Source organism: Trachurus japonicus, chromosome 7 (genome assembly GCF_045865225.1).
Source record: "Trachurus japonicus isolate A0001 chromosome 7, Traja_1.0".
Lineage (NCBI taxonomy): Eukaryota > Metazoa > Chordata > Actinopteri > Carangiformes > Carangidae > Trachurus > Trachurus japonicus.
Genome location: NC_140913.1, coordinates 19624306 through 19751574, shown reverse-complemented (window position 1 = coordinate 19751574; position 127269 = coordinate 19624306). Strand labels below are relative to the sequence as shown.

The 127269-nt window shown below is 42.7% G+C and overlaps 5 protein-coding genes across 32 annotated transcripts; 1 reads left to right on the top strand and 4 right to left on the bottom strand.

The window, feature by feature from the left end:
- Window positions 1–7689: 7689 nt before the first annotated feature.
- Window positions 7690–47123, bottom strand: huwe1 (HECT, UBA and WWE domain containing E3 ubiquitin protein ligase 1). Of its 17 annotated transcripts, none has more exons than XM_085781930.1 (83): window positions 47049–47123; window positions 45030–45099; window positions 41349–41398; window positions 41145–41214; window positions 40457–40555; window positions 39206–39412; window positions 38951–39103; window positions 38792–38854; window positions 38578–38655; window positions 38412–38459; window positions 38155–38323; window positions 37959–38059; window positions 37588–37738; window positions 37372–37499; window positions 37138–37278; window positions 36887–36992; window positions 36646–36753; window positions 36460–36561; window positions 36230–36310; window positions 35894–36000; window positions 35043–35220; window positions 34866–34957; window positions 34562–34782; window positions 34377–34434; window positions 34074–34250; window positions 33683–33928; window positions 32804–32937; window positions 32610–32722; window positions 32337–32519; window positions 32014–32230; window positions 31801–31923; window positions 30795–31032; window positions 30162–30521; window positions 29827–29883; window positions 29325–29447; window positions 29133–29228; window positions 28752–29021; window positions 28388–28540; window positions 28170–28297; window positions 27969–28050; window positions 27553–27729; window positions 26869–27405; window positions 26544–26739; window positions 26215–26382; window positions 25965–26113; window positions 25799–25865; window positions 25094–25317; window positions 24797–25008; window positions 24479–24661; window positions 24101–24273; window positions 23873–24012; window positions 23618–23693; window positions 23277–23375; window positions 23045–23172; window positions 22799–22958; window positions 22184–22412; window positions 21902–22080; window positions 21721–21810; window positions 21231–21391; window positions 21072–21114; window positions 19917–20288; window positions 19491–19701; window positions 19091–19215; window positions 18781–19001; window positions 18274–18665; window positions 17461–18103; window positions 16625–17345; window positions 16427–16518; window positions 15672–15828; window positions 15438–15570; window positions 15008–15210; window positions 14661–14896; window positions 13466–13568; window positions 12787–12936; window positions 12423–12668; window positions 12212–12329; window positions 11982–12122; window positions 11605–11892; window positions 11360–11465; window positions 10520–10637; window positions 9231–9412; window positions 8664–8854; window positions 7690–8544 (listed from the first exon to the last, which is right to left on the bottom strand). In XM_085781930.1, exons 4-83 carry the CDS (start codon window positions 41187–41189, stop codon window positions 8442–8444), a joined length of 13779 nt encoding a protein of 4592 aa, XP_085638056.1. In that variant the 5' UTR covers window positions 41190–41214; window positions 41349–41398; window positions 45030–45099; window positions 47049–47123; the 3' UTR covers window positions 7690–8441. The 17 variants fall into 17 exon arrangements, with proteins under 17 accessions (XP_085638056.1, XP_085638058.1, XP_085638055.1 ...); XM_085781932.1 differs by having other exon boundaries at window positions 34580–34782; XM_085781929.1 differs by having other exon boundaries at window positions 38412–38463; window positions 38579–38655.
- A 658-nt stretch (window positions 47124–47781) lies between these two features.
- Window positions 47782–58473, bottom strand: phf8 (PHD finger protein 8). Its single transcript, XM_085781948.1, has 22 exons — window positions 58181–58473; window positions 57297–57601; window positions 57022–57107; window positions 56783–56909; window positions 56308–56468; window positions 55579–55720; window positions 54804–54990; window positions 54550–54712; window positions 54353–54440; window positions 53964–54070; window positions 53770–53861; window positions 53285–53374; window positions 52857–53138; window positions 52673–52755; window positions 52412–52581; window positions 51982–52067; window positions 51611–51732; window positions 50804–51135; window positions 50601–50696; window positions 50403–50512; window positions 49554–49914; window positions 47782–49469 (listed from the first exon to the last, which is right to left on the bottom strand). The coding sequence occupies exons 2-22, from the start codon at window positions 57392–57394 to the stop codon at window positions 49381–49383; spliced, it is 3072 nt and encodes a 1023-aa protein (XP_085638074.1). The 5' UTR covers window positions 57395–57601; window positions 58181–58473; the 3' UTR covers window positions 47782–49380.
- An 861-nt stretch (window positions 58474–59334) lies between these two features.
- wnk3 (WNK lysine deficient protein kinase 3) lies at window positions 59335–90628 on the bottom strand. Of its 10 annotated transcripts, none has more exons than XM_085781916.1 (24): window positions 89650–90628; window positions 79170–79342; window positions 78597–78817; window positions 77958–78115; window positions 77701–77789; window positions 77346–77565; window positions 76789–77116; window positions 76495–76613; window positions 76172–76375; window positions 71893–75324; window positions 71575–71618; window positions 70878–71013; window positions 70661–70777; window positions 70464–70565; window positions 70300–70348; window positions 70046–70198; window positions 67774–69944; window positions 67307–67553; window positions 64859–64944; window positions 64430–64767; window positions 64066–64301; window positions 63885–63980; window positions 63363–63526; window positions 59335–62590 (listed from the first exon to the last, which is right to left on the bottom strand). In XM_085781916.1, exons 1-24 carry the CDS (start codon window positions 90427–90429, stop codon window positions 62015–62017), a joined length of 10239 nt encoding a protein of 3412 aa, XP_085638042.1. In that variant the 5' UTR covers window positions 90430–90628; the 3' UTR covers window positions 59335–62014. The 10 variants fall into 10 exon arrangements, with proteins under 10 accessions (XP_085638042.1, XP_085638048.1, XP_085638051.1 ...); XM_085781922.1 differs by having other exon boundaries at window positions 67448–67553; XM_085781925.1 differs by having other exon boundaries at window positions 67774–68045.
- A 12910-nt stretch (window positions 90629–103538) lies between these two features.
- fam3a (FAM3 metabolism regulating signaling molecule A) lies at window positions 103539–108934 on the bottom strand. 2 transcript variants are annotated; one of them, XM_085781914.1, is made up of 10 exons: window positions 108654–108934; window positions 108215–108246; window positions 108007–108114; window positions 107277–107300; window positions 107052–107178; window positions 106662–106720; window positions 106500–106550; window positions 106320–106404; window positions 105286–105412; window positions 103539–104668 (listed from the first exon to the last, which is right to left on the bottom strand). In XM_085781914.1, exons 2-10 carry the CDS (start codon window positions 108225–108227, stop codon window positions 104570–104572), a joined length of 693 nt encoding a protein of 230 aa, XP_085638040.1. In that variant the 5' UTR covers window positions 108228–108246; window positions 108654–108934; the 3' UTR covers window positions 103539–104569. The 2 variants fall into 2 exon arrangements, with proteins under 2 accessions (XP_085638040.1, XP_085638041.1); XM_085781915.1 differs by lacking the exon at window positions 106500–106550.
- Window positions 108935–109570: 636 nt separating this feature from the next.
- LOC146984612 (isocitrate dehydrogenase [NAD] subunit gamma, mitochondrial-like) lies at window positions 109571–115878 on the top strand. 2 transcript variants are annotated; one of them, XM_085781909.1, is made up of 13 exons: window positions 109571–109701; window positions 109951–109998; window positions 110307–110318; window positions 111701–111798; window positions 111889–112004; window positions 112110–112170; window positions 112304–112436; window positions 113633–113766; window positions 113896–113998; window positions 114095–114241; window positions 114371–114465; window positions 114597–114657; window positions 114876–115878. In XM_085781909.1, exons 1-13 carry the CDS (start codon window positions 109621–109623, stop codon window positions 114975–114977), a joined length of 1191 nt encoding a protein of 396 aa, XP_085638035.1. In that variant the 5' UTR covers window positions 109571–109620; the 3' UTR covers window positions 114978–115878. The 2 variants fall into 2 exon arrangements, with proteins under 2 accessions (XP_085638035.1, XP_085638036.1); XM_085781910.1 differs by lacking the exon at window positions 110307–110318.
- The last annotated feature ends 11391 nt before the right edge of the window (window positions 115879–127269 follow it).

Sequence of the window (127269 nt, the reverse complement as noted above, 5' to 3'; positions counted from 1 at the left end):
AAGGAAGAAGAGGATGCTGTGTCATAGAGGACGGTCTATTGGATCCAAAGGGGGGGTGGGGGGGGGGGGGGCACCTATAGGATCTCTGCAAATAGAAAATCCTCCATGATCAAGCTGTTTGGCCAGTGAAGGAAACATTTAACTTTAAAAGTGTAAAGCTGGCTGTGTCGGAGGCCCCTACAGGCTACAGAGTTGAAGGATGATTTTTTTTTTTTTTTCTAAAGGTGATAATGAAATCTCAGTGTTTGATCTTAAGAAATGCGCATGAGAAAAGAAAGAGAAGGATATGGACAAGAGGAGGGATTTGAATTTGCGCAAATTGTATGTAACAGTAACAAATTGTGAAATGAGCAGATGGACAGTGCATAGGGCCCCTGAGTGGAAACAGATGGCCAAGTTCAAAAACAACAACTAAGTTCACAGTTTATGAGAATTCAGTGCAACAACCTGGGGTTCACAGTAATAAGCTTCATTCCAGGAAAACACAGTTGTAAGTGCATTTACTGAAAATAAAGAGTCATTGAAGTCAAAATCTGTTCTGAGTTAATTGACAGACAAAGTATCAGAGCCAATGTTTGTGTGTTATTACACAACAAGGGAACTCAAGGATAAAAACAAATTATACCCCAACTGATCCATTCCACACTGTGAGGCCACTGGATGAATTGGGGAGGTTAGTGCTTGTGGGAGAAAAGGAATTATAAGGTTCTACAGTATCTGACATTTTAGTTACTCATGTATTCCAGTTCTGGTACAACATAATAGGAGGTGTTTTTTTTCAAGTTTTATGCATTTTTGGTAATTTAATCTGGAAAACAAAAAGGTTCAATCTACAAACTCTATCTTGGTTTTATAAGGTTCAGAACGCAGACGAAACAGCTGGACGAATCTCTTCTGCTCCCTTCCATGAGAAGCTGAGGTGCAGGATACTTTACTTTTTAATGAAGGCTGATCTCCATTTGTCTGCCGCAGTTCCACAATTAGTAATTACAGCACTCGCCTGAACTCCAAGCCTGGCTCTAGTTATGGGATAGTTACTTGTTGGTTTGACCAATCATAAACATGCCACATTCAAATAATCAAACTTTATTTATATCTGATTGGTTTGTCTGGGCATATCAGAACTGGATACAGCAGGGAGAGCGGTTACTTCACTATCTTTTCAATTGCAATCCCCGACCCAGTTCCACAAGCAGTAAAATTCAAAACTGACACTGCCAATTATATTCTAGTGTCCTATTTAAATAGAAAATACATTAGGAGACTAGAAAAATACCCTGGATTACAGCAGAAGGCTCATACCAGTCCATGTAGATCAGGGGTCTCAAACTCAAATGAGCTGGGGGCCACTGCTGGCACCGTCATCTCAGTGGAGGGCCACTAAAGTTTTCAAGACGAATATAAAAAAAAAATCACAAATATTTCTGAAAACGGGGTCTATTTTCAAATATTGTACGATAATTAGGGCTGTCAAACGATTAAAATTTGTAATCCTTAAATGTCCTGAGTTAATCACATAGTATTTTTCTTTTTTGCTTGAAATACCAGCAAGATGAATGGAAAGCATAAGAAACATCCAGATCTGGACGTTTCTTATGCTTTCCAAATACCATTTTCATGGTATTTGGTATTATCAGCTGTCAGAGAGAGAGAGCAGCCTCGTTTGGTGACAAGAAGAACAAGTTCTCTAGTGTAGGAACATGAGGAGAAAAAACATATGCAAGTTTTCTGCATCATAAGACCCCCCCCCCCCACCCCCCCCCCCCCCCCCCCCCCCCCCTCCACCCCTCCCTCCCTCCCTCACCAGGCTGAATGAACGGGAGATTGGGGGAAAAAAAAAAAAACTCGCTAGTCGAAGCGGCAGCTCTACGTCGCGCACAACCACAACCACGGCAGCAACAGCAACATGTTGCAGTGGATTATCACTGTTTGTGTATGAGACACCGGGACCACGGAGCAGAGCGACTCCTCACAGTACAAATACGACCGTCGGTGTGACGTGCAGAGCAGCAGGACGACTCCTCAGTCCATGAGTTTCATGTCTCAGACCGGATCATGTGAATCCAGCTGCAGAAATATCCGGGGGACGGGAGCGTCGCGCTAACCGTAGTAACTCACACACACAGACACGCACACAGCCTACCTGTGATCACGTCTGGAGAAGCAGCTTCTCTGTTTCCCCCAACAATGAGCGGCCCGAGGTTAGCGCATTAATTGCGTATTAAAAAAAATAGGGCCGTTAAAAGCATTTTGCATTAAGGCATTAACTTTGACAGCCTTTCCTACTTTTCACGTCAAGACGCGGGCCAGATGTAGGGGGGCCGCGGGCCGGATGTGGCCCCCGGGCCGGGAGTTTGAGACCCCTGATGTAGATAATCAGATATAAATGAGATTGTCCCATTAGGGAGTGGAGGTGGTTTTGAATTAAATACATTATGGGTTTATTTATAATTAGATTTTATATCTTCAGTTTTAGCATGAAACGACACATCTTAAAGCTTCGAGTCCTAAACAACAGTCAGAGTCCCCCCAGTAACCAACAACATCTCTCAGTGGCCCCAACAAATCCAAGCAGTCGACGTAGAAACCATGCCCGCTGGACTCTGCAGGCAGGTAACACAGGGTTAAAAGAAAGTATAAGAAAGTGAGAACGTGTTGGGAGTGTTGAGGAGCTGCTTGGAGCCACAGAGAGTGACAGACAAAAGATAAAAAAGAAAGCAGTGAGCCAACAGTATGTGAGGGGGGGGAAAGGAGGAAGAGAGAAAGAGAGAGAGAAGTGACAGGCAACAGAGCCAAAGATAGAACATGAGTGAGAAGCGGGCAGTCAGCGGTGGATTCAACAACTCTGTGCTCCTGCAGGGGCCTTTCCACCGACTAACTGCACACAGGTCCTCGGTTACTGATGTGGCCGCGTTTGGAGATCCATTGATCCAGCTAAAGTCATTAGGTGGCAGAAGGTCAGCCAGCCGTCTCTGACCCGGCGTTAATCACTCACTAATTGAAGGGAAATGACTCTGATTTAGTTTCCTGCCATGCTCAGAGTGGCCCCGCTACCAGATATGACCAGCACTTCACTCACCAGAACACATCTCATTAACCATGTTAACTGCATGTAAATAGCAATGAGTCAGCCTCAGACGAACGTGCAGTGGTACACCACGGATTAGAGCACCATCCAAGACATGTTGTTGTTGTTGTCGTCAGAGAATCAAAATAAGGGCACAGTCAAACAGACTGGAAATGGCAATTTGCAGCTTATGTATATTCAAATTTACATCATTGATATTCAAATCAAGGTTTTGCATGGAAGTTTCTTATTACGCAAAGAGTGATGTTCCTTGTACAAGTGAAGAGATGACTCTGGTGTTTACTAGTTCTTTCCCTTTTTTACTTCAAAGGCTTGTTTCCTCCACAAATAGTATTGACCCTTCACTGTCCTCTATTATGATGCACGATCCTTCATTCAAAAGGATTTGCATCTTTTTTTAATAATGCAGTGTGATGTGGAAGCCATGAATGTCAGAAAGAGGAGATGGAGCTCTGTAGCTGCGCTGTGAATATACCTCCATGTTATATTCACAGATAAATAAGCCACATACTTCAAGCGGTGCCTTCAAATCCTCCCGCAGTGGCTCAGCTGTATTATATGTCTAAATGACAACCTTCAGTAGCCGCCTGCATTACCTGATCTGTAATATGCCAGGGCTGAGTTTCATGCAATAGCCTCTCTGCCTCTAAAATGCCACAAGGTGCCCACTGCTGTGCCACAGAGGGGAGGTGAGGAGGAAGCTGGATGGGCGGGGTGGGGGTTGAGGATGCAATGTGGTTAATAGATAGCGACCGCGAATACTTGGAAGCTCCAGAGGTAATAAAGACTTTGACCTTTTACAGTAGACAGATTGTCACTTCTGGTTTGACTCTGGACTCTGCGGTCTCTTGTGTTTGCGCCTGTGACTCAAAGGCCAGCCTGTGTGCACCCACCTGAGCCCAACTTATTCCACGGCCGACTTCTCCCCAAAGGACAAAAATGCACACAGATGCACACAAATATATCAGCGCTTAAGCCAGGAGATTTGTCGCTGCATGGGGATTGTCATTCTTTTTTGAGAGAATGAGCAGACAGTATAGATTTCTGTTGCTTCTCCTCCCCAGTCCTCGTCCTCACAGGCAGAGCAGAGATAGCAGCCTAATCGGGAGGTGATGACAAACCCGACAGATTCACAACAGCACATAACACCCTCCCTAACCTGTCACACTGCTGTCAAAACTGAGGGCTGCTCCTGTCCACCTTGATACATCAAGCTTCTCCTTCATCTATACATTCAGAGCACAGGATACGCATGTTGCTCCAAGAAACTCTCACAAGTAGAGAAAAGTGTTAAGAAAAGAGAGTCTCCCATGCAAGTTACCACTGGGATAATTTATATTTAGAACAACTTTCATGAATAAACCACACTGAATTAATAGGGGAGCAACAATGACGAGCTGTCAACACGGTCCTCACACCCTGTAAATAGCAATACTGCTAACTGGTTGCTACTGCAAATGAAGCCAGTGTTTGCTGATTATGAATATTCATCATCAGGCCTCCTTCCAGAGATTTGGAGGATCCTGAAACTCTTGACTGGGGAAAGAAGTGGCGGAAGACTTCTGCAAAGAAAGGGATAAGCACTGCCATCACTTTTCTTCAGCATAAATATCTCTCCAGCTAATTAGAAACATTAAACCAATTACTCTAATGAACTGATTCTGTCCCTTTGCACGTTTCGGCTCTGTGCTAGAGAAGGCCGCACCGTTTTGCTCTGTGAGCGTTGTAATATCGTGATTTATTCCGCAGACACAGAGGACAGCGAGTCAAATGTATTGCTCTGAAAGCTTTCTGGCTCATACACAAAGCAGTCATTACTAATGAAAACCACTGGCCGTCATTTCCTCCTCAGCTCCACTATCACTGATGAGGAGGGATTGCCATTATCAATGCACTTTGTTTACTACCAAGTTTTTATTTTTAATGTAGCAGACACACGCTCTGGTTAATTTATGCTCCCTTTTAAGCAATTTGCCAGGCTAGTGCTGTATGACAAAAAAAAAAGCTGAGGCAGCACAGTCTGATAAATACTAAATTTGTCACAGTGTTGACAGTTTCCAAAACATGCAGGCAAAACACACCAGTGGCTTCAAACACACAAAGAGTATAGACATTTTTTGCAATAGTCCTCCCTAAATTGATCTTGTTGCATGAAATGGAAAACATGTATTACTGGAAACCAGGAAGCACTGACGAGGAACACGTATGACAGAGAACATCCTGTTCACTCTGCATAGCCTGATGATCCCCACCCAGTGGATGGGACGGCACACCGCAGTGCATTGCAACGGCTCATTTGGCAGCACAATTGATATATCTGTCTGGGATTGACGGTTACAGGAAAAGATATCAGGCAAAGTTGCCAAAACATTTTCTGAGAGAGGAGGCTGTCCAACGTCCCCAGGAGAGGGATTAGCACAGAAGTTATCCCAATTGTGAGGAAATGCATTGTGAAAGGAAGGAAAATTCCCTGCTTGGATTAATAATTTTTTCCTCCTTTAATTGCAAATCAAAGCCTCCACACTGCAACAGATGCGTATAGAATATACAAATCAAGCGTGGCTGGTAGAAAATTGCATCTGTGCTTCATACATGAAGAAGAGGTGGGTGGGCGATGGGGCCCCCAAAACCCTGGCTGGCCAATGTACTGTAAAAGTAGGGCTTACTGTTGGGGGTCTGAAATCCCTGCATGACAGCACTGTAATTTCATTTACCACGCCTCAGCACACACCAAATCAGACATGGACGCTCCCTATTCTGCAACTGGTGTGCAGGTTGGGGGTGGGGGAGGGTCAGGCGAGCAGCAGAGGTACACCAGCAGTGGTGGTGGGGAGAGGGGTGGGAGTGGGGGTGGGGGAGGGGGGATTTCCAATGTTGTAGCAGGTTCTCATGTGGAACAAATTCAGCACGCAAGAGCAGGTACAAAGAGAGAACAGCGCTCAGAGAGAAAGAGGAAACTACAGGTGCAAGCTGCAGACACACCAACGTCACTAGAAGAGCAAGGAGCAAAACTGGATAGACCTACAAACTGTGGCTACCCAGAAAGAGGAAAAACATTTCAGATCAATGATGACATTGAATATTTTCTTGATGAAAACAATTTGTTTCACAGTGTACTACTTATATTAGTTTATATTAGTAAACTTTGTATTCTAAGTCTTTTAGCAAGAACTAGTAGGCATCCTTAGTATTGCATCCACAGATCACATGGCGGGAGACCATATAAATGAAGGCTACCTTGTGTTTTCAGGTATAACAAAAGTATTAATCAACTTGAGACTGAAACATCACTAATCAAAGTGGACTACACCACTGAATAATTTAATTTTACACAACACCAACTCGTATTTCCTTTTCTTTCGGTGGTACAGTTAGTCTGATGTTTTTGTTTCCGTGTTGCATATTCCAGGTGAACCCTTAAGCACTTTGACTATTGTTTCTAAATTGTGCTTTATAAATAAATGTAATACGGGCATATGATCCTTACAAAGTAGACTGCCACTAGGTAACCTAGCTAGCATCAGTTAGCGTTGCATATTTCATTGAATGTTTGCATATAAAAATAAATACATTTCCATTTACAAAAGACTGGAAATTATTGTGCTGTTTGGTAAATCTATAAATGTATGGTTGTCTTGAACTCTTGAACAACCTTGTTAAACTCAACTTCCACTTACAAGCTACTTTTCTTTGCCAGACATTTTTAACAGTGAAGTCCAACTGAATTAATTATTACAGGAAGAACAAATTGACAGGTCTAGGAAAGGCTGGTTAACCCATTCCCCCTTACAGTAGAGGCAGATCACAGCTTCATTTTCAAGTCTCATCTTGTTAAAAACCTTTTTTTCAGGACAATGTGCTTGTCATAGCAGGTGAACATATTTTGTTAATGATGGCTGCTTTTCATTTAGGGTCCCAGTAAACCATGGCGGTACTTTTCCTGCTATGCTGTGTCACACTGTCGACTGGGAAGATGATTTATCCGTGACGTGCCATGTGAACATGAGCAGATACCTATGACAAGTCTCTCCGTCTTAATACTCTGTGTCCTGAAGCATGACAAGAAACCCTCGTCTGTGCCCCCACTCGTCTTTGGTTCATCAGTACTGAACAAGAAGCAAAGAAGGGACACTGTGGTCTTTGTGTGAACGGTACAGATACAGAATAGTTTTTAGAACTGGAGGGCATACTAGGTCAGTGTCGGCATGCGAAATGACAGTAGTGCTGCAGCAGTGAGCTCCCATTAGGCTTCAAACTGATCGTTTAATCCCAGAGACTTCAGGCAGCGCTTCAGAATCGTGCTCTAGGACGATGTCAGTCAACACATGATGTTACTATGCTTAAGTGGTTTTGTCATGAAGGACAGTTTGTCTGATTTGCTGCTGGGATCAGTGCGAGCTTTGACTGTGGGCCTGATTTCACGTGTCACAGAAATCACTGGGGAGGAAGCTGATGGGACTGAAAGTCAATAGAAAGTATTTTTTGAGCTCTGTCTGATAATTAACTAGTATTTTGGTGTGATTACACACAGAAGTGTCACATTTGGTTTTGATGGAATGAATTCACTGCAGGTAAAACATCGTTAAAAGAGACAATAGACGCAATTTTATGCATTTATTCATGTAGTTATTCCACTCTGATTCAAAGGCTCAAGGCTGGGTCAGCAATTTAATAGCCAAAAATACTCTAGAGTTTATGGTTAATGTTTTATCTCCTTCAGGTTTTCTCTTCATTTTTTGTACCATCCTTCCTTAAAAATGCCACAAAACTTTGAAAAGTGCATTTTTGTGAATATCTCCAAAACTTCTCAAGTTATCCATATACCCCCCATAAAAATGTTCCCCGTCGTCAAGGCGTGAGGTCACAAATTTGCAACAAGAAACCACCAACATTTTTTCCCCAAAGGTTTTATAACCATCCTGTTCAAACAACATTCTCTTTTTTCTTTTTACACAGCCAGAGAACAAAAAAGATTAAACATAATAAACTCCCAAACCTTTTGTACAGAGAAATCAAACTAAATGAAGAAAACGTCTCTTATATTAGTCCATGTTTTATCCTCTGAATTCGCTCTTGCATTTGCCATTAAATTGGGAAGGGAGACACAATTGTGTCAACATGAGGCTCTCTGTGTTGTATGCAATGTCAATCAGTCCGTTTCACTTGCTGGTTTTATCTGTTTTATATGGAATAGAAACCAGTAAGTCTAGGCCATTCAACAAGTAATCCAGAAATGTCTATGATAGTGTGTGCGTGCGTGCGTTCAAAGGTTATCAGTGTGAATGTGTCAGGTGTAGGCAGATCTAAATCAACTGTTTGTATGCATGTCTGAGTTTGTTAAGAGTCTCGTAGTTTAAGCCAGTCCGAATCCCTCTGAGCATTCCTGAATGGCCAACAGCAGCATATGTCTCAGCTTCTCATAGCTCTCATAGGCTGGGAGGTCCAGCTGGTTAAAGCTGCGGAAAGAGAAAGAGCGGAAAGTTTACATTTTCATTGTTTTGTTCTTTTCAGAATGTTTACCATCACTTATCATTGTAATCTTCTTTGTTTATTTGTAAAATTGTCCTGTGCGTACCAGGTATGAGCAGATGGCAGGCGGTCAGTGGAGCGATCGTCACGGTGGATCTGGAACTTCTGGATGCCGTTCATGCCCTCAAGAGCAGCAAAACCCTGAAGGGGAACCTTGGACGTGCCAGTGACAAACTGTAGGAACTTGGCCCGGTCTGCCTGGTCAAAGGACCGCAAGGCCCTCCAGAACCACTGAATCTAAAGTTATTCAAAAAAAAGAAGAAGATATAAATCTGTTCCGATAAAATTTTTGTTCACACAGTATGCAGCCAAGTCTGGAGTTTTGGTGATGACACAGCTCATTTACATAGCATTTCAGTGTTAGCAAGTGAAATGCAGGACTATATATTGAACTGTCTGTGCTCCAGAAATCACAGTTATTTACCAAAAGCAAATTCCCCAAATAAAATTTGGCTACATCAATTGAATTCAGAAATAATCTCAAAATGCAAAACTACCCAGGTAAGGAAACCTGGCACAGTCATGTGTGATTTCTCTGAACACGCGCAGTTCTCTCTCACACTCTAAGGAGTGGGTGGACGGTCTCCATCGAAACGTCTCAGCTTGTGCATACCTGGATGGAGCTGGACTGGTATTTGTGATATTCAGTGTTGGCCTTGAGGTCATCGATGTCAATAGTGGGCAGGCCTGAGATGAGCAGCTCCAGCTCCTGCTCAGTGAAGATGGAGATCAGCCTTTTGGGGATGATCTCGTAGAATCCCTCCAGGAAGGCTGCCAGCTGTTTGCGGATTGCACCTAGAAAACAAGTGTTTATATTCATTCAAGGATCTTTCTGGTAACACAATATTCTTTACCTGGCTGTAACAAAATGTTGAGTTATCGATTAATTTGGTGGCTAATCATTTTCAATTAGGTGGCTGAAAATTCAATTCTTCACTGAATAATACATTGGAGTAGCAGCTGGAGGACGCTGCTTATGATAAATCAGCCATCTTACGTAGACAAACACCACTGGCTCCTTGCTGCATATTGATCAGTCCAACATTTAAGAGTGGTGCCACCTAGTGCTTTCTTTGTGCATCACTGAGATCATCTAACCTGATGCACCAGATGGTTTCTTACACAGAACCATCTGGGAAGGCTTCGTCAGCAACTGTTTGGGAAAAGACAGGTGCTTTTCCACATTGCGCATATAATATTTGTTGGTTACATACATTTTTTTGTTATCATATCAGGAAAGATAACAGCTATAATAACTATAAAACAGAATTTTTGAAAAATGACAGTTCATTTTCCAAAACAGTGTCGGTTGACTGAATTTTTCTTCAAGGTTAATACCAATAAGTTGGCAACTAGTCTGATCAAACAACACATCCTTTTGTTTTTCTTTCCCGCTTTCACCCCACTCTACACTTTCTCCAACATTTGTCTCTCACTGACATTTGTCTCTCACTGACTGATTTAAAAAGTAGTGCCATGTGACCAGGCCGTAGAAAAGCTGCAATGGTTAAAAGAAACAGTCTGTCAACAAATGTACTCAATCAGCAATTTATAGGTTATATCTGCTGTTCCAATAAGATGGTATCTGGGTCTGAATCCAGACCACAGTCTGCTTATTAGTGACTTGTGCTGTAGATATTTTCTTTTCATCTTTCAAAGGAAAATTTGCACAAAAAAGTAAATCTTAGGAAAACTAAAACAGTGACTGCCACAGCTGCGAGCCGCTTCTCCCTCAGGATGCTGATTGATTTGAACCACTGGAGTTCCTGGAGCTTGACTAGATGGATTCTCGCTCACAAGAAATACAGGTGACATGAAATGTTAAATAAATAAACAATTTAATAATAAAAATGTTTAGCATTTGCTCACTGCTCACTGATTTGGTAACATAGCCAGTCTTACCTGTCATCTTCATCTGGCAGACCAGATGCACATACTCCTTTTTGTTTTCCTCTGTGACCAGGATATTGGCTCCATTTGGCTTGAGGTCTCTCACTTCACACACACCAAACTCTTGGACCTACATCCACAGAAGACATGCGCAGACTTCAATCTAACACATCTTGCAGAGTTGCAGCTGAATATCTTACTGCAAGTCACAGATGGTTTCTAGTAACATGAGTTATTTTAATGTCATCAAATTTCAAATGACACTTTTGCAGAAATTATTCAGAGAGACAGTTTGGGATATTTAACTGAGGGTTGTGTGAGGTAGTCATGCATAGTCGATGTGTTATCTGCAGCATATTTGGATCAGTGCGCTGCAGTTATGAGGCAGCTGGAAGCACAGGCACAGAGGCAGAGCGATGTGCTGCTGTGCACAGGGCCGCTGGAAAAAACAGTTTTGATATTTTTACAGAATATGAGAAACAATCCAATATCTGTTTAACTTCATGTAGAATACTTTCAGCGCTTTAACTCACAATCACAACAAAGTGACGTTTAGCTCTTTCTGATTCACACAGTGTGCACTGTAGAGACACTTGTGCAAAGGGATGGGTAGGTCAATAGTAAAGAAAAATGAAGTACCAAAGGAAAGTGCTGCTTTGAAGGGAAGATAGGCATATAGATAGATATGCATGGCTCACACAACCCCTCTTCAAATCATCTCTTTAATGATAATATAAGGCAAATGGCAACCCTTGAGGCCCAATCCCAATTTGAACAGTTAAGGATATTATACGACTGAGAATCAATTTTCCACTTAAAGCTAATTGGAACATTTGGAGAACAGATGCCAACCTCTGTGCTGAATGTCAGCTCATAGCCCAGTGTGGACACATCGTTCTCCAGCAAGTACACCAAGCCCTGGAAGAAGGGGTAGTCCTCGCTCTCCATGTCTGTGTACCTGGAAATACCACAGAAATACAAACATTTTATCAACTAAATAAGGAACACAACTTACTGCTCAAGTACAGTAAGCAATAACACTTAGCAATAAGAACACGCCCTCCACATTTATGTTTTGTGATTGTGACCGCCACTACCTGACACTCTTGCCCAGGATGTGCTTGTAGAAGCTGCGGGTGAAGTAGCACTCCAGTAACCGATTATCATAGACTGCTTTGGCCACCACACGCCCCACAAACTTGAAGTAGCTGAGGTGGTTGGGGTTGCAGTGAGATGAGGGGTTGATGGTGTAGGTGACCCGGTCACCTGGTGAAGTGCGGAACAGGGCATACATGGGGTTGAACATCTCACGGGAGATGATCATGTACCATTCCCTCAGCAGGCCACCAGCATCCTGGCCCTCCTCCCCTTCAAACACAATGTACCTGTGATACATAGGGAAGAGAGTACGGATCAGGTTCAACTGTTTAGAACTGAGGAAGGAAAAATGGACAGGAAGCCGATGAAGTCTTACAGCCTATTCTTCATGTCCTCTGGGCTCTTGCGATGCAGCTCCCTATAGGAGTCCTCAAACACGTGATCTCTCCTCACATGCACGGCCATGTCCTCCTTCCTCAGGCCTTCATCCAGTCGCTCCAACTCCTGGCGGAAGTACCTGCAGAGATGGTGAGAAAGACCAGAGGTTCAGTTACCAAAACCTTCTATTAGACAGTGTTGGATAGGACCTGAAGATGACCCCCTTACTTCCTCTTAACGTCAAAGTCCAGGATGCGTATGTAGTCAACCAGTACTGCAAAAGGCCCATCAGCCAAGTGAGTGGTGGATTGGCGCAGGATCTGGTTAAGCACTGTGCGGTGAGTTTCTAAAAAGGAAAAAGAACAAGTCTTACATTTAGTGTGCTACAAAATATGACAAAGCTTTGCATTACTCCTTACTGAAAATCTTTAAGGCTCACCAGCAAAACGGAGGAACTTCTGGGTGTCTGGTGGCAGGTTTGAGGAGATGTGCATGGAGGATGGTTCCCTGGAAAAGAATGGGTCTAGAGATGAAGGTGTGGCAGGTGTAAGGGGCGCCGGGGACAATGGAGGAGGTTCATCTTTGATGTGTGAGAGCTGGCTCTCCCGGGTGTCCCGAACAGGAGGTTTGCTCTCTCGCTCAGTAGCATGGACTAGGAAGAAGGCCTCCACAGCAGGCTGAAGAACTGAAGACATAAAGAAAATATAATTAGGCAAAGATTACTTAATTAAGATCCAACATATATAAAACATCAGTCACACATAATGGCTGAAAATGCATTTCCTCAGGGGAATTCCACCTACCCAGTACAGCATGCTGGTCGTGGGACTCCTCCAGCTCTTTTAGGCACTCCCCAAGCATGTCCCATAGTTCATCCAACAACAGCTGCTCACTGAGCAGAGGGAGGTCTGGGAGTCTCTCCTCACTCTCTGACTGGCCATTTCCCTCTTCATCTAACAAGAGAAATTTCAAATGTACACTGAACCACTGCATGGCTTTTAGGGGAAAAAAAAGCTCAATATTTTTTAAAACATTGCTTTGGTGTTGATTAAAAAGCCCATATTTGTCAATCAAGATTATAATTGCCAGAGTTATTACTGTTGCTTCTCATTTCAGATGCAATTAATCTCAATCAAACTCAGTAATTACATGATTAAAAACGTACTCATGTTCATATGCGCCATTGCAAAGCCGTTGAAACATTTCTACCTTTTCCTTTAAAAGCATAAACCACAATGGTTAAACCAAGTGTCTATTCAGCAGTGCAACAATTAATAATTTATTGGTTACGGTGTTTACAAAGTCATGAAGAACCTCCCAATACAGTGATTTATTAAATTAGTATTTTGAAATTCAATCCACAACTGCTAAACTAAAACAAACTAGAAACAATTCTGGGCAGTAGTAGTTTAGTATATCAAAGAAGGTGCAACAAAAATCAGCTGTTTAAACTGTCATAAGCAGTTTGCAAGCAAGCCATACCCAGAGGTGCAGGGTCCTGCTCTAGAGGAGAGGGCTGGTCCACATCCATTGGAGAATCATCTCTCTGGGCTGCCTGGGTCTCTGACATAGACTGCACTTCAGACTATAGAAACCATATCAGGAAGGACCAGAGTGACAGAGGATGAACAACAGGGAGAAAAAAAAACATGGAAGAATTAATGAGCAACGCAAGTTTTCTTTTTCATAGCAATCCAAAATGACTGATATCGCCATGCAAAATGACATTCCCATGATCCTCTGAGAGAGGAGTGGAACCAGGACTGAGAAGGGGAAGGGGGGGAGGGCCGAAAGCATGAAGCCACATCAGCCAGCAAACGGACAACGCCCATGGAATGGATCAAACGGTTTGGAGCAGGCAGCACATTCACATACAGATCATTTCGGCAGTAGAACAAGTCAATGCAAAGACACTGATGTAGAATGCAGTGGATCACTGGCACATCTGTCCTTCTGTTGGGGCTGTCAATATTCATCATGGCAGCACTGTAGATGCTGTCACTATGCATTTACCACTTGAGGTAGCAGGCTGTAGGCTGACTGCACAGTGCATTAGGGATGCCCTGACTGATTTTCTTATCGAAAATATGTGAATGGTAGATCAGGATTTCTGTTTCTCGATTCCAATCACCTAAAAAAACACCAAATATAGAGTGTCTGTGTTCAATTCACCAGCATGCGACAGGTCACTATAAAATGTTTGGAAGCATGTGAGACTGACATACGGCATCTGCAATGCAGCAATGCATGCAAAAAATGGCTGGTCACACTCATAGATGATCAGTGCCGGTGGCAAGAAAAAAAAGTAATTGGGGCATCCCTACACCGCAGCATTATATTGTTAACACATTATACAATGCAATACAAAATTAAATAAACAGCTATGCATAACAACTTATGTGATGGCTTAGGACTTTCCAAAACGCACAAAGCCAGTAGAGGCAAAGCCAAATTAGAAATGAGGCATGTCAGTAGCTTTTAGGCATTTCATAGCATCTGTTTTAATGACCATCACAGTTATTCTCTATTTCTTTTTTAAATTTTGTATTTCATATACCTACATTGCGATGGTCATACTAAAATGTCAATGTTATTTTTCGTTTCAAACGATTCCCTTTGTTAGGTGTGTAAATGTGTGAGTAGGAGTATGCCTGCTGTCAGTGCAGCCCATGCTAACCGTGGCAGCAGCAGCCGTGCCAGCAGGGGGGGCAGCACCAGTGGGAGCATGGGGGGGCGCCACTGAAGATCCGGCGGTGACGGCGGCAGAGGCAGAGGAGGCGGTGGGTGGGGGTGCCTGTTGGAGGCGGCGTGCCCGCTGACCCTCTCTCACCATCTGGATGATGGCGTCAGCTTCGGCTTCTAGCTGGCGCACTGCTGCCTGAATGCTGCTGGCTGAGCCCAAACTGGTGGAGCCTGGCCATTCAGGGGGGGGAGGGGAGGGAAAAGGGTTATTATCTCTCAGCAGATCATCACATCACTGTACGCATACATTAAGAATATTGTGTGAATGTAGCATCATCTTACCTAATCGACCTGTCTGTTTGGCTTTCTTGTTGGCGCGGCGCGTGTCTTCACGAAGCTGGATGATGACCTGCAGCACTCGCAAGAAAAACTTCTGTGTCGATGTCTTGGAGGTCAGTGAGCTCATACAGGGAAGTTGTAGTTCACGTCCGCCGAGTGTGCGCTTCTGGGCAGCCACTATCACTACACTCTCTGCCCCATCAAACCTGTGTCGCAACCAACAAGATGCACACGAGGTAAAGGAAATTGTAGCGAAAGAGAAATCCACCTTTGTGAATCACATTTAACTGTAATGTCAATTGAAATGTAACTGTTTTATCTAGATAAATAATTGTAAATAAATAATTTGCCAGTCTGAAGCAAACCCATGGACATTAGGTTGTGTGTTGGCAACCAACAGCCACTGGGTGATCTACAGGCATAACAAGCCAACCTGCTGGTCATCTTGCCCTTGAGCCTGGCTGTGATGGAGGAATCCTCTGGAGGAGCATCTGGGGAATGTGAATCGGCTTGCGCCCGTCTCTGCTGCTCCAAGTTGTACTCTCTAAGCTCGGCCAATAATGTGCCTGAGGGGGAGGAAATATTTAATTTATGTGTGAAAAGAGACAGAACTGCATTGTGGGGGTAGGGGAGATAACTGGCATTCGTATAGTTGCCCAGCACTGACCAATTTGTTTGCAGAGAGTGTATCCGAGGTGTCTAGCTCCACTGAGCAGCAGTCTGAGCACAGTGTCTCTGGTGATACCGTCACCTCTGGACAGCTGCAGCAGGATGTTGGCTGCATCTTCCAGACCCTCCTCTGAACACGAGTGAGACGTCAACACCTTGCAGAAGGAAGGACAAAATCTCAGGGATTAGTATTTCAAGGTTTAAGACACTGTTGAAATCAGTGAGCAAGAATTAATGATTTTGATTTCATTTTCAAAGCACAAAATGATAACCCCATTTGTGTGACTTTCAACATAATGTTTGCTGGGTCACTAACTATTGACTAAGTGATCTGTTTGGCTACTTAATTGTGTCACAAATACAAAATTTGTGACAGCTGGAATGTGAACAACCTAAAACAAACAAACAAAATTGTCTTAGGTTGTTATGGATGTCACAATGCATTCGCAGGCTATCTCCACCAACACAAGTCTGAACAGTGATAAAATACATTTTCAAGAACTTTGCAGCCTTAGGTTATGGGGCTCATGTTTCTGATCAACCACAGCTCTTTCATCAGACCATCTTTATGAATGCTTAGTGCTTGGGCTGCAGATTTATAATTTGTATCTTTTGCAACTAATTTAGTAACATTCAGCAAATCCGAAGTACAATCACAGAGCCACAGCACTCTTTCATGAACAGTAATGAAATTTCATCCACATTAATATAATATCACTGCGATCTTACGACAAGTTTTACAATATACTGTACCTCCACAGAGAGTTGAAGCTGTTTCTCCGTGAGTCCAGAGGAGGCCATCTTGTTGTCACTCTCTATACTGACAATAGAGCCCCTCTGTTTCCCTGTTTTGACAAACAAACCCAGAAATGTACATCATTTTCTACTGCTATCTCTTTTACACTAATGCCTGAACAGATGGCAATTCATTTTGGAATAAATTAACATTACCTGTAGAGGTTGTTCCAGTGGACGTGGGTATAGAGATTGTTGTAGAGGATGTCTGAGAGACTGCTAGACTTGTCCCTGAGGATGTGCCCTGGGCTGCAGCTCCTACAGAGGCTCCTGGGCCGGCCACAGTGGGCTGGGTGGAGCCCACTGATGCCATGCCCTGTGTTGCGACTGAGGCTGTGGCTCCTGAGCTGGTTGCCGTGGTGGAGTTGGCAGCCTGTGGGGTTGGGTGTCCAGCAGGCACCTCGGTGGCCTTGTTGTCAGGCAGGGCAATGGATATGAGGGAGAGGAGACGCAGCAGCTTTTCAGTGAGCAAGGAGCTCCGTCTGATTACTGGGTGGGACAGCATGTTCATCAGCTGACCTAGAGGGGAGGTCTCCAGGCTGAACTGGGCCCCCTCAGCCTCTGCACTGCCCCCCAGAGGCACTGTCTTCATTGAGGCTTTGCCCTTGCGGCTGACATTCATGTTGTCCAGTTTGACCAGCAGGTCCCAAAAATCGGTGGAGATACCCAGTGACTGGGGAGTGAGAGCAGAGGAGCCAAAGGAGTTCTGGGTGTTGGAGACAAGGGAGCTGGGGTTGCTTTGGGACTGCGACCCTGACCTGGAGGCCCCACCTCCACCTCCTCCCCCAGAGGAGCCTGAGCAAAGACGGGAGTCCAGGTCAGAAGACGATGCTGAAAGATCCTTACAGCGCTGCTGGGTGAAGTGGCTAGGGAACACCTGCAGGCATGAACAAGAAGCAAAAAGGATTTAAATTATAACCTGATTGACTTCTAACAGCATGAAATATACATATATAGTGTGGCAGATGTAGATGAGAGGAGGTGGACCTTACCTTAGCTAGCTGGATAAGTGTGTCCAACACATGTCGACAGACCACTGGAGCAGCTTGTGGGTGGATGTGGACAGTGGAGCCTCCACCCCCAGCGCATGTGACTCCTGCAGTAGCACCTGACACTCCTCCCAGTGTTCCAGATCCTGTAGAGCCCCCAGCTGAGTGTCGATCAGCATGCTTCCTACCTGACACTCGCTGAATCTGGAAAATGTTTGTTCGGCAGCCCAAGGCTGCGTCCATGGACACAGAAAGCCAGGAAAGCTGGTTGGAGCTGCGAGACTCTACCCTGTTCAGTAGCTCTAAGGAGGACGAGGAGGATGAAGTGGGAAGGGAGGGGGTTGCTGATCCTTTTCCTCCACAGCCGCCCTGGGCACTCCTCTTGCCGCGCGAGTCTTCTAGACGTGAGGTTTCCACACACACCTCACTTTCGCTGCTGCGTTGCAGGATGGATAACAGGCTGCGGATGACCCACCCACGTGTCTGAGAGTGGTAGCAGAGATTCCTGAGCACACGGTGTAGACGGCTGGTGTTGAGCTTCGGTTCATCCACAAAAAGCAAAACCAGCAGGCAAGACAGCGCCTCATGGTCTAACAGCAGTCGCCCGCGCAGACGCAACAAGGAGTCTACACTTGAACTGGATGGTCTGGGGAAACAAAAGAAAATGCATATTCTGTTTGTCACCTGTCAACAATGGATAATAAGACCACCTGGTATATTAAATAATGCCTAAGATCCCTCACACACATTTTTACTATTGCTATTTCAATAAAAAAACTAAAACAATTCTCAAAATGTATGACTGTATTCTCTCACCTGTGGTTGGTTCCTCCCCCCATCTGAAACGTGCCTCCTCTCTGCACAGCCAGCCGGGTGTACTGGACGCCACGATTGCTCCCTAACCGACTGGTGAAGGCTGGGGAACGCAAGATCGCCGACAGAGCTGAAGATGAGCTATGGCCAAACAGCCTCTCATGCATCAGTTGCCTCTGGCGTGCCTCTTGCTCTCTGCGCAGCGCAGCTGCTTCAGCTGCAATGTCCGGGGGCATGACAGCCAACACACTGTCCTCCATGTCCTCCAGGACACTACGCCGAAGCTCTGAGGGCAGCGTCTGGATGAAGGTGACGGGATCCAAAGGGGTGTCTCCCTGTGTAGGCTGCTGGGCTAGCTCTCTGCGCTGCTGCTCTGCCCGCTGCTGGGCAAGAACCTAGAATGATAAATGGCACGCTTAGATTTATGTGACTTACATGGAAATCATTCAACTTTTATCTTTTTTCCCCCAGTTAGCAGATCTAAAGATGAGCATTTTGTCTGAGTCTCACCTCCTCCTGGATGGCAGGTGGCAATGCCGCCAGGAACTCAGGGCTGACCTCAGTAACCCCTGGTCCACCCAGTACAGGTGCAGTAGTGGTTGGCAGGGTGGTGGCAGCAGGTGGACGGGAGGGTGGTCTGATGCCAAGCTGATTTTGCAGAACCTCACGACGGATGTCCTCTGGAAGAGCTGCCAGGAAAGAGGGATCCACACCCTCTGGCAGACTGATGCCTGCCAAGGGAAAAACCATCACCAACATTATGAAATGTAATACTGAAATGTCAAGAAACTGCAAAAAATACAGTAGTAATTCATTTTACCTGCAAGTGGGTCCTCCTCATCATTGCTGGTCGATGGGAGGGGCTCTTCCTGTATGGCCTGAGACTGGCTGTCAGCACTGTCACTCCTGGGCATCGTTTCTCCAGGAGATGACACAGATGTAGAGCTATAAAAATAAGAACACCCGAAAAGGTAATTGTGAGTTAGCAAAAATGTGTGTGAAGATAAAGTTTATTGATTCAAACAGCATAACACTTGGAATTGCTTAGAAGTGAAGATTTAATGGAAGCACAAAATCCTTTTGTTTTGGCAAACAGCTGGTTAAAATGACTGGATGTACCAGACTACTTGAAAACAATCAAATGGAATCTACTTCTTTGTGCTTCACAAAACCTTTGACACTGAATTTGATCTGAAATGGAGAAAACTACTACTACTAACCCAGTCTCTGCATCCGTCTGCCGGTCAGTCAGCCCACTCTCCCCACTACCAGAAAGCTCCTGAGATAGCTGGGTGGTCTGAGTAGGGTTGGGAGCAGCTTCTTCCTGAGTGGCAGAGGCAGGGCTGCTAGTATCCATGGGTGACCCCTCCAGTTGTGACACACCCACTACTGCAGGCTCCGATGTCTCCACGATGTCTGGACTTAGGGAGGCTGAGAAAAAGGGGGGAAAAACAGTGATGGTGAGCTTCAAGAAGCTGTGAGTCGATGCAGTGTAGTAAAACTCCTTTCGTGATTGACTTCAAAGACTTTCAGAAGAGTTCCAAATATTTCACAATAAACCAGGATCAACAACATCATTTACATTCCTGATGTGGGTCCTTACTGTTGGCCAGTCTGTAAAAGGATAGTTTTCAAAGTTAGTCTACCTTCCCTGCCTTCATCCACTGCTCCTCCTCCTCCTCCTCCTTCTCCGACTCTCTCACCGATTGTGGGTGCTGGGGACATTTCCATCTGAGATGCCTCCGCTTCACTGTTTGGTCTGTCAGCTGCCGACAAGGGTGGGAGCCCTGCCCCTGCCAGAGCAGCCAGTGAGCTGGCACGTGAATCGGCCAGCAACAGGTCAGCAATAGGCTGGTGGACCTGCTGACTGATCGCAGTCTCCAGGGAGACTAGGGCCTGTTCATGAGGAGCAGGTGTGGTAGGAGTGACCTCTCCAGACGGGGGAGCAGTGAGGAAGCCCTCTGAGACCCTGGGCGGGTCCAGGCATGACACTGTACCACCCTGCGCCTGCTCACCCTCTGCAAGATCCAGAGAGAAAACTTATGTGACGACAGGGATTCCGCTTAGCATTCCCTACAGGAATTCAGTGATTTAGCACAGTTAACAAGGTTTTAAAAGCTGAAATACTCGTTACAAACCTATTTCTATACCATTAGCTACTAATGTTTTTTTTTCTCCAAGCAGGCAATTATACTATATAACAATTACAGAAAACATTTTCCCTATACACAATTTTGCCAAAGAGAACAGAGGATTATTTTCTACACAGACGCCAATAGCTTCTGCTGAGGAAGGCAGTAAGTTGTATAGTTATCTCCTGAATGGGGTGCATTATCTTGATCCCCAACAACAACACAACTTACTACCTCACCACAGCACAGCCAACGAGAAAACCACTGACAAACAAGATGAGGAGCAATATTGTGATATAATGTAAATATGTGGAATTAGGTACTTGATACAGTAATGATGAGTTATTTTCAGTCTCATAATTATCTGAGATATTTGCACGTTAGGAGTGGATGTCCTTTCCAGCCGATGAAGATGCCGAGGCGGTATGGCGTTGCCATAAGAAAGACAGTAGACTGTATAGTTATCTCCCAGATCTGGTGTGATCCTAAAACTATACAAACTACTACCTCATCCCACAGCACGCTTTTCTGGCAGCTTGCCTTTGGGGGCCATCATTGAGATGTGTCCATTTTAGGCGGTGTCCAAGAATTTCAACATTTAGAAACAGTGAGGGAGGGAAAAAACACAATAACAAACAAACAAAAAAAGATCTTTAGAGATGTCAGTACCTGCAGCGTTCTCCGCACCGTTTACTGTCCCCAGTCCAGAACCCTGGGGACAAAAGAAATTACATTAGCTAAAATAAATAAAACGCTTAAAAGGTACACACAGTTCTATGTTTGAAAACTCTCCCTCCTACACAGCCAAAAAATGTATTATTTGCAGACCTGTAGGCTCTGTTCCCTGGCCTGTTCAGCTCCAGAGGCCCTCCTCTCGTTTTGCTTCGACTCCTCTTCTTCAGCCAGCTGCCGCCTCCTCTTCTCCCTCCTCTCCTCTAGTTCCTCATCTCGTAGACTCTCCAGATGCTGCAGGATGGGTACCTTCACCACTGTAAGCAAACACAGATGTCAGAACTCTTTCTGGGTTGTGGCTGTAAACTGAAGGTGTGAAAAGTCACAGTCAATGGCCCTTAAGGTTAATACAAGATGCTTGCTGCTCACGATTTAAATCATTGAAAAATATTGGTCATAAATAAAGAAGTAGCTACAGCTAAATGTGCTTTTTTTTATCATTCACTAACATTGACTTTGTCTTTTGGACTGTTGAGTATGTCAACCTTTGTTTGCTGGTGCGGTTTATAACAAAGTGTAACCCTTTAAGTGTTCAAGAAATATTTTCATCAATCTTAATTGAGTTCCCAGTCTCCAACCAACTTACCTGCTACACAGTCATGCATACTCTCAGCATCCAGCACTTTACACTCATCTGTCCATCTAGTTAACGCAGTGGGAATACTAGAGAGGGTGCCTGGACATAGAGAGATCAAACATGTTAGGAACTCAGGCTGGTACTAGACGAGAAGACCATTTTATCAATGATAATTTATAGTAATTCTCACCTGCTTGTCCACCAGTACTGCTTTGCTCATGGAAAAAGTCATCCAACAACTCATCATCAGAACGAGCAATGATGTGAACATCCTCATTTCCCACCAAAAGGCGGGCACGACCACGAGACTGGAGAGGAAGAGAGCTGGAAAGCTGTAAAATGTCAGCTGCAGCACTCGGCCCCAACAATCTAAGGGAGGGAGTAGGAGGAGGGAAAGACGTTTTAATCAATATCACTGAAACAAAGCAAACAAATATGTTTTGTGCCATGGCACCAAAAAATATGTTTTCACCTTTGCAAGATGAGAGGTGGGTTTGGCTGGCGATTGCCAGGATAGTGGACATGGATGGTGTGTCCACTGTTGGCAGTGAGCTGGCGCAGAGTCCGCTGACTGCGACCCATGCCCTGTGCTAGGCGGCTGCTAGTGCCTGCTACACCTAGGGTGAGGGAACCATGGTCGGCATGGCGCACCATCAGTGGGTGGGAGCTGGGGATGTTGCCTGGGGAAGGAGGGATGTCAGCTGATGGAAAAAAATATCAGAAAACAGTAGGCAGACATTAGGGGGAAACCTGGCAAAAACCCCAAGTATAGTTCAGGAAAAATAAAACTAATGAAAATTATCTACACATTTGTAATTGATAACATCAAAAACATACACTTTCCATTTAGCTGAGCTAGTTTCAGAGCCCTGGTTTTGTGCATGCTGCAACTGAGCCATTACTTAAAAATTGACTTGTCATATTAGGAATAGAATGACGAAGGTAAGAGTTTTTAGAATCAAAGAGCAGTATGAATATGAAACAGAAGCCCAGTATTTAACATTACGACAGATTTCATTCAAAACCTTGTTTACCATTTATTAAAATATATGCTTAATGGTTGTTAGTACGACATGATTGTGCTTACCGTTGTTTGAGAACATGTTGTCAAACTCTATGATGAGGTCATCATCCCTGTCAAACCTTTCGAAGCGGATGTGCGGCGCTGCGTTGATGTCAGGGAAATCCTCGTCCAACTCCATTTCTGAACCTTCATCATCATCATCCTCATCACCCTCTTCATCATCCTTCAAGGAAAGTAGCAGCCGTGAGTCTTAATGCTAAGCAGCAATTTTAAGACTTCATTACTGCATTTCATTGCATTAATCCATACCTGATCCTCTTCCTCCTCCTCCTCCTCTTCTTCCTCTTCATCCTGGCTGTCTTCATCATCATTGCTGCCACTAGAATCTTCCTCCTGTGTGTGTTCCTCATCTTCTGGTTCCAGTATGTTCATGGAGTCTGATGAAAGAGAGAAACACCATCCGTTACATGTAGATCTTAGACCGAAGCCTCCGTTATTTATCATTATAAGCAAGTGATGTTCTGATGAGTCAAGGTCTTACCTTCCCGGTTGGCCTGAAGAGTGGAAGCCTGGCTGATATTAGAGGGGGCCTCATCCATCAACACATCCTCTTGTGATTCATCTTCACCGCTGCGTCCCACTGGATGACAGAACATAATAAACAATAGCAAGTGATACACTTGTTTCTTTGCCAGTTTGCAACACAAGGACAAATCTCATGTCATAAAATTCATAAAACTATAAGAAACTGTGAGTGCAGGCGTTCTTTTATTGTAATTTTTTTTTGTACCAAGCACTTGTCCCACTGAGGGTTAGAAGGTGTGTACACAACTATTCTACTTGTTAATTGTCCACTCCTCACAGATTAGTTTGTCGGCTTACCTATTATTGTGCTGTTGACAGTGCCAGCATCTCTCTCCAACAGCTCATCAATCAGATCCACCAACTCATTCTCTACCTGTAAGCACAGAAATTGATATGTAAATGCAGTCTCAGAAATGGGGAGGAATGGGTGCATCATCTTGGACTTGAGTATCTTTGGTTATACCCACTGATATGATGACTAGTACTCATTGAGGTTACAGGCAATGTGCTCAAACACAATTCACGTATTTCATGTAATATAACGTCCATTACCTGCATAGCCTGTGTGCTGAGCACCTCAGGCTGACCAGCAATGACCACAGTGTCTCCCTCCGCCTCTCCATCCATCAGGTCGCTGTCCGTTCCCTGCACCCTGTGGTTGCCCTCCACTGGCTCTGCTTCACCAGCCTCTCCTGGAATAAATGTTACATATCAGCAAGAGACTCGTGGAAATCACTGGAGCCAGAGTTTTGAAATATCTTATTGGGCTCATGTCAATACCTTGGTCCTGAGTGTTGCTGTTGCTGTCCCTGGCAGTGCCAACAGTATCATGTTCAGTCTTGTTCTTGCTGGAGCCTCCTTTTCCCCCAAACAGACTGCTGGGTTGGTTAACAATGCGGGACAGAGTCTCCAAAGGCTTCAGAGCAGCATTCACTGTGTTGGCCATGTTGGGACTAAATTAAATAACGGAAAAGAAACGCCAGTTATTAAGACTGATTTTATGACACAAATAATAAATCTATAAATAAATATATTTTATGAAGGTCACTTGCCATATATGTTAGGCCTCAAAGACATACTCAGTGCATTTTAGTGAGAAACTGCAAATACTATCTGAAGCACAAAACTATCTCCAGTTTGAATTCACATGGTGCATACCTGGACAAATCCAAGCTGTGGGGCACGCGGGCCAAGTCGTTCACCAGTCCTTTCTTAAGGAAGAGCCTTATGATATTGTTCATGCCATTGTGTTGCGTCTTGGCTGCTGCGGTGCTGTAGAAGCTCGATGTGGAAGGACACGATTCCATGATGGTGCTGATGATGCACATCACAGCCTGAAGCCTGTGAAATAAATGTGCCAGGTCAAGGTGTGAGAATAGGTGCATGGGTTTGTAGAGGTCCATATAATTCATTATTAATTAAATGGTTTTCTTAGTAAGAACAGGTCCGTGGACATTATGTTTTAATGCTGTTTACCTGGCATGTTTTTCAGCTCCTTCTGCCATTGCAAGAGCTCGACTAAGGGCGGCCTTCACCTCATTGACTAGGGCAACCTGGGCATCAGTGCCGGTACCAGCAGCTGCAAGGCTGGCAAGAAAGAGACGTGCCAACGCTGGGGTGTCCTTGTCCTCCGAGTTCTGGGTGTGGGGCAGCAAGTGGTCGAGCACAAAGGCTAGAACACTGCAATCCTGTAAAGATAGATGGAAGTCAATATGGGATAGCAGACAAATACAGAGGTGTTAAGACGTGACGGTACTTTGTTTAATTACCAACCTCCTTAATGAGCTCAGACTGTCCAGCAGTGTAGCAGTAGGAGGCGATTAATGTGGCGATGCCCACATATGACCGCACAAGTTCAGCCAGCAGTCTCAGGATGGTGGAAGTCGGCATCAGAGGCTTGCTTGCCTTCACGTTGGCTGCTTTACTCTCATCTGAGCTGGTACCCTTTTCTCCCTCCTGTTCCTTCTTCTCCTCCCGCATTTCTTCCGGCGTGGAGGCTAATACAAAACAGAATAACAGGATAGATCATGTACAGTTCAACCACTAATATGGAGAACTGTCTTTAACAAACAAAATAGGCCCCAAATGAAACTAAAGTCACATGTTAACCTGTCAAATGTTAACCTTTTCTGGTGCTCAAGCAGAAAGTTCTCCAGCATTCTTTGAAATCAGCATTTTTCATTTGCTCATTAAATCAATTTACTGGTTAGAACAAATTAGAATAAATACTGTGTGCTACCATGTTAACATATAGACCCTTCACATTCCATACTTTGATTTGCAATAAATTACATTAACAAAGCTAGCCTGACAGTATCTAATATGTGCTGCTGCATTTGTATTGTTAGCAGTTATGCTAAGTCCAGCATTTACATTGATGCTTAACGCATCAATGTTGATGAATGTGCACCGTCGCAACTCAATAAATAAATGAAATGAAATGAAAAACAAAAAAAAAGCAACAACTTCTATTCTCACCTTCTCCTTGTGGTGTTCCAGACTGAGAAGACTCAGCCACACCTCCATCAGCAGCAAACACTTGAGTCTGAGAGAAAGACATACGGCTCTGTTATTAAATGAAGAGATGGCATATTTCACATTTCAATACAAAAGCAAAACCAGTGTACTTGTGACTGAGACTCACATTGATATGGAATGCAGACTGGGAGTCAAAGTCACTGCCTTGCCGGGTGAGTCGGTACTGCTGATAAACGTCATCACCAACATCCTGCAATATCTGGCACAGGTCTTGACCACCAGGTACAGCTGCTGCACGTTCTTCTGGACGCTCAGCTGTGCCGCACAAAAACATACACATAAATTAAATTGTTCAAATTTATAATTGAATAGAAATAGCATACAACCTTCAAATAGCTATCTATGACATGTCTTACGTTCTTCTGGAGCATGGTAGGCAGCCAGAGCATTGAGCATGTCATAAATGACCTCCTTGATGGTGTCGGGGATGGCAGGTAAGGGGGAGAGTTTCAGTGGAGTCGTCTTCACCAGCTGCACTGCATTAGGCCCCTTGATCCGAAGGTTCTCAAACTCATCATCAGAGGCTGAAGAAAATAAATATTCAAATGAGCTTGGTGTTAAAAAAACAAACATACAACCACATGGCTAAAGACGGGTAATCAATTCACAGTACTAGTAACTGTAAATTTAATGAGGCTGCAACACCGACTAAAAACTAAAGCCTACGAAAAGCTTGAACACTCACCGGTGCCAGCTCCACGCGGTGCTGGCAGAGCAATGCGGACACAATTGCTGGCGGTTTCAGCGAAGCATTCAGGGTTGCGGCAGGCGGCGGGGCCAAGGACACGAAGAATGTAATTGATTTCTCTGGACCCGAGGCTGCCAGACACCACTCCTGAGGTGGTACTGCCTGCTCCGCTGGTCACAGCTGACCGCACCACCTAAGACAAAATGTTGTTTAGTAATTTGTTTTTGTCATCAACACACCACGGAGGTGTTATTCAGAAGAAAGGCATTCAGCAAACACTTGTTGAAGAAAGATACTGTCAGGTAATTGAGAATGGACCAACCTTTTCCATAGTGTGCCGGAGTGTGGCTGGATCTTCTATAATGTGTCTGAACAGCAGAGTGACGAGTGGGGTGAAGCCATTGAAGCCAGAGCTCTGCGTCAGCCCCAAAATCATCCGTGTGCTCTTCAACTCGGCAAACATCATAGCGTAGTGATGATTGCGTGTCAGGCGCAAGCAGAGACGCAGTGTGGCATGGAGGGTGTCTGGGTCCACTGGAACACTGATCATGCTGACACAGGCCCGAATAAGAACGGTGGTCATGTCCTCAGTCAGGCCTTGGACAACAATATCGGAGCCCTGAGAGTAATCAGACTCCAGGGTAGAGGTGGTCTCCTTCTGCTGGTTGGAATCATCCTTAGGAGCGCTCATCTCCACCGCTGCCCCCGAGTCCAGGTCAGTCTGAGTTTCCTCTGCTTTGCTCCTGTCTGCCTCCTCTCTTTCAGAGTCAGTCATGCTGCCGGTCTTGGGCTTGGGCACACGAGGTACCCTCTGGACAGTCAACATCACCGGCCTCCTGTTAGCAGTCTCCTCGTTTACCTGCCCGAGAATTTCATGAAATGGAACCCATTGAATTCTACTACGCACAAATAATCGACCATGAAACAAGGTTAATAGATGTTAAGAACATATATTCTTGATGTATTCTATAACAGCAGAGAAAGATTTTAAGGTATTTCTGCATACCTGCACCATTGTGTTAAACTGCACAGTGTATCTGCGGCGTCCAGCTGTGAAGCGGACACTGCTCTCCCCAGCTCTCCACGCTGCATCAATGGTACTGTTGTTTGATGCGCTGTAACTGCACCAACGGCCAGAGCGGTCATCAAACCATCGCCAGTTGTTCCCATTGGGCTGCAGATACTGAACAGTACAACCAGATGATTTAATAACTGTTCAAAAGAGATTCACAACCTAATTCTATTAATTTATTGTTTATTATGTATTGACAAGTACCAACATGCAAATAGGATTCAAGTTTTTTCTATTTATATTCTTCCAACACGGTTCTCTGTACCTGTGCTTCTAATTAGGTCTAAATCATTTCATTATAATATTTTACATCTGTATTACTGGCTTTCTTTTATGAGGTTGACTTGCACCTTGTTCATTTGTTCTCTGCGCTTTGAGGAGACCGCCATTTTCTCATAGAAGTCAATGATCAACAGTACTGGTGTGATCCATCTGCAAGAAAATGAAATAATTTCATATAGTGAATATAACGTACATGGGGCCTCTCATGAGGAAAAGCTGGTGTAACATTTACAAGTTAAGAGAGGTATGTAGGGTTGTGAAAAACTCACTTTGGTGTCTGGATGTCTTTCTGTTCTTTAGCAGCTTGCAGACAGGGCTGCACCACCTCCAGCAGCTTAATCAGCAAATCAAGAATCCCACTGTTCTCAATCACTCTGGCGCCCAACAACTTCAGCTCCTTTCAGAGGAGAAAGACAACAAATGATTGTTTGGGATTAGTAGATAGAAAAATGAGTGAATATTTCTATGATCAGTGAGCTTCTGTTACCTCAAAGAGCAACGTGAGCAGCAGAATCCGTGTTGCTAGTTTAGAGGCCTGGGGCAGTGTTGCCATCTGTCTAGTCCACTCAGACACTGTCTTTGTGTCGCTGGTTGTCAAGGGCTCAGCCGCCTTTATCAGCACATCTGCTGCCTCAGACACCTACAAACAACACGAACAACATCAGGGTGATTCAAATATATTGTCTCTCGATTGACAAGCACACAGTTTTAAGATGGTTTAAAAAACATTTTGATGATCACTTGTGATGCGTAACAAATAACAGATTCAGAGCCGCATTTAAGAGGGACTTGCTCCTTAAACTTAAAACAGGAATTAACTGCACAACTGAAACATGGATTTATCCGCTTACCTGGCGGACAACCTGGCCAAGGATGAGATCTCTATATTCTGCGCCACTCCTCTTGATGGCAGTCATCAGCAGGTCACAGAGTCTGTACACTGTGTCAGGCAGTTCATCCAGAAGATGAAAGCAGCCGGGCAGCATGGAGTCAGTGAAAGTATGCAGCTCCGTGGGGTCCAGTGGTTCAGCTTCCATGAAGCGCTCCAAACAGCGAGCCTCTTCTTCTTCTGCCCGCTCCCTGGCTCTCCTGTCTTCCTCCTCACGCCGACGTGCAGCCTCCTGAAGCAGACATTAACATAATCAACAGCTGCTCAGGCAAAGTTTTTTCTTTAATGATGAATTAGAGCAAAAATGATTTTTAGGATAAGCCGAGCGGTGAGAATGACGCACCTCAGGAGAGTCAGACCGTTGCTCCATGCTGACCTCTTGCCCAAGTGACATAGCAATGGCCCTCATCATCTGGTCCTCTTCAGACATAGTCAGGTCCTACATGGAGTAAGGGCAACAATGAGTCAGCTGTCTTAGTTTGGTTTATGAATGTTAAAAACAATGGACATATTCTTTCTGTCTCTGAAAGCTTACTCTTACTGCTCCCCCCAGAAGCGGAGGAGGGTGTGTAAGTAGGTATTCCGTGGCCTGCTCCATGGTGCTGGTGTTCAGTAGGGCCTCCATGGCATGCTCTCTTGAGAAACCCATATCCATCAACTACAACAAACACAAAAGCAGAAGTGATATTTTACTCAAGTAAAAATAAATGGTGCAAATACAAATTGGACATGATTAGGATTGACAAATGTCAGATGAAGCAAAATCTAAGACGAGAATGCAATCTTCCACTTATTCCCTTGTCTTCCCACCTTTATTCAAACATGACTGAGGGGCCTCTACACACAACCTCTCTAATCTTTTTTCCCTCACAACTCTACCCTGATATTCAGACTCAAAATATCTGAATAGTACAATAATCTGGTCCAAAGGCCTCACTCCCTTTAGTTGTTCAGTCAGTTCTCCCTCTCTAACTTCTGGCCTTCATGCCTTGCCCTCTCACCACAACTTCTCCACCTCTCCCTGATGGCTCTGATACCTGCTGGAAGTGCTGCTGGCGGGCCTGTTCATGCCTTCCTCTCCCTCTGGATCTTTCCTGTTATGACATAAACGTTGGTCCGGGATTCAGTGCATGCAGGATATACTGATGGACCATTGGTAAATCTAGGACTTCTCCTTTAGTTTCTTGTTTATATTGCCTTAGATGTGTAATAATGCAGTGAACTGTGCTGTTAAATTGTCTTCAGTCGTGGAACAGCAGGCTGAACATATCAAAAAGGCTGCAGAAACAAACTACAGGTGGTAAGATGGAAGTGCTGTTCTTCAAACAATATTATAGTGATGATAGGAGTGTCAGACAGATTTCCAACATACCTGAGTAAGCTGAGCCTGATTAACCTGGGGTTCGCGGCGTGGGGTAGAATTGGTTGATTCATCAGCTGCTCCTCCTGCTGCTGGTGGTGGTGCTCCAGGAGTTGTTCCAGTTGGTGCTGGTGCCTCTCCAGCTGTTGTAGATGCTCCAGGGGCTGGGGTGGGTCCCAAAGTAGCAGTGGTGGCCGCCGCCTCGTCATCGGGCCGCACCATCCCTTCCCTCTCTTTGGCCAGGCGCTCCTGGATAACAGGCTCCCCTCTTAGGATGTGGCAGAGAATGGCCAACATTGATTCAGCCATCCTGCCCCCGTACACCTTGAGCGGCTTCCTATTCCACAGACTGCGGATGCAGTTGAATGCAGCCTTGATGAAGAAGAGACCGTATTAAAATACAATAACTAACATACATTCACTTTTACCCCTAGATAGACCTGGGACATTTACTAGAATGATACATTTTCATATGTAGGACTCCAACAGTGTCCATCTTTCTTGCTGCTGTCTCCAACTACTATAACCATTTCATGAGATTAATAACTTCATTGCTATGCAATTATGTATGACTGACTTTCAATGTTTAAAACATAAACATGCAGGTTAAAGTAGTCCGACTTGATGAACGATGTGGATGCTGACCTTTTGTGTGACTATGAGGAACCGAAGGGCGCTGAACTGGGGCATGGTTGGTGTGACCCCAGGCATTTTAGCTGGTAGGGAGTGGGGCGAGTCCAGCACAGTGCTGGGGTTCACCATCTTCTCCACCAGCATCAACCAGGCATCCAGAAACTCCCCTGTCCCATCTGGTAGATCAGTATGCTCCAGGCCTTCAGAAACAGGCACTTTCCCACCCATTGAAAGGGCCCAGTTAAATGTCCTGTACAAAAGCAACACAAACAGTTAACCTTCTGTCAAAAATAGAAATATGATTATAATGAATATCAGCAATTAACATGTGAAGATTCAGTATCCCCCAATTCCAATCCGCCCCCTAAAGACTCAAGCCCTGAACCCTCACTGACTAAAATGACGTCAGCTCTAAGTGACAGAGTGTGAGAGTGTGTGAGGGTCCAGATGCTGTAAATATGAATGGAACAGCACTTACACACTCTCACGACACGTTACCTTGACAACAAAATGTTTTTAACTCCGCCCTTGGACCGATAAATTTACTGTACTTTCAATACGCATAGGGTGTGCGAGGGAGGCGGACTCAAAACAAAATATTCCTGGATCAGATCTGATCAAATCATGATCAATAATCAAAATCAAATTCCCTTTTTTTGGCTCCTGTCCATTAACAATAAAGAGACTGGCGGAGCTCTCTCTGACTACTTGGGTTAATTTCTTTTTTTTTTAACACTTGCGTTCCGACGGCATCCCATGTGTTATGGTTTGACTTCACACCGCTATGAACTGTGGGTAATTCCCCTACCAAAGTCAGCATCGGTGCTGACTTACGGTAAGGGGGCAGTAAGGGCTCATTCACTGACTCACTGACTTGATGATCTGACAACGGAACAGCCCTCACACACTCACGGACTTCCCGTGAACGCGCCTCTAAGTCAGTGAGTCCGTGAGGGGTCGGATTGGAATTGGGCCTATAGCTCTTGCTCACGATACATCACCATGTGGTGGGACTTACTCAAATAAGGCATCATGCCCCCCAGAACAGAAGAACTTTTGCAGCATGAGGTGGTAGGGGTACTTTCTCTCATCAAACAGCATGGGGGATGTGAAGCCCACTGAGCAGATGAAGAAAGTCAGCCTGCCAGACAAAAACACACTTAATTATCACCTCTGTGTACAGTGCACATAATATCAATGACAAAAGACAGTAGGGGTAGTCTGCGCTTACCTAAAGCGAGGAGTGGGTGTGTAGGGTGGAGGTTGCCAACTCAGACCCTTGGTGAGGAGCTTGGTGAGAGCAGAGGCAGTGGCCCGGGCTGCGGGTGTGGGGGTGGTGCCTGTGCTTGTGGCATGGTGGGAGCGGCGTTGGCGGACTGGAGAGCCGACACACAACTTCACCAGCAAACCAAACAGCTCAGCCAGAGCCCTGCCGAGTCGAGATGAAGCTAGGAAAGAGACGAGATCAGTGAGACGACAAACTCGTAGCGTTATGGTAATTTATGACAGTGTCAACTACAATAAATGGATCAAGTGTCACAGAAATCATCTCACCAGAGAGTAAGGGTTTGATCTGTTTGATACGGGTGGCCATAGCTGGGGTAAGTTTAGACTTCGCTTTGGGGTCCGTTGCAGTGGGTTCATCCGTCTCCATGGGAGCCAAGGTGTCCCCATCTAGACCCATGCCTTCCAATAGCCCACCAGCAGATGAATCCACAGATGCCGTCTCAGACTCGGCTAGATAAAGGAAGAGGAAGTTAACTTGTTGGAGGGCGTTCCAGGGATATGTTAGAATTTGACTAATTTCAAGTTAAATGGTTATATTACCAGTTCTCCTGGAGCCAGACGCTGCGGTCGCTGCAGTGCTGCCAGATGGCTTCTCTTCTTTGGGCACCAGTTTCTGCATGTCAGCCTGGCCAAACTCACATCCTGGTGGCAGGCTGTTGGGAATGGATAATGTGTTAAAGAGTGTTGCAGCTAACCACACATTTACAGTTAAGGGGTAAATAAATACGACTCACCTGTTTGGTGTGCACAGGGACAGCAGCACGGTGCTCTCCCATACCAGAGAGCAGTACAGCTGACTGAGCTTGTTGAGAACACTCAGGCCAAGCTGAGAACCCCACTGGTTGACTGAGATGGCCCTGATCTCACTCTGTTCAGAAAAACAAAAACAGAAATATTCAGAGATGCTAAACAGTTCTAAAATGATCACAAATTTAACAACCCCTATCCAGCTCATCAGACAAACACTATTCTTCATATTTCCCTAATTGGATCTCTCATGCACAACTTTTGTACCATTGCCCATACATCACAACTGAGGGATGAGGGAATCATCCCAAAGCCATACGTTTAAAAATAGTTATAAAAAGGTAACTGGAGTAGTAACCATAAAAATGATTTACTTCATTTACAACATTGACACATCTTTTGTTTAAAGGGACAACAAGGAGTTTGTATTTGGTTATAAAAAAGTCTCATATTAATGTGGATGAATCTACGTTACCCACACTTGTTAATGGGTCCATTTTAGATAAATATGTGATTTTGTCTTTATCGTTATTTAGTTATTAGTGGTGGAAACCACTACTACTTTCGGTTTTGCGGACGCTGCCCCGGCGGGTCATGGGAATAACGCCGCCGAATCGCCGTTTATGGTCGGAACTACGCCGGTATCTGATCGTCTTCGAACCTCTGACTTTCATTTTTGATGAATGAAAACATTCTTGACAAGACGTCTGTCTTGCGCCAGTCCAAGAATTTCACTGTGCGCGTGGAGGCTCATGGGAAATGTAGTGTGAAAACACTTCGCTTTCCAAAACTCCTCGTTGTCCCTTTGACAAAATAGGGCGAAGGGTGTCAATTATGTTTTATAATAGAAACACATCCACATTTACCTGTCCCACTCTGCACGTATGGACAAACATGAGGATGTAGGCATGTGCTGCAGTAAGTGCATGAAGAAGTGGTGTGGCACGGGCTGACAATGTGGCATCAGTAACATGACCCGCATTTGCCAGTTCTCTGAGAAGCACGGATCCACCAGGCACCTCGATTGGTCTGTGAAGAGGTTCCAGGGATGTCAGGATGCTGTCCAGTTGGCACAGGCCTTCCTGGAGTACCTTAGGCTCATGTGAGAGAGTCTAAGGTGGAGAAGATTAAGGAGGGAAGAATTCAACAGATTATGATTGTTGTTAACAAGCTGCCCAGGGAAGGCAAATGAAAATAAAAATAAGTTCATATGAGCAATTCACAAAATCACAACCATGAGCTTTCCTTTGAGCTCACCAATATGGACTTGCAGACACCGGCCACAGCTTGGCAAGCAGCAGAGGTGGGGAAGTCTATGGGCAAGTTGGGCAAGCCCAGGATAGAAACCAGCGGCAGCAGTCCCTTCTGGTTGACAAACTCCTGACAATGGTCATCGGTGGTGTTGTTGCTTAATATAGACTCCACAAACTTCATCTGAAAAACAAATTGGTCATCACAAATGAGATACAGGAATGATAGATAAAAAGAACGGCTTTACAGTGTGGAATATTTCACAACATACCCAAACACTACCAAAACTGTCAAACTATTAATACTCACCACATTCAGAATATAGTCCATTAGAGGGATAGGTATCCGCTCCTCAGTGCCAACCACCCTGCAAGAGTCAACATATCATCAATATAATGACCATTGACTAAATATATGAAAAGTAGTCATTTGATTTGGAAAAATAGATTCAGTCTGTTGCTCTATTCTATTGTGTTATGAACTCAGCGTCATACAGTTCAAGTGGCACTGACTGTCTGTTGCTCTCTGGTTCCCCCTGCTGCTGGCTGAATGTATGGAGTGCCTCTTCTTCCTCTTCATCCTCACTTGAGGCCTCTTCAGCAGCATGGCTGGAGCGTGCTGGTGGCACTGCCACAGTGCCATCTGCTTTCTGGATTGATGGTTTCTGGCAGATATATTCAGGGGCTCGGCCCAGGTTGCAGATCTCTTCCAGTAACTGTAACACCAATTTAGCTTTAATTACCTTCCATATCATATGACAAAATTTCAAAGAGAACGAAACAAAAGAAGGTACACTACCTTAATAATGGCAGTAGTTGCATCAGTCTTCAAAGTTGGTTGGTGTCTCATGAGCTCATCAACAGCACTGCCCAAGTTGGATGCAGTGTCACCTGAAGCCAAACACAGAACATGTCAGTCATTCAAGCAGTTCCCACGCAGAAAAATTTGAACAACAGAACGTATGATCCAACTCACCCAAAGGGTCAGAGCTGCGTCGCCGTCGCATGGCAGGCAGGTAGTCAGGGGACAAAAGCACTTTGAAGAGGCGCTCAAACGGCTGGCACTGAACAAAGGAGTGCAGGCCTCTTGCATTCAGGCACAGAGCACTGAACACGTTGGGGAGAGAACCCAACACCTCACGAGTAGCAGGAACCTGGGAAAGAGAGCAAATGAAGAACATGTAAATGAAAGAAAACAAGTAAATAAAAGAAAGAGCATGAAAGTGACAAAGTTGAATAAATCAATATACACTACTCTCAAAAAGTTAGGGATGTTTGGCTTTTGAATTAAATTTCAGAATGCACCTAAAATGCACTATAACCTTTACAGGTGAACTTAATTTAACCTTCTCTAAACTTTTGAATGCACATGCCCAATTGTTCAATGTTTCAGTAATTGAATAGCATGCTGTTCTCTAACAAGGTGATTAACCGCAAAAATCACAGGCACCGTCTGATTTAGTGGTTCAATTGTCATTGAACCACTAAATGTTCTGGTTCAATGACAATTTGTATGCAGTCCTCTTCTCTCTCCCTCTCCTCTCCACGATGTTCAAATTTTGACATCATGAGACCAAGACAATACTTTGATCAAATTGATCAAGTTATTGAAACATTGAGATTTGTGTTGTGCTATAGCCACCACTGTTGTTAGCTTTTGTTTGAGATAAAGAAACTACCATTGCATCCTTCTAAATAACGGGTTATTTTACCAAACTATTATACTTGCACTTTCTTCCTAGGCAAGTTCTTTTTTTTCCCAGTTGAGAATATGGGAAAAAATGAAACATAATATTGATCTCCTCAACTGTCAAACTAGAAACTCACATCTTTGATGAGAAGGGCATGCAGCATGACATCTGTGAGACCATTATCCTGTAGGGAGGAGAGCAGGGATGGCTCCTGGAACACAAACACCGTCACAACCTCTGTCGCTATAGATCCAAAAGACAGAGACAAGAGCAAGGGGGGAAAAAGAAATCATAATCCAAAACAATAACACATCTTTCACGAAATCAAAGCAGTTAGTAAAATGTTATCACATTCATAAACTTTTCCAGTCGATACACAGGTTAAGAGAAAACCATCAAATTGCTGAGGGGGAGCATCTAGCTCAGTCAGAAGAGCACCTGAAAAACTTCAGAGGTGCTGCTGAGAACTCACCTAGGAGGAAGAGCGAAGGGCCGTAGTATTCTGCATTACTGATAATGTGCTTGAGTGAGGTAGGCAAGGACCCATCCATTACTTGAGAAACAAAGGGTGCAGATTGACACATTAACAGTCAACATTTGTATAACAGAAAGGATGGATTATAAAGCAAGAACATGTATGAACAAGATAACCATAACCTTATGTTTATATATAGACCAAATTAGAGAATGCCTATGACTTACCGTGGCGGATACCATCAGAAAAGGCAGGGTCCTGGATGGCTTTCTTCAAGAAATTTAGCATCGACTTCAATAGAGCTGCCCTCTGGGGGATACACTGCATACCTAGAAAGACAGATTGCCATTGTGATGATCGATAACAAAGGTAACAAGTGTGTGTTTGTATGTCTATTTGTGTGCTGCGTGTACCTGCGCGAGGCGTGTTAGCAGCACTGCTCTGTGCTCGGTTATCTGCCTCTGGTCTGGAGCCAGAAGATGTTGACGGTCCAGGACTGCTTTCCATGGCAACTTCTGACACTGAGTGAATAAATTATTTGGGCAAATTAACATAATAGCAGGGAGACTTACTTGGCCTTATTATGAATAGCCGCAACTTTTGATCATTTCTGAGGGCCAAACCCTTCCATAGGTCTTTGGAAAAACAACTTACTCTCCATGTCTGTGTCCATGTCCTCAGACTCCACAGCTGCACTAGGCCTCTGAATCTTTGGCTTGATGACAAAAGGGCACTCTTTCCTCGATAGGTCCACCTCATGCTATGTATACAAAGTGAGTGAGAGGGTGGTGTGGAGTGGAATAGTGAGTCCAGAGGTCAGTAGCTGTTTCAGTGATTCTGTAGCTAAATGCTGCAGTGTTAGGAGCAGAGAAATGTTAAATTCATTTTTTAAATACACGACCAACCTCTAGCCTGCAGATGAAAATAGAAAGGCCGCTGTGGGACTGAAAGGCAGCCATGTCAAGGTTGGTGATGAGGTCGACGACCCGTACAGCTCGCGTGACAAAGGTAATCTGGTCCTGTTCATCCCCCAGGAACTTGATCACCTATGGTGTAAAAGATGACAAAGAGGCAGACTTTCAGCTTTATGAAAATAAAACCACCACTGGTAATTACATGTTGTTAGGGACAGGATGTACCTTGAGGAGGGCTTCCATCATGCCACAGGAGACAAGGGCTTCCCCTCCAGCATCATAGCTAGCCAAATGGTAGAGGAATGAGAAGAGTGCAGTGGCAAACTGGTGGGGGTAGGGCTCCATCAGAGGATCTAGGAAATGAGAGGTGAACAAATAAGCTTCCATTTTTTGCCGTCATATTCTAAAATGTTGCAGAAACATTTCAGGCCACATTCTCACCAATCATTGCTTGTATACAGTTGCGCACCAACACAGGCAAGAAGCCATGGTAGGAGGCAGTGCCGGTGCAGTCGATTATGTTGGAAAGTTTGGGTGTCCTCTCCAAATGGACAATCGAAGTTAAAGTGCGCAAAGATGCTGCCTTGATATCCTGTAGAGCAAACAACATCAAATACATCATTTCAGAAAACAAAACGTGAAAACAGGATTTGAGGACGCTGTAGCACTAACACTGGAGAATATACACATTAAAATCTTTGGAAGTACTTTTGTTTTAACTAAGACCAGAACTACAAGTTATATCTTATGTCAATACAGCATTCATGTTTGCAAAAACAGAGTTTATGTAGAAAACGCAACTACTCTCTTACCACAAGTTGTTTGTCTGTAATCTGTAATACATCCACCAGCTCCTCTATCAAGCCGTTATACAGAATACTGTTGGCTGACTCTTGGAGTGCATTTGAATACACTGCAAACAAACAGAAAAGGTCAGCAGTTAAAACTTGGGAGCAAAACCATTTGTCACTCAAGCCTAAGAAGCCTAAGAAGGATGCTTCTGCTCACCCAGTATAGAGATGGCATGCAGTCGGGCCTGAACAGCCTGCAACCTCTTCTTGTGATTAGAGAAACCATGAGCGAGTCGAATATGTGTGAACAGCAGGGTCTGTTTGTCTTTAGGGATGTTGTACATTGCTGTCAGCGACTCCATGATCTCAGATGGGCTTTCTGAAATCTGAAAGACAGAGGAAACCATGCGTAAGGTGAAGAAACCTCTGTATTATCATTCCATACTTAGTGACTTAATACAAATCCAACCGTACCTTGTCAAGTTGCTCGATGTGAATATAGTGTAGTGTGTTACTACTTGTCTGCAGGGGGAGATGAACAGTACAGAACAAATAGGAAGAGGTTGAGCCATCAATACAACAACTCACACATATATTCAGTTTTTATTACAAAATCACAATTATGTGCCTTTGTCTTTACCTTCCTCTCTACTTTGACCTCAGGGCCTGGTTCAGCGTAAAACTCAAAGTGCAGTGTGGTGGCACTCGGAGGGTACTTCTGAGCATAGACAAAGGGGGGACAGCATAGTAGGGAAAGATGGTCCATGTTAGTATTCAACAGTCCTTATTTAGTTGTGCTGTTGCCCAAGGTAGTTGACGCAAACAATTATTGACTATCACTCTGAAATTCTCACCGTCATAGCCAGATCCCTGCAGCATTCAGCCAGACCAAAGCCATTCTCCTTTCCTCCCCAGCTCTACAAAAGAGAACATAGAAACTAAACAATCGGCTCTTTCTCTTGAGGGACAGCTGAAATTATGGCAAGAGAAAAAAACAATGGTATTCACTCGACCTCGGCCAGGTGTTGCAGACGGGCCAGTAGAGGTGTTCGTTTGTCAGATCCCAGTCTTGTGATGTAGTTGGAGCGTTTACTGAACACATAGAGCAGGTTCAGCACAGACAGGACCACCTGCATGTCACATGACGCTAACAAGGTGGTTAAGTGCTGCAAAAAGGACGAGAAAGGTAGATAACAGGTTATGATACTTAGCTGTTTCTGACATGTATAATGCAGAAAAACTGAGCAGTGGTCATAAATGTAGCTTACCTCTATGGAGCTGTAGAGGTGCCTAGAGAAGCTATACTCAATGAGCAGGGCTGTGAAGTTGAGCACTGCCAAAAGCAGGGCTTTGAGCTGTCCATTGTCAGGGCGGTCACACACCAGCAGCCATGACATATTCTCCACTGTCTGGCCTGCATCACACAGGATGCCATCAAAGCGGTCCAACAGATCCACCCAATGGTACAGTTCACACTGTTGAAAATAGATTAAATAATTATCAGTGATCAATCACACAATCACTAAATATCCAAGGCCTTTCCATTTTACCTAAAAACTGCTTTCAGACTAGGAAAAGGTTTTAGGAACATATGACAGCAGATCCAAACAAACATAGCATACAACAGATGTTATAGCGCTTGGAACCTTAGTCTGATAGATCAAACAAATTTGATTCTTAATTGGCTTTGGTTTGTTCAGCTCAACACAGTAGTTTTAAATCAGGACAAATGCTCCACCAGTGTACAAATAAAAGTACACACCAAGATTCAGGAGATGTTGAACCACAATCATTCGATTTATATTCAAGATGGTATAAATGTACACCTGTTCTTTCCTGAAGCCAATTGTACTCTTTCTTTCTTTTTTTTTTTAGGTCTTTTGATGGAGCAGTCATTATAAGCAAAATGCACATAAAAATAGTGGAATTGCAAAACCTTGTTTAACAATCAAGACGTCCTGGTGAGAAATCAGTCCAAGCATGAACCCATATACAACTGTCTTCTGTCTTTCAGCTTGCATCCACAATTTCCACACCCCAAACCTTGATTAAAACTTATCCTGTGATATCTCGATTCCATTTAATCACACAGCATAGTTATTATCATTGGTCTGTTGGGTCACAATTCATTCAGAATCAATCAGATAATCAGATAATGTTGTGGTCTTAAAATCTTCTCTAAAAAAATCTTAAAAAGAACAAACCAAACAACAAATGAGTACCGATTTAGTATACCCACAATTAATTTATCATTTTCAGATTTTTCTATAACCTTCACTTGTGCCACTTATTTTCAGACATAGTTGTGACCAAAAGCGGGTAAATGTCATTTTGAAAATTAGACATTTTTTTCTTGAATTTTGCTCAGCCTTATGTCTGGATTAAACCTCAAAAATGCATTTAATTCAATACAATCCTTGACCAGTGGGACTATGCCATAACATATACTGTCATGACTGAGGGAGAAGCTCTTCCCCATCTCCTTTCCTCAGAACTTCAATCGTTTCTTCAAGACTTACCTTGCCAATATTCCAGGTCTTGATGTGCTGCAACTCAACCAGCAGCTGCTCATCACTACATGCCTTGAGCTTCTCTATAAGTATCCTGCAGTCGGCAGGCTGTTGGTTTAGAAGGAGCACAAAAGGGTTAGTCAAGCAGAGCACATGGACCACCTATGCCTCTTTCCTACTAGCACAGTATGGTATATTTTACCAACAATGTGACATGGCCAAGACATTAAAATGTACATTTCCTCTGCAATCTCATAGTACATTCATGTCACGCAATATTTCTGTCCTATCAATAGAAGCCTTCATTCTTTTTGAAATCTGCTCCTAGCTGTAACCCTGAAATGTAATGTCTGAGGTGCAATTTCTATAATACAATTTTAGGACACTATTGCTAACATTTTGTACGGGAGGAATGGTGAAAAAAGTAGCCTCAGGACAAAGGGGTTTAGGTGAGAGGCTTCCTTTGGAAAAAAACAAGACCAGTGACAGTTGGAATTCATAATTCACAACCGATAATTGAGGGTGATAGAAGCCAATCTGGAGGTAACTGTGGACATCGACTCAGTTTTAACCCATCCAGGCTGCAACACATCCCTGGACTGCTCAAACTAAATTCATCTCGGGTATCCCAACTATATGGAGATTAGGGGCTAGTGAGGTTAGGAATGACCAAAGAGCAGTTATTATGTATACTCACAGCTTCCGTAGGAGTTTTCTTTAACTTGCTTCTGTCGACCTTCATTGTCGATAATCTCTGTTTGTTGCTCCTGTTAACAAATTAACAACCCTTTATACTTAATTTCATAATGCTACAGTAGTCAGTTACTTAGATCTACAATTTCAAATGGGACAATATTACACTCTGGACTTGTACACAGCTTTAAATGTGAAAAGTACTTACACAAAATAATTTGGCAATACCCACTTAACAGCATGTTCCAATCACGTTACCTGTAAAAAATTATGGTAAAAAAAGAAATCAATCAATCAAGCAATAATGTCCAAGATACTATGATACAAACTTAAAAAGCTATGTACACTGGTTATAAGATTTAGTCTCTACGTATTATTTATATTAAGTCCAGCCTCATTGCTATTTAAACAGGGATCATGACAGTATATACTGATTACATGGCATACAGTAGGGTCACATATCAAATACAGACTCTCAACAGTCAAACTTGCATTTTGACAACTATTACCCAACTACTGATCAACTATCAATCTAGGGTAGGGAGTATGGCTAATTTATTTAAAATATTTAACAGCTACCACACGACTGATCACAATCACTGTAAAATAATAGACCTGTGTCGGTTCTCTAGCAGATCTGATCATCACAAAGCAGACAGTGGGAGAGCAAGCTAGCGTCTAGCTAGCGACATACGACACAAAGTTAATTATATTAGGTTACGCCTTTATCAATGACCCGAAACATTTCCCTACCATTTCACGTACCTGAGAATCAAGTATCTAAATAAACCACATTCATATGTCGCTATTTGCCCTTCGTCAACTGAAGTGACGCTGACAGGTTTAAAGTTATAGCTACCTAGCTAACATGCTAACGTCACCCTTGCTAGCACCATAACGTTATTTACCTGATGTTAACAAGTCACTGCACATACATGGGATTGCAGTTAATTGTCACAAATGTGAAAGGCTGCCCAAATATTGGCTAACAACACAAAAAAACAAAATAAGATAGGTTGGGAAGCTCAACGAATTGAGGACATCGATCGGTAATGTTTGCTGCGGAGTTAATGTTAGCACCAGACCAGCTAACATTGAGCTACCGGTAACGTTAACAACCGATATTCTCCTGAAATACTTCAAAGCATTTACACCATTAGACCGTGCAAAAGTCAGTCAAGTCACAACCAAATCACCCGTTTAACCCGCGATAAACGTCTAAAACACAGCTAACCAAAAGATGAAGCGGTTTTAGCCATTTGTGCCACATCTGTCAATCCAGATCTCACAGATTCACCATGCTGTCCCGACCTGACTCTTGACTAATTTAGTTCGGGGCTGCGCAGGCCGCGAAAGGTACCCGCACTCCCCACTCCTGCACCATCCCCGCTCTAAGTAAAAATGAAACTGCAAACAACATTCAGTGACCAGAAGCAGAAAGACTAGTGTGTGTCAAATACCTGGAGCCGGCTAATGTTACTTTGCTGAGTACCTGAGTCTCTTACCCTGGTTCAACAGCTAGACAGTCGTAGCACGCGCCAGCTAGCAAGCTAGCTATCGTTAGTTGAGTAGCAGGCAGAAACGCATAATAACTCGCTGAATCATTGTCGGTTGGGTCTAACGTGACACTGCGAGTTTTGTTTTCAGTTTTCGCTCAGGTTAATTGACTACGGATCGCCGACTCGGTAAAGAAGTTGTTAATCCATGGCTTGTATTATTTTTCAGAGTATCCGCGCTTGTTTCCATAGCACACAGGCACTAGCTGTTGGCAGAGTCATCATGACTCTGGGTAGTGTGCAAAAAGTGAATAACGTTACGGCTGAGAATGAGCCACTGTTTATCGATGCAGTGCATATTAATATAGGGCAACGGGCCTCCTGTGAAAAATAAATAAATATATATAAAATATATTTTTTTTCCCTTCTTTTTTTTTAAATCAGTAATTTTGTATGCTTCCCATTACAAATAAGATAACTACAGCTTTGCAACCAACAACATCCGCAGTATACGACCAAAACACAACAATATAATGAATATTACTACATAATCCTATAAATCATTTTCATCAAAATCATGACACACAACTATCAACTTCACCATCGGGGCACGTTTTATACATGTGCATCAAAAGCAATAAACAACTGACTTGAACAGAGACAAGAAATATTTCAATGTTTTAAAGAAAGTGCATTAACACACAGTATTTGATACAGGCATATAAAGTTAAGTGGGTAATTACAGAACATGTTTACTAAAACTGGAGCAGACTTTATTATGTAAATAATGGAGCAAAGAGGCTGGTAGCATCCTTGTTCTTGTAAAGGCTTAAGTTTACTAATGGCATCATCACCAATGACTTCACATGCTATTTCATTAAGTTCTTTTAGTTTAGCCACATACACCACTGTTGCAATATTACCAACCAAATGAGTAGCAGTCATGCACTTGACTTAGTTTCTACAAGCTATTCAGATAAATCTAGCATTAACAATAACTATATCTAGGTGTTTAGTGGTTTTAGTGGACCTAAACACTCAGTATCTCTATCATTAAAATAGATAATAAAATTAACATAATGTTGCTTTACAGTATGCCATGTGATTCTCCAAAGCCTAAAAAAAACTATGCCATCACTTAGCGGTGTTGAAAGTCAAGTCAAGCAAGCTGTTCTCTCAGTCATGATATCTCTGAAGGGCTGTGGTAATCATGTCAAAGATTGATGCACCAGTCCACCTTCACTATTGACACAGGGCAATAATCAAGAGCTTACATACCCATAGACAAGGACCTACTGTACATGAGTAGCGCTACAGGATCGATATTTTCAGTGCCAACAGTATTTTCAGTCAATATTATTTTTAAGATTGGCTGGGATCTGGTTTTGAGATTTTTAAATTTAGTTTTATAAAACTCACAAATAATGATTTTGTGTTTATATGTTGGCAGGCAGATTATGAAAATCTCAACTGCATCTCAAACATTACTTCATTCAAAATCATGTTCAGGTGCTATGAGAAACACAAACTCTGTGCCACTGAACTCCAAAGCACCGAGTGAATTACAGATTATGAATATAAATCACAGTAAATCTTGCCAAAACTGATATAGGCCTGTCACAATTATTACATAATTGCCTGATTGCAATTATTTGACCTGACTTCAATCATGTTGCACAACTCATCTGTATAAAAACAGCTGAATAAATCTCACAGAAATGTCATATTTCCATCACTATTTCCACGTTGTTTTCTACCATTTGAGGTTTAAATTGTGCTCTTTTAATGACAACATCATGTTGCACCCCCTTCTTCTGCTATGGTTAAACTCCACATGAGTGGAGTACCACAAATTGTTTATCTCAAGCGTTTAATTTCTAATACTCAACGACCGCATTTTGATGAGGATCAAGTGACATTAGCATCACGGATTTAGTCGCAAAGACTAAAGGTAAACAGAAATGCAATTTTTATTAATATGTTCCAATGTTTAATGCAAATCAATGGCTCTTCTTCATAAGGTGGATGTGCATTATTAAACTATGTTTAGACTTAGACCAAAGAAAGACAATTAAATCGTTAATTGCAATTACTTGTACGGCAATTAATTGTCATCTAAAATTCCATGATTATGACAGCCCTAGATGGATACACGTGACTTTCTTACTAGCTAGTTTGAGTTACTGAATGACTTTTGTATGGTAAAGGCCAGAAAAATATTTCCCCTTGTTATTATTGTTCACGATGTGTGTTTAATGATATTAATATTTAATGATTGACTTGTTTTGTCAGAAGGTATAGACTTGGAAGCAAATATTGGTGGCAAATCACCAATACATGAGTTTCACCTAAACTGTTTCAGTCAATGTACTAAATAGGTTAGCAGTACATACCAGAAACTGCTTTGGTTGAATAGCTCCACCATTGTTATCCTTGGCGTGCTTTGAAGTTTCTTTAAACTATCTGAAAACATGTAGAAAACAATCAAATCAGATATAACAGGACAAGAAAAATCAATTAACTCAACTATCTGGTATCAAATGAAATATTTAACAGATTTACACATGTAGTACACCACGTATTGTTGGTGAAAGGGGTGAGCAATTATGACATTTGTACAAAGCTAACTATAATTAGATATAATACTGGGAAAATGCCAATCGGTGTGTTATTACCAGAGCAAAATTCTATGGATTCTGTTTTAAGATTTCAACATACTGTTGAAGATAAACTTTTTCACAGTACTAAAACATATTCTGTCATTGACACTTAATCTCATTCCAAAAAACCACTATATTCTAGCTTTGGGGCCGACATGGTCTCTTTTTATGACCAAGTGTGATTATATACATCTATGTATTAGCTCTACTCTACAGTTAATATCATGAAAATGTGTACAGTGCTTTGGTCACCATGCATTTATTTTTAGACATTACTTACTTAAGTTCTTAGTTATCTTATTTGTAATTATAAACATTTTGCATATTCTATTCATAGGTCTGAATGTTAAATTAGCAGCTTTACTAGAAACCTGTCACTCACAACCACAACCAAGTTCAGCTAGTCTTTCTCCCTCTCAGCTAGATTGCTCAATTCAGACCTGCTATCACTTTAAATGCACATGATTTGAGAAGATCAATCAGGCTGACTGTAAGAGTTTGCAAGCCTCATTATGAACAATATGCAAATGCAAGAAGTGCTTTGACACAACATGCATTCTGGGTTTCAGGCCATCAAAATCACTTAATAGTCTAGTACTTTAATATCATGTACAATCATTAAATGTGTATGATTACATAAAATGAATCGAGATGATTTAAAATTAGGGTGCATACTCAATTCTTCCCCACAAACAAAACTTTTACGATCCACTATTCAGCTGCATGTACTTTCAAGTTATCATTTGTGTGTGCTGTCAAATAATTGTTTCCTACAAAACAACTCAAAACTATAATGAGCATTCTTTGCAACAAGTTCACTCTTCCTGTTGTCATGTCATTACAGTGGTCAGTTTCTGAGAGGACCAAAGGAGATGTTGACAGATACCATAGATTCACTATATTACAGTTATCACAGAAATTGTTAAGGTTGCTTTCATCGAGAGGCATCCCAAGTTAGTGCATTATATCTATGACGCCTCAGTGGATAATTACATCTACAAGCAACAACGCGGCATTAATGTTGATAACGTTATTAGCTACGTTGCGAACGGCTCAGATCATAATTTGCATCAGAAAAATACGTTACACAGTCGTTGTTTGAGCGACATTATTACATCCCCTAAAACGTTTCTCTCTCCCAAATTAGCTAGGTTCGTTGCAACCGTGTATAAATCAACTCGCATAGTTAGTCAATGATGTAAAAGGCAGCGGTCTCTTCAACGGCGGCGCTAACGTTAGCAAAGTTAAAAGCTAGTTGGGTGACGGTAACTAGGTTCACTAGCAGTTCAGGCTAACGTTTGTTTCTTAGCCTCCGATTCCGCTCTGACGGGCAACGTTAGTAGGTTACGAAAAGTCAAATCTGCAATCTGACACACATTTTAACTCTCACCGGTTGTTCTCGGGGAACGCCATTAGTCATTGAACGAGGATATCGCTTTGACTCGGAGTTGAACATAAGAAGCGCACATACCCACACACAGTGAACATGAGTGTGTATGTACGTTTGCGGGTTTCGCGCGATGCTAGCTAGCTAGCTAGCAATGAGAGCTCCGCACAATGCTCTATGGCTAAATTAAAAATGGCGGTTTACACAGCAGAAGATTCGGACTTTACCCTAAAAAAACACCCGTTTTGAGGTCTTGGATCACTGTTAGGGCAAGCATCCGGGACGGTTGTGGCTAAGAAGGGGGATGTACGCCAACAGTTAGCTAAAACCCATGTCAGTAGTCTGGAATAAGTCTTTCTGCTTACCTCGAATGCGTGTTACATTTGCTTCTCCATCTTGCACTGGCGACTGGTAGGGCAGTTTGGATCTCGCGAGAATACCTGCAAGCTGCGTTTACCCCGGGCACTCCCTTGTAATTATTGTTGTACAAAAACAATGCTAGTGGACATACAGCCCATTAGCTGGTATTTCCAGTCTCAACCTTGTGATAAGATGTGCATATGAAAGCACACAGCAGATTTTTGTTTTTATGAAAAATATAGTTTAATTCAATTTAATATGAAAGTGTATTCAAATTCACTGACAATTAAGAAATAAAGATTTGCACATTTAAATAACAAATGCATTTAACTGTTTAAACGGCATTTAAAATAGAGCAATGGAAATGTTTAGACGGTTTAAGATATGAAAATAATAGTACAGTAATTTGTAAAAAAAAAAAAAAAAAAAAAAAACCCTGAGAAAAATAAGTCACAAATTATCATTCAAAAGTAATATTAAAGTGGGTTTTTACCATCCTCTAACACAAAGCATCGAATTGTACTTTAATTGTAAGCATCATGAAGTGTAGAAGTGTTTAATACCACACAATGTTTTGCTGTCTCTTAATGATGAGTTTCTGATACAAAAAATTGGCGAAGGTAATGAAAATTTCTTCACCAGCTTAAAAGTATAGTAAACAGAAAATCATTTGTTTGACCCATAAATCACACTCTTGGTGATTTGGTGTTCCTCAAATAAAGTCAATGAAAAAGGGAATTTTGCCCAAGATATATTTTATCTTTTCCAGGTCGTATTTAAACACATAATGTTTAAAACACAGTACACACCAACACAAGAGTGAATATCAAGAACAATTAATATAAAACTAAATGGATGAAATTTAGCAAGGGCATTTTTTTTTTCATCACACTTCCAATATTATAATAACAAGACAACATGACAAACTAAGCATGACAATCACTGCGTACAAATATAAAAAAGAACTATTTCAGATATTTTCCAAATACAGCAATGTATCATGTACAAGTTATGTTAAGAAAGATTCCAAAGTTTTTGATCTATAAAAGAACTTAAATTACAACATATATTTACATATGAATTCATATCCTGCACTTTAACAATGTTTTCACACAGTTAAATCTACATTTCTGCAAACATTTTATCACTAGTACATTCTGTGGAAAGAAAGCATGTTTCTACATCTGTCCCAAAAATGCCACCAACTGTTGGGGCATAGATAATGGCAACCTGCAGGACACTAGTCTGTTCAACTCATAATCATCTTTTCCAATGTAGCTGTATAAATTACAAATATTACAAATATTTACAATGACAACTTGAGCTGTTTAAAAAAAAAAAAGGAACAAAGCCATGGATAAAACTTTTGTACAGGTATTAAGTGGTGGAAAAATAATAAAAGTAGGGACCAAGATGATACGGTGGTAAAAACACACAATAATACAGGCTAAGAGATAGCAAACCTTTGCCCTGTTAAATAAATATGATCAGAATAAATATGCTTGTATGTTACTCTTGGCATCAGTTTAGCACTTTCTATTTTATGCGTAGAGCTACTGTATATGGAGATGGGTTATACAAACAGTGATAACTGTTCATGTGGCATACTGGGTGCTGCTGACCATGTGCACACTGGATTTTTGCAGATGTGTTAATCGTGTGCCGAGACAGACATGCTTTCATCACCTTTTCAAATAAGAATTAATGAGGTAAAATGAGTTTTAAAAAATAAGAAAGAAATAAAACTAAATACAATGTTACAACTGCATGAATGTGTGTGTCATTTTTGTGAGTTTTCGGGCCCTACAAACATTACATATACCAGACTAGAAAATGTGTTGTTTTTCTTTCCCTTTTAAAAAATTGTGATGGACAGTACAATGTTAACATAAATATACAGCCACTAAAAATAACAAAAAGGTATAAAGAAGAAACTATTTGATTTTTAATTTATTATGCTAGTTAATCTAGCTAGTTATATCACTGTCCACCTGTCATTTTCAAACACTTTCCATTGCTTTTGTTTTTCTGATCATTAAAGAATATTCACCACAGCAGATGTTCATCTCATAGTGATTTGTTTAAAGTCACAGATGTGCCTCAGAAAATACATTTAGGCAAACATTGATAAGTAGTGTGCCAAAATTGGCATCTAATTAGCTGGGCTGAATACTTTGAGTCAGACAAGATATTGTGAAGTCCAATAACAGGTGAAAATAGTAAACAAATTTAAAAGTACAAAATATAGATTACTATCTCTAATTCCTTCAGACCTACTTTTACACAATCCATTTTCTTCATTCCCATTTAAGTCTTCATCCACATTTACAACAACTCTCACAAAAGAAGCTTGCCATTGCGGTGAATTTTCAGAATTTTTCCAAGTCTCTGTTTTGCAGTTGCCAGTCCTTTCTTTGGGCGTTTCCCTGAATTACAGTGAAAGAGGAAATAGATTAGAAAACACTTACATCACAAAGATATGCAATCATGCTATCACTGTCTATGCTTACCTTGACCTACTCCTGTTGTGCCTTGGCTAGCTAAGCCTGCAGGCGATGCACCAGAGTGAGAACTGCTGTTCTGCGGAGACAGGGAAGGTCGGCGTGAAGTGAGGAATACACCAGGGGCCATTGCACCGCTACCTCTAGGCCCTCCAGGGCCAAAAGGTCCTGGTCCTGCTGTATATTCATGGTCCAACAGACTAGCAGAGTAGTAATCCATCCTCCTTTCAGGGCTGAAATCTGCTGCAGACTCTGGAGCAGGTTGTGGGGAGGGTGGGGCTGGCTCTGGCTGAACAGGGGGTGGAGTGACTACTGGAGCCGGGGGACGCTGCTTTTTGGTGTACTTCCTTTTAGCAGGCTTCTGCTGCTCCTGAATCACAATTGTAAAAACAGAAATTAGAGTTACTATCTTTTATTGAAAATGCCTCAATTCTGCATTATTCACAAGGCACACTGTAGGATTAAGGAACCTAATGGAATTGAATTCTTGTCTCTCAGCCATTGATGAAAATTGTGGAGGTGTTGTCTGTGTGTGTCACCAGGATATTACATTAGTGGATAGTGTCAGTGCACCTGCTCATCTGCTTGTTTTTTTGGTCTGTGATAGAGGCAGGGCAGGAGAGTGTTCTTATTTTCTATGGGCTGTTATATTTGTGTCCAGTTTGCTGCAGTAGTCCCTCAGTGCAGAACATCTTGAACGTTTTTTTTTTTGTCTCTACAATGAATATTCAGTGTTACAGAGTTGTGCTTTGTTTGAAAGACCTCCATGCTAGGCCTTGCAGTGACGTATTGTTTTCCTTGAACGTCTCTTCAATACACATCCTTTTAGGACCAATAGACCGGCCCTACCCAACTCACTTGTTGTGCTAGCTTGGCGGCGGCAGCTGCAAGACCAGTTTCTACAGATGCAACTCTGGCCCCTTCTCTGGCTGGTCGCTCCTGTTTCGGAAGGGTGGGCATCACCCTGGCTATAAATGCAGGAAATATAAAACAAGAAGCTTTAAAAATCTAAACAGCAAACCTCATCCATCTTATTGCTGTGCTCATGCCAAGTACCTTTTGGGCTCCAAGGTGTGTCATCCCAGTTTTTCTTGCGCTTCATCTTAGCCTTGTTAGCATGGTCTTCCTCATCAGACTCCAAGGACGGGTAAACTTAAAAAATTGATTAACATAATTAACCAACGGAGTGAGCAATAAAAGCTATAAACAGTGCTTGTGAATCATCAGATGTAGGGGACCCAGTGTGTTGTGTTGCTCACCATAGTCTGAATCTTTAAAACAGGTTCCCAAAGTCTCTTGCTCATCTGGACTGTCTTCATCACTGATGTGACGAGCTGGCCGTTTAATCGGCCGTTTCCCAGGCCGCTGGATCACAGGTTTCTTCTCAGGATTTCCTGTCTTTTTGACACCTCCAGTCACCCACACAGCCCTGCCACCTTTTTCTTTGACCACCCCCAATCCCTCTGTCAATCCTCCAGAGATAGATAGAGGAGACGAAGACGAGGAAGACGAAGACGAGGAAGGTGGGTTGGCCATGGAGAGCATGCCCTGAATGGCATCACGAGTACTGGGAGAGGCTGGGGCTTCCTCACTGGAAAAAGGAGAGAGTTAAGCACTCACTCGTCATCTCCAAAATAACATCCTAAACATAGCACACAACCACAGCCACTACAAATATTTAAACTATTCAAAGGTTATTGGATTCTTGCAGCAGCACAGTGAGACAATTATTCCCACTTCTGCTCAGAAATTGCTCTAGTCTAGCCACAGGTACCAAGAGATCAGCAAGTGTGTTTCAAATACATACTATTGACAATAAAATTACATTAGGGCTGCATTCTTATGGCAGTACCTATGCTAACAATTCTGTGACCCTTATAAAATAAAAAAGGTGCAGCTCCTGCAACTTGAATATTGCACTTTCAATTAATTGTGCAGCCCGAAAATGACATGCAACTACAAAATAAATATATTCTAATATCATAACAGAGTCTTCCTGAGTTTGTGTTGACTAACAATATAAAAAATAATAATAACATATTGCTTGTGATTAAGGACCAACTAACCTCAGCGCCGCAGAGTCCAAGCCTGCAACTTGCTTGCTGGCCTTCAATAAGTCCAGAATGCCCCCCGCGCCACCCTTCACTCCGTGGGCAGCCAGTGCCTCTTCATCTGTGGTATAATCCTCCTGAAGCCACATGCATAGACATTTTCTTATTACTGTTGAGCCAAAGCTAAACTTAAAGCCATAACGTCATCACGATAAGGAAATGTTTATAGATGTAAGGACTGGCATGTGTGAAGAAAATCTTTTTTTTTTTTTTTTTATCTTAGGGACTGATTTGCTAACTTATACTTGTTACCACACCACAGCTTAAAAGAAGGCGCCCAGAATTGGCTCCACACAACCTGTTTGGTGTAGCTGTAATGATCTCACCTCAATGTCAAAGTCTACCTCCCCTGGCTCTCTGATGCGGTTGGGGTCAGAGCAAGGTTTGGCTCTGGGCAGCTTCCTAGGAAGACCTGAAGGCCAATTTTCACACAGTTAGGTTACAGTAGCATGGTGGCAAACCATATGACAAAACTATATGAGCTACCAAATTAAGTTCAGTTCAGTTCAAACACTCTTATTGCCTTCATAGCCAGGGTTAAATGTCCATATGAGAACTAGTACATTCATTTAAGCATTCTGAGTAATGAGTTTTATTTTCCACAGCATTGCACTTGTTTTGACAAAAAAACAACAGATAAGACAACACAACGACAACAGACCTAACAATACTTCAGACACAAAAACAGCAAAGACAACATTTCCCATCCACCCTATATAAAAATCATAATACTATTGCTTGAAGTCCAACACTAACCACTGAGTTTCTTTTTCTTGCCAGGTCCAGCAGGTTTGCGTCGCGGAGGAGGGGTCTCGTCAATCTGCAGCTCATCTTCAGACTCTAGGTCAGACAGACTGGAGCCCTCCATGGCAAGATGTTTGTATTTTCCTTGCCTTCCTGCACCATTGCTGTTGCCTGTCTTTTTACTACAGTCAGAAAAACAACAGGTTTAAACTCCAACCTTTGAAAGGACAAAAAAATTAAGGACGAAACACAACAAATAGCTGCTGAGCTTACCCTTGGATTTTTCCATTGGTCAGCACAAGTTTCAGTTTGCTCTTCTTTAGTTTCCCTTCAAACGCTTCTAAAGGCAACTCCAACTGGGCAGATAGATAAAAGATTGCGAGCAAACATGAGCACAAGACGACACATAGCTATAGCTAGCATTTCCAATGTAATATCAAATCTGTGCAAACTCTACCTTGTTCTTGTTTTTGGACTTGCCAGGTTGAAATTTCTTGAGTGTATGTTTGGTGTGGATCTCAATGAGGTCAAGTTCTCCTGCTTCTGCCTTAAGTATCCCCTTTTGATTCTTCTTCTTGGTTGCAGGGGGCCCAAGACCCCCAATCACTTCTTTCGGCTTGGGTCCTTTCTTTTTTCCAGGTGGGCGTCCTGAATTCTGAGATGTGGTCAGGGGAGCTTTAGAGAGTGGTGAACCAGGAAACTGAGGTCCCGTGCGACCAATGTTTTGCTGGAAGATATCCTATCAAAAGAAAGAGTGTTAATAGGTCAATTTAAAAAAAACAAACTTTTTTTTTTTTTTTTAAAAAGGAAGAATTTCCCCTACAGACTTAGAAAGTTAAAACAGAGCTAAAACATGCCATGAATTTCAGTGAATTTACTTTTTACCTCAACCAGACGAATCTCCTTGGCCAGGTCCTTCACCAGTGTTGTTGTATTGATGGTTTCTGGAATTTCCACTTCATGCTCTCCTAAAGCCTGAGGATGTCAAGATAACTATTAATCATCTCAGACATTGTTTTGCTATGTTACATTGAGCTAAGCATAAATACAACACACAGGGATACAGCTACTGTAGATATGTGAAATGGTAACAAAACTCAAGAACCAGCACCTCTAAACGCCTTGCCAATTACAGATATCTTGATAGTTTAATTGGTACAATTGTTCCTCGTTTCTATTTGATGTGCTGAGCTGTGCCTAACCAGCCAGCTCCTGCTTCATACTTGACAGAAAACAAAGACTGGCACTGATGTTCTCCACAAAATCTCTGTCAGTATTATGTTTTTTAATTCTGTGTTGTGTTGTTTTGAGATGCAAAACAGCCAGTGAAATCTAAGAAATCTAAAACTGAAGCTACTTATTTTACCTACCTCTTTACGGGTCCAGCCGCGGAAAGCATTGTTCAGGGCCTTGGCTCCATGAACCAAGTATGTGGCAGGATGTCTGCGATTTTCTCTCAGACCTGTAAGACAACAAAGCAATATTAATAATGTTACAATGTTTTTAAACATCCATGTAGTTCACACTCAAAAACAAAAAATATACATATTATGAACTTTCTCACCTCTGAATGTATCAAGAAGATGCTTTCCAACATACCAGCACACAGTCTCAAAGTTGGGAAACCGGAACAAGTCTGCTGTGCTTAATCTCTTCTCTATTTCATATGCTCTAAAAATTAAACAGACATGAATAATTATGAAGACGAACTTTGATATCATCTGTGTACAAATCTGTGTATTTATATGACAAAAAACTGTGGCTTTTGTTTTTCACCAAATATCCACAAGAACTCTGAGCCCTGAGGAACAGTAATTCAAGAACTAGCCTTTTACAACCTTTGACTTTTCACTGCCCTGGAATTTAACAAATTCCTTTAGTGCAATGTGGAAGACTGTGATCAAAAATAAGAAATAAGATAAGATGACGTGAAAAGTCTTAAGGAAATATTACCGCAACTGCATGTCAATGTTGAGACTATGCAAGAAGTTTCCGCCAAAGGCCAAGCAGTCCACTGGAGTTAATACAGCATGAATCCACCCTGGATGACAAAAGTGTAAACATTATTCAATCCAGATTCGTCTGACCGTTTACTCTGTTAATCTTGTTTTTCTGTACCTAGCAAAACAAGTAGACAAGTTTCAGTTTACCTGTCGGGATGAACAAGGTATTTCCTTGTTTGACAGAGCACTTGTAACACATATCAACCTGGTCTCCAAAGAACATCTCGTTTTGGTTCGATGAGGAACTCCACCTCTCAAAAAGTGCCAGGTTTGCTGGGGTGGGAGAAATCAGGTAAAAGATTTTCTCGCCCTAGAAAGACAGACAGTCACAATCTCTTAAGATGATATCAATTTGTATATTAATAAAGGGGTTCAGTAAGGACATTTTAATAACATCTCACCCTCAGGACATGGTACCATACTGAAGTGCCTCCAAAGTCAATGTGAAAGTCTGTGTAGCTATCCTTCACTCCCATTAGACAGTACTTCTGCACATTGGGCCGTTCAAACACAGACTCCTCAGGCCAGAGGTTTTCAACCCATGACAGTTTTCTCACAATCTTTGGAGTCTCCACCAAGTTTGAGAGCCTAAAAGAAGATTTGTCTTAAAAATCATTACATCCATTGCAACACAAAGAAGTATTCACAGGTATTTTTTAAAGGGGAACTATGCAAGTCTGGTCGCTTTTCCGCTGTTTTGCTAACGCTTCTCTCGGCTATGTGCATTTGTTTACAACGAAGCTGGCGAAAAATCAATACATGGAGCTTTGGATAACGTTATATAACATAAACAATGTTACGACATATATATTTGTGTAGTCTTTTAAACGTCATAAACAAAAGATTGCCGGTTACGGAGTGCGTTTGTGTCGCGGTGTGCAGACAAGAGAGCTGGGACACCGGGGCAGCGACCGAGTAACTACACTGATGTTGCAAGGTTGGTTTTCAGCTGTGAGACGCCAGGTGGAAGGCAGAGAGGCTCTGTTCTCACTCATATAACAAGTCACAAGTCATGTAGTTAACTGTCACAACTATCACAATTAGTCCGGAGCTTTTTAATTAAGGTAAAAATGTAGCATAGCCATTTTGCATATAACATTTTTACATGATTGAATGAAAAGATTTTGGATCATAATTACAAACTGAACCATTATCTAATTGAATATCTTTTCGTACCTGGTCTCAGAGAACTCCAGGCTGATGACATTGAGCACTCTGTCTCTGTTGGGGCTGTTGTAGTATTCAACAAAGTCTCCCAACCGCATCTTCAAGTCACACTGGCGAGACACATCAATCACATCAATCTCTTTCTCTGCACCTGTAGTAAGAACAAAATGAATGAGGTTCAGAAACAAAATGAAGACAATTTTCAATTTCCACATTATACATCAGCCTAAAAATCATTCGTCCCACCATCTGAAAAAAGCCAAGTACCAGGACCTGATTGACGAAGCGGCTCTAAAAGGGTGGCACGCAACCATTTTTCCTATTGAGGTCGGCTGCCGCGGGTTCCCAGCAAAATCGGTGCGCTACTTCCTCCAGAGAGTTGGTTTGGAGCCTAACAGCTGAAGAAAGCCACCAGGGAAATAGCCACGATGCCAGAGTCTAGCTCAAGATGGTTGTGGCTGAAGAGGGCCCAAAGTTGGAACCCTTCTGCAGGCGAAGGCTAACCAGCCTCCGCAGCCCCACTCAGGCGAGGTGTACAGGTTAAGGGGCGAAACATCTGTGACCCTGAGATACCTGCTGATGATGCAGAAGGGTTCCCAACAAAACAGGCGAGCCAAGGAACGCGAATAAGGATCCAGCCTACGTAGTCTGTAGTTGCTGCTTGTAGCGTAGCATCTTTGAAGTTTATCTCACTAGATCTCTGATCTACAAATAGAGGTGAATGACTTAAAATTTTACCAATGTAGTGCTCCACATCAGTGACGCCGAATGATGATGGAGGAAGGGTCATGCCAAGGCCATCCCGCCTCAACACCATCACAGGAACGCTGAATGAATGTTCTTCAAGAAACTCCACAGTTAGCTGGGCCCCAGACGGCTTTAGCAAGACTTCATCCGCACTGTCATGGAATCACAGACAAATACACAACACACAGTGCTTTGTTATTATTATTACTATATTTCAATAAGGCAAATGTGCTTTTGCCAACCAAAGCGTACAAGCTGTCAGTACTGTTAGAACTACACTGACAACATCAAAATTTAATCTTCTGCAATAAACAATTTTGTTTCCTTATGTGCACACAATTTTAGTTGTTGAATCAACATGACATCTATAGTACATACAGGACATCAATCAGTGTAAATTACAGTTTTATCTCAAAACTTGAGAACACTGGACTTTTGACTTTGCAGGACAATGTGACAGACTTACTTTGGGAAGGTGCGGCTTCGTAGCTCTCTGACAAACTGTGGACTGCCTGTCTTAACTGGCCGACTTGGATCTCTTCCTGCTGCAGCGCTACTTTCTGTCTGCTTGTTGCCTCCACGGCGTTTGCGCACTGAGAAAAAAGAAAGACAAGAAAACAAATTTTTATATATGCAATGTGTGGTTTAGTAAACTAATAAAATCTGAGTTATTGCAGAAAGGTATAGAGAGGAGTGGTAACTTACTGACTGATGGCCCATGGGTGACTTGACAGTTGGGACAGTGATACAGGTCAATCTCAGCTGCTTTTTCTTCTTCTACTCCAACACAGCTACACAAAAAACATTATCATATCAGAAGGGGCACGTCCAGAATTGCAAAATTAACCGTGAGGACCCAATACAGAGCAAACCATGCAGCTAACTCAACAGATGTAACTACGCAGTAATGCACACAACACAACATATAACATGCTTAAACAACAGTCCGGACAACAATGATATATCTGAAGATTACTTACCTTCCATGGAACCAGTCTTGACAAATATCACACTCTATCATGAAGCGTGTCACATCATATGGCAGGCGACACAAGCAGTACACTGGGACCGATGCCATAATGAGATGTGTGTATGACTTATTTATCAACCTGTATTGTGAGGATATCAGAAAGTAATGCGGGTGGTGGGGACTGTTTCTCAAACTATGGACTTAATTGCTGTGGAAAGGGTATTGTCAATATGTAACTAAATTGTAAATCTGTAACTTCACTTGTAGATTCCTTTGGTAGATGTCGGCACACATGTCCACAAGGATTCACCAGGACTGAAATATAGAATCAAGATAATATTTGTTAATAGCTGATCATTAGACACAACAAGAACTTTTATTGCAATTGCAATAACTAGATTTTTAATATATAAGTAGATATGGTGAACAGATAGGAACACACAGTAAATGTGCAAGCTTGCTCCAACAATAAGTGCAGGCTCAGTCAACCAGTTAGATGGCTCAATTAGTTAACGCTCCGTTTCTGTAGTACAACATTACTCTTTCAGTGTAACTTTCCTATATTATTCAAATACACTTTTAAATGTGCAGCTGATACATGCTATGTCTAAATTGTAAACAGAAAGCTTTTGCCTATGCTAACGAGTTGTAAACAGTAGCCAACAGGCAGGTTGTAACGTTAGCCTGCTGTTTGTAAACACGCTATATGTTAGCAATGCTAGCCAAGAGTGTAGCTAACCTCAGCTTTTGCTAATAAGGTGTTACCTTATTATTTGCACTTGCTTGCTACTAATAAAGCTTTTAAAGTGGGAAACAAGCGCTATTTTGACTGCACATAGCAAACTGAAACCCATCGTTTGTGAGCTAAATCGATATCAAACGCTAGCAACTCACCGAAATCTAGCCGCGGGAGGGCCAAGCATTCAAAAGCCGTTGTAATCCCTACGCAAGCTCGGGGTTAGCCGCGGCCTTATTATGCAACGTAAATTATGAACAAATTTCTTCACCACATCTCATATTATCAACTCTGTGTTGATCAATGTGGAGGGTAGAACCAGAGCTTTACACTGGACGAGAAAATTGCAACCCGAAGCGACCTAAACGAGCTCAATAAGTACAAAGAACGGCATATTTAACTGCACCAACGCCATTTCAAAGGCAGCAGCGTCAGACCGTTGTTCGTCACTGTCCGCTGTTGAAAAAACAATAAAGTTGCAGACAGTGAAGTATGGAGGTACATTCAGGACGAAACGCTGGGGGACGCTAATGCGGAAACAAAATCAAAGATACCGTCTTTGACAAAATTACAGAGACTCATTTTATACATTCAATAGATTAAAAAGTTTAAACGTTAAATTGAACCAAACCATGTTTTGTTAAGGTTTCAGATGAATGTTAATGGGAACATTTGTCAAGGAAAAGCAGCGCACTGGCCATGCAGTAGCTCATGGTCTATTCAAGTGCAACTCTGTTTAGTTCATTTATTTGCATGGAGATTACAGCGTTAGAAAGTTATATTGTGATCAATTAATTTCAACAGAATGGGGAAGAACATTAATAGATATGCCTTTGGTAAATTCCACGCACATAAAATTATCAGTCAGACACTCTCTTTTTTTTTTAAATGTTATGTGTAAAAGTACAAAATGTAATAAATATGTAACTATTATTGTCATAAGCCTTGGACAAATGTCATGTCAATTTTACTTTTTTATTTATTCATCAGTTAAAAACAACATTTTACCTTCAGGTTTGTGCTCATGTTTTTGAATTTTAAGTTCCTGCAGCCTAGCTACAATGAATTACACTTGCCTTCATATCATAATCACAATTCTGAAATGATTGGTCCTAACATTTTTTATTTTATTCTATTTACGACAGACTTGTTTGAATATCTATTTTTTGTACATATGCCACAACTCACCTTTAACATGAGAACCGAATGGGTCTTCTTGGCCGTCACATAAAATCTAATGTGCCACATCTCCTCATTAACCCACTGTGGTTTGTAGTGATGCAAATTTTAAATAACATAGACACTCACAATGTCATAATTTGATGTTTAACATCATTTATTTTGATTAGTTACAAAACATAAATAAAATCAACAGTTGAATTAGTTACAATTTACAGAGGCTAAATCACCAGCAACATACCTTGTTTTTTTTTTTTGTTTTTTTCCAGTTTTCTTTGCCAAATGTCTTTTAGTTATTGGTTCTCAGTCATGCCATTTAGGACTCCCCAGGTTTTTGTTGCTTTAATTTGGAAGTCTATTATAGCTATTTAAAATGCAGCCCAGTAGCTTATGTCATGTATCATCCAGGTTTTCATGGTTCAAAACTGAAATAAGATGTCAAAAATGACCAAAGATTCTCTGAATATAATCTTAAATGACCCTGCCCTGTCAGGACTCAGAGAGGTATATCAAGGTAGGGGAGTCCCATGTAAACAGGGATGAAAACCAGTGTTTTCTCGTTTCAAATAACCTCTGATTTATAATGATGAGAACACAATTTTACAATTTGTACAACCCCATTTCAAAATACAAAAATAATCTTTATCTTTTAGATAACATTTTGGTAACACTTCAAGGACAAAGCCAGCTCCACATCATGAGTCATGATCGTTTAGCTGTAGCTTGCGGTCAACATGTTAGTATCAGACATGACAGCACAGTATCTCACCTTCACTAATAATGAACTACATCTCTGTGAAAATGTGGGTTGTCATGAAAAGCAACAAATACAGAAAACCATTATTATACTCTAGATTATGCAATTGCTGTTTCTTAACAACCATATCCTTTAGCACAAACTAGCTCTCTGTACCCATTCATGTTTTAAATTTATTTGACTCACATTTAGCAGTCTTCAACAACCTGTACAATCTCCTGTTTTCTGTGGCACACAGTCTCTCTATCATTATTAAAACAGAAATGCTGTTTTGACTACAGGCTATTTTTTATGCCAAAAAATATTAACGCCTGACCACCAATGGTCAAATGTGTGTATGGCTAAGTGCACTGGTAACCCAATAAAATGTACAGTAATATATCTGCTGCTGATATATTACTCTGTGTTTCTGCAACAACAAATGAAGTGAGTTTAGAAATAGAGGAATGGAACATTTTTGACTTGAGTAAACCTTTTGTAGCGTGCATAAAGCACAATTATGGCCCACAGTTCAATTTCTGACAGATGTATTCACACTGACAACCTATGGTTGAAGACTAAATAGTTGACCATTGAAATAAGGAAATTGTACAAAGCCAAACAAAGTTGACAGATAGGCAAGTGAGGATCCCACAACAGTGTTGGACATCAAACTTACAACTGGTTTATGGTCTAAGCTCTCACTTTGTTTCTCAAGGAAACAAGCCCAAGACATAGGCAAAGTAAACATTTTCAGTCGGGTACAGTGACATTTGAGAGGCTGCTTTGCAGTTTGCAGTTTAAAATGCCATATATCATGGGACTATCACAAAGTTTTCTCACACAGAAAAAATATACACTCACACACTCACAAAAAATGCAGAAATTTTAAAAGGCAATATGGAAATAACCTATATGGTCTCCCCACTCTATTATAACTTGGCAGTTTTAATTGTTTTTTGTTCTCCTCCTCAGCATGACACTGTGATATATTTTGATATGCGCAGCTCAAACTGAAAGCACAAATGTCAAATGTGAAAGAAAATTTTGATTAATTATCTCAGTAGGCTGCAAACAGCTTGCACTCAGGCAAGACAAGTTAGTCTTAAGGTCATGCAGTCTTGGGCTGAGCACACCCAGGTATCCACTGAACATAGACAGCATATTTAAATTTGCCATCATATTAAAAATGAATCTGAAATTTATATCATATCACTCATAGTAATTCAGACAGCATCTATATTACAAAAATAAAATAATACAAATTAAGCACATGCTGTATGGCGCACGACACTGCAACAATGTATTTGGTTGTATTGTGGTAATGATCGTAGCCAGATAACTGAACCGTGCTCTACTGTTTAACATGCTGTTGTTTAACTTTTTTCATTGCCCATTAAACACCTTGTGCTGGAGGCTTACAGTTTTAAAAGATCATGTAGAGATCATGAAAAATGCTCGATGCATCTGGTTTTCATCAATGTGCTTCTATAAAAATACTTTATGCCTTGCAGACAGATCAATACAATACATGCTGATCAATTTAGATGACCATTACTAATTGCACTTTTAAAATTGATAGTCCTTTCACTGTAAGCATTGACAAATTAAACAAAAAATGTCAACACACTGTCAAATATTTTGTCCTTCTTATCTCTGCTTAGGGAGAGTTCAGGTCCAACTATGTTGGTTTGAAAACAAAAACATGAACGCTAATTTGTGTCAAAGGACATTAGGGATATGTACTTGGATAATCCATGAACACTCACTCACACTCATAATTGCACTCACTCTTACATTAAAGAATTTTTACATCTCAACACCCAAACATACCATGATTCATAAACCCCAGCTGCTGTGCTCCATATTACCTTCTGTCTTGTACATACTAGAATCTATCACTTCTCACATTCACTCACCATCTCATCCACAAACTGGAATCCATATATTCATTGCAGTCACAACTCTCTCATGCATACATGAAACTAACACTCCAAATGGATTTGCTTTACGTCCTGATCAACTTAGTTTTTCCATCTGTCGCACCTTCATATTGACCTCATACTTCGCCTCGGTTTCATTTCTGTCCCAGAGGAAGAGTCGAGGTGGGGGGTGTTGGATGAATTTTGGCACTGGAAGGTAGAGCAGCAGTAGAGCAAGAAGAGGAACAGGTGGAACAGGATGAGGAACAAGAGCAAAATGTCCCCCCAGTAGCAGCAGTACTATCTGTGGGTGCAGTGGTATCACTGCCGGGCAGCAGAGATGCGCCCGTGGACACTGGAGAGGTGGGCATTTGGGAAGGCAGCAGTGGTTGACTTTGAGGTGGAGAATGGGGCAGCTGGGCAATAGGCTGTGTCTGTGGTAGCGACTGAGACTGTATGGGAGTTTGCATCCGGGGCTGTGGTATCTGCTGGCGGAGTGGAGGCTGCTGATAGCTCATCTGTTGGAGGGGGAGAGACTGGTGGAGATGTAAACTTTGCTGCATCTGTGGCACCTGGGCCATGTGCGGTTGTGGCGGAGGTCCTGGAGAGGGCAGGGTGGAAAGGCTTCCTCCACCTGGGTAATGGGAAGGGGCTGCCACAGGCAAGCTGGCAGGGGTCGGGGATGCCTGGGGGTTCAGTGGGGACACTGGGAACCAACCTGGCGGAGCAGCCTATATGTGTAAAAAGAAAGAAAATCCAGTTATGTCTGCCCAAAATGTAAACTCTTTATTAAAATCAAATGGACACTTTTCATGATAGTTTGATAAAAATATGTCTTTTATGACCCAGTGATAATATCACAAAAGGAGAAACTGGTTGATGACATTTATGATATACAATATATATACTGTAAGAAGAACAACCTGTCTGACCATATAAAAATGGTTCTTTGCTCATACAATGAAAAGCATGACATAACTAACATAAGAATAAACACTGGAAACAAAGTCAGGGGTTGCTGTTTACCCGTATTACTAGTCTTAATGCTAGGCTTTTTTTTTTTTTTTTTACAAACTTTAGCTTTAAAGAGGAACTATGTAAGTCTGGTAATTTTTCCCTTGTTTTGCTAACCCTTGTCCTGGCCATGTGCATTTGTTTACAACATAGCCGGCGAGAAATCAATCAGTGGTATATAACGTTATATATCATATACGGCATTACGACATGTTTTTCTGCCAAAAGGGGCAATAAGTGACACGCACGTGGGAGGCAGAGAGCCTCCATTCTCCCTGTAACAAGTTAAGCCATTTATCAAACCATCACAATTACTCCAAAGCCGTTTAATTAAGGTAAAAATGTAGCAGCTACAAATCCTGCATAGTTCATCTTTAAAGTAAGTAAGTAAGACGTGACAATGGTATCGACCTTTACATCAAATTTCTGGATAAGAAAGCTTTAAGAGTTATTTAAAAATGTGATGCATATTTTAGTGTGCAGTCTTACCTCAGTCGCCTGGCTCCAACCTCCCAACTCCTGCACCTGCTGAATCTGCTTGATCTGATTCAGCGAAGGCTTCGGTGGGGTTTGGCCCACCGTCTCCTTTGTCCAGTTATCAACAAGTTTGTGCAGTTCATCAGTGAAGGTGCTTTTTCTAAGAGGACTTTGATCTGTGGAAAAATGAAGGGGGTGCACATGATGCCACTTACTGTCAATAATGTCACTACTATGGTACTACAAACCTCAACTCTAAGAGGAAGAGGTAGCTTATTGCACAGCACACTTTAATTTTACAGATCACTTTAGCCATCTTGGTCCTGCAGCAGCACAGTGTGATTAATTTTATTAATTATTTATTGCATTTTAGACTGTTAACATATGCATTTATGTCCATTGTTTATGTACATCAGTGTTTTTAACTGTAGTGTTGTCATCTGTGTTTTGTGTTTGTTATATGCTCCCCACTCCTGCAAATGAATTGCCCCATTGGGGACAAATAAAGTTGTTGAAGTCTAAGTTGAACCATACCTCTTTTAGCAGGCAGTGATGGGCGGTGCTCTGGGTCGCAGTACAGGGGCAGTCTACTCTGTTCACCCCCTGAGAAACTACTTGACTGCTGAATCCCTGGACGAGAGATACAAGGAATAGTTACACAAACATAAAGATTACATAACGAAATGAGAGAGAGAATAGACAAAATAAATCTTACCAGAGTGTGTAACTCCGTTGTTATCCATATGAGAGTGAGGCCGGGGCCGGAGTTTGATTTTGGCAGGCCTAGGTCGGCGAGGAGAGAGGACAGGAGGGGCGGTGGGGAGAGGAGGGGTTCGGGAAAGGGAGACAGGCAAGCTCTGCCTTTGGTCTTTGAGAGAACGAAGCTGTCTGTACAGCTCCTGCAGCTCTCTGTTCTGCTGGGCCTGAAGGGATACCACCTCTTTGATGTGCCTGTAGAGGGAGAGATAGAAAACAGAGAAAATATTTGTAATACTCTGTGGGCAAGACGCATAAAACAGAAGATATAATAAATGAGGAGACATATATCTTGAGTTAAATATGCCCATCCTCTGACTTACTTTTCTCTGAGCTTGTGGAGTTCCTTTCTCAGGTCTTCATCCTCCAACTCACTCCCGTCATCATCATCGCTGCTGCCTGGAGGCGAGTGGCTGTGACCGTGACCTCGAGACAGATGGGCCGCTGCTGGGGTCCTCTTGCTTTCATCTTTCTCCCCTTCCTTTGCCCGAGATCTCCTCCTCTCCCTCTCCAAATGGGGAGACACTGGAGAGCTGCCAGTCTGTCCGTCTTCTTTTTTCATCTCAGCCTGGGTTACAGAGAAGCGTCCAACTTTCCGGTGAGCGCCACTGTGGCCTGATGGGGTATCCTTTGGGGGGGAGGTCTGGGGCACTGGAGTAACCTGATGGCAGAGGATGTGATGCACATTAGCTGCTTGTCCAACAGCCCATACTAACAAGTGGCAAAGGTAAAATATGTACAGTTCATCCTACCTGGAATCGTCCTTTGCGTGACTGGGGTGGATTTAGAGGTGCGGTCTCCTTTTCCTCCTTTAGTGCCTGACTGCTAGAACGCCCATCTAATAGAGAGATAGGGATGAAAAGAAATAGGGAAGACAAGGACCCAAAGACAAGAACAGACACACATGTATAAGGAGCACATAGATGACAAGATACACAAAAAAACACACAAATAAAAATGTACATGACAAAGAGACATACAGATGCACACAAACACACATGGGGCACAAACACAAAGGCACAGTGTTAAAAATCAACCACCAATGTCACACAGCAACTTTGTGACTTACGTGGCTTGCATTCAAGTCTATGAAATATGTAAACATATGATGAGTTCAGTGGTAGACATTTGTTTAAATAATGAACAATAAACTGAAAAATACATTTAGGTTTTTGGGATGTTAAAACACATGCTCAATGAGAAACGTGTTATGGGAGTGTGGGAAGGAGTGGTAAATCTGTTTCATTAAAAACAAAATTATGAGAAATCATTCAATAAAAATAATGTTGTGAAATGGCAATTGAGTGTTTACAATAGTATACCCCCACCCACCCACACATCCACTCTCTCATTCTCACTGACTCACCACTGTCTCACTCATATACCAGACAACAGAGCCCAATATCAGATTAGAGATCTGTGCTCAGATCCACAGTGATATTGTTCAGTGTGTTTGACATTTGGTATTACCACATTAACAAAGTGTGTATATGGATAATAACTGCGTAATTTAAGGCCAACATAAAAAATATGCAGCCTGAAATCGGTGTTACTTACAGATAACGATCCATTATTAGTGACTTGTGTGGGACAAAACATTTGCTCATGCATGTGTTCTTGTAGCAAAGGGTATAAGCTATTGCTACACATATTACACATACAAACACAAATACATGCAAGATGACTGGAATACTTAAACAGTGTGATAAAGCATAGCTATATGAAGAGCCTACCCATGTGCAACAGAACCTAACTAATTTATAAACCCTGGGCTTTGGTCACAATATGATAGTGTTAATCCCAATCTTCATATTTCATACAAGTGATGCAAATTGAAGGGATAGTTCAACATTTTGGCAAATTCGCCTATTGTCATAATCCCTATAGTCAAAAGGGTAGGTTCATCACCTTTAATTATCGGTGTATGTTGTTTTGAGATCTGCAGGCAGCGACGCAAGTTGCTCATCAAACACAATGGAGGTGAATGGTACTGGTCCCCTGGCCCTCAACAAACTCATCACATACACAATCCAACAACTCCAAAATGCTCTCGTGGACAAGTTGTGACCTGTGCATTCACCACGCTATGAAATAATAATGTAACATTATGAGACAGAGTTGTTTTCGAGGCAAATGCAAAGCCGGAACTACAATCCAGACACGGCTGATGGGCGGAGTGATTTCAAAAGCACAAGTAGTTCTGAGTATTTGCTTCATGTGTCGTAATGTTACATAATTATTATACATGATTATTTCATAGAGTGGCGAATGTGCAGGTCACAACTTCTCCACGAGAGTGTTTTGGAGTTGTTGGATTGTGTATTTGGTGAGTTTGATGAGGGACAGGGGACCTATACCGTTCACCTCCATTGTGTTCGCTGAGCAGCTCGCGTCTCTGCCCCTGCCTACTTCTATGACTATAGGGATTATGGCAATAGGCGAATTTGCCAAAATGTTGAACTATCCCTTTAAGTAATCTATATAAAATCATTTGCTACAGCTACAGTATAGGGTCACAGGGACCAAACCTATATTTTATGATCTGAGAGTGTTCACACATTCTGAAGGACAAGTGATTACGTAATATCTTTGCAACTTAGCAACTTAGCATCTCTCTTATCTGCGTTGTGACTTGAGTTGCATTTTTCTCGCTACATTGAGCCAGCAGGTGGATGTGAGGAGGTGAGATGGTTGCTGCTGGCTGTGCCTGCGGGATTGGGGTGGGAAGGGGGTAGGTGTGTCATATGAAGGGATATGTCCTGGGCACAGTCACGGCTCGGCTTTGCATTGCGATCTCTTCCTACAAAGTGCCAATCTCCCACCCTCCTCTACTCTCCACTGTTCTCGCCCCTGGGTGAGTAACCCATGCAAAAAGAAAGATTGCCAAGAAAATGAAATTTAGTATAAAGGAATTCACAAACAAATAAAATTAAATCAAAAACAGAAATGTATGTAGAGATGTCAACACTGACATTACATGGGGATCACATAACAATATGCAGAATTATTTAGCTGTAAACATTAACATCCATTAACATTAACAGTTATTAATTCTTGATGGTTAAGAAAGTTATTTTACTATGTTAAAACTAGCACTAGATATTAGATTTAGGTCCATGCCCCAACATTCTCTCTCTCTCTCGCTCTCTCTCTCTCTCTCTTTCTCTCTCGCTCTTACTCGATCCCTAAGAGGACGCTACCTTGCTGGACTCTGGGTTTCTTGAACAAGCTGGCGGAGTGGCGCAGTTTGCACGCCCAGTTTTTGAATTTGCGAGTCCAGGATTTCTTGCTAACAGGATTTCTGATACTAGGACATGTCAGGTTTAGGCCAAAATATCCACCTCCTGCATTGTGCTGCTGCTGTCCATGCCGGAGGGGGATCGGGTGCTGATTGGGGGGCCACGATGCCTCTCCAGTGGTACTGGTGTCAGAGTGTGGGGGTACAGCCTAGAACAGTCAAGACAGTTAAGAGTGGCTGCATGGAGTTGAGACATTCAAAACGGAGAGACACTCAAGCACAGCATACATCAAAGACAGCCTTCTGTGAACCAAGTGGAGTCACATTTACACACTGAAATATAAACAGTAAAAAGATGTAAATTCAGCACAGTGAAGGACAAAATTGATAGAGAATTTACTCAAAACTGAATCTGTGGTATTAACTCACAAGAATAGTTGGTTCTCCTGGTACAGGTGGGCGCTGTGGCCCCGAGGCGTCATCCTGACTGGGAGGTAGGAGAGAGGTCGGTGGGGTCGACGAGGCAGAGGTGGAGGGGAGAGACGGGCCGGGCTGTTGCTCCACTGGACCCAGTTCCATAGAGTTGGGCACTTCTGAGGAAGCGTCCTCTCGGCCTCCATCCCTCTCTGGGTCGGGGGACGTGGAGGAGGAACGGGAGGTGGTGGAAGAGGTAGTGGAGGACGAGGAGTGTGGGGAAGTATCTGAGGAGGACGCAGGTGGGGGGAAAGACAAGTGGTGGAGTGACTGTGGTTCAGACGACTCGTCTCCTCCCGCTGATGTAGAGGCGGCGGATGTAGGGCCAGAGGCAGCTCCCCCGGCCAACGCAGCCCCACTGCTGTACTCCTGATACAACAAGTTCCTCAGCTTCTCATCCAGCGTCTTTATGCGGTTGTCTACAAATTCAATTTTGGGGGGGCCTTCGCTGTCAGACTCGGCTACAGAGGAAGGCTGAGCAGGGGATGGTGACAATGTGAGGGAGAGGGTGGGTGCTGGGGCTTCAGCCGTGCCCAGGTGAAGTGGAGGCAGAGAAGAGTCAGAGGAAGGGTGAAAAGGGGCAGAGTAGCTACCCGTGTCCTCTGTGACACTCGTCTCTCCCGTGGACACTTCTGACTCTGACATCTGTAAAGAGGACTGCTTCTGCAGTGTAAACTGCTGCTGTTTCTGGGGCGTTTCCATGGCTTTAACAACCTCCTGTTGGTGCTCAATGTGCTGCAGCTGTCTCTGTGACTGTATATGTTGTTGCGGCAGCTCAGCGGGGATTTGGGTTTGTTGTGGAACTGGCTGCTGCAGTACAGAGCTAACATTTAACTGTGCCTGTTGTTGAAGGAACTGTTGACTAATTGACAGGGGCAGCATTTGGCTTTGATCTTGGGTTAAAGCCACAGCACCCATGAACAGCTGATGCTGCTGCTGCTGAAGCTGCTGCTGCACCATTTGCTGTTGCTGTAATTGTATTGTCTGTTGTAGGTTTAACTGCTGCTGCTGCTGCTGCTGCTGCTGCTGGTGTTCAGTGTGAGCCTGCTGTTGCGGCACCACAGCGGGCAGCGGCGCCATAACCTGCTGTGGTAGCTGCTGCAACTGAGACTGTTGCAGCACCTGTGGGGTGTATTGTGTCGTTTGCTGCTGAAGAATGGGTTGTTGGGTCTGCTGCAGGGGCATTGGTGGCAGAAATTGCTGCTGAGGCACAGACTGTTTTAACACCTCTGTATGACCTAGCTGGGGCAGCACCTGCACTTCAGTCAGCTGTTGCTGAAGCGGGATTTGTTTTTGCATGAGTTGCTGTTGTTGTAACTGCTGGAGAGACTGTTGCAGAGCCTGCCCCTGCTGCAGCTGCAGTTGTTCCTGGTACACTTGGTGTTGTGATTGCTGCTGCTGTTGTGGTTGTGGTTGTGGTGGCGCTGCGTGCTGTACCTGTTGTGTATGCTGATCTAGCTGCATTGCCTGCAGTTGCTGTTGAGCTGTTGGTACCTGCTGCTGTAACACAGGTTGAACCTGTAGCTGTGGCTGTGGCTGTGGTTGTTGTGGGGCTGGTTTGGCCATCTGGGTAAGAGTCTGCTGCTGCTCCATGCTAAGTTGGCTTACGACTGACGTGGCCACTGCAGCAGCCGGAGGAGGGGAATGAAAAGGGATTGAGGACTGATCCACTGCAGACACACATGACCTGGGGGCAGCTATCACTGCATCTCCAATACCCTGACTTATATTGGAGCAACCGCTGGTTCCAGGAGAAGTGAGTACGTCAGGGGGAACAGTGGTGGGTGAGGGAGACACAAGAGTGGGAGCAGTGGGCAGGTTGGGGAGGTTAGCAGCAGCAGGTATTGCTATGGATGAGGGAGCACTGGAAATCTGTTCAGTAGAAGCTGAGGTGAGGCCTGGCACTTCGGGGCCAGATGAAGCAGTGACAGAAGCTTCAAGAATGGAGGCTGGGGCAGAGATGCTTTCAGAGGGAGTAGGGTGAGTGCCGTGGGCAGCAGTGGTTGGGGGCAACATGGGGGCAGGGGCTGATACAATGGAGACTGGAGGGGAGGTAGCAGAAAGGGTGGGGCAGGGGGGGGACACCACTCCAGTCAAGGACTCCATACTTTGAGATCCTTCACTTTCTATAGCCACAGAGAGGAACGCACTGTTAGTTTCTGTTATTCTGCTAACTCAGTCATGTTAATAAGCCATAGCATTAAAAACTGACTTGGGTCAAGCTCACCTTTCTCTCTTTTAGGAGACTGGGGGATCATTGTTTCTGTAGTTGGTGTTGGTGTGCCTGCTCCCTGGCTGGACAGAGAGTCTCTATGGCGGATGGTCTGGTTGATAAAAAAGCGCCACCGTCCCACTGGGGAGGAATGGGGCACTGAGTCTGCTGAGAAATCACAAAGACACTTATGTTGTTAGAACAAATGCAGCATTTCCTCATTTCGTCACGTTTTAATACAATATATTATATAGAAATTCAGAACTCACCTGTTGTGCTAGTGGGAGTGCTAATATGTAGCTGATCAGTTGATCCAGTCTGTAAAAGAATGAAATGAAAAGTCATCAGGCAGCCAGACAATTATTATTGTTCAATCGAAACAGAAACTAGCAGGGGAGAATTTGATAGGTGTAAATATAATAAATCGACATACCTGTGAATGTGTCTGAAGAATTTCATGGGCTTTTTTAACTATCGCTCTGAGCTCCTCAACAAATTTCTCCTTCTCCACATCAAGGACAAAGTCCTCCTCCACCTACAAACAAATGGAGTTAAACAACAGTTGTCAAGCTGTGGACCGACACCCTTTTAGAATCCACTGCTGATTTCTACAGTACATGAGCACTTCACCATGTAATCTGCAATGTCCTCAGGTGAATCCCCTTCGATGTCAAATTTAAATGTCACCATCTTGTTGCTATGGGTCTCCAACTGGCATTCCACCATGTTGTCCCCGCTGCCGGACACCTATGGAGGACAGGACAAATTAACATTATGGGATTGTCCTTTTAAAAATCTATTGGATATATGACTTTAGTAATACATTTGGCTTTCTTTTGTTGTTCACCTGGAGCATGCTCAGCTGAAACTGATGTGAAATTTTTTCAGGTCTCTGACAGGAAGTTCTTCTTTGTGATTTTAATTTGTCTAATTTCCCATTGGCCAGAAGCTGAGGTGTTTCTTCTCCATTAGGTGGAACGGACCTGCGGGTGGTAAGATAGCAGGGATGTTACACATCATCAGGTAAATGACAGGTCCCACAGCAAGACATTGACCACACACTGTCACTGCAATCATTTAAAACAAGGACATTAATTAGACCCTGTTCAGTGGACAGCTCAAAAGTAGAGTAAGATGTAATTGAGATCACAATAACACAGACCACATTCAGAGGTGGTCTGAGCCATATATAACCACATTTTAACAATATAAATGCAAATATCCTCGGCCACACTGAAGGGCTGCTTACTCAATGGACTGAGATTTATGACGAAACACAAAATAGTTTTACATATTCATTAATAGAATCGAATAGAAAAACTTTATTGTCTGTTTATCACAGAAAATCATCTTTGGCGTGGCTCAAAACACATGAAAAAGACAGACACTCTTCAGACATAGTAAAAGCATTCACACATAATAAATAACATTCTTTACATTGTGTTTACACATACACATGTTTGATTAGGATCAATGTCTAACTCTAAGCTTCAGTGCACCAGTCATTGACACTAATGGAGCTCAATTAATAGTATCAGACATACCCTGAAGAAGAATGATGCTCTGTACTTGACAGGTATGGACCATCCTGTGGAGTAACATAAAGACATGCATAAAAGAGGTACACGCAGTACACAGAAAAAGCACATACACAACATTAGCAACATCTGATGCAAATAAAGCTATCATGTAATAATTATGGATAATATTACATCTAATAATGAGAATAATGTACAATTGTTAGTCAAAAAGATTATCAAAAAGACACAGTCAAATAATTTTCAAATAATTAGATAACAGTATTCTTATTAATTCTGCATTAATGTGTCAATGAATAATGCAAACTTCCATTCTTCTTGTACCTGAGCAATACCCAGCAGGGAAAGGTCACAGTCTTGCAGCGAGGCTTGGGGCAGTTTGGGGGCATTAGAATCAAGCAGCTGTAGAGAAGTTACAGGCGGAGGGGAGGTGGGGATAAAGTCAGCCTGCCCCGGTAAGGTTACCTGGGCCGCTGGTGGTGATGTAGGCAAGTCTGGAGCAGGGGCAGCAGCAGGGTGGTGGGATAGGAGACATGGTAGAGTTGTTGGGGGACATGAAGTATGAGAGGGGCTGAGGGGAATTTGTTGTGCAGGAAAGACAGCATTGGGCAGAACAGACTGTTCAGAAATAGGCGCCTCAGTGTGTGTCTGAGTATGAGAATGGGTCTGTGTCTGAATGAGTGTCTGTGTTTGTGAGTGTGTTTGGGCCTGGATGCTGGTTTGTGTGTGTGTGTGAGCTGGCAGCATCGGTTTGGGCTGGTGCTGTGGAGACTGAGTGGTCCCTGCCACTAGATGACTGTAGAGGGGGAGGGCTCGGTTCTGCGATTGAGGCTCAGCCACGTTACTTGAGATGATTTGTTGAGGAGGATGGGTGACCAGCGGTGGACACTGTGCAGTCAGTTGACTCTCATCAAGCGGTATTATAGCCTGCTGTATAGGAAGAGGTTGCTGGATGGGAGCTGGGATGGCCTGAGCCAGTAACTGAGTTTGCTGAGGAGGTGGAGCTAGTGGCTGATGCACTTGAGACAGCTTCTGCAGCTGTTGCTGGTATTGCTCAGCAGACTGAGGCAAAGCAGCCTGGGCGATGGGCTGAATAACCGAAGGGTCGGCGCCGCCTCCTTGGGGCTGTTGCTGGGCCTGGACGACTTGGCCTGGGACATAGGTTTGTCCGGCTTGCTGCACAGGATGAGGAGCGGCGACAAAGTTTGCAGGGTCGACCACAGAGCCGAGACTGTCTGGTTTAGTTCCAACACCCACTGATCCGGGAGACAGAATCATCTGCTGATACTGCAGGACTGGCTGCTGTTGCTGCTGTTGTGTAATATGAGTTACATCCTGCTGTACAGATGGCATAGCTTGGTGGGTAATCTGAGCAACATACTGAGGGGGCAAAAGACTAGCGGCAGCCTGAGCGTGCACCTGGCTAGGTGGCTGGCCTTGAGCTGCTTGCTGTAGTTGAGGCTGCATAAGCACAGGCATTTGGGCGTTTTGTTGAACACAAGACTCGTGTTGGATTTGACCGGGAAGTGAAGAAATCGCAACTGGAGGCTGGACAGCAGCTTGGCTTTGTTGGCCCATCATCTGAATGTCAACAGCTGGGCCCTGGCCGTGTTGCTGGGGTTGAGCGATGAGAGGCTGAGGTTGGATTAACGTCTGAGTGGTTACACGGGTCGGCGCGGGAGTGACAGGTCCCGGGTAACTGGTCTGCAAAGGAATCTGTTGGGTCGGGATCACTTGAGTCTGTCCCTGGATCATCGCTGCTGCTGGAGTGACATGGGCCTCAATCATAGCCTGAGCTGCTTGGGCCGTGGACTGGGCTATAATCTGGACTGGAACCTGGCCCTGGTTCTGGGGATGGGGCTCGTTTTGTCCTTGCTGGGTGAAGACTTGAGGCGGTACGACGGCCGACGCCTGGAGAGGGATCTGTGAAGTCTGAATGCCGATGGGGACGTGGGCCTGTGGGACAGTTTGAGCTTGGTGTTGAATCACCTCGGTGCCGGCAGGAGTCCCAACTGGGATATGAGATTCCATTACGGAGGTGTGGTGCTGCGGCTGAGCAGCGAAGGCTTTCTGCTGCTGGATCAATACTACTTGCTGTTGTTGCTCTATCACCTGCTGCTGTGTGAGAGTGGTGTGAGGTGTAAACTGAGCAGTGTTCAATTGTGGGATGCACACGTGTTGTACATCAGTCGGCTGCTGCTGAATCTGCTGCTCACTGTTACTTTGTGGGATAGGACCAGCCTCTTGTTTTTCAGTTTGCTGCAGCTGAATGATGGCCACTTGCTGCTGCTGATGCTCTTGAATCTGAATCTGCTGCTGTATTAGCACCTGTTGCTGTAACCTCTCTGCTTGCTGTTGTTGAAGCAGGACTTGTTGCTGACGCTGTTGTTCCAACTGTTGCTGCAGCAGAGCATGTTGCTGCTGCTCCATCTGCTGCTTGAGTTGCATTTGTTGTTGCTCTTGCTGCTGCAGCTGTAGCTGAGCTTTCTGTTGTAGCTGCTGCTGCTGCAAAATAGCCTGCTGTTGCAAATGCTGCTGGATGAGCGCCTGTTGCTGCTGTTGTTCCATTTGTCGCAGTAAGGCTTGCTGTTGCAACTGCTGCTCCTTTTGCTGTTGAGTTTGCTGCGGTTGCTGCTGCAAGACAATCTGTTGCTGCTGTGGTCCACTCTGCTGCTGCTTCTCTGCTTCAATTTGTGTTCCTTGTCCAATTTGTTGATATAACTGAGTCTGTGGGTGCTGCTGTGAAGAAGGTTGTTGTTGTTGTTGTTGTTGTTGTTGCTCTAACTGCTGTTGCAAAAGAACTTGATGTTGGAGAAGACCCTGTGTTTGCTGCTGCTGTTCTTGTTGCTGTTGAATTAGAGCCTGCTGCTTCTGATCCAGCATCTGCTTATGTATAAGAGCTTGTTGCTGCTCCAGTTGATGTTGCTGTAGTTGGGCCTGTTGCTGCTGCTGCTGGAGCAATGCGTGTTGTTGCTGCTGATCCAGCTGCTGCTGGACATACATCTGATGTTGCTCGAGCAGTAAGACTTGCTGTTGTTGTTGCTGCTGCTGCTGCTGCTGCTGCTGCTGTAGCAGAGTTTGCTGTTGCTGAAGCTGTTGTTGCAATTGTTGAGACTGCATTGCAGTCTGCTCGGTGGGATCCCCTGTTGGTTGCTGTATGTAAGACTGAGGCTGCTCCCCTGGCTGTGGTAGCGACATCGCTCGCTGCTCCATACCTGTTTGTGTAGGTAACACTTGCTGCTGAGGAGTCTGCTGAACAGTCGCAACAGGCTGCTGTACATAGATCTGCTGCTGAGGCTCATGTTGATGTTTCTGGACAGCCGTAGCTGAAAGGCCCTGTTGCTGCTGTTCTGGTGGTGGCTGAGTGGCAATAACTTGTTGTTGTTGTTGTTCAAGCACAGTGGCCTGGGCCTCCATTTGCTGTAGTGGCTGCTGTTGAAGGGTGGAGGTCTGGCAATCCATCCCTATCTGTTGTTGTTGGACAATAGTTTGCTGAGGGATCATGACAGGCTGTGTTTGCTGGGGTGCTGCCTGGGGAATGATGTCAGTGAGCTGCATGGGAGTGGCAGAGGGTTGGGTCTGCTGAGCGAGGGGCACAATGGTCCCCGCTAGTGCTGCAGGATCACTGACTGACATGGATGTGGGGAGAAGGTTGATGGGTGCTTGTGGGGAAACAGGTGGTATGTATGACTGCGAGGGGGCCATTGAGCCATGGGGAGTGGCAGTTTGAAATGCATCTGATGGGAATGTTTGTGACTGTTCAGTGGTAAATGATGATTGATGTTGGAGGAAGAGGGAAAAGAAAATGGTAGAAAAAACAGGTAAGAATAAGCTTCAGCAAGGGGCATGAATTAACAACACATTTAGTTGTAAAGAACAGGGCTTCCCACAGTGTTTTATAGCAGAGGTAGGGCGGCTCGCCTTAAAGGGATAGTTCAACATTTTGGCAAATTGATCCCATTGCCATAATCCCTTTAGTTTTAGGAGTAGGTTCGTTACCTTTAATTGTCGGTGCAAACTATTTTTAGAACAGCCAAGAGCTGCTCAGAGCTACGCTACGGAGGCTAATGGGATTTCTTGGTTTCCCTCATCAAACTCATCAAATACACAACCCAACAACTCCAAAACGCTCTCGTGGACAAGTTGTGACCTGCACATTCACCACGCTATGAGATAATAACAGAACGTTACGAGACAGAGTTACGAACCTACCTCTAAAACTATAGGGATTATGGCAATAGGCCAATTTGCCAAAATGTTGAACTATCCCTTTAAGCACAAAGTAGAAAAACTTCACTTAAATATTAAAAGAAAAGTGAGCAGAAGTGCATTTTATACAGTGAGAATCTATATCTAATGACAAGAGGCTATTTATTCGTCACAGCTGGGGGAAACCCTGCACAGCGCACAGATCAGATAGTCAATCTCAGAGGATTATGAGGATGATTTGTAGTTGGGTAAATAGTTATTGCAAGGAGAAGAATCCAAAATGTGACAGAGTAGTTGGGATCGTAGCTTTACTTCCATAGTTGTTTGAAATGTTGTAGACCTGATGCAAATACGGTTTCATTTCAGTACACGTTAGTATTATCACCCCTTTCACCTGAAAATATTGTTGAGGTACACTTGGTGATACCTGCGGAACCTGAATGGAACCGGGCTGAAGAAATGTCTGACCGACAGGTCCCCCTCCGCTTTGGCCGATCGACATGCTGGACATACTGACACTCTGACCGAGAGGCACATTTGAAATACTTCCACTTTCACCAGTGGGGAGCATTTGAGGATGAGCCAATGCACCAGCACTCTGTGGACCGAGATCACGTGATTTATCAAAACAAAGATGTCAAACAATGAATAATTAATTAATTAATTAATCAGTTTAGTATCATTTACGAAGGAGGTAAAAACGACATAAAGACGTACAGATACTGTAGGAGGGAGAGTCGTCTGCGAGTGGGTGTACGACTCCCCTTGCTGAGAATACGCCTGGCTCTGTCCACTTGCATAGGATTCACAGCTGGCAGACCCGATGCTCTCACCTTCTGAGTAAAACACAGTTGAAGCAAAGAGACGAAATGTAAAAATGCAAACTACACATAAAGTATTTATACATGTACATGAAGCATTTTAGAGTATCTTGACATTTAGTTAATTCAGAGTGGTCCTTTCTAATAAATCCCTGCCGTACTGATCGCGTCATGACGGTGAACACTCTACCTGGGAGAGGAAGGGTGGTCCCGCTGAAAATATGCTGCTGCCGGACGTGCTGGTCCACTTCAGGCAGCTCCTCAGACTCCTGTCCTCCTCCTCCTCCTCCTCCCCCTCCTGTCTGTCCCGCTGCCCCTGGCCCCAGTGACGATGTGCATGATGGATGAGAAAAGGTGTAGGAAGTGAGAGTGGAGTCTCTTCTTTCTTCAAAGCCCTGTTGCTGCTGAAGGAGTTGCTGCTGACGACGCTCCCGTGACTTTTTGATGAGATTTACTCGGTCCCGAATGGATTTTCCCACCACCTTGGCATCGCTCTCATGGAAGAAACCTGACTTTACCTGTGGTGAGGGAGGGGGATTTAATTAATTGATGGCTAGAATTAGGCTGTGGGAATTTAGGTCAGAAAGAGCTACTCTGAAATGGCTGATAAATGAGCTGGAGGATTTCCCTCACCCGACTTTTCCTTCAATCTTTTAAGCTTAAAAATCTTTTCCCAGCCTATCCTATACCCTGTGACATCCATGGGCTCCCGTCTATTCATTAGCCATGATTTTCCTTGTGTCTCACCATCTCTAGAGCCACCTCCTCAGCGCTATCATTCTCCAGGTCATAGCTGAACTCAATGGCCTCGTTGTCTTTGTGCTTCCCCTTCAGTTTCTTCGGCTCTTCAACCCAAATCCGGAGAGCCAGACAGTCTTGGGTCCCTGTGTCCTCCTCTGCCAGCTCAACACGGACCCCCGTGTCTTCCCCAAAGAATGCATGGTTCAGGAGGTCTCTGATGGACAGTCTACCGAGGGAAAGACAAGAAAAGGAGCAGTGGAGGGTGAAAGAGTTAACCACCAGAATGCTTTATAATTGTGCGATCAGGAATTCCACATGATACGGTGCAACATGTCATATCACGAAAGTAAAACTGACTTACCTCTGGCTCTTGTTCTGACGAATGCAGCCTTCGATGATCTCTTTTATCTCTGGGTCATTCACTTTATCAAAGCTGGCCGGCTTTATACCCTGAAGAGAGAGAAATGGGAAATTATATTATACCATTTTCATATTCGCTTTCCATATTTGTTTCACTGTGGACCCATGGACCGGCTTTAAATAAACTTTAGGTCTGCACATGCCTTCCACGTGAATGTGCTGAATTTAAATGAAAGTAATGCAGTCGGAGACACTCACACTTGTGACTTTGCGATAGATCTGAGCAGCATTTTGGCACTCAGAGTAGGGGTATTCTGAAGTAGCCATCTCCAGCATGCACATCCCAAAGGCGTAAACATCCACAGACTCATCATAGTGCTCCTCATACATCTCTGGGGCCATGAACTCTGGTGTTCCTGTTAAAACCAGACAGCAATTCACAGTCATCACCAATCAGAACCTACTTTTTAGATTTCATCAATCTATATTAACTGTCGCATGATATTGACCACACAGGGCGAAAATGCCCCAAACCATCAAACAATTGAAATTCAATTTAAACTCCCGTAAGATTCTTCCTGGCACCGGTTCTTACTTCCTGAGTTAAACTATATATATTGAGCTAGATGGTACTCACTGTGCACTGCTTAAGTTGGCTCACACAGCCAACATCACATCAGTGGTCTCTGTTTACGTTAAGTGCTACCCCACGTGAATTTTAGAGTGACTTTATCAATAATAATCTATACTCCCAGGCCACTGAGGCCCTCTGTAAAAATCCTAACAGTGCTGAATACACAGAAAAGTTTATTTATAGGCCCTGACTCAGTTTGTCAGTGAAGCTGCTAAATGTCTGGCACCATCCTCTAAAGCAGTTGGTCTTCTTATGTAGCCTACCTATGACACTCTTGGCAAAGGAGGTTCGCATCAGCGTGGCAAGTCCGAGGTCACCTATCTTGACTGATCCTGTTGGACCTGTTATGAAGATGTTGTCACACTTGAGGTCTCTGTGGACAATTGGAGGAGTCCTGGTGTGAAGGAAGTGAAGGCCCTTCAGAATTTGCCGACACCAGCTCCTCAGGACTTTGGGTTTCATCACCTTAAAGCGCTTAAGGTAACTGTGTAGAGACAAGAGATGAAGTTAAAGTCAAAGAGAACGCCACGGGACAGCTAGAGGATCAAAAACAACATTATTATTTAACTTTCTATGCGTCATGATAAATGGTTATGACGTTGCACTTGGATAATAATAAAATTAACATTCAGAAAAATTTAATTCTCCATCAAATTGAATTACAAGTGTGTTGCTGTAATCATAATGATAAATATAATCTACTCAAATGAAAAAAAAAGCCACCAGCAGTTGTGTTTGCTGAATTTTTGGGCCATGTTTTCTTTCTGTTGTTTGTCTGGGAGAAAACTGAGCAGCCATTGAGTGAAGAAATACAGAAATAAGGCGGTTGGTCTAACGTTTTGAGTGTTCCTGAAGTCATGAGTTCAGTGACCAGTACGATGCACTTCTTGCCACGGAGCACAGACTCCCAGGAATCATAGAAGCGGACGATGTTGGGGTGCTGAAGTCCCTTCAGCATCTCAGCCTCCTCCTTGAAGCGTTGCTGCTCTGCCTTGGTCAGCTTGCGGTCCTGAGGTGACAGGTGTGCACATCAAGTTAAATTACACATGAATGTCAACATTTGCTATGAGCAGTACAGGAACTCTGCCACGTGAGTCTGCTCAGAGCCCAGAAAACATCATGAGGTTACCTGACACTGTACATGACTGTGCACTAACAACATCGGCCACTAGGTGGTGGTAGCAACATAAAGTTGCAGCACTGCTGAGACAACACCCAAGCTTTAGCTTTATAAAACACATTTCTACTGCATCTGCCACACATTCCCACTATGGCGGACAGGACACCACTGGACACGGCAGAAATCCAATTCACTGGCACAAGCAGCATCCCAATGGGAGCAGACACAGTCATTCAATAATCCCTCTGTTAAGCACTGGTGCATAGGTTATTTATAAAACCTAAGACTCATGAAGGTTATACAGGGAAGGTATCCACCCTCTGGTATTTTTTTTTTTTTTTATGCATGTCTTAATGTGTCTTAAATTTCTGGTCTATTTTTCAGTCTTATGTCTTACTCCCATGGTGCTTCATCAATAACTTATACTTATATGTAGATATATGCGCAGACAAAAATTACAAAGTCAATGGGCAAGAGAATTTATGAATATGAGACTGATAAGGATCATGACATGTTATTAAATAATCAAAAACAATGCTGATAATCAAAGGCTTTTACCTCTTGGCTGGCGCCACTAAGTCAGTGTATATTTTTAGACTTGTCACAAGCAACTGTTTACGTCTTCTATTTCCATGTCTACAACGAACAAAGCTTTTCAGGTCTGTGGTCTTTTGACCTCTGTTGACCATGTGACCTGCTATTTGGGGGAATTATCTGAGAAGTTTAAAAAGAAAACACACACAGAGTTCATTCTCCTAGCTTTGCATTTAATAATAATAATAACAACTGCCAACCATCTATGTGAGAGCGAAATATAAGGAAAGAAAAAAACAAAACAGCGTGTCTGACTAAACATCTGCGAGGGAGTCGGATGGCAGCCATAGACGTGTCACAAACAGACCCCACTATAAATAGAAGTCGTCATAACACTGGCTTTCCATTGATCGATTCCATTGATGTTGAGCTTTTTTGCTTTACACAAAGCCCCCCAAAGGGAGGCAGTGTACTGCAGATGTTTGGAAGCAAATAAACAGATATTCATGTATGCATTTTCTCTGTCACCGCATGCACCGTGTACTATATTTATTATTATCTGTCTATTTTTCTAGCCTGCGCTCTTCTTTCAGTGCCTCTGCTTCTCTCCCTCTTTGTGTCTGTGTTTCATCTCCTCAGAGATCTTCAACTCCATGTCTGTGCTGGTTCAGTGTCCTTTTCTGGAAGTACTGGTGGAGACAATCACTCCTCCCCCAAAAGGGAAGTAGCGTCAACAAGAAGGCTGCTCCTCAATGCACTATTATGGCTAAGAATAAGATGGCCAGTCAGTGCCAACCCTCGTACTTTGGTACTTCACACAGACTAGATCGATCACACTGCTACTGGCATATGATGACCTGTTATAATATAACGTATGCATTCCTGGGAAATAGCGTAGGCTACCTAAGTGTGCAGGTGTATCTGGCCATGCTAAGCCTTTCTGGTGTGCTCGTTTTGTTGGGGAGTACTCTCTCTGTTTGGGTGCCCCTGTCCTCTTCCTCTCTCCACAGTCAGGACATCACTCTGCATCACTGTCTGGCTCGGTGTGAGACAGAGTGCTGCCTGTGTGTCCCTGTCTGATGCCTCCTCAGCGTCTATTGTGTCTCCCCCAGAGTGTGGTATCAGACAGCCTTAGGGTCAGCAAAAAGGTCACAAAGAGTTCAGTGAGTGGAATTGTGTCTAGACAAACTCACACAAACCTACTCCCCACTGCATATCCACCACCGCAAATGCACATACACACCCATATCCACCCAAATCGAGGTGCAACAACAACAAAAACTCCAGATAAGAGCAGCATAAGTGTGTCATTGATAAGCCTTGGCCCTTTCTCCATTACCAAGACTGCGAAACACACCCAATCCAAACCTCTACTGCAGTTAAAAAGGCCCTAGTCACACTGACCTGTGTAATACTCTCAGAACCTGGAGCTGTGTGCTACAGCACATCAGCACAACCTTGGTACCGCAGTGAAAACAAACATGGATCTGACAAAACAAAAGAGGATACAGACGCCACAGGAGAAAAAGGGAAATTATGAAGCAACACAGAAACAAATAAACAGAAAGTGAGACAATGACAAAGCCCTGTTGTGACTGCCCTGGTCTGTCTTCCTCTAATTCAGCAACAACGTTCTCCATTTCTGCAACCTAAACAAGTAAACTCACAAGACTTTAAGGTCAAAGTCATATCAATTGGGAATAAAAAATAATAACTATTCTCAGATGGATCTGATAAATCTGTGTATGTGCATATATGGATGGCAAAAAAATGACTTAATGAGTTGGCTGAATTGTCTCACTCTAGGACATGCTGTAGCTACCCTGATGAATGTCTAGACAGTACACAGAACACAACAGCTCTACATGCACTTGGCTCTTACTTTGTCGCAGACAAGGTGGACAGCTGCCTTCAAAAGTAAAAACAACCAGTGACGTGCTTTGAGCTCACATGCACATGCACAAATTTGCACTTAGCCACTTCCTGTTCAGCCTCTGTGTCTAACTAATGTGTATATTTTCACTACCATGTGAGCCATGTCAAAGACAAACATCCATTGCCTTGTGATTTCAACTTTTTCTTATTCTAAAACTAACAGCAATAGGAAATGTGATGCAATCCAAAGAGATGACGCTTAGATTTTGCAGAGATTGTGTCAGTGAGATGTTGATTCAACTCTATAGCAATATTTGAAGCCGCTGTAGTGTGGGGTGCGGATCAGACTGCATCACATTGATTTATTTTCTTATTTTGGCTGCAGATGATGAACAAACTACCAGGATCACTTTGCGAAATCCCTTAAGTCCCTGTGATAGAATGTCAACAAATAACCTGTGTGTGTATCTCTGAATATGTGTGCATTGTCTATGTATGTGTGTATGTGTTAGGTATGTATGTATTGTGCATACATTGTGTACATGTGTGTCAGCATGTGAGCACGTCTAGGAAAACACAGGCATGCTGGCCTCTTATTACCCACCCATAAACCTTATACATTTACTTGTTTATTAGATCCACATTATTATTTGAACACTGGACACTGGCTACCATTCTTATCTTACACTATTTAATTAAATGTTTGTTTTTTTCCTATCCCATTACTAATGTCTTGATGTTCACTCCTCCATTCACATTCTCCTGGTTTATTATCAGTGTGCATTTGTGTCTGTACTTGTGTGTATGTGTATGTGTATGTGTATGTGTATGTGTATGTGTATGTGTATGTGTATGTGTATGTGTATATGTATGTGTATGTGTATGTGTATGTAGGTATAAATTAGTTCTCCACAACCTCTCATCTCTACACTATTAAATCTTTATGTCTGTAGCAGTGTTTGTGCAGCGTTTATCCAGGGAAAACTGTTCTACTAATTCATAGCGGTTAAGGTGCGGGACGGTTTGGGGGAGGTTTACTGCTGTTGTCATGGGGATGTCCTCCTGGTGGTCTGGCTGTATGGCCCCCAGTTTGTATGGTCAGGGCTGGGACAAGACGTGTTCTCCCTCAATCTCAGGTGAGGAACCAAATATAACAAAAGGGGAATTCAACAAATAGAATAACCAAGTCAATAAGAAAAAAAAAAAGTAACTTAAAGCAGAAGTAAGCGATATTTTTGTGTTAATATAAGTCTTAAATAGTTATATCTTCCGACAGCAATCACTTACATAGAGTGTTTGGACCGAAACACGGGTCTGTCAGTCACTCTGCTCTGCTCTGAGCCGAGGGGAAAACTTTTCTCGTATCCTACAAGTTTTATCCAATGAGGAGAGAGAACGGCATGCAGGGCTGTGTGTGCAGCCAGAGCCAGTCTGGTGCAGCCAAGGGATGCGCCTGAATGTGGTGACGTAGGGACGAGGGCGGGGGCTGCTAACTCCATCAGCTGACAAGACGTTATGGTGCGTTCAAGGCAACCCGTAACTCATGTTTTTCCGACCTGTGAAGTCGTACCAGTTCGATCTGGTACGAGTTCACGGGTCGGAAGTTACGAGTGGCCGTTATAGTGACTTTCACCGGTAAAACAGGTCGGAAAAACACGAGTGGGTTGCCTGGAACGCTACAAAGTCGTAAGTCGTGACTTGAAGCTGTAATTTACGGTTTCAAAAGCCTGCCTGGAACGCAGCATTAGCCAAAACGACCGGATCGCTTACTTCTGCTTTAAGTCAATGAAAACAAATGAACTTGCAAATAAAAGAAGATGCTACTCAGACCACTTCAGAGAGAGCAACAGGAGCGGCTCTAAAGAATATCTTGAAACAAGAACAACTTTTCAAAAAATGTGTATTAATTAAGCAAACGAATATTCAACAGAAAGACTCCTCGTTAACCTCCACTGCCAATGGGAGTCACCCCATGAGTGACTGGTGGTGTGCCTCTCTTTCCTGGTCCCCTGTCTGGCCCTCCATCTCACCGCCACTAAGCTCTGTGATGGTGACTGCTGTTCCACAACAACCGTTTGGGTGCAGCAGCAGCAGCACCCACCACTTTGACAGTCACTACAGCACCTGTACTGTATGATCACTGCACAGCACTGTCCCTGATCCCCAAACCATAGTTTACTGCATAAAGTGGAAGTTGCCACAATTTCCTTGCTTCATAACCATGAACATATCCAAGCAACCACCTCTAGTATTTGTGATAATTAGAATCGTGTGTGTGTGGGTTGGAATCTCTTCGGATATCACTGTGTGGTAAATTACATACGTGCATATGTTAACTACATCCTAACTGCAGACTGTTTTTTCATTTGTTTCATTTTACAGTTTTGTTTTTGTTTTCTTTCTTAGGTCTGACCGTCACTGTAGAACTAACAGTATTTTAGTTATTATTTTTCTTCTTATAACATTTCACCAAAAACTCTGTCTCATTACCATAATTTGTATCCCTGTGCTTGTATACTGTCTTTCATGTTGTTTCCGATGTTATTGCACCAATAAAAGCAACCATTAAAGGTTTCACAAATGTATTAATTAATGGAGGGTAACTGTAATTGATTACATCATATTCACCATAGTTTCTATTATTTTGTCCACGCCTGCATGGTTAGTTTGGCTATGCAATGCTGCTGTTGCATGGTGCCTCCCAGGGAGGTCCACTGTAGCCTGGTAAACAGAGTAACACTTAAGACCATGTTGTGCATGTGCACTGTGAGATTTTTTTGGATCAGACATCTGGTAGAGCAGAAGGTCAGGCGGCAGGTTAAGTAGTCTCATAAAACACTGGGGGAAATGGACAGTATATGGCTCACGAGGCACATTTGGTAGACGTAAGAGGTTTGCCGCCGGGGTCATAAATGCCAAAGCATGCCGGGCCTAAAACATCTATTTTGGCAAACAGCACATTGAGTATGAGATATCACAAAATCAACACGAGATGAACTGGCATCCATGGTTACATTTTTATCTGAAGGAGGAGCGTGCCTCAGCTAACTGTGGGATAAACAGGGTGGCTTTAAGGGCAAATAGGGGAATGTTATTCTTGCTGTAGGTGAATATTTGTGGATATTTAGTGTGTATTGCCCTGCAGTGTGAGTAAGCATGTCAGTGCTTGAAAATCCGAGGTGGCGGGTGGTTCGGATTAGATTACTGTAAGCTACAACAGCTCAGACTAACAAGATAGATTGCTGGAAAAGGGCTAGCTTGCACGTTGGATTAGAACCCCAGGCCAGTGGGCCAAGTTCACTAACCTTTATAGATCCCCATAGCCAATACAATACGCTAGCCATTTTCTTTTTAAGTGACAAGTGGTCACCTAAAAGGGGGCTTCCACAGATTTATGGGAGGGCTTGATTGGTCTGGCTCACATGTCAAAACTGTTTAATCACAAGTGCTTGACATGTATTGAATTTTGTTTAAGCTATACAGTTAATGCTAGGGTTATGTGGTTAATGCCTCAGACATTCAATAGCAATTGAATCTCTGTTGCCGGTTAGGTAACTAACATTGCGGCGGGAGGATACAGCCCGGGGGACACTAGCCAGCTGTCAGTGCCCTAGATGAACATACGTCTGGTCAGTTCGGTTGGATCAATTTCATCCGGGTCTGGTCAGTTCAGACCCAGATGGAATTGATTCTGTACTAAAATTAGTCGAGGCCAAATTCACTTGATTTGGCCTTGACTAATTTTAACCAGCCATCAATAGTCTGGCGTTGCTTTTTATGTCCTAACCCAACTGGTTTTTCAGAATGTTAAGCAATCGAAATAATCTCCAGCACCTCCCTGCACTGTTGTTACCAGCTGTGGCAGTGATGAATGTGTGTGCGTGTGCGTGTGTGTGCATGTGTGTATGTCATCAGGGTAAAATGTGGTCCTGGATCTGCATCTACCATCACAGGAACTGTCAGAGAGGTGGTTTTCAGCAGTCTGGCAGATGCTTATTTGTTTATCTGTGGAAAGTATTTATCACTGCAATAGCATCTTGCACAAACATGCAAAACATTATCCCATAATCTCACAGGTCCCAATGAAGTTGGGTGTGGTAAAACCCATTAGCAAAAAAACAATTCAGCAATATTGAACAATAATTATAATGTAGCTACTGAATACTCATGTAATAAACATCAGAGAATTCATGGGTTACTAGTAGTATAGCATGAAGCACATAACTAAGCAAATGAGGCAAACCAAACAGTGCTATAAACAGCTATTATCTCTAACATGAAACAGACAGTTCACTGTGACTAAAATTATCTCTCAGTCTTGTGAGTGGTTTATTATCATGTCATCTACCGAACCAATGGCCTTGATGGTATATAAGTGAGCCAGAGGTCTAAACTTTTTAAAGGTGCTAAAAAAAACCTGACATCGAATGTTAGCCTTAACTCTTAGCAATATCAAAGTTCAGGTTGACCTAAGTAAGGCTGAGTCTTTTTTACCAAGAAACATAGCGTGGTGATTAGTGGGCAAAACTATAAGCAGTCATAAATCTGAAAGGCACTGTGTATGCTAAATCACTAAATATTTAATGCAGTAATCATTATGGCAACCATCGGGACTGTAGTTAATCATTCTCTAGTGTTTGTAGTCCTGTTGAGTGTAGCTGGGGTAAGCTGAGCTGAGCTGGGCCAGTCTGGGATGACTGGGTTGAACCAGTCTGGTTTCTGCCGCCCGAGTTATGCTGTCTGTGCAGGGTTTTTGTTCCAGCCTGACAGGCACCCACTGTAATTAACTCCCTGGATCACTCTGCATGCTCACTCACACAGACAAAAAGTGATGGGGGGAGAGATGGAGGGAGAGGGGAGAGTGAGAGAGAGAGAGAGAGAGAGAGAGAGAGAGAGGGTGATGGGCAGACACATACAGTGGCATATGTTGACACAGACGGACAGCTCGCACACAGAAATGCAATACATGGTAGCCTATAAGGCACACAGAAAATACATGCACTGAGGGTGACGGATGGCAAAACACTTGCAAGGGAGATATATAGCCGTGCCCTTTTAGGTGTGGAATTCCCAGGGAAAGGCAGAGGAAAGAAGAGAGATGGTGTCCGCACTGTGAACTTTAATTACCCACTCTTTCAAGCTGCATTTGGACAGCTAATCCCCTGGCTTCCCTCTCATTGTGGACACAGGAGGAAAGGAGCTAGGTAGGTGCTCCCTGGTTGCAGTCTCACAGGATACTGGAGATAGCATCAATAACATCAAATAATGTTTTGGCGAGTCATGTACAGGGCCGTTTATCATCCTGTGTCATCCAGTTCCTTCAAATTGGAAATGATGCACAGCTCGCCTCGTCCATAGTTCACGGTCTTCTGTGCCTGATGTTTGATTAATGGGGCCTATATTTATCAGTAGAGATGACTGCTGTTTGAATTTCAGCGTTACACGAGCATGAGTGAAGTCAAAATTCAAAAATACTGTTTAATAGCATCCTTAACTTAGACACATCCACACTGTACTGTGTACTGTACATCAAATCAGTATTAAAACAGCAGATTGACCATTATCTTTAGGATCACTATGTAGTTCATTTTAATTTCTTTTTACTTTGAAACTGTGTGCGGCTTTGCTAAGGTGGAGCATAAAGTAGTGATCATGTGACCTGAGTGACTAGAATGTTGCGCTGAATGTGGCACTGGATCCATCTATAGGCGTGTGACCACCAGACCACTGTGTACTGTGTGTGTGTGTGTGTGTGTGTGGGTGTTCATCCTGCATGTGGTAACTTAGCATTAGCATTAGCTCCACAACTGCTCTCTGGGAGGGATGCCATCATAATCCTGTGTTTGGCTCATCGTCTCCCCACCTCCCTTTCCTTTCTATCTCTCCCTCTTTCTTTCACCATCACCGCCTGTGTTTCTTCCTTTTCTTCCTAACGCTGCCTTTTTTCCCTTCCTTCTCCTTGCTCTTGTCTGATTCTAAGTCTGTTTACTTTCCCAAAGGCTATCCTCCAATCTGTTCATAATATACAATCCACTCAGACAATAAAATATACAAAGTGTAGTCTCTGACTGATGTAGCCATAAATGTCCTCATGATTAATACCGACACTGTTTTTTACAGCCAGTAAAAATAGTTACTCTGCATAAGATTTAAATTGACCCAAAGCCTTTGTGGAGGATATCACAGATTTGATATGGGTGCACAAATCAGCTTAAACCTACTGTCTTTTCATTTTCCAATTTTTTTTTTTTTTTTTTACCAGCACTGATCCACTCACACTCCTGCAGCACGGCAAAATACAGTGCGGTGCCCTTGATGGTGTCATAAAAGAATGCTGTCTGGTAGCCAAACATATTAGTGATAACGCCATTACTGAAGGTGAAAGGGGGCGGGGCTACCTTTGGAGGCTGAGTAGATCTCTTGGAAAATGGACGGATCAAGTATTTGAATAGGACTAAACAGGAGCTGTGGCCAGTGTGATGGACCCCACCAGCAGAGCCTAAGTGCTGATGTGAAGCTGATTCACTAGGTGTTGGAGTAGCACCAGAAAAGGTGATGGGGGCATGCCTGCTGCTTGTTAGTCCAACAGACAGGGCCTGATCTCAAGGATTAGTCAAGGCTCTTGTTTTGGAATTAGCTCCAAACCAAACACATGACTGACTTTTCTCACACAAAGCCAGCAGTCAAATCAGATGGCTTACCATAACACTGCTCTCTATTGTGAGGCCAAGAGTCAAAGGGACGCATTTCTTCTCTCCTCCACAAGTCTGTCTCCCACCACATGTTGAATTCACACACACCGTCTAACAATGTTTCTCATTACATCTGAGCATAATGAATCCAAGCAGCTACACTATGCAGCGCTCTGGTATACATAAAAAAAAAGTTTCACTATTGTCCTCCCAGTGTCAATGCACGTCAAAGAGTTTGTTGCAGAAATGTCTGCTATTGTTACACCAACATTTGCTGCAGTGTTCCTTTGTGTTCACAAAATGCTTTTCATTCAGAGCTTCCCTTTCACAGGACTATTTTCATTTCAGACCTCATTTGATTACATGATGGGCACGAGTAGGCTGTGGCATGTAACCTACTGCAGCCTCGGCTATGCCCGGACGCATGTTTAAGGCAGCAGCTAGAACAATAACGCTAATGTTGTGTATTGAATTCTCTAAAAAGTAATTTCTATAAAGTAATCACAGAAAACATACAACAACCCCTGCCTGATTTCAAACACTACACCTAAAAAGTATCAGTTCCTTATGTTCTTATGTTTTATGAATGAATTCTTATAATTCAAGCCAATGCAGCGATGTTGTCTCTAATAAGAAACAGTATCACAACAAGAAGACGCTCTGACAGCCTATGATTCTATTATTCATAACAGCCCTAGAAAAGGCAAAGCCTTTTCGCTTTCACTTTGTGCTGTCACTCAGCTACAAGCGATGCTCCTCCTTTTCACCCTGGTCTCCACCGAGCTGTAGTCTCACAGCATGAAAAGAAAACAGACAACGTGCTGAGATTTCCTGATTTCAGGAGGAAGGGCTCCTGGGACACATCTAATGTAATTCACTTCAAAAGCACAATGCTGGGCCCAAACGTCTCAGAAGAACACTAATTGGAAATATTATCTGTTGACATATCGCACTTTCATTTACCTCTCACCTTGTGTACACATTCTGGATACTGCTTTGCTGCCTATTTTGGGATGATTTCATCTTTACAGCTAATGCAGAGTTTATTATGATGTGTGATAATGGTGTGAAACAAAAGGAAACACTTTGTCTTACCTGCAGCTCACACCAAGCCACCTCCACCCAAGTCTCGGTATCCAGTCCTTTATACACAGTTTTGAAGGCTCCTCTGCCCAGTTCAATATCAAACTTGAGGAACCTGCCTCCAGGGGAAGTAGCCACAGCCTTCATCTCCGCCTCCTCCTCCTGCTCCCGGTCCCTCTCCTTCCCCCTGTGGGTGGGGGTGGAGGAAGGAGCGTCTTTGCCAGGCTCCTGGCTGGAACTGGCACAAGACGGGTCGTGACCCAGGGCAGCGCAGGATGAAGTAGCTCCTTGCTGCTGAGCGCTGCTGCTGCTGCTGAAGACGGAGTCTGTGGATCGCAGCTCCAGGTGGGGGGCGCTGTGCGGCGCCTCGGGGGGCACCTCCACGTCATCGTCCTGCTCGCAAATCTCCACGCTCTTCCTGAAGAAGCGCTTCTCTCTCCTCAGTCGTTTCTGGCCGGTGTCGGCTGGTATGGAGGGCGTGGAGAACGAAATCGGTTTGACTGCGATCTCCTCGCCCTCCTGGCTGGCTTCTCCCCCTCCTCCTCCTCCTCCTCCTCCTCCTCCGCCTCCTCCGCCTCCCCCTCCTCTTCCTCCCCCTCCCCGGCTTCCTCCATCCTCTCCTCCTGTCGCTCTCCTCTCCGGAGTCTGGGAGGAGAGGTCTGAGGAGGTGCTATGTGTCCTCTCCCTCTGTTGGTCGGCCCTGCCCTCCCGCTCTGTGTCCTCATCCCTCTGTCCATCAGGTTTCTCCGAGGAGTCCTCGGTGCCTGTGGGCTCTCCCGGGTCAGTAGCCATGAGGCTCGGCCTTTCGCACCCCTCCTAGACCTCCTCCTCCTCCTCCAAACCTTTGCTCCTCCGACAGTCTCCGTCTCTCTCTCTTTCTGTGGTCACCCACTCACTGCTTCTAGTCTGTCCGACTGTTCTCCGAGTGCTGCCGATGACTGAGGTCCTTCCTTGGTCAAACTGGTGACCCTCTCCCACTTTTTTCTCCCTTCTCTTCTGGATTCTTTATGGTAGCACAGGAGGGTGAGACCACAGCTGTTGGAGGATAGTTTCTTTCCTCACTTTCCTCATCACCATTTCCTACATTTTCTTCATATCCCACTAAGGTGCAGGATGAATTAAAAAAGAGAGAGGGAAAAAAATTGGAAAAATCACTCTCACTGTTGCAGCTCTTACTAGCACTCTAAAGCGGGAGATTTATCAAGTCTGTTGGGAAAGCTGCAGTGTTTTCCTTTCAAACAGCGGTGAGAATCTCTTCAAGTAAACCCTGCAAGACACAAACAAAATATTTCCATTAATATTCAGACAGTCAGAGCAGAGGAGAGAATTTCTGTCACGTTGAACTCTCTACAGTAAATACGAACGCTTGAGGTGTTCATTAGTCTACCACTAGTTAGAGGAGGAGCTGAGAGATTCATAAGATTGTTGGCACTAAACATGTGGCTGTCAACTGTATGCACCGTGCATTCAGTTCAGTTTATTAACAATGTCATCTTTTTATGGCAGACGGACTTTGTCTCAACAAGTCAGGGGTGAAACCTATTTTTCCTCCTGCCTCATCCATCTGTTCACCCTGCTAGAGACAACCAGAGGAGTCAGAAACAGGGGGACGACAAAATGTAACATGGCAGAATCGCTAAAGGACATCCACCTCTGCCCCCCACCTGAGGCGAGCCTTAATCATCAGAGCAAAGACAAAACAAGATGCTACAGTCCCCTAACTCTCAGAGCCTCCTCTCCAGGTTCCCTTTCCCCTTTTTCCATCCTCTTGGATTTCACTGACCACTGCCACCACTTTCAGCTGCTCCAGCTTTCCATCACAAGTGTTAATTCCTGTCTTGACGAGACACAGAAACAGTGCACTGAACATTAGACTACAAGTGGATTAAATGTTCCTTAAACACATCAATGTTATTTCTACCGTACATACCAGTGGAGTTAATGTTGTTTAACTGAAACATGGTTGAAAAGAGACGAAGTGCAAATGTCCAATACCTTCTTCTTCAAATTTTAAATTTCTGGGAGGAGAGGTGGGCGTGTATATAAGATAATATAAAGACTAATGTAACAGATCTCCCTTAGGGAGTATAACACCTTTGAACATCTTTGTGCCGTGATGAAAAACTTGATATTTCTTCTCCAGTCTACAGACCTTAACCTGTTAGGAACTAGCCTCTATTTTGGAATTCTGCTCGAAAATGACATGCCCATAATGATTAGAGTATATCTCTGCTATCACAAGGTCTATTTGAATAATCCTGGTATAATAATAAAGGGAACACTTGTAAGATTTGTTCAGATGTGTAAGTCTCAATATATAATAATACTGTCCAAATTCTATCAGAGAATTTTCTTCAATTACTTCCCCAGATTTGTACTCTTTTATTATAACTGGTAATTTTGATGTTCACATTGATAATCCTGATAACAGCACTTCTAAAGAAGTTATTGCTTTCTTTGATACATTTGATCTGGTACAGCATGTGACTGGCTCAACTCAAGGTCATAAACTGGACTTATCAACAAGGGTCTCACTATTCCTACTGTGAATGTTATTGAATTGGCACTCTCTGATCATTTCTGTGTTTTCTTTGATGGCAGGTTTCTACAAACACCCAAACCAGACCTAAAACTGTAACCAGTCCTCTGAGCAAGACCGGCACGGCACCACCTACAACAGTAAAGTGTGGATGAAAATATCTTCTCTTTAACAAGATACTGCTATAACAGCTGTCAAGGTTCAAATGACCTCTGGCAAAAAACATAAAGAGCAACAGAGAAATGTCACACAAAGAAGAAAGTCAAAAGAGAGAGTGCAGACAGGGTCAGCATAAATGGAGGAAAGCTAAGCTTCAAATGAACGGTGCCATTTTTAGGAGTGACTCATAATGCCAGAATGGACAATCTAACTTTTCCTTTCAACATAATACATGGGAATATTGACAACACTGGTGATGCCCTATTCACCACTGTAGATGCATTAACACAGTTGCCTTTAGAGTTTACATCAGTTCACATGAGTAATGATGAGTTTGGTTGTTTGTTTTTTTAATCAGACAACTGAAAACACTGGTTTGTGTTACTATTCTGACTGAAACACTGGTGACACTGATGTTAGTTTCAGATGTCTTTTGGTACAAAATGAGAATTTTGTATATTGATACTTGATGATTTGTTAAATCTCACCGTCTGAGCAGTTTGGGTTTTTGATACATGTGTGAAATGTAACCTCTAATGTAAGATATGAGTAGACCTGAGAGCTATTTTGACAGAAGTAATAGGGGATGTTGACTATTAATTTGACAAAGTAGCTTTCGTAGTAAAAACAGGTTGGAGACCCTGGTGTGACTATGTTTCTATGAAGTAAATAAACAATTATATTTTAGCAGGTAAGCTTGCAAAATGCTGCAAACATTAAAGTAAAAACAAAAAAAAAAAAAAAACGTAAATAGAGTCTGGTGATCTCCATTATTAGTGCAAATATTTCCATTTCTATTTCTATTTCTATTCTTGAAGCAGAAACATTCATTCAGAACTGTCGGCCATTTCACAACCCACATGGGAGAGGAATCCTTTCATCTGCTTTATCTGCCAAACAAAAGCTTCATCTGTGTTATGACAAGAAACATTTAAAACTTCCTAGAACGCCCAGCTGACCTAGTCAACAATTACACATGCCTTCCATAACAATCAATAGCGCATTAATTGGTATCTTGTGATTTAAGTTGTGTTCAACAGCTCCATTAGTCCACAGAAAGCTGCTGTTAGTATGCGATACCAACCATTAAATATGGATGGTGAGCTATGGGCCAGTCGAGTGTAAATAATTCATACGCAGAGGGACTGTCCTGGAACTGTACCGGATTGACTACCACACATCTGCAACAAAGGGCTCATAAATATACAAAACTATGATTATGATTCAAGTCAACCATTCAGGCAGGGTAATAAGACACTGTTTCAAATTGGCCCACCGTACTACCCTCTGTCAGCAGAAGGTGAAACTCAACACAGCATGTTTCCTCTGACACGGCAATCTCCCTGCAATACTGGAACTCATTCACTGTTTGGGATTGTGTATGCCTGAGTGTGTGTGTGTGTGTGTGTGTGTGTGTGTGTGTGTGTGTGTGTGTGTGACCCCACTGGGAAATTTTTTTGACATGTTTATCTTCACTTCTCCTCTATCACTCACCATCTTTTCCACAGTATTACATCACCCCTCCCCTTCTGACAGCCAATGATCTCTCACCAGTCAGCCTGAAGTTACTCTGAAGCCACTATGAGAAAAAAAACAGCTGGGGCACCAATTACAGACGCAATATAAAAAAAAAAAAAATCCAAAGTCACCATGTATAACTTACTATGTAGATCTGGACGGACAGGAGGAGGACGTGCTAATGCATACCCACAACAGAACCACACTGAAGGAATGTGGCAGTCCTGGGAGTGTAATGGTGCAGTAAACAGAAAGTAAAAAAGTGCAGCCGGGGTCAGGCTATTAGCTCACTTTGCATATTAGTTTACAACACATATTACTTTACAAATGAACACGTGGCACTGTCAAGGGCCACCGCTATTAGGCACCCTTGTCTAGGGTTACACCTAAGAAGGCATCCACAAGAACCGCCTAAGGACAGTCAGCCTCCCCCCCTCCCACCACCACCACCACCAACCCCCTAAATGTGCTCTCCCCTGTCAGGCTGGCTCAGTTGGAGTCACAGCATTAAGTCTGGGGGGGGTTTTTTTCTTTAATTTTAATGAACAAAGCCCACCCTGACCACCAGGGGCTCTGCTGGCGGCTCACAGCTAGCTATTATCTCTTTTATAAGGTGGTCATTAACGCTCACATCAAGTCTGTTGTCTCTTCAGGCTCAAAGCGAAAGAGTCTGATGTGCAATGCTACAGGCTGTCAGTCAAATTAAAGGCACAATAGGCTGATAGGGACCAACTGCTAAGCAGCTCCCGGGGGAACAAGAAAGATTTCCAGTTCTGCAACATTCCCGAGACATAGACACATGCTCTAAGAGACAACCTGTAATTAGGGTTAAGCTGGAAGCCTCACACAAAAACACACTCACAACCACAACTAATTCCACTATCATTAACATTAATATCATTAAATATGAGTGGTCGGTATAAAATCACTCATTACATCACTGTCTCTAATTTGAATAGTGAAAGTAATAGATTGTGTTGCTAATGGGGCAATTTTCTGGAAAATGGAACAAAAAAACATTTACACATAACATAACCTAATGGGTGTTTAGCTAATCCAGTTAATCAAGTACCTGACCTATCAAGGTAGCTCACCGTTCAGTACGTCAAACCCTGCAGATTCAGTACTGCCAACACGCAGCCCCACTATGAGGCCCCCATCCTGTCTCACATGTTACAGTGGTGGCAGCTTGCACAGACCCTCCATAGTGAAGTTTCCAGTTATATTGTACGTACCACCATGTTGCCCAACCATACTTCAACAAAAAGGCTGCGGCTGCTGCTCAGTCAATCATATTCAAGTCAGCAGACTGTGAAAAAACACCCATCACAGTTTCCCTGACTTCAAGGTGATGTGTCAAGCAAACTGCTAAAAAAGTCCACGGACTGAATTCAAAACTGTTATCTTTATTATACTTATGAATATTCAGCCAAAGAAGAGGGGTATACATGAATTAAATGTCCACTGTTAATCAAATACTATTTTTTTGCATGACAGCAAACCTAAATGAGACACAGAGAATGGACTACTGAACTAAAACTTCATATACCATAGCCATAATTTTGCAAATGGGGGACTGAGAGTGTACAGTGTGACAAGAGTGTACAGTGAGACTAAAAAAGGTTAAGGCTAACAGGATGTAGGGAACATAAAGGGGGAAAAACAACAGGCGATAAAGAGAGGGAAGTTGCCCTTTAAACAGGAGCTTATTCGCCTATGTCCCCAGGGCAAGGAGTTCCCATGAAAGCCACATACCGGACAGAGTTATCACAGCACATCAAACACGTTCAACCCCATCACTGTCTCTCACACTCGCCCAGTCTCCCTTCCAAACACACAAACATAGACACACACACAGATACAGATGTCAGACACACACTGGCAGGCTTGAGCAAACTTTCTGTTTCACTCTTTTCCCCCCTCTCTCTCTCTCTGTTCATCTCACACTCTCTCTATCTTTTATACACAGACAAAAACACACACACACACACACACACACACATACACATCAAAAGCAAACCCTCACTCGCACCCAAACTGCATGTCCCCTTTCAATGAAAGAATGCCGAGAGGAATTTCCTGACACCAGCCAAATGACCAAGCAACTGCCCATGTGGGCAAACGTGGTAAACCAAAGTTGAAGATAACAAAACCTAAAGCCACAGCTGAAACTGTCCCATCTCGCTTCGGCAGCAAATTGACCCCGGTATCTAGCGTAGCGTGCGTCGAATTCATATGTCAGAATCATTGTCTGTTAATTCTTCTATCAGTGCTGGATTACATGAGAACTGAACATCTGACGTGCTGCACTCTGCCTGCCCTCCAGGCTTCTGTGAGGCTCCTACATGGGGAGAACACCTGCAGCTGCCTGATCATTTCTGAAATGTGCAGCCAAAATCATTATGACAACTTTGCTTCACCGCTGCCAAGGATGTGATTTTTATCCTATTCCGAAAACCAAACAGAGGACCCTGATTCTTTTTGCTTGAATTTATATTTCTATACTCAAAGTTTACAAAGGGAAAGCTGCACTATGTTCATAAACCCCTTTTCTCAAAAGTGCACACATCAAAGTCAAGTTCATTGCAATCCTGTTGCACTTTTTTTTCAGCCCGTACTTCGTGGGGATACGCACATTAATCCCCTGGAACCAAACTGCCGCTGGAAAATTAGGCAGGCAGACAAAGGACGGGCCGGGGGACTCTCTCTGTGTGCGTGCACGCAGACAGCGAGGTTTTTGCCATTGAGGGGGACATGTAGATGAAAAGAGTGAATAAAAAATGGCGAGGGGGACAGGAAGGGATTGTAGTTGGTGGGAGCAAGCGGGCAGCAGAGTTTCAAACACAGAGAGAGAGGGAAGGAGAGATGGCGCGAGGGGGGCCGGCTAGTAGAAGGGGTGGGAAAAATGTGTGTGTGAAAGAGAACAAGAGAGAGATAAAGAGAGGGGGGTGGCACAGACAAAAAGTGGGCTGGAGGGTGGGGGGGTGGGGGGGATTTTGCCTGATAAAATATGTGCCAATGTTTGTGTGAATGAAAGCAGTGACTATAGCTAAATTTCGGTCTGAACAATAGCAGCTACAGTTGTGCATGGAGAGGAGAGGAGAGGAGAGGAGAGGAGAGGAGAGGAGAGGAGAGGAGAGGAGAGGAGAGGAGAGGAGAGGAGAGGAGATATGGTTGGACGAGGCTGAAAACATGAGGTGATTACATTAGCATAGGAATAGTTTCCGTTGGTATGTCCAGTGTCACAGACCGTGAGCAGAGGGCCAAAGAAGCAGTACGGCCTTACTCTAAAAATACCCCATATTAATGATATACAAATTAAATTACACACTTTGGACTGATTGCAGGTGCAGTCACTTAGAATTTAATTGTAAACTTATCATAGCACATGTGTACTATAAGTAAATGTGCATGTGTTGCAGTCTTTTATCGAGGTCTCCTCCTCAACTGCCAGCTACAGGAGTTTGCATATCCGCCAATTGTTGATCACAAGACTCAGTGAGCTCTGTTGATCCAAGGAGTCAGAAATAAGTGGAGAAGGTTCAGCAGTGACACTTAGCTGAAGACAATATGAACTAGAGTTACTGTGTCTCCGCAAACCAGAGAAGAGGCAGGGAATGTGGTCACAATCTCCTCCTTCCTGAGTTACAGCGCTGAAAAATGACCAGATGTGATTCTGATGAACATTATGATGTCACAGTGAAGTTGACCTTTGACCTTTTGGGTGTAAATCATCTCCACTTTGTCATTTTCTTTTAAATATTACTTAATTAGACATCAATATTGAAAAACTAGCACATGGATCTGTGAGTCATGGGCAACGATGCATTTTATGAGGTCACAGTGACCTTGACATTTGACCCCTGACGGCCAACTGAGCTCATCTTTTAGCCCAAGTGAATCTTTGTGCCAGATGTAAAGATACAAGAATATGAGGTTGGACCTCTGACCACCAAAATGTAATCAACTCATTCTTGCGTCATGTTGAATGTTTGTGCCAATCCTAAAGGGATAGTTCAACATTTTTGGCAAATTTGCCTATTGCCATAATCCCTATAGTCATAGGAGTACGGTAGGTGCATTACCTTTAATTATCTGTGCGTGTTGTTTTGAGATCCGTGGGGCAGAGACGCGAGCTGCTCAGCAAACACAATGGAGGTGAACGCTACAGGTCCCCTGGCCCTCTTCAAACTCATCGAATACACAATCCAACCATGGAAACCAGGAGACACCAGGCATCTGTTGGTACCAACCATGTCGTGGTAGCTTGATAGTCAGAAAAACGGGCTGAATAATGCTCCACAGTTAGGATAGATTCTGGTAGGGGAAAACTTTTAAAAGTGGATCCTGAACACTCCTGACATCGTGTCTCTCTCTCGTGCCATGTGTGTGTTGTGTTTGTGTGCGTGTTAAATTTCAACTGGTACTTTATATTGGCTTGGATGTGTTAAAGTAAATAACATTAGCAGTAAAAGCTGAATATTTAATGGATCAAATTAGAATAATAATGATATCTGGTGACACTGCAGGCAGCACAGACAGCAGGGAGAGACATGCTGTAGGGAATGAATTTAAACGTGAGAAAATTATTCTCAGGGTTAGTCACTGTTCGTCTGGTACAGGTGTCTGGTCACACTGCAGGCAGTAGAGAGAGACATAGAGAGGGTCCTCAAACTATGTTCTAAAATAGTTAATTTTCATATATTAATATCATAGAATTGTGGGAAATGCTTCAGAAAGTTTTGTAGAAGGATCTCATTTGGACCCCCACGCCCTTGAATCCAACAACTCCAAAAGGGAGGGATTTCAAAAGCACAAGTAGTTCTGAGTATATTCTGAGTGAATGTCTGTGCAGGTCACAACTTGTCCACGAGAGCGTTTTGGAGTTATTGGATTGTGTACTCGATGAGTTTGATGAGGGACAGGGGACCTGTACCGTTCACCTCCATTGTGTTCGCTGAGCAGCTTGCGTCTCTGTCCTGCAGATCTCAAAACAACATGCACCGATTATTAAAGGTAATGAACCTACTCCTATAGGGATTATGGCAATAGGCAAATTTGCCAAAATGTTGAACTATCCTTTTAGGATTGGCACAAACATTCAACATGACGCAAGAATGAGTTAATTAAATTTTGGTCAAATATCTTTACATCTTGCACAAAGATTCACTTGGGCTAAAAGATGAGCTCAGTTGGCCGTCAGGGGTCAAATGTCAAGGTCACTGTGACCTCATCAAATGCATCGTTGCCCATGACTCACAGATCCATGTGCTAGTTTTTCAATACTGATGTCTAATTAAGTAATATTTAAAAGAAAATGACAAAGTGGAGATGATTTACACCCAAAAGGTCAAAGGTCAACTTCACTGTGACATCATAATGTTCATCAAAATCACTTCTGGTCATTTTTCAGCACTGTAACTCAGGAAGGAGGAGATTGTCACCACATTCCCTGCCTCTTCTGTAACTCTAGTTCATATTGTCTTCAGCTAAGTGTCACTGCTGAACCTTCTCCACTCATTTATGACTCCTTGGATCAACAGAGCTCACTCACTCTTGTGATCAATCTTATGAAGATCACAGGTCTGCAGCTGAACCTTGCAGCTCAACTGTTGGCCACACTGGCAGGTAAAAACAAAGGCCATGTTGTTTCCGAGAGGCGGCGTCCAGCAGGCCATGCAGTCACACCAGGGTACATTACTGTAAGAGGCAGGTGTGTAAACCTTCAAAGGGTTGACTCTTTCTGTGATGCTGTTGCATTGGAAAACAGGATGTTATCAGACTCAGGCTATAATTGTGTGGCACAAGTGAAATTAATTACAATGTTCAGGACGAGCACCTGTGCGACATTTACACCTAGGGAAGAGAGGAGGCTAGGAATTGAAAGTTAATATCTTAAAGATAAAAAAAAACAGAATTTATCTAAACCCGGCGTTGACATTTAAAAACAGTGAGTGCTGATCAAGAAGAGAAAATGAAATTAAAGCTGTTCCGAAACTGATCGCACGACTTGTTTCTGCACATGCCACTTCCCCGTCTGTCTTCGCTTTTGACGGCGTTTTGCAATCTGATGACAAAATATCAAATCCCGGCCGCAAGAATCAAACACACAGTGATTGTTCTCTTCCCATTAGGGAAACTCAAGGCTGAAAACACAACAAGGACTATTGTCCAATCCAGGTCAAGCATGGGAGAGTGGAGTGTAGGTAGCACACTCAGAGTACTGTTCACTGACACAGAGAGAGAGAGAGACAGAGAGAATATGTGTTATCTAACCCCCCCTTTTTGTTCTCCTTTATTCCTCTCAGTGAGCAGAACCATCCCCACCAGAGGATTCCTCTAATCCAGGTGAGAGAGAGGCTCCTTAATCAGCCAATGATGAATCGGGATTACACGTTACTAAAGTGGCTTACTACTCTCTGAGAGCTCATATCAACAACTGAGCCCCACTTTATTCCTGCAAATGGTGTCTGAACATTTATGGGTGATGGAGAACTCAGAGATCAGCAGAGTGTTGATTTCAGTAGTTTAGCAGCTGTCAGCCGTTTTGAGGACAGAAAGCATCCTCCCTATAATGTTTTCAGTAGCTAGCCCACTACTACTCACAGGGGGACCATCACGTGCAGTGTTTTGACATGTACCTATGAAATATCAATACAGGGCTTGGGGAGGGGTTGATTGGCATTATTCATAATTAATGGTAACCATTATGCAATAATAGAAAAGCCAAAAAAAAAAGAGAATCAATTACCTTTGCTACTTTTAAAAGACATAGGTAAACATGATATTTTCCTTATTTGAACACATACCATGCAGCTGCTCGTTTAAAACACACCATGATGTGACTGACCATGCAGTGTACTGAGGCAAAATGCAATTAATGTACGTTATTTATAGGCTACAGCTATACAACACAGTGATGCCTAGACATGCAAGCAGCATGAAGTGCAGCTATTGGCCAGCCGGCGGCTCAGCTGACTTTATAAGCGTCAGGCAAACGGTGAAAGACACCGAGTACAATCACCATACAGGGCAAGAGCGTGGTGACCGGGGACGACTGACACAACCACAAATCAAAATCCACAAACCTCCTGGCCCTTTAGTGCCCTAAGCACAGGCAAATCATCCAAATGATGCTCTGAACTGTTGGTGTGTGAGGGGCCTGTCTGTCAGCGAGCCCGCCTGCAGGTCTGCAGGTCTGCACTTGACTTGAGTGTTTTTACACAGCATAATTTATTTCTGAATAACGAGCTGCCACGGGAGAGGATAAATACCTAATAAGCAGTCTAGCAGTGCTTTAGGAGACTGCACAAAATGAAAATGTCTAACTGGGGATTATGGTGCCGGACTGACAGCATATTGTAAGAATTACTATTGGCACTGTAATAGAAAAAAAATAACAACAAACATCACTCACCCAAATGCAACATCGTAGCTCGTCGGTCCAGCGATGCACTTATTTAACAAAAAGAAAAAAGCAAGCTGCTCAGCCCAGACAGCTAGCTAAATCACAGCTAACTGGATTCTTTCAATATTATTATTCCTATTTGCTATTTACAAACGTTATTCCACAAGATTTACAATGGGGCTCTCTGCCTACAAAATTATTTTACACCCACTGAAAAAAATACATTTACAAAAAAGAAAAAAATAAGCCTTAGAAAAAAAAAATCTTCTTCTTCTGTCTTCCTTTTGTTATCTTTTACATTTAGATGCGCTTTGCCGCGGTGCTGTCGGCTTGAAAATCCCCAGCGGAGCCGTGGAGCCTCGGTCCGTGTGAGAGACACAGGCACGGAGCACTTGGTGTACGTGTTCCCGTTCAGACGATGCTCGTCGGTGGTTCGCTGATTTCCCCACTCGCTGCTCGGTGTGTCGGCGAGTTGTGCGACCGGCCATTCATGTGTACCCAAATAATATCAGTAACTTATGTACATAATTTACAACGCACGACTCCGACGGCCTTCAGCAGGTTCTCGTGTGTACTGAGGCGCTCTTGCCTGCCCGTGCTCACTTGCCTCGGGGTTCATCATCATCATCATCCTCCTAAACAAAACCGGCTGTGAGCGCACGTCGCCACTAGAGGGCGGCGGTGCTGCGTGTTTGGGCCTTTATGCCGAGCGGCAACCTACACCGAAGGCTTGTTATGTGACTTTCATGCTGCCTTCAGTGTCCCTCGTAATCTCCAGACTCAGGTTCAGGGCACCAGCTGTTGTCATTCACCTGTTTTCCTATAGGCTAATTGAAAATGACAATGTAGTATATTTTTATAATTGGAATTATGTATTTATAAAGATATTTATGATGTGTATTTAGGGTATATATTTATATAGGTGTATTATATTATTTATGATTGAGATAATTATTATGTGTATATATATGTATATATATATATATATATGGTATATATTTATATAGGTATTATGTATTATGTAGTAGCCTAGTTACAGAAGAATAGTTAAAAAGGGGTAGGAAATTATTTTTTTCTTTCTTTTGTATGTACAAATAGTTACATATATATATATATATTTTTTATACATGTTCGAAAATAAAAATACATTCATTCATTCATTCATTCAATTGCTTCAAATGATACAATGCTGTGTGTGAATAAAGTGAATAAAATAATCTTGCTTGCATAATCTTCATAGATGGGCCCATGTGTGTGTGCACTGGTGGTAAAATATAGAAATACTCCACTACAAAGAAGTCTTTTAAAAAGTTTAACAGTAGAAACAGTGCAAACTGACTATCAGGAAAATGTACTAGCAATATCAAAAGTAAAAGTGCTTGACTGTTGGACAGTTGTACTAATGCAACATTGGTAACGTGTAAAAGATGTATTTGAAAATGTAACCACTAACGAACTATGAATCTCCATCAATGGGAAATGGATAAAAAAAAGTATACTTTTACCCTCGGAAATGTAGAGTAGAAACAAAAAGTACTGTTGGTGTGCACATAAACTGGTATGGGGACGTGAATGTGTACATGATAATAGGTGCATTGGTCCATCCAATTTTATATTTGTTTATCTATTTGGTTTTTTTTGTTTGTTTGTTTGTTTTATAAATTGGAAACAGATTTCCAATCCTGGGACAATAAAGATTATGTTTAGTTACCATATTTCTGTCCAACGCTTAAAATGTAGCCTACATAGCTCACACAGTTCTTGAGCACATTAAACTTTTTCCTTAAAATTACAAATCACAATTTTCCTAACAACACCTGAAGGCCCCATATAACACAGTTCAGTGGAACAATGAAATTCACCGTACTTGCCATTACTACGTTTGTCTACCGGGTCACCAAGGCAACACGTGCCTGAGCTGTGGCTGAATTCACCGTCAAACCTAAAACCCTCTACTTTCAGACCGCAGTGTTTATCCCCACCAGGGCATATGTTTAGTGAAGCTCACGCCTTGAGCAGGATGAACTGGGTAACCCCTGTTAAGACAGGGACTTTGCCGCCCTCTGGTGACTTTCTTTAGGTACGACAGTGAACACCCAAACCCATGGGAAACACACACACACACACTGAATGAATAATATTCAGATATATTTTATTCATCAGCATTTCACAATATAAACACAGACTACGGATGCCTTGTAGAAAACTTTTGACATTTAGAGGTAACATGATCCAAACAGACTTCTAACGATGTATGTATAAAATTATCTTTGTATATTTATGCATGAAACCTTTCCTTCATGTCCGGCTTACAAGACGCCAGGTGGATACATTCAAAGTTAAAAACAAACAGCATACACAACCACACATTTTGGTTGAATGTTTTAAACAAAGCACTCAGTGAAAAAAAATGCTTGCAGGCCTGAGACAACGTTAAAACCATGGGCAGTGTTATGACAAACAGATGACACAGTTACTGTAATCTGCCTGGCTGTGTTTTTTAAAATGTAGTATTAAAATAAATAGGTTTAACAAAAAAGGAAATGACCTACGACCAAATTTGTCTTAAAAAAAAAAGTGTAAACACATGGCAAGCAGTAAACGCTGCGCATCAGGTTCTACGGAAATAATGGCTGCTAACACTATGCATATTAATATCACAGAATCATAGACGTCACATGATGAAAATATATTAACGTATTTAAATAAAAACCTTGCACACAGACCTGGATGTCAGAAGAGATTTAAACTACTAGAGTACCTAATGTTGAACTTGTGCTGATCTGGATTAGGCTTTCCAATGCCTAAGTGTTATATTAGTTAGGTGTGTATTTTGCCGACTTAACATCAAAATACCTGTTGCTCAAACGATGACACCCGACAGGCAGAAAAGAGGAAATAAATACCTCTTTCCTACAATGGCTTTGGAAGACCTACTCCAGCTGTATTCATTCACTAGTCACTGTTCCACTTTGGTCATAAAACATTTGGCCTCTCAAGTTTCCCTTTACCCAACACAAACATTTTCCTTATCTCTACAACATTACTTTAGTTCAAACGTGGCTCACAAAGCTTCATGAACAAATCTTCAACGACGGATTCCAACTATTTTAAACAGATCGAGTCGCAAGACGATCTTTGCGGTCCTCTCACGCCTCTGTCACGAGGGAGAAAACTTAAGGTTACTTGGTCCAAATCCTGGATGGTTACAGTCCTTCAGCAGGTCCTAGGCTTTCGCACAGTCCATCGGATCCACTGCGGCTACTCCAGGTGTTACTGTAGTATAAGTAATGGGGCACTGTGCAGAGTTATCCTTCCAGGGGGGGCCGCAGGGGAATACAGCCATCCATTTCCAGAGACTCAGGCCAACCTTCATACTTGTTGCTGCTCTTGCTGTTTTTCATACGCTACAAGGAGGCAACCACGGGCACACAAAGGTGATTTCAACAAAACCGCCTGGCGACAGGTTCTCACTGCATAGTAGCTGCTCATACACCGAGTGCTGAACAACATTTACATTTTAGTACTATGCTGACTAGAAGAAAAGAAAAGAAAGCACTTCTGCACACTCAAATCTGTGCAATACTTCCCTTTAAGGCTTTAATATGTGTTTTTGGTCAGCAGAGTATACATGTATGTAAGTACTATGCTGACTCAATTTTTTTAAATTCCTTTTTTTTTTAGCAGCCCAATGAAACTGAAACTGTCACAAGGGTATATGCTTTCCTTATTCTCTCACATAGTGATAACCATGTGTCAGATCATCATGTATGTTTAAACCATATGCGTATATAATGTTGTTTATTGATGTGTGTACTTGATTTGACAGGACCAAAATAAACTCACTAAACTAAAAAACTAAATTATAATTTTAAACAGCACCTGTACTGTCTGGTGAGTTGTTTTGTAATATAATTTACAGAGTGACACTGGGAGGATTGTTTTTTTGTTTTGTTTTAACTACACCTGTGCTTAAACTATAAGTAGATAAGTAGATCAGTTAAAGAATAAAAATGTAACATACCTGCTCAAAAGGGCTCTTATTCTCAATGCCTTTGGCTCCAACAAACACCCAGCTGTCTCTAAAAGCCAGCTCCTTCACCACCGTGCTCCCGAGCTCCTCAAACAGTCGACGGGACTCGTCGTTCATCCTGCCAGCGGAAATGAGGAAAGGGCGCAAGGTTAATGTTTATTAAAGGGGTTGACTGCTCCTCTAAGCAACAGGCTTAAGGGGCAAACATAAGTACTTCACCCCTGTTAAAGTTTATGTTGAAATGAAATGCAGGCTATTACCATCTCTCAGTCACTGCTCCTGGGCTTTAGTCTCAATTGCACTTCACAGTTGAGCTGAGGTTTAACCACTTCACAACTGTGCTAGGTTTTCAAACCATGAGGCCTTCAAGGACATCATGGCCATACTCATTTTGATATATCCACCCATATAGGTGATCAATAATTAATGTGCCGGCCATTAGGTGTCAAGTAAATGTAACATTTAAAATAAAATCTTGACTCCAGACACCACAAGGACACGCTGTCACCCACAGGACATTTTGTCTTCAAATTATCATTCTTGACTGCTCCGTTAACTCCAGTGATAATTGGAGCTTTTGCTCTTTTTGAGTGTTAAATGTTGGAGCCAGCTGTCCATAGTGCATTCATAGTTTTGTAACATTTATTGAGAAATTTTGTGCTCATATAAACTGGCAGCTAGTATTGTCTTTTTTTAACATTACCTCCTCTGTTTCCTCATTATTAATGATAACAAGTACTCAAACCTTGTATGAAAAGTGATATACAAATAAAGTTTGATTTGATTTGATTTGATATCAACTCTAACATGTGGCAAACCGTTTCAATAATGTAAATATAATGCTAAATAAGGTTGTAAGATGACGGATGAACAATGCCATATAATTATTTATATTCAGTAATCGTTTTTATGACGTAAAATATACACGACTGACGATTTAACTATGAAAAATGCTTTGAGGTCTCTCAAAGAGGAAAAGTGAGAGGTGCTGAACTCTAACAGAATATCACATCATGAATTCTTACTTTGTAGCTGCATCATCAAAGGAAGCCACAAACACTAGTGTCCCTTCATGGAGCGGCCGGAGAAACTTCAACAGGTCAGACACATCTAAGAAGGAACATCAGATGAGCTGTGGACTGTGGTTTATTTTTTTGAGACAGAACGTAACACAAATACTATGCATATGCATCTGGTTTCATTACCTCCCGCCCACATATCAAATGATTTTGTGTCAAGCAGCTCTCCTGTTACACCTGCGTCAAAAGAATCATCAGCCAGATGTTACAAGAGCAAATTTAATAAGATATTAAAATATCTATATAAAACAGTCTGTTAAAAAAAAAGGTCAGGAATGTGACTCCTACCATTCACCAAAGCTATGTTCAGTCCTCTGCCAACATTGTTCTTCACACTGCTCACCAACCTGTGGGAAACAAGTGCCAGTAGGTGAAATGCTTTAAAAAAAACAACCTTATTGCACATACACATTAATCGACACACATACACATCCTAGCACTTAAGAAGCAACAAGAAATACAAAAAGATGGCAAACAAAACCAAAGAGATGACGGGCAGGGAGACTGAAAGAATACTTGCATTCAGATCCTCAGACAGACATGAAAGCCTGGTTATGACAGCACAGAGGAAAGAAGCAACAGAGTGTGAACCAAAAACAAAATAAAACAAACAAAGGAAACAACAGGGGAGAGAAAACATAAATGGACACAGCAGAGTTGGCAACCACTGAATCTCACATCTTGTCCTCCAGGCAGATTTTGGGGCCGATGACATTGGCAGCACCAGACACCAGGCGGAAAGCCAAATGTTTCGGGGGGCAGGGGGCTGAAAGTCCACATTTGTACCTTCGAGGACGGGCTTCAGCTGAAATATATGAAACATTAGTTGGCGGTGATGAGGAGGAAGGAAGATAAGAAGGCAGCATTATCAACATGATACAAAGTTTTAACTGCTCTATTTACCAGGTGTTGGTTCCTCACTCCCACCTGAAAAAAATAAGAAACAAGTGTGAGACTCAAACCGATGATCACACATCAGAAAAGCTTTGTTGGATTAGTTTATATACAGGCACACAGTTACACATTCATCAAGATTAAACCAATATTTATAACTTGACTTTTGGATATGTACTGACAGTGACTGTCATTTATTTAATGGTGTCATCACAACCTGTGGTGAAATTGTGCCTGTTAAGAAAAAGGCTCCGTAGTGCTAATTGAAAAGGTCCAAATGGAAAAGTTTCTTATTTGATTCTACATGTTCCATGTTTATTTTTTATTTTTTTTATTTTAAAACTCTTCATTTGTATTGGATACTTTCGTGCAAAATACTTGCATTTATTGTATGCAAGTTTCTTTACAAACTAAGTTTACTACTTTCAAAAGCACAACAACAATAATCGCATTGTTGTTATTACCACCATTGTCAATTTGTCTATCCCTAATAGCTAAACCATTTGAAAATTATGAAAAATGTCTGTCATTGTTCCCCAGACACCATGGAAACAGCCTCCAGTGCTTGTTCATGCCAGACCAACATTAGGAAAGCCAATAACAGATAACCAATACGCAATCAAACAAAATAGGAAAACTGCCCAAGGTCGGACTCAGATTGATAACGATTGAATGTCCAACACATTTTATGTCAATCAACCAACCAATCAATTCATCATTTCAGAACTACCTCTCTTACCACTGAAGAAATGACGCACAGATGAACCACTCTCTCCTCCAAATAAAGTGTTAGCCAGCAGCCAGGTGAGACCCACCAACAGCAGCACAGCCACAACTCTCAGGGGGCCTGTCAGGGGAAACAGGAAAGACCAGTAACACACATGGGATTACAACTGCACCAACAGTGGATTATTACACTGGATTGTGTGATGGAAATGTCAGCCCACCTGTTAATCTCATGATGCACGTAGTCACAGACCTGGACAAATAATCAACAAGGTTATTTATGAATAGCTACCTCAAATTTGTACTTGTGTAGTAGTTTAGTAAACGTCTTTTGTTAACAATGACACATTCATTTCATGTTTTTGTTCAGCTTTACAGACTTGTTAAATTATTAAGTCTTGAATGAAAGAGGCACGTGAGTCATTTCCCAGAACTACTTTCGTGAATAATTAATACAACCATTGATATCATAACCATAATCTTTTTACAGTGGCCAAGCAAGATGGCTCTGGAGAGAGATGACGTTTGGGGGTTTGACATGAACTCAAAGTCTCCCAAAGACGAGACAACAACACAACAAGTGCGCCTTTCCGCTGACAAAAATGTAAATATGTAACTCATGTAAATGTACACATGGAAATGTGAGAAGACAGGTCTTACCTGCTGGGTCGAGGCTTCAGACGAGTAACTTAGCGCTGGTTCTCGTTACCTGTAATGAAGGTTTCAAAAGAGCTGTTGCTCTTGTTACTCGGGCTGAGATTATTTCTTGCGCTGTTTCCTCATTGAGACGTTCATGGGCTGAAAACCAGGCTTCAAAAGTCTCAGTCCATCTTTGAAACAAGTGTTGTTAGCGCACTTTGGCCAAACATATCGGGGCAAAAATGTGTGTTTGGTAGATTACATCTGCCTTCCGTATGTATTGCCAACCCGAAATAAGTGACACCAGAGAGTCTGCGCAGGGAGGTTCACGTGACCAAAATGTAATGCTGCATTCAAGGGCTGTCGTCAGAATGAACTACAGACTGAATATAAAAGAGGAATCAATGAACACACCCGTTAAGTCTTAATTTGGTGTGTTTTTTAAGAAGCTAAGAACCCGGTAACAGAGACAGAAACAGATAAATACAATTACTTCCATTGTGTTTGGTATTTTGTAGCAGTGGTTGTTTCCCACGTGATATCAGAAACAGTACAGTCAGGCTACTATTCAATGAGTTGAATGTCTTACATTTTATGTAACTGACAACATTGTGACTTTTTTTTAAACAACTTTATTTTGACATATCTGTATTCCTTTCAACTGGGAGCTGATTCAGAATTACAAGTTACAGACTGAAAGGAAAGCATTTTCCTACTGGATTGCTTATAATTACGGTTTAAACAGTGGGACGTGAATGCCCCAACCGCTTTCTACATTTTTAAAAATGTTGAACAGATTTTTTTTTTTAAGTGACTTTTCTACTTTAAATGGTCACTGACGTTACGTCACTAAAATAAATAAGTAAATATCATAGACTGTAAGGTAAATATATTAATGAAAAAATACATTTAACATTGGAAAAATTAACTATCGCGGGAACACACAGACCTTCCTCCTTGGGCACGCGATCACTGCTTGAAAACCAAGATGGCTTCGCACAGTGCAATGCTCTCGATGTCCAAAATAATTTCTCCCTTCTGGGGAGGACGCCTCGGAAATACGGTTAAAGTAAGATGATATCTGACGCTGTTATTATATCGGTTGTGAGCCCTTTTGTGTGGCTCCAATTGAAAGTCGTTAATTGTATCTGAACACAAGGTCATTCAGATGAAATAGCAAAGTGCCAGAACTGTCATGCATCTATATTTTGTCCCCCTCAAAATGTTCCCTAACCCTGAGCTGTTATCTCTAACTTACCTGACCCAGAGTCTTTGAATGTAACACTAACCTGATCCATCTCTTTCATTTCTATTTCAGGTATTTGGAACAACTGTGACAAGCCGCAGGAATAAGGCCTTGCTAACTGTGAGTAAATAAGCAGGGAGGCCTTAAAATTACTGCTCATATATTTATTTCTAAGCTGTGTGGTTTGAGGTTAAACTTTGGAAGTGGTTGTCTGCTTTTCATGGGAGTGTTATGTGTTTGCATAACGTTACTCTTTGGGGGGAGGTGGGTGTATTTCTTCTGTATCTTATTATTGGACTTGGAGTCTGTAAAATAAAGTTATCTATCTATCTATCTATCTGGTACTGTTTGGATTCAACATGTTCTCCCACTGTTCTCAAACTGACCCTTGTTCTTCTGCTTTCTTTGCTGTCCATCTTCAACAACAGGGGGAACACATAGTAAGTAGCGAACTATGATGAGGTTTACACTGTCATCTAATGAACCACTTGCCTTCATATACAACAACAAAGAACATAAATGTGCTTTGATTATTCTAAGGTTGGGTGAGGTAATCATGATAACCAGAGGAATTGCTTCATGTCATGGTACCGTGCAAAGGTTTTAGGCTCTAAACCCTAAAAGCGAGGGTGCCTTAAAAATCTCTTTTTTTAAACGTAAAGAAACTATAAACTTGTGAAGAGTTTGTGGATTTAGCCTCAGCCACACCATTGTCACAGGACCTTTTGTGCTGCAAAATAATTACAGGGCTGATTGGACATTTCCTTGATACTATTGAGTGATGGATTAAAAAAAAGCAAAACCTTTGCTGTGTACTGTGCATGCATCGCAACTATCGAGCAGTAATGGTCTGGATACATGTAGCTCACAAATTCCATTGTAATTTTAGTTTAAAAGCAAACTTGTTATTTATTCAAATATGGGTTGGACAATATGGGGAAAAACATAATGTTGTGATTATATGGACAGATATTGAGATTGTGTGATATGTAATTACAATTTTGGTTTGACTGTTCACTTTGGCTTTTCATTTTTGATTGAATAATATAATATTTATGTGGCTTTTGTTGGGCCTCATACCAAACAACATGTCCCTTTGCATCTTGATATTATTTGTTAGCCACAGCGTCTCTGTCGCATCACAGCATTTACAGTGCTAACAATTGTGCAGTCCTAATTCAGTATTTACTGACTCTCATTTGAAAATGGCTTGAAATGGCCATTCCACCAGTTACTCCAGGTTACTTATCTTTAGAGCATCGTTAATGAATGGTGATACATCTTTCTTGTTCCTATTTTATTCTTATCTTCTTTCTTTATTTAAAAACTGTTCAGATAGTGCACTCAAAATAGGAATGTTGTAGTATCTGTAAATGCAACACAAACCAAGATCCCACTGACAGCTGCATTATTATAATAATAATAATATACTTTATTTATAGAGCACTTATCAAACAGGAGTGCAAATTGCTTAATGGAAAAATGAGGAAAACAGTTTTAAAAAATCAAATCAAATCCAGTAAGAAATAGTTAAACACAAGGGATAAAATTTAACAGTAAAATGGCAATAAAACTGGCAGGACTGAAGAGAAATGAACAGGTAAATGACAGGGGAAAGCAGAGAAACCTGCAACTCAGGTCAAATCAGGAAATGCTATACAAAAGGAAAATATTCGGATCTGACTAAAAAGGAAACAAAGTTTTAACTGTGATGGATGACTCAAAACACATAGGATAATATTAGCAACCAGCATCCAGTATGAGCTAAAAGTTGTAAAACCATCAATGAATCTTTTTTTAATTCAAAATATCAATATTTCAGCCCCCTCCTGCAAAGTATGGAGGCAGACACACTGTGGCCCTCATACCTGGAGATGGAATTGGTCCAGAGCTGCTGAATCATGTCAGAGAGGTTTTCAGGTTGGTTAGATTTAGATTTCAACTACATCTTTTTTTAAGAGGTGTTGATATAATGACCACCTCATCATGTGTTTTGTTATCTTACTTTAGGTTCAGCTGTGTGCCTGTGGACTTTGAGGTGGTGCATGTCAACTCTGCAGTGGAAACTGAGGATGATATTGATAATGCCATCACTGCCATTCGCCGTAATGGAGTTGCCCTCAAAGGTAGGTGCATGAATACATGAAAAAACAGAGCACACCTGTGTGAAGCATGTTACAGTACCATCATGGCACTATAATTTGACTGTGACACTGTTTTTTTCCTAATAGGTAACATAGAAACCAAACATACCATGCCACCATCTGTCAAATCCAGAAATAACCTCCTGCGGTAAGAGTTATCATGAGACATTCAGTTGCTTTGATCAAAGGTGAAAGTTTTCATTTTTGTCTCTTGATTGTGTTAGTTAACTCATTTTTTCCCTCCTCTTTCCCGCCCTCTCTTGTTCTGTGTGCGTCAACAGCACAAGCTTAGACCTGTATGCCAATGTGATGCACTGCCAGTCCCTCCCCGGCGTCCAGACTCGCCACAAGAACATTGACATCATGATCATCAGGGAGAACACAGAGGGAGAATACAGCAGTCTGGAGCACGAGGTCAGCCAGAGCAGAAACACAATCAATTGTACTCTGACTGAAACACACACTTGTCCTCCCTCCTTAAAGACCTCTTTTCTCCCTCTTCTAGTTCTCTTTCCAAACGGGAGTTAGCTAGTGTCTAACACTATTAAAAATGCACGATTTATTTACAAAGATTGATGTCTGACGTCTGACGTCTGTTGACGTGCCAATTTTTAAACATCTGCACATGGAATGTCAGTAGCAGGTGAATCGGTTAAGCATAACATAGCACATTCACTCTGATGATCACTTCGAGGGCAGACGGGGCTGAAACTGTGAGCGTACTCGCTAATTCATCTGCACTGTTTGTGTTCACAAGACGTCAGCATGATTTGTGCAGACAGCTAGTGCTGGCTCAGGCACAATGAATAACCAACACAAATAGAGCTCGAATCAGCATTTTATCAGTCTATTCCCCATAGAAGTGATCTTTAGATTTGCAAGGAGAAAGCCAGGGTCAGCAGCAACAAACCTGAGTCACTACAGGAGTGGGAGCAGTGGAGGATTTGGACGGGCTTTTGTTAATCATGTCACAGTTTACTTAACTTTCATAATTCAAGACAGCTCCTGTTGTCAGCTAATATTTAAATTATCTTTACACTTGAAATAACCACTGTTGTGGAAGTTTTTAGCTGTTTGCTGTTGGTGAATAATGAAATAGAGACTTCTGCCGGCCGACAAGCTTTTTATTTCCTTGCAAAGAAAGGTCAATCCTCACCCGAGCGGTGATGGTAAAGAAAGACCAAGAGAAATGGGGGGACTAAACATTTATACCTGAGGAACACCCCCTTGTCTGCTGCAGGGGTCGACCCACTACTCAGACAGTGTTTTCACACTGCTTTGTCTTGTTGTAGGTATTGGCATCGACCCCAGAGGGTGTGTTTTACACCTGGGGAATCCTGCAGGTGAAGGTCTAGACATTTAAAATACACAAATGGGTAACAAACAAAACAAGTTCTGATACCTTGGGGGGAAAGCAGGGTGTGGGGACGTCTCAAGTGATTAAAACAAAGGAAAGGAATATTCAAATTTACCATTACACCACTTAGTGATAAAAGTAGCAGGAGTCTGTTCCTGAACATGTTATATACAGTAGGTAAGAATTTGTCCAGTCTTCAGTCCATTCACTTCAGTTGTCTTATGTTTATTTTTGTCACCTTTTTTTTTTATAGAGTGTATCAGGGGTTGTGGAAAGCCTTAAGATCATCACCCGGAACAATTCCCTCAGGATCGCCGACTACGCCTTCCGACTGGCCAGAGAGAAAGGTCGTCGTAGGGTCACTGCCGTACATAAGGCCAACATCATGTGAGTAATTATGTAGCTAATATTTCCTATCAGAGCTCACTGGCCTCTCCCTCTGTGAGTCTTACTTCACATCACAAGTGTGAGTGTCGTAATGCCGGATGTTGAGCGTGGCCTTTCTGCTCCCTACAGGAAGCTTGGTGATGGCTTGTTCCTGCAGTGTTGCAAAGAAGTGGCCTCTGGTTACCCAGACATCACGTTTGATAGCATGATCGTGGACAACACCACTATGCAGGTAATAAGTCGACAGCATTTTAATACATTCAAGAAATGTTTTTCATTGCTTGATCTAAATTGTTTACCTGCCACCGTGTTTGTTTGTGTGTTTCAGCTGGTGTCCAAGCCCCATCAGTTTGATGTGATGGTGATGCCCAATCTGTATGGAAACGTGGTGAGCAACGTGTGTGCAGGCCTGGTGGGAGGGCCTGGCCTCGTGCCCGGAGCCAATTATGGTCGTGACTATGCTGTCTTTGAAACAGTGAGTATCTGGCAGACCATAGTCTCCTCTGTTTCTGAAGGATGAAAAATCTATTAATCATGTCTCTCTGATAAATTGAAACTCAAGAGTTTCCTCTCTTTCTTTCCTTATTTTTTCTGCATCACTCAGGCCACAAGGAATACGGGGAAGAGTATTGCAGACAGGAACATCGCAAACCCCACGGCCATGCTGCTAGCCAGCTGCATGATGCTGGACCATCTTAAGTAAGCTTTTCCAGATGAAATACTCTCATATTTGCACACATGTACATGCACATACCTTCCTGTGGTTTGTGGTTTCATCAGAGATGTGATACTTTGACTAGACTGTAAGTTATACTCCTGTATGTCTACAGGCTTTATGATCATGCAAGTTCCATCAGGAATGCAGTCCTCACCACCATGAATGAAACCCGGGTAAGTTTTCCATCACTGGTCCTTTACCGTGTTGTATCGCTGCTATAAATCTAAAAGGCTGTTGTTGCGGCCCAGTTGTGCTGGTGACAGATGTAGATCATCCCAATGAGATTGACACCAAGCGCCCACACAAATAAGAACAGTGGCAGAAGAAGAAGTGCAAATTTTTTAAAGGTATATGTTGATGTTCTTGTTTCTTTTTTCCCCCTTTCTTGCAGTTGCACACAGCTGACATCGGTGGTCAGGGCACCACGTCAGAGGTGGTCCAGTCTGTAATGAGAGTCATCAAGAGTAAAGGGCAGCTCACATCAGAGCTCTAAACCACCGCTGAGTTCGTCACACACACACACACTCATTAGAGGTGTGAGCTTGAACAGGTGTCTGTATATGGAGCAGGTGTACAGTATGAGAAAAGGAAGGATGTCCTTGCATGTCTGTTTCCATAGCGTCAGGTCTTTATCACTGACATCACAATGATTCCAGTTTCTTTCTTGTTCACACAGCTTACTGACCAGTTCACTGTACAAACGACCTTTAATCAACACCTGTGTGCTTCACGTATAATAATGACCTCCACTAGACTGTTGTAAAAACAGTTGACCTTTGATAAAATGTAATTGTCACTCCTGTTGGAAGATAAATCCTGCTGTATGGATAGATTTTACCTCAGTTCATCAGGTTCATTCAGTTGAAAATCCATGCTCTAGCAAATTGTTATCAGTATCCCCAAACACATTAGAGTCAGAAATATCTTAAGTTGTTTACCCTGCCGTTGTACAAACTCATTCCTTTCAATATGGGTCAATATTTATTTTATAACTGAAGATAATGGTACAGCATCTTTCAGTCAACCAAAATGTGCAATTTTCCTTTTTAAGCCTTAACTTTTTTTTTTTCAACATTGTCATTACATATTATATCCTCAACTGTCCTGCATGTTCACATCACATCATATTAACTGTACTTAAAAATGCTGATGTAGTGTTTTCATTGAAACTGTATCATAAGAAGAGGTGGATATCAAGTAACTGCTGTCAGAGCTGAACTTTTGTGTTTGTGCCATATTACCTAAGTGTGGATTGTGTCACAGAGTGTATCCCTGTTGTCTTAAAGCTTATCATGCAAGAGCTCTTAAAACATATGTAAAGACTGGAGAATCGTATCTGGTGTGGGACTATATACTGTATAACATAGATATTATCAATAAATAAATAACCTCAAGTTTGGAAGTCAGGTGCTAAAAATATGCCCCATTTATTTCAATGATAGAAAAACAACTGTGTAATGCATTATCAACAGTCAACATGGACCAACTGCATCCTCTGAAATGATCATGAAGTTAAAACATAAACATAAGTTAAACAAACTGAACATTATATACATGTTGTCCATATATCAGGAGCTACTTATTGCTAAGATCTTTGAAAATGTAACCTGAGTTTTTGGCTCTGTGTCATAGAGGGGAAACTCTTCTCCTGCTTGGCATGAGGGCTATTTTTATTCCAAATAAGAAAAAGCTCACTGATCCTTCTGTTTATTTTACAATTACACGCCTCATCAGCATCTTACAAGGTTGGATGATAAGCTGTCATTTCACATTTCATCACTAGGTGGCAACACCACTTTCTGGAGCCCCCCAGCAGCTAACTTGGAGCGAAAATGCACAGCTGCTTGCATGTGTGCAGCAGCTACGTACACACTGTGACAATGACAAAATGAAGGATAATACTGTATGTAATCGCTCTGGATCACTGTACAGAATTATTATGTTTTTGCTGCACCCACTGCGACGTGTAAACCTAGAGAAATTTAGGATGTAGGAATCATTGGCAGCTATATATTGTTCCACCTAATTGGGAAAATTCCTGTCCCCTTTTACGTGATTTCTAGGAATCGTGCTCTTCCCCTCAGAGTGTGTGTTGCTAAGACAAACAAGAAGGATTCTGGCTTTGCCATCTGCGGGAATTATCCTCATTTAGCATAAAACCAAACCATTTATTATTTTTTTCCTCTAGTGTATTTTTTGTGTCAGAAGACTCTGACCACACAGTCACGTTGAGAAAAAAAAAGCTCTGGTCCCTTGAGCCAGCAGATGCAGGAGGAGTAGGAGCAGCAGATAGATGTTATAATGGCCCATCATTCAGCAGTGACCTCCTGTTCACATATATTGTACAAACAATCCCAGTCCCCCTCTCTTTATCCAATAGAGTTTGCGGTCATAGGGGCACATCCCATTGTAATGGCACAGGCCAATTTATCATGTGTCCAGTTCTGTGGGAAAGTTACAGATTGTTCCATCTGTGTGAACATTTGCATATTAAGCAGAGAAATTCTCTCTGTGAACAGATTCCTTCCTTTTTTTAGATGTAGTCGTTCTAGGAAATCAACAATCATACAGTCCACGGTGTGTGAAATGTGCAGGGAATTACTACATGTGTATCTTGGCCTCTGCCAATTGGCTGTTTTTAACCATTCTTTTCCCTCTCCATTCAAGTCAGTTATTCTCTCCACAGAGACGTTGAGCTGGCTCATAAATGTCTCCGCTCCATTTAATTTGGAATCAGTCTTTCTTTTCTTTTCTTATTTGTTATATTTTCTGCAAGAGGTTCCTTGCTCTGGGCCAGCTTTTTCTCATCATCCAACTCCACTTGAGTTGTTTACCTCACCATACATCACATCACTGTAGATGGAGTTATAATCCCCTCACCCCCACCACCCCACCCCCTCGGGAGCTGCTCTGCCCCCCCCCCCGAGCCTCTGCTGGAGCCATGCCATGAGGCAGATGGTCAGACGTTTGTGGAGAGAGAGGGAGATGTTGCAACAAACTGCTGGCCACTTGACCTTTATAGGCCACCATTCACTCCCTGTATAAACCTGTGAAGGGGCCCAGCGTTTTTTCTTTTTTTTTTTACTGCAAGAGCTGCCTTAACCCGATCTCACAAAACATAAACAAACAAAAAAAACTTTTTCACCATGCAGATAGCTTTCGCTTCATGTGCCCAGTTTTAGAACTACTTATCTCTGACAGTTATTCTGCCATCCCAGTTTAAAGTAGGTCAGTTGAAATGTGTTTGTGCTTCTCTCAGTACTGAAAAATTACATTTGGAAAATTCATCACATGTTTGTCATTCCAAAAATCCAGTGTCTCCTAAAGTATAATTAATCTGCAGACCTACGTATCTGTTAACTATTTAATAAGAATAGTTCCTTTTCAACATGTTGTGATTCTCCAGAGTAAAAATAGATTCTGTCTCTGAACAGAGATGTTGCTGTCGAACCTAATGAGATTGTCTGATACTGCGCACAAACTAAATTTTAAACTTTGTTGTATTGGGCTGAACACACACGTCTCAAACCTTTGCTGGGTATATTAAACCCAAACCATCAGCATGGTAGTAGAACAGATATTTTTTTAAAATACAGCCAATAGACACAGTTGACTGATCAGGTTGATGAAAGGGAATTCTGTGAAACTATTTAATTTCTCTCCAAATGTCAGACTGTTGTTATATCACTTAGACTCATATGGACGTGTCATGTTTGGAGCGCTCACCGTTTACCAGGCCAGAATTTCTTTCTTTCTTCTTTTCTTTTCTGCTCTGCTGCTTCACCTCCTCCATTCCTTTCTTCCTCATGTCTCTTGGAAACACCACCTTTTAATATTTCTCATATGCCTCTCTAAGACAAATGCTTTTGTGAAATGTTTGGGTCTAACCATAAGATATGACACTGATATGAAAACCTTTTTGCTATAGGTCATAATTCTGCTCTAACTTGCTCCTGATGATTTCCAGAGTCCTCCCCAGCTATTCTTTCTCCCCCTCTGTCATTATTTCATACTCACACAATTAGTGCAGTGTAACTCAAGATACTGCAGGTACTGTATAGTTTCCATGACTTATGAACATGCCGCCTCTCTCATGCTGACCAGCTCAGCTATGCTACGTAGTGCAGGTGATTGTAATCAATCAACTTCCTTCTGATGCTGAGCACAGCTGCATCCAGTCAGCCAGCTCTGCTCTCTGTTAATGGGGCTTTTCCCCCCACAGCTACGGCTTAGCTACATTAAGCTACGTCAACGGTCAACAATTCTCCATTACCGGGGCCGGACTGACTGTGTGTGTTTTGGGCTCCCTGTGTGTCCCCCTGACTTTCCCTTCACAGGGATTTTCAGTGTCTTCCTCTTGTGACAGAACTAATCAGAGATGAATTATGAAGAGGTTGTTGGAAGAACTTAGTGATGATATTAGCTTGGCAGGAATGGATGTAGAAAAAAGAGGTCAAAGAGAATCCACGCAGGGGAATGCAGAGGAGAGAGTTGTGTGTGGACGTGGCTGGAGGACAAGGGGGACAGCCGGGATAACGGGGCTTATCGATGGTGGGTAGGAAGGCGAGGGTCTGGTTAGGAGTCAGCGAAGGAACAATATATTATATACTATGGGTAATATAGTTTGACAGGGAGTTCATGGCACAGTTAGTTGTTGAAACACTTCGTCATCACCTTATCTTTCAGAATGAAAGGAGCCAATAAAGCATCAGACTCTTGGCTGTCTCTTTATCAGGAGCTGCACACTTGTTTTTTTTTTTTACAGAGTTGTTTTTCACACCAGAGGGATACCACCGAGTGAGGTCATAAAATGCTTATCACTCCCCATCACAAAATGTCTGTTTTTCCATATTCTGTTGTGGTTGCTTAACAACTCATTGCTGGTCCACCTGCAGAGCAGAATCCTCCAGCTTATGCATTTGCCGTGTCTTGCGCAAGGACTCGTCCAGTGACAATGTGCAGGCCAGTGTGGTGCATGAACCCCGGTCAAGCAGTTAGACAGTCCATCTTATCTGACCAATCTGGCCACCCCAACACTGCTTTAAGCCCCCCACTCTGCACTCATACTCAAAACAATGTTGTGTATTTGAAAAGAAACACACATGCTTGTTGTGACTTCAGTGCTCAACTCTTGCCTTGTAAAAGTATGTATGCATGTATGTCCACAGTGCTTTCTATTTTATCCCTATAGGGGAGGAAATGTGAGGCTTCAGGCAGTGCTATTTGTGGAAGTGCATGTGCCTACTGGTATGGATATGATTGTATGTATCCATATGTCTTAAATATTTGTGCAAATCTGCACATGCTTTTTCTGCAGCCAAGATCATAGTTCCAAGCAGAGAAACTGATTCCACCTGTGCTACATGAACCAGCACTTTCCGTGCAGCCATGCCCTGATATCCTGCCCTGTCAGTGGTCCAGTGGGACGGTGGTGGGGGACACAAGTTACTGTAGCGTGTGTGTGGGGTGCTTTATTGCATTGTGTCTAAATGGGAACCTGTCTGTCTTGCTCACTTTCCCTCAGCTACCTCATACAGTCTTCCCCCCCTCTCCCCGGCACTGAAAGCCTCTTGGCAAAGTGAGCGCGAGGGGAGCCTGTGAGCTATTTCTGTTTGGTTTTATGTTTATGATATATTAGTGGGCTTGTGCGTCTATAGCTGGGTTTTCTGAGAACGCTGATATGTTGCCTCTCATCAGAGAGAAACAGTCGAGATCACTGCAGCACTTTGGCGACATTTACACTGGAGAGGAAGGGGAGGGGGAAGGAGAGATAAAAGCAGTGATTGATTGGCTATTGACATGTTTTATTTTCCATCTGAAACCCGTCTCCCGCTCCTGCCAATATTTCCCCTGCTCTCTTTCTCTCTCTTTCTCTCTCATGTTCAATCTTCTCTCTTTGGATCTCTCTATCTCTAAAGCTGCTCAGTGTTTTACTGTGTGCCCTTGCAGTGAGTTCAGGGGGTACTGCCAGAGTTACATTACATCAAGGCAAGCATGCTGCGATCATGACAACCTGCATTACACTGCCCTGATGTCATTACAACTCTGCTCCCCTGAAATTGGAGCGTGCTGGCACTTTGACAACTCGGCAACCCCCCACTTTCCAGCTCTGTGTTCACCAGTTCAAAAACAGTGTGTTCTCTCGGTTGCCAAAACAAAGAATATTTCCCAGCGACACTCACTTAGTTTAATCTAATAAATCTCTTCCATGTCCAGTGAGGCAGCACTGTGCGCACAATGACCGATCATCTCGAGCTGGCCTGGACCAGCTCCCACCTGTTGCCAGACACATGCTATCAAGAGAGTAAATATGTCAAGCGAAAAGACTTCTACAATCCCTGTGTAACTCCCAAAAGTGACAAATTTTTAAAGATCTAATTTTTGTATCCTCTTATTACCCTTAACCCAAAACCTTTTTACTATTGCTCATATCTTCAACCTATAACAGTAGCTGTTTTAAGAAATGGCCCATGCATTTTACGTTGAGTCACTCCCTTTTTTCCGTCTCATATTATCTGGCACTATTTCCTGATTTCTATCTACTGTGACCCCCGCCTCCCTCCCGTGTCTTGGATGTCTGCGTCCCGACTGTTGTCTGGTGAAGCATTTCTAAAGAGATTTGATGGAAACAGACTTCTGCAAATCCACCAGAAAACACAGCTTTGATTATATTTCTGCATTCACCGTGGCAGCTCAGCGGGATTTTTGTCTTGTGCTGTTTTTCATAAATGTCGTCTGGTTCCTGAATGGAATTTGAAATCTTCATCATCATCATCATCATCATCATGAAGTGAGTGTCTGTGGCAGACTGTACTCCTGTTAAATTATGTTAAGTTGTATTGAATATGAACTAATGACAGTGCAATTGTGTTAACTGCTTTTTCCACTATCTAGAGGAATGTAACTGGTGGCTGCAGCAGTGAATTTGTGGCGTGTTCAATCCTGGTGAATCAGCTGGGAGACTGCAGACAGGAAGTACAGTGTGATTTTAACAAGCAGCGAGAACACATCTGACCTCAGGGCAGGCCAATCAATGACATGCCCAATGTGACCCACGGAAAAGCCTCCTGAGACAAGGAAGATATGAGGAGACAGTCTAGCAATGACCCAGCTTCCATCTTCTCTTTTATCTTGCCTTTTATCTTCTAAGAGCTCCAGCTTAGTCAGACTGTAGGGTAAAGCCACGGGGAATGAAACAATAAGCACCCTGTGTCTCTGAGTGTTCTCAGCTGATGCACTGCCATTAGGTTTTATCACTTTGGATGCATTTTTCAGTTAAAAATTCAAGACTAAAATTTCCTCTGAGTTCTACTTTCATTTCCAAGTTTTATCCTTCTTTTGATGGTATCTTATGGAACAGCTGAAAGAGTCGTGAAGGAATGAAGACGGAAAAACAGGCTCAAGCAGGTTTGCTGACACACAGTATTTTGCCCTTATATGTCTTTTGTAAACCAATAAACAAAGTGGATTTTGAAATGCATGATTCTTAACATTCATATCCCCAAGAAAAACACTGTTGTTATTGGCATCGAGGTTTAGGGTTCGGCACTTGCTATGTTTTTTTTTTCTCACATTCTTTCACTGCTGCTGACCTGATGTTTCTTTCAGCAACCCTTCAAGTGCACATACCTGCCCGGCCCCTTCCCCTAACCCACTTCAAAGCTCCTTCACTGGTGTTATCCGTGGCTTCCTATCATCCTATTGCCTAATCTTAGAAAAACAATGGACAGAGCCCAACTCGAGGTAGGCTGCGTTCAACATATGGATTCATTTCTCAGATTTTTCTATGACCTCATGCCGTAATTTTACCAGGCACTTGCTGTATGTTGTAGCGTCTTGAAAGCTAGTGTTTAGAGTTTAGTCTGTGCACAGGATAAAGCACTTATCTATTTTGCCAGCTCACTGACCCCACACTAACTTTAGCAGAATAAGGTCACGCTGATTTTGCACGGTACTTACCGCGTGGTGCTCTGGCTTCTTTCAGCTAACTACAAGCCAAAAACATTTCTTCTCCACTCTCAGCACTAAAATATCAACTATTAAATGATTACTTGAAATCATGGAAAGAATCCTCGGACAAGCTGTGTGTTTATGTGTTTCTCCGCAAGGTGTTTTGTAAGATTTGGGTTCAGGAAAGACTGCATGGGGGGTGGGAGTGGGGGGACAGGTGGATTTGAAAACGCTGGAGAGAAACTGACTGTGGAGTGACACTAAATGGCAGCAAGTCAGGCCAATCAAAAACCCAAGCTCTGATGCCTTGCGTTCTCCGTCAGCTCTCAGCATCAGTGGCTCATTTTCCACGGAAATATAATACAGAAATCAGCCCTAATCCCTGCTCTGTTCCACTGAACCACTATCAGTCGACTCACAATGACTGTCCTAAATATAACTCTTCTTTGTCTCTTAACACCCTTGTTCACACCCATTCAGTTCTACACATGCCCATAAAAACTTAATAAGATCCACTATTAGACTTCAACAACACGCTCTGCCTTAGGATGTCTTCAGTCTTGAGCAAATGTTTCAACATCAGTGATAAATGACGCAATTTGTATTTATAACTATTGAATTACCCTGGCTAATTGCCTGCATGATGGCTAACATATGACCCTATGAGCCGGGCTGGGTTGTTTATGCTACTCTCTATGCAACATGACCTATTGTACTCAAGACATCCGCTAAACAGCTAGGAAGGACAGGGGGCCTCCCTGGGATGGTTTACTCTAAAGTGAGGGCTGCATCCCAGTCTAACATAGCAAATGTACAGTGTATAGGTTTTATAGGCGAGGCAAACTCATTTGTTTACAACATTATCATAAACAGAGATCAATAAATGTGCTTAACAAGAGTAGAAGAGATTTAAGATAACAGTATAAAACAGATAATTAATTAAGTTAAGTACAAAATGGAGAGATTGATTTGGGGATTAAGGAGAATAGAGTAATGTATTCTTCTTTTATTTGTTAGGATAACAGAGAGATGATATTTACTACTAACAAGACTCTGTGGATATCACAGCAGGAAGGAAGTGGGAGAGAGAGAACAGTTAATCCGCTGTCAGTCACTGAAACCTGTCATCCCTCCCATTTGGCCAGATGATGCAGTGTCATTACTGCTCTGTCACAGCCCTGTCATCATAAACACATGAGCCTAGAGCGAGCAGTAGCGGAGGGAGGACCAGGCAGAGCCTGCACTACCACGTTGTGTTGCCAGTACACTCCACTTATGCAACCTCCGTTATGCCACATTAAACAGTTTGTTCCAACATCCCCAAACTCCTGAATTGAAATGATACCTCTGGAGAAAAAGGAGCAAGAGGAGCTGGTGCATCGAGATCTTTCTATGGCATGAATGGTCAAATTGTTGCTGGTTTTCCACAGCCCGCTCAGTGTCCTTACCCTGGGAACTTCAGGGTCACACTCCACGAGAAGATGGGAACAGTGCAGTAAACACAGTCACATTACAGCACAGACTGGCATCACTGCCTTTTCTTTTAAGTAGGCTATGTTATCTGCTGACAGTTGATCATGATGTTATAGAACACCATGTGTGTGTGTGTGTGTGTGTGTGTGTGTGTCTAGACATGGTCTAACAAAGTTACCCTGATTAACAACCAGTGCAAGATTCATTTAAATAGTGACGCTTTCCTTAAACTGGCAGAAATAGGTAATAGAGACACAGTGCACATGTAACGGAGTTAAAAGGTAATTTGATTCCACTTGCCATAAAAACTCACCACACAGCACAAAAACTTGTTTTTCCTATGGTAATTAAATGCAGCACCCCTGTGGATTAGGGTCGTGCACCCCGGGGGGTAATAGCAGTCGGTCCTTGCCTATGGTCCTTGCTGTCTACTGGTAGGTGCACAAGCTACGAGCTCCGCCATTGTTTCATATTAATTACTTTAATTTCAATACTAAGGGGTGGTTTACGTTGTATTTTTTAAGCATATAGCTCCCGAACGGTAGAGCACGTCCTTTTTCATAAAAAAGTTGACGGTGTTTTTCTCTTATTTTTGTTTACAAGATGGCTAGGGTTACACGTGTTAGCTAACCTGCACTTTCTTTTCATTTTACATTTTTCAGCCGTGTATGTGTGTGCGTGAGAAGAAGAACTGGACTGACTGTAATGTTGATTCCTCTGCCAGGTCAGTCCATGTGAAAAATAAACGGCGAGATTACCATTAAGGTCTGCCTCATATGTTAAAACTACACAATGCAATGATGAGTACCAAAACACACACAAAAGTAGAAACACTAGAAGTGAGTAGAGCCTCTCTGTGAGGGACACTAACCTGACACCTCACAGACACTATGGTGACTGACACACTTAAAGTTTCATTGACTGTAACAGGAGATGAACATAATCTCGCCTAAACACCCTCTTTTAAGTATGCATGTTTGTTTGTGTATGTCAGAGTGCGTGTTTTTCTGTTTGCTTGCCTGCCTCCTTTTTAATCACCCTCATTCCTTTTCTCATAATTCCTGCCTTCGCTTATCGTGTCAGATATTTTCCACTACGTGACCAAACAATTTCCTCCTTGAGGCTAAAAAACAAATTCTGTGAGCTCCATAGTCTGTGTGGTTCTCTCTGTCCTCCATCGTCCTCCTATCCCTCCATCCCTGAGACATCCTCCATTCCTCCCCCTCTTTGCCTTTTCAATAATGAGAACCAGCCTGATTTCACCACCTCCTTAGCGGCTTTAAAGTCAGGAAACTCTCAGATCTGCGCTTTGGACTCACAGCAATTGTTCCCACATTAACTGAGCCACGCTTCAAAGCGGAGCAGAGAGCGTCTGGTGATGGCTTGTTTCCTGATAACACCCTCGTATCAACATATACGTCCAATTAAGTAGATTGATTATGGGGGGATGATTGCATTGTAGTGGCTGGTGCAATTTGGGAAAGCATGGATTAAGCATACAAACAAACCACAGTTGGGTAAATATAGTCAGGTAATTGTGGTGCTATTACCTGCGGTTACCTTTAATTTCCCTTCAGCTCATCAAATTTTCCTCTCTCTCTTGAAATGCACCTCCACTGGTGTCTCTCGGTCCAATGCAGCATCTAAAGCCAAGCTCACAGTGTGGTTTGTAGGTTTATGCCATGATAAATTACAATGGTGGAAAACCAGCAGCAGGCCTTTTAACACTCAGCCCTCTCTTACCATAGACCAGACATTACTTACAGTGTCCAAACAGTTAGTGAATGATATTACTCGCATGAAACATATCATGGCATGACACTTGACGTATAGCATGTGGAAACCCACCCTCAGACACACAAACACACAGATACGATCAATCAGATGAGGAACTGCATTGACATGTAAACATACCACAAGAGGCTCTCTCTTTTCTCTCACTCCCCACACAGAGAACTATTCACCCCTCTTCCCCACTCTCCCTCTTCCTCGCTCCCTCGCTCTTCCTGGCTCGCGCCCGGCTCTCTGCAGCCCCTGACACTGCCCTCATTCAAACCACCATCTACCTTTTTCCACCTCCACAGATAAATAAACACCATCATCATAATCATCATTAGCACTATGACGTCAGGGCTCGCATGCACGCAGAGCTGGGCATGATAAGTAGGTGCGTGGAAACGGGCATTCTCCAGAGTACATGTGTACAAACATGCACATGCCCGCAGTGTCACGCAAGCACACACCTTGGATTTGGCCAGTGTCTTTAGGGGAACCATGGTTTCTTGGTATGACATAAACAAATGCCCATTTTGATTGAAAGCACAACACCTTTAAGGGAGTATGAATGTGTGTTTGTTTTTTTGTTTTTTTTAATGTGCTCCCATATGGGCTACAATCCATCCTCTGCCCTCAGCCCAATTTGGATGAAACAACTAAAGATGATTTCCAACCTGGATTTACTTTTCCTGATGCTGTTTATGTTGCTTCCATTCACTGTAACACTCGGATGGAAAGTTTGTTTTTCTCCTCAGGCTTTGTCTGACTACTTCCTCACAAACTAAAAATGATACGACTCCATTGTCAGTGTGTGTGTGTGTGTGTGTGTGTGTGTGTCTTCCAGCCACAACTCCTCAGCTTTTTTTCCAGTTTATGTAAAACTGTCCCATTCACTCCATCTTTTGGCGTTTACAGAGGGATGCTCCAGTGTTAAGGGAGAGCTGTCTAAACAAATAGCAGCAGCTCATCTGGTTGTTATCTCGACTCACTGCTATACCTGACTGTTAAAAGCCTGCAGTGCATCCAGATGTGCAGGTACTGTACACGTGGCCAGATTAACCTGCAACAGGCGACCCCACAGAAGCATTGAGCTAATGGACTCCTAGTGACCCTTCTCCTCCAACTCCTGTGCATCGTGTGTATACACTCCCTTTTGTTTCCAAGTATCAATCAAGTACAGAACACACACACATGGCAGCTTAATTATATTTTGCCTAGAGCACCAGAAAGTGACTATTAGTCCTTTGCTAGAAAATCCCAGGTATGCCATTGTGTGTGTGTGTGTGTGCGTGTGCATGTGTTTCATCGAAGACAAATTTATTGAGCAATAAGCACCACGTGAACACAATATCAATGTAAAACTGCTAGAAGTTGATTTTGATGCAGGATCCCAAGGCCTGAAGGTTAGGTAATGGTTTGTTATGTGATTATACAATGTATACATAACATCCATGCACAAACAGATACAAAATGAGGTACTCTACATTCATGCTAGTGACTCTGCAAAGCTGCACTCAGTATATTGCTGATGGAAACATCTTCAGTTTTATTAATGATGATAAATGAGAAGTCAGAGGATCACTTAT

Bases quoted from the DNA above. Each gene is read 5' to 3' on its own strand.
- fam3a (XM_085781914.1), bottom strand. The intron at 107,179-107,276 runs GTAAATAGAGCA...CATATATTTCAG, and splicing joins GAGTGAGGAACCAACACCTG to CTGAAGCCCGTCCTCGAAGG. The intron at 106,551-106,661 runs GTAGGAGTCACA...CTTTTGACGCAG, and splicing joins GAACATAGCTTTGGTGAATG to GTGTAACAGGAGAGCTGCTT.
- phf8 (XM_085781948.1), bottom strand. From the start codon at position 57,394: ATGGCATCGGTCCCAGTGTACTGCTTGTGTCGCCTGCCATATGATGTG. The intron at 57,108-57,296 runs GTAAGTAATCTT...TTTTTTGTGTAG, and splicing joins CAAGACTGGTTCCATGGAAG to CTGTGTTGGAGTAGAAGAAG. The intron at 53,139-53,284 runs GTAAAAAGTAAA...TTCTTTTGATAG, and splicing joins AGGAGATTCGTCTGGTTGAG to GATATCTTCCAGCAAAACAT.
- huwe1 (XM_085781929.1), bottom strand. From the start codon at position 41,189: ATGAAGGTCGACAGAAGCAAGTTAAAGAAAACTCCTACGGAAGCT. The intron at 16,519-16,624 runs GTAATGTTAATT...TTGTCAAAACAG, and splicing joins CACTGGAACAACCTCTACAG to GGAAACAGAGGGGCTCTATT. The intron at 15,571-15,671 runs GTCAGTGCTGGG...CCTCCCCCTCAG, and splicing joins CACTCTCTGCAAACAAATTG to GCACATTATTGGCCGAGCTT.
- wnk3 (XM_085781916.1), bottom strand. From the start codon at position 90,429: ATGGCTACTGACCCGGGAGAGCCCACAGGCACCGAGGACTCCTCGGAG. The intron at 77,790-77,957 runs GTGAGTGTCTCC...CTCTCTCTTCAG, and splicing joins TCTATCGCAAAGTCACAAGT to GGTATAAAGCCGGCCAGCTT. The intron at 77,566-77,700 runs GTAAGTCAGTTT...TTCCCTCGGTAG, and splicing joins CGTCAGAACAAGAGCCAGAG to ACTGTCCATCAGAGACCTCC.
- LOC146984612 (XM_085781909.1), top strand. From the start codon at position 109,621: ATGGCTTCGCACAGTGCAATGCTCTCGATGTCCAAAATAATTTCTCCC. The intron at 111,799-111,888 runs GTTGGTTAGATT...ATCTTACTTTAG, and splicing joins CATGTCAGAGAGGTTTTCAG to GTTCAGCTGTGTGCCTGTGG. The intron at 112,005-112,109 runs GTAGGTGCATGA...TTTTCCTAATAG, and splicing joins TAATGGAGTTGCCCTCAAAG to GTAACATAGAAACCAAACAT.